General features: G+C 43.9%; 1 protein-coding gene across 1 annotated transcript; it reads left to right on the forward strand.

Moving 5' to 3' along the window:
- Positions 1–8,765: 8,765 nt before the first annotated feature.
- Positions 8,766–87,158, forward strand: Pawr (pro-apoptotic WT1 regulator). The gene is made up of 7 exons (XM_057757868.1): positions 8,766–8,882; positions 9,324–9,940; positions 59,916–60,047; positions 67,240–67,274; positions 82,528–82,675; positions 84,033–84,137; positions 85,705–87,158. The coding sequence occupies exons 2-7, from the start codon at positions 9,443–9,445 to the stop codon at positions 85,789–85,791; spliced, it is 1,005 nt and encodes a 334-aa protein (XP_057613851.1). The 5' UTR covers positions 8,766–8,882; positions 9,324–9,442; the 3' UTR covers positions 85,792–87,158.
- Positions 87,159–144,179: the final 57,021 nt, after the last annotated feature.

The following is a 144,179-nucleotide window of genomic DNA, read 5'->3' on the forward strand; positions in this document are numbered from 1 at the left end:
TTGGAGACTGCTGAGTGCTAGGAGAAAAACATGGTCACCTCTAACTCCACCTGACCGTGGATTTCATAGGTAGTTTTCCCACCATTTCGGTTGCTGCCAGTGCTACAAAGCGCACCCAGGAGTCCTTGTGGGGATGCTAGGATTCTTTAGGGTAGATGTTTAGAAACTAACATCGTGTTGCGGGAAATTACATCTTCACCAGATACTGCCAAGGTTTCCCCCAACATCATTGGATCAGTTACAGCTCAGCACTCACCAGTTTCCTCCGACACCACAGTTGGCCTTTTTAGTCCCGAACGGTGCCAGTACAGTAAGTGGAAGATGATACCTTCTGGTGAATTTGGCATTTTTTTCTGATCATCTTTTTTTTTTTTTTTTTTTTTTGGTTTTTCGAGACAGGGTTTCTCTGTGGTTTTGGAGCCTGTCCTGGAACTAGCTCTGTAGACCAGGCTGGCCTCGAACTCACAGAGATCTGCCTGCCTCTGCCTCCCGAGTTCTGGGATTAAAGGCGTGCGCCACCATCGCCCGGCTCTTCTGATCATCTTTTCCTGCTGATTTGACTGCTCTGAATGGAATATTCATATTCACAGTTGTCTTTTTTCTTAATAAGTTCTCATACTTCTTCCAATGTTCTGAATAATTTTCCCTTTAGGATAGGCCACTGAATTCTTACCTGCCATCTTCTTGTCTTTTCATTTTGTCATGACTGACTGACTTCTCTGTCTATGTAAAGTATGTCTGAAGACACTGCGTCTTTTCCAGCTATCTCTTATTCTTATCTGCACGGTCACATGACTGGAAAATGCCTGAACATGATGTGAAGGAGTATATTTAGGTTCCTGTTCTTGACCACAACCCTTCCTTCTCATCTTTTTTTTTTAATATTTATTTATTATATATACAGTGTTCTGTCTGCACGTATGCCTGCAGGCCAGAAGAGGGCGCCAGATCTCATTACAGCTGGTGGTGAGCTACCATGTGGTTGCTGGGAATTGAACTCAGGACCTCTGGAAGAGCAGTCAGTGCTCTTAACCGCTGAGCCATCTCTCCAGCCCATTCCTTCTCATCTTTAATACCACGGTGGAGATGGGGTGCTTAAGCTAAGTTTTCTGTAATCAGAGGCAGACGTCTATTATCATAGAAGCAGTATATATTCAATGTCTAACAATAGATGGATAACTCAGTATGAAAACTGTATGTTACTGATCTCCACAATGTCATAATTTGACAGTCTAAACAATTTCCTATGGATTCATACAGATTCTCTGTCAAACAATGGGACATTGGGACATACTTTCTTACTTGATTTGTAGCTCTTTCCAACTCTCCAACAGAACTTAGATTATATTTAATATTTACTTTCTTTTTTTTTTTTTGGCTTTCAAGACAGGGTTTCTCTGTAGCTTTGGAGCTTGTCCTGAAACTAGCTCTTGTAGAGCAGGCTGGTCTTGAACTCACAGAGTTCCACCTGCCTCTGCCTCCCAACTGCTGGGATTAAAGGCGTGTGCCACCACTGCCCGGCTTAATAATTTACTTTCTAGTGGATACCTAGTGTTTACTGGAAATTACTGGTGTTTGGAGACACAAAGGTGACATCGACAAGCAAGAGGAGATACACAAAAAACACATAGATTATTCCCAATAATGATAATACAATGGTGGCTGATAGGATGGTGCAATGACTTTGTGTGGTCAGGGAAAGGCAAGAACTAAGGAAGCCTTTGTGGACTGAACAACTGGATTGATGGCAACTCTATCAATATTGGGAAGAAATGGGAGGGGAGTGGATCAGCTGGAGAAGTGGATGGAGAGTCCTGCTGGGCCATAGTCTTTGTGAGAGGGTGATTGGACAGCTGCACGCAATTGTCACCCAGGGAAATGGAACACGGAAGCCTGGAATTTAGGGAGGAAAAGGTTACGTTAAGGCATTAATTTGGCAGTGATTTCTAAAACCGCGAGATTCCATGGAATCATCTAGGGACAATATTGCCTGAGGAAAAGTGGGAACAAGAACAGTAACTATGTTCTGCGCTGACCCGAGTTTCTCGAGGCTAAGCAGCAAAGAACTGGGTAAGAGACCAAGAAGATGCATTGGTGAACTTGGTGGCAAAATAAAAATGCCTTTGACCACTAAATTATAAAAAAAGAAAATTGAAATAATGAAAAAGTCATTATCCTAAATAATAGAAAAGGCTTAAGTAGGACTTTTTAAAAATCTTACTCTATTTTATGTGCCTTGGTGTTTTGCCTGCATGTATGTCTGTGTGAGGATGTTGGGTTACCTGGAATTGGAGTTACAGACAGTTGTGAGCTGATATGTAAGTCCTCGGAATTGAACCTGGGTCCTCTGGAAGAGCAGCCAGCGCTCTTAGCTGCTGAGCTCTCTCTCCAGTCCCCTTAAGTAGGATTTTTTTTTTTTTAAAAAATGATGTAAGTGCTGGGTTTGTCAACATGAAGCTTGTTGATAATTTTGACAAGTCGTGAGTCCATCAGTGGGGCGTGAAGAAGGAACGAGCATTGGGAAATTATCAGAAGAGTGACAAGAGCGGAGGTGATGACAGTGACTCGGACAGTTCTTTCGGGGATGTTGACAGTGCACATGAGAACTCAGAAGTACAGCACTGACAAGGTTGGGTCTTGGAGTCTAGGAAACGCTATTCTTTGGGGGGGCCCGGGAGGGTATAGCACCAAAGACCTTCTGGCTCTTCTTCATTGAGCTTGCGGTTATATTAAATGGCATGGAAAGGGAAAATTAACACTGATAGTCTATCTACTGACCCTAAAATAGAGGAAGCTGCAGAGGGGAGAGATTCTGGGACTGTTGAGCTACTTATATGCTAAGGAGTTAGCTCCATGGGTACAGCTTTTCTGACTCTTCACCAGTGTTTGGATGGGTTTTGTTTGTTTGTTTGCTATTGTTTTGTCTTGTTTGGTGATGCAGTTGCTTTTCTGAGTTATCCCTGTCCTGTAACTAACTCTGACTCATACTCCTGTTAACAACGCCGTTCAAAACTCATTGGTTCATCAAGTTGGACTTTGGGTGAAATCCCTACTTTGGTCTGTGTATTAGCTTTCTGAGGTGAATAGGTGTGTGTGTGTGTGTGTGGTACGTGTGTATGAAATAAAAAGATTTTGCTCTTTGTCATAGTATGAATTGTCACCAATCAGTACGGATGTGTGACGTAATTCAATGAGTAAGGAGAAGGATGTTTGCTGACCTAGACTTACAGTGGAGATTTCAAAGGATCTGGAAATCTGTGAAGTAGGTGAACTGGATTTCCTGTGGTCCTATAATCATAACAGATTAATCATACGCATTCACCTTTGCCTCCTCTAGTGTTGTTCATAAAACAAAAGAAAAATGCGAGAACACTAAAGGCAAATGATGGGCAGAAGGACCGTTTTGGATGATGAGAGAATGGAAAGTGGACTTCAGTAGAGCAAGGGGAATTCTAATACCGAGCAGAAGATACCGGCAACAGGATTGATGGGTTTTGTCTTGCAGGCGCCCGAAGGGAAGTTCAGAAACTGGGACCCAGTGTTGGGATGATGGCTCAGTGGGTAACACACTGAAGAAGCATGAGGGCCTCAGTTGGAATCCCCAGAACACATGACGGCAGATGTGGCGGCTGGAAAATAAGTGCTCCTCATGGAGGAAGAGAAAGGGAAGATCAAGGGCCAGCGAGGAAGGAGTCCAAGTGATGAATGATGAAGAGAGCCTGTCTCAAACAAGGTGGTTTGAGGTTGTCCTTTGACTTCTACATGTGTGAGCTACGGCACATGTGTGCACACATTCACACACATGACTACATGTGCACACGCATGCCTACATTATACATGCAGAGATGAAACTTGAAGCAGCAGTATACATCTCTGACAAAAAAGCAACCGATGGGTGTGGAAACCAGGTTATAGTTGAAAACCAAGTGGTGGCGCACACTGGCAGTCCCAGCACTTGGGGGGGCAGAGGCAGGCGGATCTCTGTGAGTTCGAGGCCAGCCTGGTCTATAAAGTGAGTTTCAGGGTAGCCAGGGCTACACAGAGAAACGCTGTCTAAAAACAAACAAACAAAAAAAAAAAACAAAAACCCCAGAAACTGAAACAAACATTCAAAAATAGGAAACAAAACAGAGAAAGAAAATCAAGTGAAGTCTGCAGGGCTTCTAGCAAGGAAGTGGGCTTATGCGACTCTGACTCCGTAAGGAGACCACTTGAAACTCTTCTTGCAGAAGCTGAATCATGAGCACTCTGACTCTCTGACTCCAGGGCTGCAGGCCCAAACTAAGACCCAAGAGACACGCCTCCCAAGAGAAAGCAAAACAGTCAATTAATTTAGCCGATCTGCTAAACTGTACCGGAAAGAGAAAAACTTGGGTATTTGGTGTGGGAGGTCCTTCTGTCTGTGTGTTGCTTTTCTTGGTTAATGAAAACAAAAACTGCCTTGGCCTGTTGATAGGGCAGAACTTAGGTCGGTGGAGAGATGGAACTGAGTGCTAGGAGAAAGAAGGGCGGAGTTAGAGAAATGCCATGGATCTGCCACAGGAGATATAATGAAACTATGCTGGTAGGCCATGACCTTGTGGTGATGCACAGATAAATGGAGATGGGTTAAACTAAGATGTAAGAGTTAGCCAATAAGAAGTTAGAGCTAATGGGCCAAGCAGTAATTTAAAGAATACAGTTTCTGTGTGGTTATTTTGGTTCTGGGCGGCCAGGACAAACAAGTGGCCCCCTGCAACAGGTGCCAAGTTATAAACAGTATAGAGAAAAAAAAATATACCAGTAATTGTAAAAAGAAAATAAAAGCAAGGTTGAACTGCAAAGGAATATTTTTATAGCAAGGAAATACAGTTGTAAAAATGAAAAAAATGGAATCAGAGTGCACCACACAATCCCGGGTTACAATGTGTTATCATAGCTCTAAAAAAACCCAGAGTGTATATTTAGTTAGAATCAAGATATAGATACAGTCTGTAGGTAAGAAAAATGTATGCATAGCTAGCATAAGAGAACTATCTCTCACCAAACATGGGCAAACAGAAAAGTAGAAAACAAGGTAAGAATATTTAAACAATGAACACGAAATCTATATTATCAGAAACAGTTGCGAGGTCATTGTTAGGACTGTATGGGTGGTGGGGAGGGTAACAAGAGCTTGCTGACCTTTGTTATAACCCTTATAGAAATGAAATAGTTTTACGCCAGTTTTGTCTATTATTTTAATTTGAGGATAAGCTATATGCTCTAGAGATATTTGCATTGAAATAAAAATGAATATTTTTCCAATATATTATTCATTATTTCAACATATACAGATATGCTAGTTCAGGCCCTGTGAATGAGGGTGACAGACGTGGGGTTGGGGCAGTCTTTGCGGCCACTGGCTGTGAGACCAGGAGTTATCCCTAGTGCTTGTACTGGCTTTTTGGAGCCCATTCTTTTAGGAGGGATACCTTGCTCAGCCGAAATATAGAGGAGAGGGCCTTGGTCCTATCTCAAAGTGAAGTATCAGACTTTGTTGACTTGTATGGGAGGCTGGCTTTACCCTCACTGATGAGTGGTTGGGGATTGGTATGTAAAATGAGAAAAGATCGGTTTAAAGAAAATAAATTAACAGAGGCAGGCGGATCTCTGTGAGTTCGAGACCAGCCTGGTCTACAGAGCTAGTTCCAGGACAGGCTCCAAAACCACAGAGAAACCCTGTCTCGAAAAAAAAAAAAAAATAGAGCCGGGTGATGGTGGCGCATGCCTTTAATCCCAGCACTCGGGAGGCAGAGGCAGGCGGATCTCTGTGAGTTCGAGACCAGCCTGGTCTACAGAGCTAGTTCCAGGACAGGCTCCAAAACCACAGAGAAACCCTGTCTCAAAAAACAAACAAAACAACAACAACAAAAAAAAAAAAAACAAAAAAAAACAAACAAGAAAATAAATTAATTTAATAAAATAAAAAATAAACACGCTAGTTCATAATATTGTCTAGAAGATATAAGTGAGGGTTAGTGTTTATAATTATTCTCACTCTGACACATTCAAATAAAATCTTGCTTCTTTTGTTAGCATTAGCATATTTTCCTTTATTATTAAGTACAAATGGATCACTAAAATGAGCTATGTCAGGCCAACTCCGAGAGTTTTACTGTTGACCCAGGAACACTTGGCAATGCCACAAAAGGTTTCGTGGATGCTTCTGGCATCTGAAAGGTTGAAGTCCAAGATGATGCTAAGCCTACTCCAATGAATGAAGCAAATCCCAGAACAAAGATCCACCCAGCCCCAAATGTCAATAGTGCAGAGGCTGAGAAACTGAGCCCCACATCTTTGAGGATTATTTCATCAGAAGTCTATACATAAAGATGATATGCAAACATCTTACAGGCCAGGCTTGACTCAGCTTAAATACCTCACTATAATGTTGGAAGAAGCCTGGTTGTGCAATCTACCTTTGGGAATACCGAGAATGGTAAAGTCAAGACAAAAGGTATAATAAGCGATAGCAATAACAAAACAGAGTGCTTTGTACCTTAATAATCTCTTTCATCCATGATTCTCTGGGCACTTTATAGACTAGTAACCGCTCTGGTTCTCACGTATTACCTTTTATCTAAGGACCTGAGGCACTTTCACAATGCTCTTAACATGTAGGAAGTATCATTATCCCTATTTTATATGCAGGTAAACAGAGGCACAAAAGTTAAGCAACTTACCCAAAGCCAAGCCAGCCAACACTCCTGACTCAGAGTCGATTAATACTAAGAGATGGAGGGGGTTGATAAATTTATTTTCATAAATGTTACCCTTGTTCATTTAAGGTCTATTGTTTTCAAGTTAACGTATTGATTTCCTCATCTCTTCTTCTTCTTCTTCTTCTTCTTCTTCTTCTTCTTCTTCTTCTTCTTCTTCTTCTTCTTCTTCTTCTTCTCCTTCTCCTTCTCCTTCTCCTTCTCCTTCTCCTTCTCCTTCTTCTTCTCCTTCTTCTCCTCCTCCTCCCCCCTTCTCCTTCTTTCTTCTTCCTCTTCCATTTCATCCTCTTCTTTTTTTCTTCTCCTCTTCCTCTTCTTCCTCCCCCTTCTCCTTTCTGTCTCCCCAATCAGAACCCCAGGGCAGTTTGATATTATAGTAACAGGAGTGGCCCTTGAATCAAGCGTACTACAGTCAGAGTCAACTCTTAAAACAGCTTTAAAACATATGGTACTATTGCTGATCTTGTAGTAAAGAAAGCTACAGAATTTCAGAGAATTTAAACACACGCTATAAATCTGTGCGAAAAATTAGGTCTGGGCACTCCAACTGAGCATGTCCTCTTTCCAGCATGGTCTACAGCCCCTCCAAGAGATCAATACCTGAATACGACAGTTTATAGTCAGGCTCCATTTTGACTCTTTTGTTTTGTCTTATTTTTCGAGACAGAGTTTCTCTGTGTAGTCCTGGCTGTCCTAAAACTCGCTCTGTAAAACCAGGCTGACCTCGAACTCACAGAGATCCGCCTGCGGCGATCTACCTCCTGATTCCGGGGATTAAAGGCCTATGCCGCCACCTCCAGGTTCATCTTGCCTCTTAAAAACCCAAAAAACAAAACCACAATTCGGTTTGTTCCAGCTACGCTTACGATCAGTATGTTTTAAAGTCTCTCAGGTGAGACCTTTTACCAAGTAACTTTCTAAGTGTTTCTGCCGTTCCAACCGGCAGGCCAAAGACCAGAACTGCTTCTGAGAAATGCAGAGCCTGTGAGTCATTGTCGCCTGTTCCCATTGCTCTAGTAGGTGCCTGTAGCCTCCTTGCCTACATTGTGCCACCTGAGCAAAATGAGAAAGATTTGTTAGGTCAGCCTGTGTGTGACTCACGGCTCTTACTTTTTAGGACATGAAGGCATGGTTTCACAGCCCCTGACAATGATGTACTCTGCCTTTACAGGGACGTGAGAGATCAGCGGGGGCCCATTCACCCCGGATCTAGAGACCTTAGAAGACCCGCGTGTGAGGGTGGACTCCTGAGCATAGTAGGGATGAAAAAACGGAGACTGTCCAGCTTTACGACGTTAGTGGGAGATTTGCTACTAAAACCGTCCATAAGCGGTGTAGAGACTGCGTGAAAACGGGATGAACTGCAAAATACAGTAAAAGTGTGCAAAGGCATCACGTCGAGTCAAAAGCTTGAGAGAATAACAAAGTCTTGATAAATCATTAATTTTAGCTTCTTCTTTTAGCTAACTCCCTTCCCACGACACTCGCTGTTTTGAAGAGGCTTGCTGGGTTTCTCAGGGCCCTCCTCGCCACCCCTTTCATCCCAAACGGGGTGGGCAGCGGCGAGGGAAAGGGACGCGTGGGTATTTCCCCACCCTGGCGAGCCAGGTCCTGAATCATCACTAGCTGGTAGCACTTGCCTTCAGCAAGTCACAACTTTCCCTAGAATAATCGGTCTTGGACTTAAAAGGAAGAGTGGTGGGAGACCTGAGAGGCGGGGGAAGTGCAGTGAGGAGAGGGGCGTGGAGCGGCCGATCCCGCCCCAGAATCTCAAGAGCTGGAAGAATGAGGTGTCCCAGCCACCGGCGCCCCGGGAGGGAGGGGACGCCGCGGCGGGATAGGCGGGGCGCCGCGTACCTGGGCGCGGAGGGCGGGGCTTCGGCGGCACTCCCTCCCCCCTCCCACTTTCTGGCAGGGACTCGGTCCTTTCCGCCCCGCTTCGGCCCTGCTCGGCTCCCGCCCCCCTCCGCCCCTCGCTCTCTCCCTCCCACCCTCTCTCCCTCCCTCCCTCCGGTCAGGGACTGCCCCCGAGCTCCAGCGGGCGAGTTTGCCGTGGCTGGTCGTGCGCGTCCTGAGCGCTCTGGCTCACCTGGACAGCCCTCCTCCCCGCCCCGCGCCTTGTCCCACCTAAACTTCTCGGAGGTAAGGAAGGGGCTCCCCGGGTCTCCCGCGCGGAACTCGTGCACCGGTCCCGTTCTCCGCTGGACACACTTCTCCTCCTGTTCCAGCCGGCTAGGGGGCTCCATGCCCCGTCCCGGAATGGAGGCGTCCGTGGCGCGGGAGCATGAGCCCGCGCCAGCGGAGAGGAGTCGAGGGGAGCTCGGCACACAGGTGGCAGCGGCGCGGGTGCCTCTGTGCGCGGTCGCCCACCGCGGTGGGACGGGGGAGAGGGAAGGGTGGCGAGGGTGGGGCTCGCCTCTCTGCTTCCCCGGGGTCAGGGTTCTCGGGGTGCACAGCGGAGGTGAGCCTTGCGAACTTGCTGGGGACTCGCGGGGACGCCGAGGGGGAGCCGATGGCTGTCCTGCGGTTGCCCGGGGACCTGACGCCGCGCCCCCTCCCCCGGCCCGTGTGCTTCCCCTGCAGAACCTCGGTCGCCCTGCGCGCCGTCCCCCTCGCATTCTTGCTCCCCGGGCAGGCGGCAGGCGGCGGTGGGAGTCGGGACGCGCGGCGAGAGGGGCGCCCCCGCCGGCCCCTCTGGGAACATGGCGACCGGCGGCTACCGGAGCGGCGGCAGCACCACGGACTTCCTGGAGGAGTGGAAGGCGAAGCGCGAGAAGATGCGCGCGAAGCAGAACCCCGCGGGCCCGGGTTCGGGCGGCGGCGGCGGCGATCCGGCAGCTAAGCCCCCTGCGGGACCGCTGTCCCCAACCGGGGTCGCCGGGACCTCCGAGCTCAACCACGGCCCCGCGGGCGCGGCCGCACCTGCTGTCCCCGGGCCCACCGCCCTGAACTGCGCTCTGGGTCCCTCGGCGCTGCCCCGCTCGGCTCCCGGCTCCCGGCGGCCGGAGGAGGAATGCTCGACCGCCGCTGCAGTCGCGGGGGCGCCCGCGTCCCGGGGCGACGAGGAAGAACCGGACGGCACCCCGGAGAAGGGCCGCAGCTCGGGGCCCAGCGCCAGGAAAGGCAAGGGGCAGATCGAGAAGAGGAAGCTGCGGGAGAAGCGGCGCTCCACCGGCGTGGTCAACATCCCCGCTGCGGAGGTGAGCCGGACGGGGCGGGGCGGGGAGGGTTCGGGGATCGGGGCCGCCTCCGGTGTCTTCCACCAGGGAGCTCCCTCGACCCGGGGCCTGGAGGTCCCTTGCACTCCTTTTCTGCCGGGATGGAGTTTTACTTTGAGCAAAAGATTCCTGGGAAGTTTCTCCGACCCAGATGAGGACACGTGCTTTTTTGCGCCCTGGGAACCGGGTTCCTACTTTAGAGTGATAGACAGTTTGTGTTCCCAAGGTTTGCCAGCCTAGACTTTTCCGTGTGGAGGTGATCAGTTAGGGAAAACCGATTCGTGGAGGTGATGACGTATTCTGCTTTCCCACGTGTCCGTCTCCGGCTATCAGGTTGCTTTATCTCCACTTCCCTAGCAGTGTTTGCAAGAGAGCACCTGTAAAGAAAGCGTAGCCCTAGCAATATCTAAGGCAGCGTTTATCTCCCAGTAAACTCGAGATGAGTGTGTCCAAATAAAAGTCTGCTGTGTAGCCTACATCACCCCACCCCCTCACCCCCACCCAAGCAGGGATGCTGTAGCAATCTCGGTTCTGGAGGCTCAGGGATTTCTTGCGGTATTTAATAATTGGGCAAGCATTTGTGGGAGGTGTGCTCTTTTGTTTGGGGTTATTTTTGCTATTTCACAAAAACATTTATTCAGGCAGCAGGGACGTTCTCTTAGGGTCTGTGTAAAGATTTTGCCGAAGTGTCTTCTTGCACTTCTATCCACCTGGAAGGAAGCTGCCCCAAACCGTTGGGGGGGGGGGAGTGGTTTGACCACTGCGCTTCACCCGAGGAGCCACATCTTACTCAGTGGCTTTTTAGTTTTTGTTCACCACCCACAACTTCTTTATTCCTAACCATTAAGTGACTGTTAAAATATTTACTAACTGTGGGCTGGGAGTGTAGCTCAGTGGTAGAGCGTTTGTTTAGAATATGTTAAGGCCCGGCGTTTGATCGCCAGCACTGCTTAAACAGAACAGAACGCAAAAGCACGTTAAATGCCAGGCATCATGGCTCAAAAGCATAATCGCATCCTTGTGAGGCTGAGGCAGGAAGATGGAGCATTTGAGAGATTAGTCAGGGTTATGCGTTTGTGAGACCGTCTCCACCACAACGCCCACAAATTTATTAATAATTGTGGTTTAAGTGACTTGTAGTAAGGAGTATATTAGAATTATAATTTTAAGTACTAATATGATTTCCATAACTAGAAAATCGGAGTATGTCTCTGTAGGGTCTATTTTTGTATTTTTATGGGAATGTTTCAGAGATTTTTATCAGCCAGAACAACTGTCCTTTGTGGTTTACTACTTGTACAAGATATCTGTTATTCATTAAAGTTACTTTCAAAGGAATTCATAAGAATGGTAATCAAATTTCCAGGTTCCTTTTTTTAATGTAAAAATATGAAGATTAAGGGGAATTGAAGACAAAGCTTTGGAAAGTCTGCATTCCTCAGTGTTATTTTTAAAAAGCAACTTATGGTCCAAATAATAGAACTTGTCATTTTTTGCTCCTTTTTCAGGGTTCATCTGACAAGGGTCTTATTTTGGGAACTATGTTGGCAGATGTTAATTTTCATTTTTTGGGGGGGGGGTCTGGCTGCTTGGGCTAAAAAAAAAAAAAAAGAAGAAGAATCCCGGGAAAATAAGTAGGGTGTATCTTGTGAGAGCCTGAGAAACATCCTTTGTTAGTGGGTCCTCCTCTTGAGTGAGGGAACGCAGTGCTGAGAATGTAGATGACTCCCCACTGCAATTGAGTCGAATACTCTGGAATGTTTTTTCATTTGGGTGTTGGCAACTCCTAAATTTAATCTTCCTTAAAAACAAACAACCCCGGGTACCAATTTTTTTTCCTTCGTCTGTGGAATTTGAACCTTTTTTTTTTTTTTATTGAATAGGGAATTGAGGATTGCTTTCTTTTAGTGGTAACCATGGCTCTGTTTCAAGCTGTAGGACCCAACAAAACAAAGTCATATTTTACCACAGTATCTAATTAGCTGACATACTTCTCAAGTGTCTCCTTCCCTTACTGTTGGAATTTTAGAATGGGTTTTTTTTTTTTTAAAGAAATATGGTTTAAACAGTTGGAGAATATATAGTGCAGAACTTTGAAGCTGAACCATTTTCATATCTCTTAGGCTGATGCTGTTTTAGAATTGCAAGCCATTTTTTCCCGTTTTGAATAGTCAGAGGCACTCGCCGAAAGGGTTGGTGTGTTGCATCGCTTAGCACTCCTGTTTTTTAGGAGGTCGTATTCTATAAACTTTTAGGTATCACCCATTAGGGAAACAAAGATGTGCAGTTGAATGAGACTTGGGTTCATTCACGCAGTATTCCCAAACGAGTTTCTTCCAGATTTTCCTGGAATGTGCTTAGAGGGCCTAGTTCAGTGGCTGACAATCTTTGTTCCTTCAAGCAGTAGGTATTATAGGCTGTGGTGGCACATGCCTTCAACCCCACGGCAGAGGAAGGCAGATAGATCTGTGTGGTTGAGCTCAGCTAGGAATATATGGTGAAACAGAATCCTCCCATCCCCCCAAATGCACACATCAAACATTCGTGTGATGTATTTATTCTGGCTTTCACCAGCTGATGGTATTATTCTCGTGTGTTGCTTATATTGCTGCAATGGCACCTGACTCCAGCCAAACATCCCAGTAGCAACTAGGAGATAGTTTAGAGAGGAAATGGGTTAAAAGCTAAAACTTCCCAGTAGGGAATAGCATACCAGGCAGGGACTGTGGGGAGTTGAGTATAAAAGTCTAAATTTCCATACCCCCTTTAATGAGACAGACTCTGGTTTTCATTCGTTAGTTTCTTGTTTTGTTTTAATTTCCCTGACTTTTGCCGTTTTCTACCTTTCCCGTGTGGTAGTATCTCGCTCTCATTGAATAATTAGGACATGGCATGCTACCTGCTACTAGTCTTTGTGTTCTTCGAATGCGACAAATGATCGTTACGTGCCCGTGTCCACTGCATTGTCGAAGCAGCGGAGTGGGCAAAACAAGAAGGAAGCTGTGTAGATTTGGAGAGAGCAAGGCTGGGGTCTAGGAAGAAGTGGACGAACGTAGCATCAACTTTACAGTGTGAGCGCGTGGTCACGCAGCCTGCTGCTGGTTCCGTGTTGGCATGATGTATGTTTAAAGGGAAGAGACAGTTGAGCTGGAAGCCAATGAGGCTGAGACTCTTGGGTTGAATCTTACCCACTTACTTTCATACCCACCTATCCATCCGCGTTCTCATGCGCGTTTGCACACAAATGCAGTGTTTGAAGGGCCAAAGGGTAGCAGTTCTTAACTCTGGCAGCCTGTAGATACCATGTGCAGAACTTAAAATAAATGACACCCCCATCCCCCCTCCCACCCCCGCCGCCGCCGCCGATTCTTGGCCCTTCCTGCCCTCCACTCCCACTCCCATGTGATTTAATGGGTTTGGGATGGAGCCCAGGCATTAATATTTTTATAAACTCCCCATGTAATTCTCATGTGAGTCGGGGTTAAGGACCACTGGGTCGCAGTCTGAGCACCCAGAAGGGACTAGAACCCAGGCGTTGTCCACAGGTTCTCGCAAGTACACCAAGGAAGCATGGTGAGATGGGTGAGTTAGCTTCATCCCTAAGTGGTCCACCTCTTCAGAGGGGGTGGTGGCATTGAGCACTTCTGAGTCAGTTGTGTGTCTGCTCTGTTTGCAAGAGCTACTGCCTGAAGACACTTGCCACAGCCAACAGGAGTGTTTCGTTAGGCAGCCATGAAAACTTGGTTTATGCTAAAAGCCAACGCATAGTTAAAAGTTCTGCTTGCATAATGGTTGGCTGAAGTGCTTAAAGGTCATTGCAGCCCTGTTATGTAGCTACTCAATCCCTGTTACCAGAGTAGAACGTAGAGGCGTAGAGTTTAAATGATTCGCGACTATATAGCTATAAACATGACAGTTATTACATAGTGACTAAAAAAGATGGCACAGAAGCGACAGAGCAGTGTTTTAGTGTTCTTGTGATATGTGTATGTGGAAGAAAAACAGAATTTTTTAAAGAATTAACCTTGCATTGTGTATCATATTTCCTTAGCTTTTTCCCTTTATGTTTTATTTATTTATTTATTTATTTATTTATTTATTTATTTATTTATTTTTTGGTTTTTCGAGACAGGGTTTCTCTGTGGTTTTGGAGCCTGTCCTGGAACTAGCTCTTGTAGACCAGGCTGGTCTCGAACTCACAGAGATCCGCCTGCCTCTGCCTCCCGAGTGCTGGGATTAAAGGCACCGCCCGGCTCCTTTATGTTTTATTAAAGTTGTTTTTGATAATTAGGCATTTGAAAGAGGAAGCCTGTAATGGTTTGGAATTGAATAGAAACTGAGCCAAATTTGTAGGCTTAGAGATTGCTCTCAGAACCTCTCTAGTTTGCTTCAGGAGATTTTTTTAACACCGGAGTGCTAGCAAAATGAAAAATAGGAGATTATTTTTTTGTTAGCAATTCAAAAGTGTAGACTTTACTACGACCTGAATGATAATTTTCTTCTTCTCAAGATGGTGTTCCTACTGCATAATTTGAACCCAGGCCTTCCAGGGTGAGGCTGGAGGATCATTTGCTATAGAGAGCACTCACTTCCCCGGGAGCACTGGCGAGGCAGCAGTTAGGGTGCATGGGGCATGTTCTTCCCAGTAAACCCTAGAAATCCGGGGAGATTAGGATGTGTACTTAGTCTACAGCAAGCCCAGTGTTCTAAGAGACCTGAGTGTTTATACTATCCCCTCCATCCACATGTCAGATGCTCCCCATCTCTGAGTCATTGGTACTGTCTCTCCTGATTCATCACCCAGAAAGGTAGACAGTCTGGAACACAATGGGAATACCAAACAGCATTTCTTCATCTACCTGGGGGGCTGGTACAAAATGTTTTCTACGTTTTAAATTGTTGGTAAATATTGGGACTTGCCTTTTTCTCAGGATCCTTTTTCCTCCTTTAAGAATGGAGAACCCCTTATCCCATAGAATGCATCTTTTAAAATGCATATGCTATGGGGCTAGGGACCTAGTCTACTGTTCATCATTAGGATGCTTGCTACCATGTTCCAGGCCCTCGAATTGACTCCCAACAGAAAAGAAAGGAGAGTGGGCAATTCCGTTCTTCCACCGTATGCCGAGGCTGTGGTCTGGAAGTGCTTTCCTATATTTATCTGGAGTTTTCTTTACGTTCTGGGACCTGCGGTTGGCTAGGTTTCAGTCCTCCCTCCGCTCAGTGAAGTGCGGCGGCATTCAAACTGTGACAAGGTAATAACTTTTAAGTAATTTAATATCCATCTTTCCTGTGTTTCACAGAAAAGAAATAACGAAGGACTCCTTAGTTCTACTTTTTTTTTTTTTTGAAACCTGGCATCTGCCACCTATAGTTCACACTAGAACTTGGTGTTAGAGGTATTTAATGGAATGCAATTCTTGACATTATTTTGGGTTTTTTCGTGACTTTCCTGGAGACCTCCAGAGCCTAATTGCAGAACCACTTGAGAGCATTGATCTGTATGAGAAGACAATGGAGTTTTAGGTTGCTTGAAGGTCACTGACTAAAAGCGATACCTTTAAAAGTGTGACTTGGGTAGGGGGACAGGACCACATGGGTGACACTTACCTGTTATTTTCAGTGCCGACTTCCCAGATGCGCCTGGGTAGAGGGAGTTACCCGAGACTGTGTTTTGACATGTTCCGGAGGGGTTCTGTGTGTGCGCTGGAAGTTGGAGAAGAAGTGACTTGAACAACGTCTGGTTCTCAAATGAAACTAATACTAGTTAGCTAGCAGAATTGTTACGTGATTCCAACCGATGGATGTGGGTAAGCCAGACACACTTAGGAAGCAAAGACCAGAGGATGGGGGTTTAAGACCTGCCTGGCTTCTACAGGAAGACACTGTCTCAATAAAACCAGAAGCTTGTAAAAACGTTCACATGATGCTTATAGAAATTACATAGAGGGGACTGGAGAGATGGCTCAGTGGTTAAGAGCACTGACTGCTCTTCCAGAGGTTCTGAGTTCAATTCCCAGCAACCACGTGGTGGCTCACAACCACCTATGATGAGATCTGGTACCCTCTTCTGGCCTACAGGCAGGATACTGTATAAATCAATCAATCAATCAATCTTCGGAAAAAAAAAAGAAATTACATTGATAGCTGGTTGTTGTTTAGGGGACTTGATACAAGGATGGTAATCATTGTTTTTTTCTTTTATTTATTTTATTATTATTATTTTATTTTTGGTTTTTCGAGACAGGGTTTCTCAGTAGCTATGGATCCTGTCCTGGAACTAGCTCTGTAGACCACCAGGCTGGCCTCGAACTCACAGAGATCCGCCTACCTCAGCCTCCTGAGTGCTGGGATTAAAGGCGTGTGCCACCACCGCCCGGCTTGTAAATTTTTTTATAGCTACTTAAACAGAGATAACTTGATCTCCCCGGAAATTTATATCACTTTAAATATTTATAGAATGCCATGTGTTTAATGCAAGATGCATCCACTTCTCTTCTTGTCCTGCCTTTGTCCACAGCCTAGACCATAGGAAAAATACATGATATTTATATGTAAGTAGAACCTAACTGTCACCCAAGGGAAAGCACGCATACAGTTATGGATACCTTCAATAATCGGCAGTGCACACTCTCTAATGCTTTTCCAGCCTTCTTATTAGAACTTGCATTCGGTGCAGGATGGTTTTCCTTTGTCTCATACCCTAACCCGTTAGACTCTTGACTTGGGGAACTAGCAGTTGATTCTTACATACGTGGAGAAGAGGTAACTTGCAGCTTGTCTCAGACAGGTGTATTAGAGCCATGACACAGGCTGCTATTGGATTGGTCTCAGGTCTTTAGCTCACCCCCTATTACATGTGAGATCTGTAAGAACACCCAGTTTCTAATAGTGGCAAAACTATACATTTCAAACGTAGAAATAGCTCCACGTTTATATTTTAACATGTGGTTTGATGCTAATTGATTGTGCTTTGATGTTTTTAGAAATCATATTATAGAAATCAAATATTATATTCAAATAATTTCTTGGCCTCCCTTCTTCCCGTCTTCCATCCCTCTCTCCCTCCCTCTCTTTTCCAGAGACAACAGGGTCTCTATGTAGCCCTAGATGGTGCGGCACTGGCCTTGAACCCACATAGATCCTCTTGCCTCTGCCTCCACAGTACTAGGATCATAGGCAAGTATTACAAGCCCAGCATTTCAAGCAGCGTTGTTTTGCATTGATTTTCAAGAAGTAGGACTCTTAGGTTTTGAAAGTCATTGTTTTGTTGGGGTTTTGCTGGGATGCATGGATCTGAAGGTTTATGTTGTAGATCAGTTTGTTTTCAGATCTGTAATAAATATGAGAGGGTTAAGTGTATAGGATTCCTGACAAAAGAATTGAGTTTGTGAAGTAACGTGGAAACCAATGTCTAATGTCTGCTAATCTATAATTCAAGACTAAACTTAGAGGCCTGTAAACAAGCTTGTATTTCTTTGAGAAATTGCCTTATAATATGTGAATTCATTTTTGTTTTATTTTGGGGGATACAAGAATATTTTAGTATTAAAAGAGAATGTAAATCTCTGTTGCGAAGAACGGAATTAACTTTCAGAAGATGATGCTTGAGGATATGAATAGAAGACACATCCTAAGATTTGTCATTTTAAAATGCAGTGTGGAGGCTGGACAGGTAGATGACTCTGTGGTTCAGAATGCTCACCTCTCTTCCAGAGCAGCGAGACAGTAGCTTCTCCATCCATAAATTATTGTCTGTAAATTTAGAGCAGGGCCTTCCCCACGTTACCTCTTCACGTTGATTCCCAAGGTGGGTTTTTCCATCGTTGTACAAGACAAGGAATTCGAGCCTCAAAGAAGTTGGGTCTTGGCCAAGGGCTGTCCTGGCAGACCTTGGTCTTGACTTCAGATCGGTTTGGAGGCAGCGCTCGCACGTGGGTTGTCATTGTTGGAAACACCCTGGATCTGTTCTGACTGAGTAACTTTGACATGTGGGGAATCTGGTAGGACATAGTGGAGAACAGTTCGTGAGGAATGACCAGCTCAGCTTGGGATGGATCCCAGTGGCAGGCCAAGGAATCCAGCTGATCCTGTTGTTCACTGTGAGCGCTGTTGGCAGGGCACTTCCTTCCTCTGTCCATACCTGTTTATACAACAACTCCTGTTAATTTCTGGAAAGGAAAGAGGTTTCCTGTCCAATGTGAAATCCTTACAAGGGTGAGTCTTTGTTCCGGAACAGGTAAATCTCCTGAAGAGTGACGAACTGTATGAAGCAGTGTAGAATAATAGATAGACAGTAAAAGAAAAAACTTCAAATTTCCGAGTTAGAAAGCAGCTTGGTCGGGAGGTGGTAAGCACACCTTTAATCCCAGCACTCAGGAGGCAGAGGCAGGCGGATCTCTGTGAGTTTGAGTGTGAGACCTGGTTCCAGGACAGCCAAGGCTACACAAAGAAACTGGAAGACGAGAGAGAGAGAGAGAGAGAGAGAGAGAGAGAGAGAGAGAGAGAGAGAGAGAGATTTACTAAGATAGAAAGATAGAATCCAACACAAATGTACCTTTATAATGAAGGTTTGTGAATGGCTTTGGGGGCAGAATGAAGTGGAGGTGAGGTGAAGAGGCAGTGCTGATATTAAATGTCCTGGATCTGAGCCAGTGAGATGGTTCAGAGGGTACAGCCCGCGTTGCCAAGTCAGAAAGCCCAAGTTTGCTCCCTAGAACCATGTGATAGAAAGGAGAGCACCGAATCATGCAGCTTGTCTTTTGACTTCCATGTATACACCATGGTGTACACTCTTCACTCCTCTGTCACACAAATGAATGAATGAATACATCTAATACAGTTTTTTTCTTTTTAAGTTGTCAGAATGTGATCTGGATGTAAGTCTCTCGGAAGTTTACAGCTTCCTGCCGTTTCTTGAGTTTGGACTTTGATGGACTGTGAAAGCCAGGTCTCTGTTGCATTCTTAGCTGCTTCCCATTCTTCTTGGAATCCAACTTAAAAAAATAATAATAATAAAAAGGAGACCAGATCTCATTATGGATGGTTGTGAACCACCATATGTGTGCTGGGAATTGCACCCCAGAATCCAGCTCTTAAAGGACAAGCATCACCTTGGAATCTTTTCTCACTTCCTGGGCAGCTTCTCCACATCTTCCTTCCTGTCCTTTGTTTTTTTTTTTTTTTTTTTTTTCGGGCTCTGGAGGAACTTGGGTGTTTTCTCAACCCACGGTATTAGGAATGACACTTACTTTGTCTCACGTGATGTATATGTGAGGGTGCACACGTGCGTGAGTGTGCGTGCGTGCACACTCATATGCTGAGACCAAAGGAGGATATCAGAGAGCAGATCTCTGAGTTCAAGGTCAGCCTGAGGAACATAGTGAGTTTCAGGACAGCCAGGGCTACATGTAAGGCCTTGTCTGGCGCACGCCTTTAATCCCAGCACTCGGGAGGCAGAGGCAGGCGGATCTCTGTGAGTTCGAGACCAGCCTGGTCTACAAGAGCTAGTTCCAGGACAGGCTCCAAAGCCACAGAGAAACCCTGTTTCGAAAAACAAAACAAAACAAAACAAAAAAAAAAAAATGAAAATAAAAGATAAAGGGTGAATACAATCAAACCTGATGTGTTAATGCAGAAACGTAGGCTAGGAGATTCCTGAGGTTTGGCTAGCCCAGGAATTTTTGTGGTGGGGCGCATATAATTTGTGACATTTCTTTTTCTTTCTTTTATTTATTTTTTTAAGGTTTTATATTTTATTACCGAACAAACCAGTTAGTTCATGTGCAACACGTAATCTCATACCAGACCCCTCACTTTAAACATGACCAAGTCCCTGGAGGTTAAGAACGTTCAGCTTCATCTGGTGGGGTCGGTTGATGGCTGTGGTTCAGCCCTCAGTCCACTGTGTGTGATTCCTTCGCGCTCAGCTCCTGTTCTCCTCCAGTGTCTCCTTGGAGTTGTACCTAATTCTGCTTTTCATCCAAACCCACTAGCGCATAGCTCTTCTTTTCAGCCCTCAGAGATCAAACCTACATCAGAAGGATTTAATCGTTTAGCACTGTGTGAATATATCCTTACTAATGAGCCAGAGAATAGCCTCAGTTTTTAACAATTCCTTTTATTAACAGGGAATTTAATTCATAGGATTGTTAGCTCTGTACCAGGAAAGATGAACCGTACCTTCCTGGCACATGAATGGGTAGCTGGAGGACACAGTTTCAGCTTTTAGTAGTGCAAACCACCGTTAAAGTTTCTGCACGTTTACTGGGGACGAAGTTAAACCACGGAAACACTTAGAGACTTGCACAGAGGCGTGCGGGCCGAAATGCAGACCTCTGAGAAGAGGGCACCGTTGGGCCTGTCCGTGAGGGGCCCACACTCGGCTCCTTAAGCGGTCATTCAGCTGCTGGAGTCCTTGAGGGACAGGGGCACAGGAAGACTGATCTCTGATACCACCTGAGGGAGTGGTCAAGAACAGTCAAAGTGACACTGATGGGAACAGGGGGCAGGCAAAGGACTAGCTCCCCCACCCCCCAGTTCTGTGTGGACAGGGACAGAAATAGGATTAAATTGACTCATGTAGCCATGGCCAGAGTAGTTGAAAAAAATTATCCTCTGGTTGGGTTTTTTTTTTTTTTTTTTTAAAGAATTGTTTATTTTGGCCGGGCGGTGGTGGCGCACGCCTTTAATCCCAGCACTCGGGAGGCAGAGGCAGGCGGATCTCTGTGAGTTCGAGACCAGCCTGGTCTACAAGAGCTAGTTCCAGGACAGGCTCCAAAACCACAGAGAAACCCTGTCTCGAAAAACCAAAAAAAAAAAAAAAAAAAAAAAAAAAAGAATTGTTTATTTTAATTGTTTGGGTGTTTTGCACACATATATGTCTGCACCATGTGTGTACATTGTCTCAAGAGGCCAGAATCCCCTGGAGCTGGAGTTACAGATGGTTGTGAACCTGCGTATGGGTGCTAGGAGTCGAACCCAGGTCAGCTCTTCAGCTCCTAACTGGGTATATCTCACAGTATCAAGGAAGTGTCGGTCGCAGTTTTACTGGCGATGGTGGTTTAGTATGGTTTTGAATTAAAATTCTTTTTAGGGATTATGCATTGCTGTGTTTAGATGCACTATGTCCGCAATGTAGAGTTAGTAAATAAATGAAACTCAGGACTGGAGAGATGGCTCAGCGGTTAAGAGCACTGACTGCTCTTCCAGAGGACCTGGGTTCAATTCCCAGCACCTACATGGCAGCTCACAACTGTCTGTAATTCCAGTTCTAGGGGATCTGACACCCATGGCAAATATACCAATGCACATAAAGTCAAAATAAGTAAATGAAACTTAAAACTGAACCTAGTTATGTATAAATGAGGGCACATTTTTTTATCTTCTTTACTAGCCTATTTCCTTGCAGTTTTATAGAAAAAAATTAGGGGTGCGTGTATGCGAGCGTGCATGTGCGTGCGTGTGTGTGTTAGTGTAAGTTTAAACTGATTCTGATAGAAGGGTGTGTGTTGATAAAGCAGATAGGCAATCTGGTGGTAGTCCTGTGGAGAGGCCTCCACAAGGACATGGCTAAGAGAAATGGCTGCAGAGTGACCGTCCCGCGTTGGGCCTGTGAGGGAAACCTCTTCTGGAACAATGCTTTTGCACAGAGGCCTGAATTTGGGGACTGCACCAGTCGTGTAGAAATTAAAGGAAGGCGCCGAGGGGAAAGTCCCGGTAGAAAGTACAGAACAGGCTTCAGGGGAATGACCCTCGGTATGCGGTGTCTCAGAAAGGTCCGCGTCCCGGAGTGAGGCCTGTGTGCAGAGGGAGACACCAGACAAGGGTCAAGACAGATAAAGTGCAGAGCGAGCTGCATCGTCAGCGGCTAGGGGAAGTTGATCTCGATCCTTTGGTTTGCGTCTGTTTGTTTTTGCTAGTGCTGCAGTTGAACCCACAGATGCTTATTTTCGTTACGTTCCCCACATCACTTTGCCTTTTCTGGATTACAGCTGAAGCCGTGAACACAAGCGCGTTTACTTTGTGGGCTGGCTAACTTTGAGGCTTGAAGTATTGAGGGTTAGGTCTTTTTTCTTGAGAGTATCTTCAGCATTTGTTTGCCCATGTGAGAGTAAGAAGAATTTTCAAGGAATAGGGTATGTATCCAGGTGGAGGAATGATTTTATTTATATTTAATTTTTTTTCTCCCGCGGTTCTCTCAAATCAAAATGTTGAGAATAGACTTAAAACTTGTAGTGAAAGAAGTTATCTCTTTTTGAAAATTGTGAGCTACAGCTTTGATATTGAATATTAGGATATACCTGACAATGGTTTGTGTGGACATCAGAACAAATCAGTTACAGTCGTTGCCGTTACTTTGGTATCATGCAGATTGACCCCTATGTAATCTTACGCAAATTCCTCCCCACGTAATATTTGCTGTTGCAGTGAGCCTGATGATGATGATTAGTTAATGTGTTTATCTTAAAGGAAGTAATTGACCAGGAGTTAATAATAAAATTTAAAGATAATGATAAAAATGATACTTTTTTCCTATGAAAAAAATTCAGTGGCCATTTGTTTTGCCCTTTGAGAAATTAGTCATAATAACACATAAGGTTATGCATTGCTTATGTGGTCTTTTTTTTTGGTTCAGGAAAAAGATCGGATGGTTTGGTTTTTGAAGCTTTTATTACCTGACTTCATGATAATCCTTGGGAGCACGGTTAAAAAGAAGGCACCAACAGGGACTGGAGAGGTGGCTCAGTGGCAAAGAATGCTGGCTGCGCTTGCAGAGGACCTGGGTTCAGTTCCCAGCACCCACGTGGCAGCTCACGGCTGTCTGTCAATCAGTTCTGGGGATCCAGGTTCTCTTCTGGCCTCTGACACCAGACACACATGGGATGCACAGATATGCATGCAGGCAAACATTCATACACATAAAAATAAAAACTTTATGATTTTAAAAATGAACGGAACACCCTCCCCAAAGTTGCTGCGGTTTAAGTAACAAGAAAACGTGATTAATACTGTCTTATTTCAAACATGTATTTTTGCTGTCTTGTGCACTCTTAGGTTAAAGCGGTTGGCATTTTTCCTTTAGTGGCAGCCCAATAAAAACGGAGAAAGGAATAGCTGTTTATTTACATATAAATAATGTATATAACTATTTCAGTGTATTTCTTCCATGTCTCTTTAGACATTTTAAAAAGAAATACTTGAAAGTTCCTTAACTAAGAACAGACAAGAAAAATACCGGTTAAGATGATTATCATGTATCTATGTTACTTAAGCCTATGATTGCATGGATTGTCGGACCTGAACCAATCATCAATATATAATGTCTGATGAAGATACAGGTAATTTGAATGACTAGGCATGGCCCTGTTCTCCAATATTGGTACCGCTCTTCTGCCATTGCAAAGAAAGTTCTGAGACTTTGCGGTTTTTCTTGTTGTCGTGGTTGGTTGTATGTGTCTGCATGTGCGCGCGCATGCACAAATCACCTTTTACTGTTATAAGTTGCATTAAGATCAGTGTGCATGTTGGGCGATGGTGGCACTCAGGAGGCAGAGGCGGGTGGATCTCTGTGAGTTCGAGGCCAGCCTGGTCTACAGAGTGAGTGCCAGGACAGGCTCCAAAGCTACACAGAGAATCCCTGTCTCAAAAAACAACGACGACAAAAGAAATCAGTGTGTATAAATAAAACCCTTAATTTAAGGTATTGGCCTCCTCTCATTTTTACATAGAGTCTCTAGTGTGGAGACTTTTATACCTTTCTCAGGCCGCCAGCTTTTAGGGCTAGTCCTCCAGTATCTTAAAACTGTGGTCACTCTAATGAAACCAGTCAGGGTCTTTGAAGTGTTTGAAATACATAGGTCAAGGCAGGAGAATTTATCTTAATGTCTACCAAGGTCTTTATCCCTGGGTTTGTCCCCTCTGAATCGTGCCTCTTGTGGTCTGGGCAATGGCACACAAGAACCTTGTATGGATTTGCCCATGTCTCTTTAGTGAGCAGCGCAGTCTGTAGCCCTGTCCTGGTTGTTCAGCCCCAACCTCCCCCCTGTTCTCTCATCTCCCTTTCCCATCAGGTGTTGAGAGTTTTGGGGGAAAGGGCAACACAGAGCGTTCCAGGTGCCCTGGAAGCAGAAGCCGCTCCTATTTGAACCTCCACTGGCTTCAATGCCACAGGCTCGAAGCGGAATTCTGTCTACTTACTCTAAGGAAATAAATTTTCTGGTTGCTGGAGCCATTCAAAGCGTCCCACACTTTGAGAAAAATCAAACAGGCAGAGAAAACAAGACAGTGTGAAGAAACCTATATGTAGATATGCCAGTTTATCTTTAGTAATTATCCATTTCTGACCAATCTTATCTCACCCATTTTCCCCAGTCCCATTATTTTGAGATTTCCCAACATTTCACCTGTAAAAGTATGAATTTATGAAAGACACATACTGTAGCGCAAATTCTAATTGGTATTATTAATAAATCCTGGAGTCAGATATCAGGGTAAATACTGAAAGATCGGAGAAGGAGCCAGAAACAAGAGAGACTTCTTACCTCTACCAAATCCTCAGACCGAAGGGGCCTGAATGCCTGTCTCCTCCAGCCTTAGATTCCTCTCTCTGCCCAGTTATATCACTTCCTGTCTCCGCCTCCCTCGTGCTGGGATTAAAGGCCTGTGCCTCCCAAGTGCTGGGATCAAAGGCATGAGATCCCAAATTCTGGGATCAAAAGTGTGTGCCATCACTACCTGGCCTCTATGGTTAACTAGTGGCTAGCTCCACCCCCTGATCTTCAGGCAAGCTTTATTTGTTAGAGCACAAACAAAATATCACTACAGTATACTGATTTTTTTTTTTACAATAATCATTATATCACTATTATATATAAATAATCCAGAGTTCAAATTTCCATGTGTGTCTTGTGGTTTTATGTATTGACCAAATAAGATTTGTATACTGCAGGTCTGTCTATCTGTCTGTCTGTCTGCCTTTGCAATTTGTTTGTTGCATGGAGCTGGTCATTTGCTCTGTAGAGTTTATCTTAAAGTTTAATGCAACCCTTGGAATTTGTTATTTTCTGTAAATTGTAGGTTAGATTTAAGCTTGTTTAAGCTCAGTTTCAGTCATTGCTTTTGTAGAAAGATCACTTCTTCATAGGTGGCTCTCTGTTTTTAAAAGAAGAGTGACGGTCTGATCCCTTCGTATTCTGTGATGTCCGCAGTGACCAACGAGTTGGCTGGACACCTGTCGCCAATCTTTTTACTTTTAGGATCCCCTTCATAGTCTTAAAAATTACTGAGGACTCTCAGCTATTTCTTGGTCTGTGTTTAATATTACTGTGTCTACAAATGTTTGTCTTGCTAGAAACAAGACTGATAAACTTTAGACGTTTCTGCCATTTAGACGTAGCAGGAATAAACGGTCTCGTGTATTGACATAAACAACATCTTCGCAAAGACCGCTCTGTAAGACAGAAACTTAAGACGACCAATGTTCTGCACTTCTGCCTCTTTATACTTTCCAGCTGCAGAGCACAGCTGGATTCCCGTCATCGCCTGTCTGCGTCACTACTCAGATTGTTGTGAGATCCTGTGTCTGTCAGGGAGCCTTTTTGCAGCTTGCCCTGCATTCCTGAGAGACTGAGGTGTGTGTGTGTGTGTGTGTGAGAGAGAGATAGAGAGAGAGAGACAGAGACAGAGAGAGAGACAGAGAGAGAGACAGAGAGAGAGAGACAGAGAGACAGACAGAGAGAGACAGAGACAGAGAGGGCCAGGTGGACCCTGGGATCTCCATGGTGCCTAGCCTCTGCCTCTGGAGCTCTTTGGTTTGGTCCATTTTTATTAGCGATTGCTAAATAGAGCTATTCTGATTCCAGGGTATTTTTTGGAGCTAGAACTTTCTTTCCTGGATTTGTTTGGCCACAGAGAAAGGCGGGAGGATTAAGCTCTGTGGAAGCTTGCTCTACTTAAGAGTGCTCGGCAGGTGAGGGAAGGCTACCGATCCACTTGCTTTGCTCTCTTGAATTATTAAGATGGAGTTGCATCTTACAGGCCGTTTGCTTTAGTAGTATATCAAGTGACATTAGAATCTAAGAAAGATGCTTGGGGAGTCTTAAAAAGGACAGGATCTTCGCAGTTAGACGCTGTGACCGGTCAACTTCCCGATAGAGATGTTGTAAAGATGAACAAGATAATGTCTGTACATAGTTTAAAGAGCTTGTTTATTATGGGGTAGATTTTTGTTAACTCCATAGGAGAAAAAGAAAATACGGCCTCTGTTACAGGATGTAGAGTTTTGCTGCAGTTTAGTCTTAAAAATCTGAGCTGTTTAATCTGCTTCCAGAATTACTTCCCAAATTGGAGCACTCCTGAGTAAAGACAGGAAGTCGTAAGAAGGCATACATGATAAAACTTAGAGACTAAAACCTTGGAATGGAATAAAATGGAGAGAGGGAGGTGCATGCCAGGGCAGCGTAAAGACTAGATTAATTAGGCCAATAAAAATCCAATTCTTGTCCCTGAGCTACGAATGAAAAGAAGTCATTTTAATTGCTTACTTGTGTATACTTGAGAGGAAATGTGAAATCAGCTTGCCTGTCCTTAAAAATTGGTACTTTAATTGACTTCTGGAATCTTTATGGTCCAACAGATGAGACAAGTTTATTGAGCTAACTATATATAGCTCTTAAAATATTTGGCAGTTTAAATAGCTAATGTGGGCTAGCAGTGGGAAGTATATGAGTTGAAGGATGGAAGGAAGCTGGACCAAGTATAATAAGCTGTCAGCAAAATAAATCTTCTCCAGTTGGGCTTACTCTCTGTTGTTTTTGGACCTGGTGAAAATTGTTTTAGAGATAAGACATTAATAGCATGGTTGCGGACTGAAGAATGTTCCGAGCTAGATATTTGCAACTAAGAGGGATCGAGATAGTTTTTGTATTCATAAAACTTCCTTGAAAAGAATGAAGCTGGTTTGTGGTGGTTTACGTCTGTAATTTCAGCACTGGAAAGCTGAGGCAGGAGGATCGCCTCAAATTCGCACTGGGAGACCTTGTCTCAAACACAGAAAGTTAAAGAGTTCTTTTTTAGAACCCTATGAATGGTATCATTCCATGGAAGTCTTAAATTGGAGAAGAAATGAGATCTTTTCGTTTTTTTTTAGTGTTTCGTATTTATTGAGGTGTAGAGCAAACGGTTCAGTTCAAGCCCCTAAAGTATACATTTTCTAGACTTTTGGGAAAAGTGTTTGTGACTACCCCTTCAACTAATTGAAAGATTACTGTCACGTATAGGTGATGATTGCAGTGACCAAATCCAGCAGCACATGGGAATTGGCGGATGCTTATGTGTTACTGTGATTGCCAACTTTTAGATCTCCCTCCCTCCCTCCCTCCCTCCCTCCCTCCCTCCCTCCCTCCCTCCCTCCCTCTTCTTCTCCCTCCCCTCTCTCTTCCCCTTCCTATACTTTGGAGTTTAAAAAAGATACTCTGGGACCAGAGATGCAGTTGATAGAGTACTTACATGAAACACTGGTTCAGTCCTCAACACTGCATAAGCCTTGGCTTGGTTGGAGCATGCCTGTCCTCGGGCGGTGAAGGCAAGAGAATTAGAAGCTTAAGTTTATCCTTCAGTTAGTTTGAGGCCAGCCAGAGGCATATGAGACCCTACTCCAAGAAACGTACTCTGATCTTGAACCACATTTAGGACTTTATTTTTAATATTACATTTAAAATGTTCATGTTATAAAAGAAAAAAATTTAAAATAATCTGAGATCTCAAACATAGCTACTCAAACACTTACCGTTTCTATACCATTTTAAATATCCTTCCAGAGACATTTTCTACTTTATATTTCTGGGTTTTTTTAATCTAATGAATTTAAAATATTTTGCAATTTAAAAATACTATAGTTAAGGGTTGGAGAGACGCTCAGTGGTTACTAGCATTTACACTTTTGGTTTTTTGAGACAGGGTTTCTCTGTAGCTTTGGAGCCTGTCCTGGAACTAGTTCTTGTGAACCAGGCTGACTTCGAACTCACAGAGACCTGGCTGCCTCTGCCTCTTGAGTGCTGGCATTAAAGTTATGCGCCACCACTGCAGGGCAGCATTTATAGTATTCATGAGAACCTTAGTTTGGTTCCCAGCACCATGTCTGAAACTATCGTTAACTCTACAATTTCATTCCTGTTCCAAATGTCAGGACTTTATAAGATTTTAAAAAAATGACTAAATGGCATTTTATTGTGAATCTGTACTACATTTCTTTAGTCTTTTATCAGCTGATAGATATTTGGGTTGATTCAGTACTTGGCTTGGGATGTAGCTCAGTGTGTGAGCATTTACTGTATACAAAAGGTAGGGAGAGAGGAAAAGGAAGGAAGAGAGGGAACAGTGGTTCTACCATTTGAAAGTCTATCAAGAGCATGTAACTCAGTGAATGAATGGGTTACATTTAAGGCGGCATTTTAACTGCCTGACATCATTTACTATGTTTTAAAAAATATATATAACACTGTTTTATTGTCTATATACTCTTTAGTCTGAACCCTACTTGGGGAGTGGTCCAAATGGTCGTATTACCTTGGATGACCCACAGGCTTTCCAGTGATGCCTCTTGAAAAGTACTAGGGATGGGAAGAACGGAGCGAAATGGGAACAGAGCAAAGCGTGGGGCTTTGTTCCGATGTGTGTAGAGCGGTGCAAACTTAGCAGTCAGCAGACTTTCTAGAGCTCTTTGTTTGTTTGTTTTGTTTCCTGAGGCAGGGTTTCTCTGTGTAACAGCCTTGGCTGTCCTGGAACTCCTGTTGTAGACCAGGCTGAGATCCCCTTGCCAGTGCCTCCCTAGTGCTGCGGTTAAAACAATTCATCACCACTACCTGGCAACTTTTCTAGTGTTTTTTTTTTTTTTTTTTTTTTTTTTTTCGAGACAGGGTTTCTCCGTAGCTTTTGGTTCCTGTCCTGAAACTAGCCTTGTAGACCAGGCTGGCCTCGAACTCACAGAGATCTGCCTGCCTCTGCCTCCCGAGTGCTGGGATTAAAGGTGTGCGCCACCATCGCCCGTTTTTTTTTTTTTTTTTTTTTTTTTTTGGATTTTTTTGAACTTTTCTAGTTTTAATGGAACACGCTTTCTCTCTGTGTCTCTCTCTCTCTCTCTTGTCTCCTTCCCTCCCTCTCTCTCTCTCTCTCTCTCTCTCTCTCTGAGTGTGTGTGTGCGTGCGCCCACAAGTTTGTGTTCCTGTGGAGATCAAAAAGGTCATCAAATCTGTTGTCATAAATGGCTGTGAGCTACCTGCTGTGGGTGCTGGGAACTGAACTTTGGTTGTCTTCGAGAATAGCAAGTGTTCTAAACTCCTGAGCCATTTCTTCATCCCATTGATGGAGTTTTAAATATTACATTCTAAATGTTCTTTTAGATCCATTGTCTACAATAAATATGTGTAGTTATCCCCAGAGATTTTCCTGTCATGGTTATTATCAAACAGCATAATGGATTTGAAATCTTTTGCAATTGAGAAATATTTTATACTCTTAAGGGATTGGAGAGCTAGCTCAGTGGTTAAGTCACTTCACGCCCTTACGGACCTGAGTTTGGTTCCCAGCACCCATCTCTCTAACTACCTTTAATTATGGCTCCAAAGGATCTGACACCCTCTTCTGGTATCTGAGAGGCCCTGCATGAATGTCCACATGCCTGCATGAATGTCCACATGCCTACATGCAGACACACCTATATACATGCGATATTAAAATTATAAAAAGTATAAAATTATACTTAAGAGTAGAAGCCTAAGATCTTACAGGTGTTTTGCCTATGCTTTTAGTCTTCATATTGTGTTAATATGAGGAATAATTAATCCCATCTTCTTAAAAAAAATACAAGCGAATGGCTTGACCGTCCTCTAGACACGCCCAGTCTAGCTGAGGGGAGGGGTCTGACATGGAGGTAGGGTTTCAAGTTCATCAGCGTGTGGCAGTGGTTCTCACCGGGCACACGTGGGACTGCTGCACGTCGCTGGGTTCTATCCAAACTGTTTCTCATTCAGGAAGTATTGATGTGCCTTTGAGAATGTGCATATCTGACTTGTTCCCAAGTAATTGTGTTACTCCAGGGAAATCCTTCGAGAACTAATTACATGATTTAAATCGTGTGAGAATAGAGAGATCCCCTAGGGAGGAGGCTTAGTTAGAAAAGCTGAAGGGAATATCTTTAACTCAGGGAGGCAGCGGTGAGGTGTGGGTGGGGCGGAGCAAAGTTTATTCAGATATATGGAAGGAGTTTCGAACTCAGCGAAGGAAAAGCGGAGCTTTAAAGAAAAGTGATGCCGTAGCTGTGTGGAAGGCAGCAGGAAGGGTTTGTAGCCTGCACATTGTTCCCCTCCGAGGTGGCCAGAAGGGGCGGGAGGTGGCAGGTGCTGCTGGCCAAAGGAATATTATCTGGATTCGTGACCAAGGGAACCTGTCATCAGCCAAAAAACATCCAGCAGTTTCCCAGTTTGGAAGCCAGTTTACTTTTGAATTTGACTCTTCATGAATCACTGACTGAAATAGGTTGCTAGTGTTTTTTTATGAATGAATGTCAGACATAGCAGGTATTCCATTAATACATTTCTGCTTTTACCCGATAACCTTAACTTGTAGGGTTTTTTTTTCCCCCTTGATTCTGCTAATGCATTCAGTTTCATAGTTTTGCTCTGATACACAAAGGGGAGGTGAAAGGAGAAAGGCCTTCTTTCTGTCTTAATTGCTTCCCAGATTAGCTAGGCATGAATGTCAGGAATTTGGAGCCTTCAGTTCATTGAAACCTTTGTTCTTCGAATTTCCTCTCTTGGTTCCTGGGCCATTTGTAGCTGTGAGCACCTGAAATACGGAGAGCCTGGAGTAGAGCTGAACCCTAGCTGTGAAATACGCACTGGTCTTCTGTGAAATAAAAGTAATGATAAATTAGTAATGATCGTAAGTTTAAAAATTCTATTACTATCTTATAAATTATACAATGAAATATTTCATATATTGAGTTAAATAAATACATTGTTAAAAGTAATTTTACTTTTTCTTTCACTTTTGTTTTCATTTTTCCAACAGTCTTGTTATGTAGCCTCAGCTGGCTCAGATCTGGCTTGTAGCCCAGGCTAACCTCCGACTCACAGAGATCTGCCCACTTCTGCCTCCTCAGTGCTGGGATTAAAGACACGAACCACCACAATTTTGCCGACCTCCCTCCCCCTCACTTTTTAAACACCACTACTAAAACATTTAAAATTATATGTAAGGGCCTCCCTCTCCCCCATGCGCTGCCCTTTTGTTCTGAGAATTCATTTCAGGGCCATGCGTGTGCTAAAGAAGAACATGCTGCACCACACGCTTCATGCCCCTTCCCTTAATTTTCTTCTATTAAACCACAATGATTGAGCGGTGTGAAAGTCATAGTGCACACATACAATTTTTGATGCTTTGGCAGTAGATGAGAAGCATAATGTGGACGGGTTAAAAGGCATCCAGGGTAGTGAAATATTCAATGTCATAGAATGACAAAAAGACATTATCTCCACAGAAGTGATTTGCTTGATGGAGTTATTGGCATATTTATTCTATCTGTCTGTCTTTGGCGTTTCAAAACAGGGTTTCTCTGTATAGTCCCGACTGCTGTGGAATTCACTCTATAGACACGCTGGCATTGAACTCACAGAAATCCACCTGCCTCTGCCTTCCAGGTGCTGGGGCTAAAGGTGTGCACCCCCACTGCCATCCACACGTGTATTTTAAAGGTGAAGTGGTAGAGAATCTTATAAACATCGGCTGTAAAAGTTATTTTTCTTAGGCCTGGTATGGTGGACATACGCCTCTTATCCCAGCACTCAGAAGGCAGAGGCAGGCAGATTTCTGCGAGCTGGAGGCCACCCTGGTCTGCGTAGTGGATCTCAGCCCAGCCAGACCTACACAGTGTGATGCTGTCAAAGGACATGTTTTTGGAGAGAAAAGCAACCATTTGTTTCGGGATACAACACAAACACACTGTATAAATTTGATCATAGGAACCTCATTTTTGCTAACTGTAGAAAGAGATTAAATGTTATGTCAGCACAGGGTTATTATATAACTCAGTGCTTTTCAAACTATAGAATTACTCACTTGTAAAATGAGGTCAACCCTTCCGTCTGTCTTGATGATTTGTACATTAGTATTGGGAATGACGGTGGCAGTGATTACAGAAGCCAGTGCTGTTACCGAGTGGGCCTCTACGTCAGTGGTTCTCAGCCAATGATTGTGACCCCTGGGGTCATGTTTCAGATATTTACATTATGATTCATGAGTAGGAAAGTTCAGGTTATGAAGTGGCAATGAAATGCTCCTGAGGCTGGGGAGTCCGCACAACATGAGGAACGGTACACTAAAGGGTTGCCGCATTGGGACGGTCAAGAACTACGTCTCTGAGCCTTGTGCGGTTGTCATCATACCCTGTTCCTGTTTGGAAAATGAAGAACGCCTGTGTCTGGCGTTCAGACCTGTGAACTGCTGCATTTGGGGAGTTTATACTCTACAACTTGGACTGTCATTGATTACGTGAGGTACCTCATTAGTGATCGTTAAATAATAGATTAAAACTAAATGCAGATAAAACCCTTACAACAAGAATTGATTTACTAGAAGAAATAACAAATAGTTGAAAAAGCAACACTTAAGTAAATGGGGAGAACTTGCCCGAGGTCCTTCTACTGAGATGAGGTAGGAAAGAAAAAGAGGTTGCACCTTTTGGTTGAGAGCACAGCCGTCAAGGGCTTGGCCACCTCTCCAGCCCCAGATTAGAGGTTTTGGTCTTAATGGCAAGGAAATGATTTGACCACCAGTAATTGATACTATATATCTATAAACTGTAGAGAACAGCTGGCTTGGAAGGGCCAGTTACTGTTGTGTCCACTCAGCCCATAGACAGTGAATTTAGCGATGATGATTAAGGTCTAGGATGCTCTACACAGCACATCCGTCATGTGTTTTCCTGCACTTCAAAAATCAATGGTAGTTCCCACTGTGAAAATATGTGGTTTGGGGTGTGTATGCCTGTGTGTACGCAGGCGTGTTTGTATTTGTGTGGGGGTGGGTCATTCCATGTTATTCCTCAAGTAGTTCTTTTTTAGATCTAGAGACGGCCTCATCCTGGCCTGGGACTCACAGTACCATAGGCCGGCTAGCCAGTGAGCCCAGGGATCATCGCCTGGCCTGTCTTTGCATTCTCAGCTCTGACACTGCTGTAGAAGGACGCAGGCCCGCTTTTCATCCCGGCTGCCCTGCTCCCAGCTGCCCGCTAGCTTACACCCGAAATAATCATCACACAGAAATTGTATTAATTAAATTACTGCCTGACCCATTAGCTTTAGCCTCTTATTGGCTAACTCTCACATCTTGATTAACCCATTTCTATTTAATCTGTGTATCTCCACGTGACTGTGGCTTACCTGCAAGATTCTAACCTACGTCTGTCTCAAGCCAGAGATTCATGGCGTCTGCCACACTTCCCTTCTTCCCAGCATTCTGTTCTGTTTACTCCACCTACCTAAGTGCTGCTCTATCAAAAGGCTGAGGCAGTTTCTTTATTTAACCAATGAAAGCAACACATAGAAAGAAGAACATCCTACACCATTTCCCCTTTTTCTGTTTAAACAAAAAGGAAGGCTTTAACTTTAACATAGTAAGATTACATATAACAAAACAGTTATCAAGCAAGAATTACAATTACAATATTTATATCTATTTTATCTTTTATCATAACAAAGGAAAATATAACTATAACTATTTTTTAACTCTATCAAAGACTCCAGAAGGATATAATATTACCTAAGTAAACAAGAAATAAGCAACTTCCAAAACTCTAGAAATGACAGAAACGTGGCGGGACACAGCCCACTCCTTACAACATGGGACAACAAATAGGTACTGGCACACATCTAGCTCTCTGTGTTCTTGGGATCAAACTCAGGTTCCCCTTCTGCCACCATCTCTGCCTGAGAGCATCCTTTACTGATAGAACATTCTTCTCGCTTTTGTTCTCCCTTTCACGGTCACACAGACTTCTCTGACCTAGGGCCTTGCTTTAAAACCAGTATCCAGCTAACGCTGTGTGGCTTTAAGACTTCAGTGGGGTCCTGGAGAGATGGCTCAGCAATTAAGAACCCTGTTGAGATCTTTCAAAGGAACGGAGTTCAATTCCCCGCACCCACACAGTAGCTCACAATTGTTTGTGACTCCAGTTCCAGGGGATCCAACACCCTCACATAGACATACATGCAGCCAAAACAAATAAAAACAAATCATAAAAAAAAAGAGACTTGAATGGTTCTTGGTTTAAGCACTCCTAAATTTGGATTATCTCTTCAGCATCCCTGTCTTTCCCTTCCTCTTTCATGTGTTTCACCATGGTTCTTATTCTGTAAATTTTTGGATACAGTGATGTGTGTAATAGAGTCCCTGTGCTCGGAGAAGACAGACATTAGTCAGTGGTCATGAGTTGGTTGCGGATTACAGAAGGGTAAGTATAGAGGTGAGCCTCTCAGTGTGTTGCTTCCAACATATCATCACCTGGGAGCTCAGTAGACATGCAAATTCTCTGGCCTCGCCTCAGAACTACTTCTTTTAGCAAACTTTCCAGGCCCTGCCGATGCATGTCGCGGTTAGGACATGGCACAGGCTTTTCTGCAGGTCTATGATACAGGGAAGGATTGTGATCTTGCGCGGGAGATGTGGTGTTGATAGGCATGGTTTCACGGATGTCACCTCTTTAGGAAGTCATCTTTACGCTCTTCTTCCCTTGTTCACTCTTCCTTCGTTTCCTTTTCTGAAGGCAGCCTCTAAGCGTGTCTTGTTTGCTTCTGTTTTGTTACCACTCATGGTTTATAAAGCAATGATTCCTTTCATTGTCTGCTTCATACTTTGAGTTGATCAGAGAAGATACAGACTTCTATCCATGCCTCTGTGAGGAGGACCATACAGACTCCTGTTCATGCCTCTGTGAGGAGGAGAACCATACAGACTCCTGTCTGTGCCTCTGTGAGGAGGACCATACAGACTCCTGTCCATACCTCTGTGAGGAGGAGAACCATACAGGCTCCTGTCCTTGTCTCTGTGAGGAGGAGGAGCATACAGACTCCTGTCCATGCATCTGTGAGGAGGAGGAGGACCATACGGACTCCTGTCCGTGCCTCTGTGAGGAGGACCATACAGGCGCCTGTTCCTGCCTCTGAGGAGGAGGACCATACAGGCGCCTGTCTGTGCCTCTGTGAGGTGTATCCTTGGAAAAAGCATCAAGAGTGTTGTCTTTGCTGTTTCCTTCCTTTCATTTTCCGTGGAGTACAATGGTCAGACTTCAGTCAGTCTGAGCTCTAAATGATACCATTTTACCCCAGCGTCTGCGGTGTGTTTAGTGGCCAGGCAGTCTCCCAAACTGCTAACATGGAGCCTGGCACTCAGTATAGCAGGCAGTGTATAGCTTTTATTATTTTCTTTTTATTATAGTTTCCTTCGGCCTTGTGTAATAAAATAATTACAACGAGTGAAGGTTCTGGCCACACCTTGTTTCCTACGCTGCTGTCTTCCATCTCCTCTTGAACAGTTTGTAAAACTGCTTTAGGGGGGTGTGTAGCCCTTTAAACCCAAATATTTTCTTTTGTCAAGTAACAGGGGAAAACGTGAACAGGATGGAGCACAGACAAAATCTTTTCTTAATATGACAAAATAATTTTTAAAAAGTTGCTACCTTTTTTTTTTTTTTTTTTTATCAGCGATAGACTTGTTAATTAAAGTGCCCTCTCAGGCTACAGCAATGTATTTTCCCTCTTTGGTTGCTTAAGGATGCAGTTAATATTCTGAGCCATTGCAGATAAAAGTGTGCATAGTTGTGAAATGGGGCCTGCTGTGAACTTTTTTTGTTGTTAACATTTAAATCTTTGTCAGGGATTGGCTGTTTGGGATAGCCTTTGTCTGGTGTCACCTCTGTACGATTGGAGGTTTAGCTACTGACACGGGGGTTTAGATCAAAGGCGGTGTTTTTAAGGACTGGAGCAAGTACAGCCAGTCATTGTGACTAAATATGGTCATCTTTGGCCTTCCACGTTTGTTTTAGTCAGTCTAAAATGCCCGTCTTCCGTGGTATATGGCAGTTTTTAAAGCTTCCTAATCTATGACATGTTTTTTTAAAAGCTTGAGTTTAAATGGGCTGTTTCAGTAGTTGCTGAGATCCAAGAGACTAGATAACCTTTTTAAAAACTACTCACTTTGAGATACTTGAGAAATTGAATATCAACAAAAATAGGTATTTCATGTAGCTCTTTTGCCATATTTCTTTTAAGGAATGACTAGTTCGTCCTCTTGGAAGCTTTCTGGAGCAGGAATCTGCAAGAGTTTTGAAGAGTGTCCGTTGCATTGAATCTGATATACTTTCACAGACGCTGGTGATGGACATCTACGTGTAAACAGGCTTTTACTATAGCATATGATGTGAAAAAAATAAATTTGTTTCTCTCTTTGGTTGTCTGACGGGAAAATAAAATATTCCTGTTCCTCATTTAAAAAGGGAAGAAAAACTGGAAGGATCTCAGGTAATAGTTTCCTGTTACAGGTAGATGAAAGATAGCTCTCCTGATTGAACTTTTCTCCGTACTTAAAATGAGTATGTGCATTAGTAAGTCTGCTTAATTCTGATTTAATTTCTTTTAAAGACCCAATTAAGGATATTTAATTCTTGTGTATGTTGAGTATAGCATAAAGGTTAGGAGGGCACCTGTGCAGGAAGCCTTTGACATCTTGGCGTCAAAGTTTTTCATAACTGTTGAATCTGAACTAAAATTTCTTCCATCAGGGCTAGAGGTGTGGCTTGGTGAGAGAGCATACTCAGAAAGGAATTTAGCCCCCCTCCCCCAGGCCTGCCTGCCAGTTTCTTACCCATTTAGGGGAGGTGACAAAATAATTGGATAAAGGGTGAGAATTGTTTGCGGTACCCATTTCTCTGCATCATCCTGGCCTCCTCACCTCTCTCCTTCCTCCCTGTGCTTTGAACTTAAGCCTCACCTCAAAGAGCACCGAATAGCTCTTTCATTTTTACCCCCCAAACCACCTTTTTCCTCATTTCAAAGATACTGGGTTCTCCGAGTTTCAATTCTTGCTCCATGGAGACTTACCAAATCTCTTTGCTTTGCTGCTTTCTTAATTGTTGGGGGTGTTTTGTATCGCTCCTCTTCTGGCCCCTCTTTTCAAGCCTCTTGGTATTCGTTAGGAATGTCAGCCGCCTCCATGCCTGTAGTTAGCTATGTGTGTCTGTTGATGAGTGTCTTGGGTTTTTATTGAGGTCCCGTTAGCACACAGCAGTCTGCACTTACCTGCACCCTCTGGCTAGTTGTTGCACATACGTAAAAGCTATCGTTACAGCTGAGATGTTCAAGGGACAATCCCGATAAGGTTTTTCCAGGTTCTTCTGCAGCACCCCCTTCCCACCTCCACTGTCATCACCCTCACCCCAGCTGTCTGGCTTGCTACAGTAGTTTACTTCACGTTTTCTGGAGTTCTACATGACGGCGATCATACATTCTTCACATTATGTTTTCAACCTCCTCCCGCAAGCTCAGCTTCACTTATCAATCGAAACAATATAAGTTTTTTCCCCCTTTCTTTGTACTTGTATGATTTTTTTTTTCCAACTTGATCTTGCAGGCTAGAACATGGACTCTTGTCGACATACAGTGGCAAAGGCTTGTATGTAGGTGGTTTTCCTCTCAGCCTCGGAGTGTGGCCTCATGCACAGGCTGGTCAGTACCACTGACTCTACGAAGAGGCTCTAGGCTGTCCTGGCCTCTTCACTGTTCTGCCTGGGTCTTCCTGGGCTCCCATCCTCACCTCCAGATCCTGGGCTGTTTTCTCATGTCCTCTCTAAAGTCTGTGTAGTAGAGCTGCGGGCCAAAAGTCTGAATGTGTGGAGAGCCATGAGACGTTAGAGTGGGCCTGGGGCTGGTGGGGGTGAAAGTTTCCAGTTGTGATGACCTTAGCTCAAGGTCTGCTTTAAAATGCCTTTAACCCCAGCACTAGGGAGGCCGAGGCAGGTGGATCTCTGGGTTTGAAGCCAGCCTGGTCTCCAAGAGCTAGTTCCAGGACAGCTAGGGCTGCACAGAGAAACCCTGTTTCGGAGAACAGCAGCAAAACAAAACTGGGCTATCCAGTCAAAAACTTACAGGGGCAGCATGACTGTATTATCAAATTATTTCTGCTTCCTTAACTTTTCCCTCGGAGCCCACCGGTGACACCGGGCACTGCAGCAAGCGGAAAGAGTTAATGAACAGAAAGCAGGGTTTTTAGGTGCAGCCTGCAGACGGAGTGCTTCTTCCCATGGGGGAGGGGTTGGAGGGTCGGAGGGGTGGGTGCTAAAGCTCTCACTTTTTTGAGCTGCTTTCCAGCAAGGAAAGCCAGCTAACTCTGCAGGCCTTTGTTTGGATCCTGGGTAAAGAACAGCACAAGGCTCTTGGTTGGGTAGGGGACAAAAGAGCCTGTCTCTGGAGCCATTGTCTCAGAATTGATGTGAAACCCGCCTCCGTGGAAGCACACCCCCTCTCCTTTTAAAAACAAATTAGTTTCATTGCTGCTCAATTATTATTATTATTATTATTATTATTATTATTATTATTATTAGTCACATAAGTGGGTTGCTTGGTCCATGCCTCGCTCTTTCCTTTTTTGAAATAGTATTTGGTCTTAAGATAAATTCGAAGCGAAATCATGTGTAGTCGGACAGTTTGTGTTGAGCGGATGGATGCTGGTATCAGTGGTAGATTGCCACTCATTTGGGATATTGTGTTTCTGAGTCAAAAAAACTTTAGAAATTTTTACAAGAATCTTGGTTTTACTCTGTCCTCTCAAGGGTTGCCAGTTCATTTTGGTTTGTTATGTATTTATTTTACTTTTCTTTGCTCAGATTCTCAGTAGCTGTGTGGCAACCTCAACCATCAGTCTTCAGACCCCTCCCCCTGTTTTGTTAGAGATGGGCTCTCTCATTGGTCTACAAAGTTACCATTAGGCCCTGAAGGCAGCCTGTTGGATTCCAGGGGTCCTCCCATCTCCTCTCAGCTCAATTGTGAGTGTGGACCACTGTGACCAACTTTTTATGTGCGTTCCAAGGATCCTAACTCAGGTCCTAGTTTGTCCTGTGAGTACTTCACCTACTAAACATGCTCCCCCCCCCCGTGTTGTTCCCCCCTTCCCTGTCCCCTTCCCTTCAGCAACTCTTTCAGGTAATTCCCTGCATGAGCCATGCTGATTTGACGACTCAGCAATCACTTAGGAAGGCCTCATCTCATTGAAACAGTATTTCCAGTGATGTTTGACTTTTCTGTGACTTAACACGGTCACCATTGGATTTGTATGTGTAAAGTAAAAGTTGCCAAATTCACCAAGTCCCATTGTCTGCAGTTGAGTCCTCAGACTTAAACAAAGAAAGCCAAGGAGCTGGTGAGGGAGCCCAGCCAGCATAGGGCTAGCTAGCCGCGCCAGAACGAGGTGTGCCCCTCCATATCGACAACAAACAAGCCCACGTGAGGGTGTGTGCCCGTGTACTTCCAGTACTTACAAGACTGAGCCAGGAAGATCAGCGAGTCCCAGCCTAGCCTGGCCTATAGTATGAAACTTTCAAAGCAACAAGCAAACAAACAAAAATCATCAAATGGAAAACATCTTAGGAGTTTGACATTGCAGCAATTAAAACAACAACAACCTGTCTTGCTTTCTAGTACAGAACTGACCCTCAAAAGTAGAGCAGTTAGGTTCTCAATGCATTGGAGCAGGTTTTCCTAAAGCGAGATACGTGATCTAGCCCCTCCCCGCTCATCCCCATCCCCACCTTCCCTGTATCTTTTGGCTGAACGTGGAAATGTAACTTAAAGAACCGTGTCACGATAGTTGGATCCAGCCAACATTAGAAATGTGTCGCCAGCCACCAGTGCATGTTCTGAATTCAGATTGGGTATGATTTTGTTTCTTTACCGATGGGTGGGAAGTACGAAAATCCATGATGGAATAGTGTAAGTTGTTTGGAAGGAAGCTCTGCCGAGTCCTAGACCCAGCCCTGTGTTTATAAGCCAGCTTTCAGTCCCTCACAGACTAATTGAAATCCTCCCAGGAATGCGTCGTGTCCCTGCCAAAGGTCTCCGGATGGTGACTGATGAGACAATCTGTTGCCAAACATGCATTCTTTTACAATACATTTCAGGCATAGGTTAATACAGAGGTTGGGAAATGAAGTAACTTCACGGTACACTGTGTGTAGTTATCTGTTTGATGATTGAACCCTTTCCAAGGGCCTCTTGAAAAGACACGTACCCCCAGAATCACTGATCTGAATGGAGCCTTTTCATACAAAAGCCTCGCAGTGACTTCTGTGGAAAGCTTCTCATTCGTGAGCTCAAATTCTCACACTCACTTTGCAGTCCATGATGCAAGGTACATTTAGCCAACGAGTAAGCGTCTTTGAATTGCTTAGTAAATTAAATGTTTAAATCTCACGTATACTGTTGAGACTTTGAGGGGCTTTACAGTGGTTTGCACATTTAATTGCTTTCATCTTTATTTATACAAAGTATGCATGATATAGCTCGGGATTTGCCATTGGGACTGTACTGTACGCTGGTGTTGAGCACCTATCACGTGATTTCTGCTGTCACGCCGCCTGCAGAGCGTTTTCATCTTTTCAAACCGAAACTCAGAACCCATGGGCTCAAGAAACTTTGTGTTTTTACTCCTAGCCTTACCTCCGGCAGTCACCTTTCTACTTTGTGTCTCTGTCGCCGTGGTTTCTCAAGATGCTTCACAGGAGTGGGATTGTCCCTGTTTGTCCTCTTATGACTGGCTTGTTTCGTTTATCGCAGTGTCTTCTAAGATTAGTCACGCGCTGACGTGGCAGAATTTCCCTCTATAACGCAGCATCATCTTCTACTTTGTGTGTGTGATGGTTCCTGCACACATCAGTGGGTTGGTGAAGGTTGCTTCCATTTCTTTCCTCTTATAGCACAGATTTTAAATATTGATCATGTGTCTTGCGTGTCAAGGAATGAAATAGTATGAATGGTGTCTCTCTTTGGTAATGTTTTCATCACCATTTGAGTTATTGTTTTGATGCCTGGCCTATATATGAGAATAGTCTGACCTTCTGACCTGATCTAGACTGGCACACCTGATGAGGTAGCTTCATTTACAGGGTCTGAACTAAAAAAGTGGGAGTCTACAACCTGGTACCGGGTCCAGGCTTAAAAGGTAAAGTTCCAAAGGCAGCTTCTGTACGGTTATTCTTTGATCCAGTTTTCTCTCTTTCGATGACAGTTCGCTTTTCTTTCTGACTGTGGACATTATTTGTACAGGGGCATTAATGCTTTGTATTTGGACCCCACAGATTGTTTTTCTTCCTTAGAACACGTGCAACTTGCAAATCGAATGTTTGCATAATCAGAAAGAATTCAGGCAGTGTGCTAGTCTGTCTCTGGAAAGCCTAATTTGAAGGGCTCACTTTTTGAGTGTTTTGACTACTCATTGAATTAAACATGATCTCTTGGTACAAATTTAGGTGAAAATGCAATAAAAAGAAGATTAGATATTGATCATTAATCATTCTTTTTTTTTAAATTTATTTATTTATTACATATACTATATTCTGCACCAGATCCCATTACAGATGGTTGTGAGCCACCATGTGGTTGCTGGGAATTGAACTCAGGACCTTTGGAAGAACAGGCAGTGCTCCTAACCTCTGAGCCATCTCTCCAACCCCCTCATTAATCATTCTTAACATAATAGTTTAACCCATCGCTGTTACACAAAGAAATAGTTGTGACAGCAAGGTCTGCTGTTGCTCTGTGGAACAAGGACATCTACGTGTAATGAATTGATCAGCTTCCAGTTAAGGAAGAAGGTTCAGCTAGAGCCAGTAGAATTTACCAACTGTGTTTGTGACAACATCCCCTTTTACCCCCATGGTGCTCGCTCGGCCTTGTGTTTCCCAGGTGACATTATTGGAGCCCCAAGTCACAGAGTAATTAAAAGCACACTTGAAACATGAATAGCTGGTCTCCATTCAATTTTACCCAATTCCTGCCTGTTATGATAATGCAGATGCAGGGGGATTTCTGGAATTGTAGAGAATTTTAAGTTTAAAGTTGTTAAGCATCCCTTGGCCTATAAGAACCAAGGAGTATAAGGCATATATATAACTAGGGGGGCGGGTATGTGTGTGCATATGTGCGGAAATGTGTCTGTCTGTGTGTGTGTAGCTGGCTTTTTATTGTTGCAGTGACTTCTGACATTGTTTAACTAAAAAGCAGAACTGTTGGGCACTTAGAGTTTGGGGGTTTCCATCTGCCGCTTTTCATTGATGGAGATCATGATGTAACTGGGTCCTCAGTCGGGGGAAGGGGAGCACCATGAACCTATTCCGTCAAATGAAAAGTTTGGGGTGCCCCCAGACCCTGAGCATAGTACCTCTTTGAGATGCCCGAACAGCAAACCTAATTTATTGGCAATTTTTTGCCTGTAAATCTAAAGTCATTTTATATACCTTATGAATTTTATAAGGTTAGAAATATTAGAAAGATATATTGGGAATTTGATTGTAATGATATTCCCTAGGATTTTTTTCAACTCTCTTCCCCATTAACTGCAGGTTTATGTCACGATGTTCTGCTAAGTTCTAAGGTTCTAAGAATAAATTAAACCTATTTATTTTCTAACCGTGACTTCAGGTTCCACGCAGAGAGTTCCTGTGCTGTTTTGATATCATTGGCTGACAGTGCCTCTTGTATGCTGATTTTTTTTAAAGATTTTATTTATTTATTATGTATACAGTGTTCTGCCTCCATGTAAGCCTGCAGGCCAGAAGAGGGCACCAGATCTCATTACAAATGGTTGTGATCAGCCGGGCGGTGGTGGCGCACGCCTTTAATCCTAGCACTCGGGAGGCAGAGGCAGGCGGATCTCTGGGAGTTCGAGGCCAGCCTGGTCTACAAGAGCTAGTTCCAGGACAGGCTCCAAAACCACAGAGAAACCCTGTCTCGAAAAACCAAAAAAAAAAAAAAAAAAAAAACAAATGGTTGTGATCTACCATGTGGTTGCTGGGAATTGAACTCAAGACCTCTGGAAGATCAGGCAGTGCTCTTAACCGCTGAGCCACCTCTCCAGCCCCTTGGTACGCTGATTTGAGAGAAGAGTGTATGCTTTAGGCTGTTAGTATAACAAGTGACGTTTTACGAATGGCTTTCATAACGACAGTTCCATTGGAATATCATTAAACCTGTAGTCCTGGAAAATGAATCTCCGGGTGAGGAGGCAGAGGCTGAAGGAACTGCCTAAGGTCGTAAGTCTCCAACTCAATCTCTTCTTGTTGAGATTTGGGGCTCTGCTGGCAGAAAGCTGCTCTTGGAATTGTTCTCGTCACATGGCAATGTGCTGTCATCGGGGGCCCTCACACTGGAGAACGCAATGCTGTATTTGGAAACTAAGAGCTTCGTCATGTTCTGGAAAAGTTCTGTATGAAGTAATGCTACCGTTGGTCTAACACACGTTCTTACCGAGATCTGTGTTACCACGCAGAAGAGTTTTGGACTGGAAGCGCCCTGTTTGTTTTTCCTAACAGACGAACAAAACAAAAAAAGCGGAAGATGACGGTGCAGGGCCCGGAAGGGCTTTCTGTCAGAAGTGACTGCAGAAGAGCTTGAGCTTGACTCTTAAAGCCAGAGTGGAACTTGAGTTGAACCGAGGGGGAATGGAACGGAGACTGTTTGTGAGAAAGATGAGACCTCAGGCATTTATGTAGACATTATAGTAGCCTTGGCACAGCATTTATGTGGGGGTGGGGTGGGGGTGTGTGTTTGTGTATGGAGGCCAGGGAGGAACTGCAACTCTCCTCGTTCCTCAGGGACCTTGTCTCTAGAGGCAGGGTCTGTCCCGGGACCTGGAGTTTGCACATAAGGCTAGACTGGTCAGCAGGCCACAGGAATCCTCCTTTTTCCACATCCCAGTTTGGGGATTCGAGGTGAGTCCTGTCACCCCTGACTCTTCTGCGTGGGTGCTAGGGAACGTCATCTTTGCACGGCAAGTACTTGCTGACTGAGTACCTCCCCCCACCCCCAACGGACGTTTGCTCCTAAGACAAATTGTGCTATTCCCAGCGGCAGTTCAGTTTGTGCCGTAGCCACGTGTTCCCAGATTACCACCGCGGTGGCTGGGACATTTTCTCACAATGTCCTTGGATGCATTATGTCCTGATAGTGATGCAATCTTAGTGATTTACCCCTCTATTACAGTGATCACACCATCCTTGATGTAGGTCCTTGTAGGTCATTCTTGATGGAAATTGAACCTGGGCTTCATGAAGGCCATGCAATTGCTCTCCGCTCTGAGTTCTCTTTATCCATAGCCACCAAGAAATTGCAAATGAAAACACCTTTGAAATAGTACCTTACTCTGGCAAGAGTGGCCACCCTCAAGAGATCTTGACTATCGGCAAGAAATCTGGCAAAAAATGCTGGCAAAGGTGTGGGAAAAGAGGAACCCTAATTCACTGCTGGCGGGAGTAAAGTGGCATGGCCGTTGTGGGAACCAGTTTGGTGGTACCTCAAGAAATTAAAAGGAGAAAACCATATAAGCTAGGTAGACCACTGTTGACTGTATACATACACAAAGGAGTCCATATCCTCCCACGAAGACACTTGCACATCCATGTTTTTTTTCTGCCCTATTTACAATACCAAAGGAATCGGAACCAGCATAGATGTCCTTTGGCAGATAAAAGAAACGTGTACACACATACACACACAGGCACACACACATTGGAATTTTATTTAGCTTTAAAGAAAAAGTAAACTATGGAAGATATAGGGAAGTAAATGATTCTTAAAAGTATAATATTGTAATCTGACTCGAGCTGAAAATAACAAAACTCTATGTTCTTCCTCATGAGGATCCTAGCTTATGAAGTACATGTATGTATATAAATGAGTGTAAATATGGATAAAGCCTAAACCAGCAAGGAGTCAAAGAGAGATAAAAAACTAAATGATGAGGGATTGGTGGGCGGGCAGAAGGATACATGGGATAGGAGAGTGGAAAGTGGTCTGGAATATAAGCCACAGGCCGGGATCAGAGGGCCAGAGCTGGGTGAGGTAAGCACGGAGGAAAATCTACTAAACATATTTAAAAAAAAAAAAAATCTTGTACGATAATGTAAAAATTAAACAAATACAAATTTACAAGCTCTTTATTCTGAAGCAATGTTTGTGAGTTGCCCAGGCTGATGGGAATAAACTCTAGTCCCGGGAGGGCTTGAACTCGGGGATGCTCCAGCTTCAGCCTCTCAGATAGCTAGGACTGCGAAGGGTGAGCCCACAGACCAAGCTGGAAGGGCGTTTGTGACTTGCCGTTGTGGTTCCATTTATCTAGTACTTCGGCTCGAGGCCTAGGTCTGTATGTCCTAGCAATCCAGTTGTCAGTTTGTTGTCGGGTTTCTGTCCTGCCTGGTTCCCAAAGTCGTTAAGGCCCAAAGAATCACACAGAGGTCTACATTAGTTATAAACTGATTGGCCCATTAGCTCAGGCTTCTTATTAACTCTTATAACTTATATTAGCCCATTATTCTTGTCTATGTTAGCCACGTGGCTCAGTACCTTATTCGGCGATGCAGTCACATCTTGCTTCTTCTGTGGATGGATCACGACTGCAGACTGCAGAATCCTCTTCCCAGAGTTCTCCTGTTCTCTTTGCCCCGCCTCTACTTCCTACCTGGCTACTGGCCAATCAGCGTTTTATTAAAAAATAATACAAGTGATAAGATGAAAGACCATTGTCCCACAGTATCAGTTGAATGAATAATAGGCCTGAATTCTTTTAATTCTTCTTCAAAGATATTTTTATTATATACTCAATCAACCAAAATCTCTTTTTGTGGCGCTATTCAACTTCTTAATCCTAGAAATCAGATTGGAACGTCTTTCTTCATTTTCTGTTTTACAATAATTTGGAAGAGGGTTTTTTCCATTGGTAAATAAATTTGCTTTTAGCTGGGCGGTGGTGGCACACGCCTTTAATCCCAGCACTCATAATGCAGAGGCAGGAGGATCTCTGAGTTCGAGGCCAGCATAGTCTACAGAGCGAGTTCCAGGACAGCTTGGGCTACACAGAGAAACTGTGCCTCAGAAAATTCAAAAGAAAAAAAAAATGAAAAGAAAATGGTTTTTTAAGACAAGGTGCTTAGACTATAAAAGTATCTGACTTCTGGAACTAAGACAAGGCTGGCCTCCAACTCTCCGCCTGCCTCTGCCTCTCAAGTGCTGGAATTAAAGACTTGTGCCACCACCACCTGGCTGATTTTTCTTTTTTCTTTTCTTTCTTTTTTTTTTTTTTTTAAAAGAACTGTCACGAGTTAGTGAGTTGATTTCTAAATTTGTTTCCTACAAAAGCAATTTGAGAAGCCTTTGAATTACTGCACCTTTATGCCGGATTGAGAACCCTTGTCTTTTATTTCAGGACTGTTGGCCCCGGGACAAGTGGGCTTGTTGGTTTACAATCTGAAGGAGTTTCATTTTGAGACCACACAGCGTTTTGTTTTTAATATTTTTCTGTTTTAAAGTGAGCATATTTTTACTAGCAAAAGAAAACCAGCAGTAACCCTATCTTTGCACATAGCCCTCTGCCCTCCTCCCTCCCCTCCTCTGCTATCTTTAACCGTAATAGTTTTTTTTTTTTTTTTAAACATTCTAAAGAAAGGTGTTATTTAACTACTGGTTATTTGATAAAGGCGGCAGGAAAGCAAGTGAGGTATGAAGCCATGCAGCATGTTACCCATGTCCCATTTAAACCTCCCATTGAGTGATTTGAAATGGAAGGCCCAGTTGTGAACACTGAGGGAAGGTATGTAAATGAATGCTTCGTGCTTGCAATTGTTAGGCATATAATTTGATCTGAACAGTGTAATGTGAAAGGCATATTATTATCATTCTTTAAAAGGCTTGGCAAAGAATGCTCTGCAGCAGTATATTCCGTGAACTGTTAAAATGAAGACAAATTGGCCCAACTTTCTGAAGACATTTTGGTCTCCTCTCTCCCTCTCTCTCTCTCTCTCTCTCTCTCTCTCTCTCTCTCTTTCTCGTAAAAGTCTTATTTTTGTCCTTCCAAAGTGACATCAAGAATTGTAGGTCCTTGTGAGACAGACTAAAACCCGATGATAATGGGAGTTTGGCCCTTTAGAGAAATCTGAAATTTCAGTTCCAAAGAGGAGAAACCACATAGGGAGCGTGTTTGCATCAAAGGACTGTTTTCCTCCTGGATGACTGTTGCATTTCAATACCTGGCTGGACACGCGAGAACAGGAGACCTGTTGCCCTCACAGTTGCTTCAGACTGGATTGAGTGTGTCAGAAGGAAAGACCAGCCCTGGTCTGCTAAGACTGCCGCTCAATCCAGGGCCCATCAACATTTCCTGGTGGTTGAGCACTCCCCCGCCCCTGTGGGCCCTGCTTTCTTTTCGCTAGGTCAAATCATGGCTTTCCCTGATGGTTGCGGACTGCAGGCAAGCATCTATCGCTATCCCATACGTCTTCTGTTTCCTCTCTTACCTCCGTAGACCTGACTCAAAAATGTAAATAAACTCGGAGCTGAGTGTACATTCACAGATTGGTTTCTGGATAGCTAGGGTTTAGAAATAGATATTATATGTAAAGTTTATGTTTTCTGGCCGCTTTTTGTTGGGAAGACACGTTTTATAAAATTGGTGCGCTCAAACAGCAGAACGAGCTGGCTTCAAACCATCTTCTGGGACTGGGTTCCTTCTCTGGTATCAAAACCCTAAAGAAATCCAAATTTTCTAGTGGACTCCCAGCAATGATATGTTCTGTGAAGAGTTCTCCTTTTGCATGTCACCGGTGTGTCATTTGTGTGTGTGTGTGTGTTAGTGTGTTTGATTCAGAAGGTGTTCTTGCTTTCAACTTTAATGAGCCATGGCATGGAGCCAAGAAACAGTCAAGGTTTATGTTACACCTTGAGCTTCTGTGTGTGTTCATACCTTTTTTGAGTGTTGTTTTGGGTCAATCTACGCAGTCAGTCCCAACCCCAAACACGTAAGGATGAAGTGATGTACCGTGAAAGGATGGGTATCTTCCTCCTGCGCTCCCTCTTGCTTGCCTCCGCCTCTCTCCTCAGCCTGGTATTTCCTGAGCAAGTGCTGTATGCAGATGAGTTTCCGCGGCCCTGGCGAGGCAAACGTGCACAGCGGTCCTGTTCTCGAGCTTTGTAGAGAAAAGCACTTCATAATGCGGATTGTGAATGGATTCTGATGTAGCTTGTTCAACAAGAACTTACACAGACTTTTAAGCATTCCCTGTAGTTAGCAACATTAGTCTCAAACGAGGAGCTACTCTTTCCTCTTGCATAGTTGAGCCTAAGGTAGAAATAACTTCACATCAGTGTGGGCTCTGCAGAGGCCTATGACAAATACAATGTTTTCTGTTCCAGGACTTAGCTCCAGTGATAGCAGCTATTGTACATTGCTATAGACTGAGTTTTGCACCCCTGGATTTATACGGCCTAAGTACTGAGAGAAGGGGCAGAAGGGGAAAAGAGAATATGTATCCCAAAGATGCACGCGCTCTATGACAAGACCGTGCCAGCTGCAGGGAGCCCTCTGCATGCCACGGGGAGAGTTCTGAGGGGAGCTCACACCTTCTTGCGCTTTCATCTTGGACTTGCAGCTTCCAGAACTGCAAGAAAATAACTTCTGTGGTTTACCTCACACCTGTGGTATTTTGTTTTGGCGGTACTGGGAACACTGTTGCATGTGTTCCATTGTGCTCGTGACTGGGAAGGCAGTCTCTCCCATTAAACATCTCTGCAGCCACGAGACCTCAGTTTTAAATTGTTTGTTCATGAGGGGGTCTCGGTGTGCATCCTAAGCTGGCATCTGACTTTCTGCTTTGTAGCCCGGGCTGGCCTTGAACTCAGTGTGCCTCCTGCTTTTGAGTCCCCGTACAGTGCTGGGATTATAGGTGTAGGACGCCATGCCTTGTTTATTAATTATGCTTTGTCAGTTCTTGATTCCTTCCTTATTATATAGATTTTTTTTTTTTTTTTTTTGGTTTTTCGAGACACGGTTTCTCTGGTTTTGGAGCCTGTCCTGGAACTAGCTCTTGTAGACCAGGCTGGTCTCAAACTCACAGAGATCCGCCTGCCTCTGCCTCCTAAGTGCTGGGATTAAAGGCGTGCGCCACCACCGCCCGGCTATTATATAGATTTTTAAGAATGGCAGCAGATTATAAGAGTCATGCCTTTTCTTACACCGCTTCCTTTATTAAGCAGCCACATAGTGACGGTCTAAGTGACCGCTGTCTTATACCTTAGTTGCGTTTTTTCTTCACGTTCTCCATAATGGCATATTATATACAACACCTGCTGTGTTTGCGACTGCCCCGGTTGGGAACTAGCCTGGTATCAGAAAGCAGTAAATACAGTTTAGTCTAGTAAGTGCCGGTTCGAACCAGGTTACTCTGCATTTAAGTCACAGTCCCATTGCTTATTAGTGATGTGACTCAGGCCTGTCCCGTAGCTCCCTCTAAGTCTGTACAGAAGGGTAATCAGGGCCTGCACATGGGGCTGGGTGATTGAGAGTTACACCCCAAAAGCCCCCGCAAACACCATGCTGCATCTAGATGACATAACTCATACTTGATTGTTCTTCTTCCTCTATGTTAGCTGCTTTGAATAATGTTTCTCTAAAAAATTATTTTCTTTTAATTATCAGGTAACGCTTCCAAAGGCTCGTGTTTATGCTCATCGATGGTATAGTTCTCAACCATAGTCAGATGGCTGTTAATACAGAGATTCACAACCAGCTAAAGTACAGAGGTTAAGAGACGATAGGGCGCGTAGCTCTGAAAGGGACATCAGTATCTTACCCTTCCACATAAGGGCTAGGGGTCATGGAGGAGAAGAGGGTAGACCGATGATGAGACAGACAGACAGCAGAAGACATATACACAGCAATTTTCTGGACAGGACAGTTGCACACATGAGCTGACCTACGGTAGCTGTCGCTGCCAGCTCAAGACAGACACAAGACCGCCACAAGTTCCAGCCAGTCAAAATTCATAGATGGGTCTGGGCTCTCACAAAGTCCCTCAAGCCCTTGACAGTTGGATGCTGCAGGGGGTGGGGGTGGGGCTAACATTTTCTTCACCTGTGGTCCCTGAGCGGCTGCCCATGTTCCCGTGAATACATGATGTTGGGAGAGACAAGTGGTGGTGGGCACATAGGCGGGGTTGGAGGGTGGGGAGTGGAGGTGGCTTGGACCAAAACCCATTATATTCATGGATGAAATTCTCAAACAGTAAAGCTTTATCAGTTACTTTCCCCCCTTAAGAATGAAGGGCACAGCCGGGCGGTGGTGGCGCACGCCTTTAATCCCAGCACTCGGGAGGCAGAGGCAGGCGGATCTCTGTGAGTTCGAGACCAGCCTGGTCTACGAAGCTAGTTCCAGGACAGGCTCCAAAGCCACAGAGAAACCCTGTCTCGAAAAACCAAAAAAAAAAAAATGAAGGGCACACAGGGAGTTTAAGGTTACAGGATAAAGGTGAGCTGAAGACCCAGCATTAAAAGATGGGTATGTTGTATATGACTTAGAGAAAATCGGGCCAAAGCTTCCCATTTCTTTTCCTTTAGTGTCTAGTCAGTTCCCGTGTAATAAATAGGACACGGTGTAGTTTGTTCTGACATCACCCTCTCGGAGGCCTGCAGACCCAGCACTCATCCAAGGTTCCCTATGCAAACTCTTCCTGGGCTTTATGTTCATCCCTATTCTTCTAGGATTCTCTCTCTCTTATACTCAGTCAGAGGGCTGCATATCCAAAGAAGGCAGCTGATGAGGCACATTCTCTGTGGTTCTGTTCTTGGTCTCAGCATGGGTCTAAAGTCTGGGACAGGGAAAGAAGATTCAGTAGATGTAGCCGCATCTTTGCAATCTGCCAAAAAGCGAGGATTGAGAACATAGTTTCTTCTCCTGTTACAAATGCAGCTTTAGGGAGAAACCGTTCGTTTAGTTCACGATTCCAGGTTCCATTCCACTATGGTGGGGAAGTCACGGCGGCTGGAGCTTGCGAGAACTGGCCACGTTCCGTCAACAGTCGAGAGCAGAGGACCCCGAGTTAATGCATGCGTGTGCTCAGCTTGCTCTCGCCGCTCTGAAACAGTCCAGGATCTGCAGCCCAGGGAATGGTGCTTCCTACAGTGTGAGGGTCTCCCCACTCTAATAAAAGTAATCCCTCACAGGAGTATTCCCAGCCCAACCAAATCTCCAATGCCTTGATTCTGGATTGTGTGAAGTTGACAGTTTGGAACTCTCAGTGAGACTATGTTTCATTCTATAGAGACGAGCGAGGGGTACTGTGAAGTATTCGTAGATTATTTTACTTGTGACGATGCTCATTCATTCGCTTAATACTGCCGATGTACCTTTTAGGCTGTAGGCTCTCTGCTAAGTGCAGGTTCACACTCTCCGCCAGTTGTGGTTTAAACTAAGTAGAAGTACATGTTGGGATGAATGACCGCTTTGATGAGGTCCACTCATCTTGAGATGAACGTGTGGAAGGACCTTGAGAAGAGGTTTAGACAGGAACTCTCCTCGGGGGAGTAAGCGGAGAAAGGCTGAGGAGAAGCCGCATAAACCCCAAACCCCAAAGGGCAGAGATTTGTGCTGTGCCAGCAGGGTCCCTTCCCTGTGACCATCTTTCCTGAGTAATACTTACCAAATGATGGTGTTCTCTCAATAACTCTGCCCAGAAGAGCCAGAAGCCATTTGGTTTTGTTTCCAGAAGCATCCGTGTGACGGCAGAGTGATGGCTAAGCTCCCACGGATTCTGAGCCGTCACTCCTCCTGCCCAAGTATGTATACAAATTATCCTGCCAGTGGGTTTTCCACATATTTTTGAATCCTCAGCAAAACATATGGGCTTGGAGAAATCTCAGCATGTGGCTCTCTGCCTTCAGTGCTAGCGGCTTAACCTCTGTCCCCCACAAGGACAATTCTCAGTGCTTTCCCCAACGTTCCCACCCAAGCTGACAAGCCGGGGCTTCTGTAAAATATCACGGCTCCTGCAGCTGATTCTTTAAGCTCCATCTTGACTTAGATCTGATCGCATCCAGCCGGAGTGGTGGCGTGTGACACGGCGGTGAGTCACAGTGACGGCTTCCACTCTGAGACGCATGTTGCTGGGCGTGCCCTTTCTGCTGTGTGCGACGGGCCGCAGGTCCCGTGTGTCCTGAGAGGCCTCAGTGAAATTGCCCAGGGGAACGCTGACAGAGGTTCAGAAGGCCTTTCTTTGTGCAGAAGGGTTTTGTTTTATATTCTGAGGCAGAAGGGGAGAATAATAAGCAAACATTTTTATAGTAAAGTCATCTAAGTTTTTTACACTAAGATCTTGGGAAATATTAAATTGAGGGAATATTCATTCTTATTTATTATAATGGTTCCTGTTTCTTTAGGTATTGCTGAGTATGGACCAAAGGACCCTAACTCAAGCTTGGGTCTGAGGATTAAATTGTTTGATAATATGGAAGGAAGCAGGGTTGTGGAAGGTGTGGGCAGCTGAATGGGACATGCGGTATGCTGTCTGCTCTCGGCTTGTTGTGGGGCTCTCAAAGCCAACCCTGGGGATATTGTGAGACCCTGTGTCAAGGGGGTAAAACTGTTGAAAATGAAGAAATTGAAAAATTGTAATCCAGTTTTGTGTTTGTGTGTGGACAGTGTTGTGTGAGTGTGTGGAGAACAGAAGTCTATGTTGGGGCGTCTTCCTGTCGCTTTCTACCTTATTTTTTGAGACAGGCTTTAGGCTTTCTGACTGAACCTAGAGTTCCTTTAATTTGGTTGGACTGTCCAGAAAGCTGGCGGGATCCTCCAACTTCCCCCCTTCTCCCCCCTCCCCCCGCACACCAGCATCGATGTTGCAGGTGTGTGCCTCCACAACCAGATTTTATGTTGGTGCCGGGGACCGGAACTCAGGCTCCCGTGGTTGTTCAGCAAGCGCTGAATCCACTGAGCCATCGCTCTCAGAATCTGGCACTCTGGGACTGGTTTCCTCTCAGTGAATCAATATGAAGTTCCTACCCTGTGAAGAACTGCACATTTGTGGGTTGATTTAACAGAGAAGTGAAGTGTGATTTCCAGTTGAAACGCATTGGCCACAAGTCTAGAAATTGACGCTCGTACTAACTAGTATTGCTATTGCCATGTTTATGCGCTCAATAGTGTTCTTGGCAGTTACAGTAATCACGACAGCATAACACTGATGGAGTGCTGTGTGTCTGTCGTGCTGGGTGTCCCCTGGGTACGCTTTCATTCACTCATTACAAGGCTGGTGCTGTTTCCATTTAAGAGATGAGGAAAACTGAGGCATTGGGTAATTGAGTGTCCAAGCTGCTAGAAAGTTCAAGATTAACTGTCAAGGTCTGATTTCATCACTGGATTAACCAAACAAAGGCTGTGTGCACTGGACTGTTTGGACATTGAGAGCTAAACGCACCTTTTAGGGCCTTGGCGCTCTTCGATGGCTTTGAGCCTTGCTGCTTTGGGAGCGGAGCTTTCCTTGTGAGAGTCTGACGCTGGCTTTCCACGGCGCTTGTTTAAAGGCCGCCATAGCTGGGTCTAAGTCTGAGTGGCCACTACACGTTGCATTTTTTTGTTAGTTTCTTCTTCAGATGTCTCTTACCGTGAGCTAGAGCTCACTGTGTTTTCCTCTCTGCGGTGTGACTCATGGTGAGGAATTTCTAGGTTGTAAATACCCAGGCTTACTTACCTCCCAACTGGAAAGCCCTGAGACAAGGCTGTTCAGGTTGGAATGTTGCTGTGGGCAACAACATACAGTGTACGAAGTATGCAACACCGAGGAGAGAGGATTTTCCCCTAAAACGAGTCTTGTTCTACAATCTTGACCGCGTTTAGTAACTTAAAAGGAGGAAGACATACCAGTCGGGGAAAGAGTCAGATGTTGCCGGAAAATGCCATTAGCGAAAGCATGTTCAAATGTAATTGCATAGTTAATACCTTGCCTGTCGGGACTTGCTGCCGAGTAACATGTCTGAGCAGTGGAAAGATAGGCAGTGACCTTTCTCCACCTTCGTTCCTAAAACAAGGCAGTCTGGCCTAATGGTGCGTGTCTAAGATACCAGCACTCGGGAGGCTGAAGCAATAGGCTTGCAAAAACTCAAGGCTAGCCAGAGCTAGCAAGGCCCTAAGGATTAAATAAATAAATGGGCGAGTAAATAAGCTTGCTGAAAATATGAATATGAATCATTTTCAAAGGAGATTAGCACTAATGTAATTACAGTTAGTACCAGCTAATTCGAAACACTATAGATTAGTGCCCTTGAAGTCTTAGGGTCATCTTCCTGGCCCAGGCCTTCGGGTCATGTTTGGAAATTCCTACGCGTTTTTATTTAGTTTTTTTTTTTTTCCATGTTCCTTCTAGGATTTATCCTAAGCTTCCTGTGTATGTTCGTTCTCCTTATTTTTTTTCTGCTCATCACAGTAGGGTGTTGTCCGGGTCAATCTGGATTCTTCTTGAGAGCTTTAGTCCAAGGCGTTTCATCTGCCCTATGTCCTTCGGGTCCCTCTGCTTACTTACCTTGTGTTTCACCAGTATTGCAAGTCCTCAACCACGGTCCTCGTTCCCCCGTTGTTGAACTTTACTCTTAACACTAGTGAGAGTAGGAGTTGTCTCTGTGTTTCTCCGTGTTTCTCTCCTCCGTCCAGTGAGCATCTGTGTTTGCTCTAAGTCTACCCATAACCCATGTGATCTTTGATCTTCTTACTTTCAATTCACTGCTAACCTGTATAACCACAACCCTCTTTTGTAGCTGCTGATGGTCCCCATTTTACAAGGTTACACCCTAACGAGGATTGCCCCGGATTTTCTCTGAGTAATTTATTCGTTAACCGAAAGATACCAAGGAATTCAAATGGGAAAAATAAGTTGGCTAGCGAAGAGGAAGGAAGATTTAGCAGTGAATCATAAAGAGTGGAACTGGCAGGTGCTTGTAGATGTTGTTAACCCACAATGGTGAAAGCGGTGTCCCCTGTACATTACTGTAGAGAGACCAGTGAGAGCGAATAGAAAGTGAAAAATATACTCGTGTAAAAATACGTGATAAAGATGTTTTTTTTCCCCCTTCGAGACAGGATCTCACTATGTAGCTCTGACTGTCCTAGAACTCACTGTGTAGACCAGGAGGGCTGTGCACTTACAGAGATCCACCTGCCTCTGGCTCCCAGGTGCTGGGATTAAAGGTGTGTGCCACTGCACCCCACTTGGCGGTACCATTTTGAGTTGAGGGTAAAGAGATGAACGGAGATCCTTTGGGTGAACTTGAGGCATGCTGGGCTTTTGTGGGTACCCTTACTTCCACAGCCTCCCACCAGTACCACAGCTTTGGATTGTTCATGACAAAACAGTTATTATTGGGGGGGGGGCGACCAATATATTCCAAGATCGTTATATAATAAATTTAATTTCATGAATATGATAGCGAACATTAGGAAACATGTGGTCGATTAGATCTTTAAGTTGGAAACCGTGGCATAAAGCCACAGGAGAAAATGTCTGACAGTTAACAACGCAATGGTAAAATGGGCAGAGACCCTTTCCAGATGTGATACACACACTTTCCTCTCATCGCATCATATGAAGAGCCTCTTAGAGGCCCAGAATGTGAATAATAGTCGAGAGGATATTGGCTAAGAAAATCAAGATGTATGAAGAGATTTCCTAAAGCCAATAAAATTATGACAGAACTTTACCCTGCTAAGTGAGGTTCATTGAGACCATTATTTTCCTAAAGTGTTTAGAGAAGGTAAAACAGTAGCTGTGGTCATCCTCATGGTCATCCTCATGGTCATTGTCATGGTCGTCGTCATCTCCCTGTCAGGCAACCTTCTGTAAGATTTCTGGAATGGAAATTGGTGGCATATTTAAAGAGCTATGGAACTTGCAGATACATCCAAATATTGAGAGGAGGGGCTATTTAGCTACACAGACAGACAGGAGTGGACAAATTGTCTGTAGTTGCAGTATGTGCAGTGCACTGGCCAGGCTCTGTGCTGCACACAATGAGACCACGTTAGCCCATTGCCAAGCGGGGCTCCCCTCGCCTGCCTAGAGAGGACGCTGTGGGAAGGCTTGCACCTCGTGAACCGCAGTGTAAACACAGGAAGTTTTTCTTTCTCATCTCTGTTGTTCAAGGGTTTTTATAATGTGGGTTGATTGACTTAAGTTATTAGGGGAGGTGTCACCTTGTTGTTTAAAAGCTACCCAACTCAAGGTTATTATTTTTGTTCAAATACGCGATAGAGCATTCTTATGATAGAATATTTCTATTTGGGTGGCTTTCAGGACTTTAGCCCTGAGATCTGGTGACAGGACAGTGAACGGGGCTGAAGTGTTTGTCACGGAATCGTGAGATGTCAGTGGTAGAGAAAGTTGGTTTAAAAATGGAGAAGAATCCTAATACATGAACTGGCTTTGTGGGAGCTTAGCCTGTTTTGATGCTCACCTTCCTGGGCCTGGATGGAAGTGGGAGGACCTTGGTCTTCCTGTAGGGCAGGGAATTTGGACTGCTCTTCAGTATCGAGAGGGAGGGGGAATGGACTGGGGGGAGGAGAAGAGGAGTGGGGATGGGGGAGGGGAGTGGGGGGAGGGGGCAATGTGTGGGAGGAGGGGAGGGAAATGGGAAACGGGGAGCAGTTGGAAATTTTAATTAAAAAAGAATAAAAAAAAATGGAGAAGAGTGAAGTTCTGTTTGTGTTCATGTACCAAATGCGTTGCACTTGGTTCACGGTGGTGTGTAGGTGTGCACAGTGGCCCAGAATAGGTGACCTCATATGGGTCACCTCTGCCCTTCTCCACCGTATTCCCTTGAGACAGTGTTCCTCGCTGACCCCAAAGCTAGACTGGCAGCCAGCGAGCCCCAGCACCCCTCATGTCTCCGACCCCTCACAATGCTGGGGCTACCGGTGCTCATATGACTATAGCTGACTTTGTAGATGGGTGCTGGAGACTTGAACTCAAGCCCCTGCAACTTATATAGTGTGCACCCTTGCCCATCTAACATCCTCCCAGCCCCAAATAAGATTTCCGTTTTTCAGATCCTGTGTCTCAAATAGAACAGCTTAAAGGTTTTTAGAATATCTGTAGACAATAGATCTGGACTGGTTGCCAACCGGTTCTAAAGAGTTTGTAAAGAATCATATAATCAGTCCCTTTTGGAAGCTGCCTGCAAGGTAGGGGTGCAGTCTCCTACGGAGATGCCAAGTGTGAAGGACTAGGTACCCGGCAGCAGGGAAAAGGATGCTCTGTGGGAAGATGCACAGAGTTCTGATGGCGTTAGCTTTGGCTTCGCGGTGTGACTCGCCTAGATGATTCATTATTAAGCACGTACTGGATGCTTCACTTTAGATTTTAATTTGATAGCGGTGGGGATGGTCTGCAGTTCCTAAGGGGGCAGCAGAGGAAGGGGGAAGGCGCCGAGTCTCAGAAAATAAGCATGAACAAATGAGCATCCAGTGTTCAGAGAGGCCATGGCCACCTGCCTCAACTTTGGCTTTTTACCTGTACACACCTGTGATTTAGAATTCTGACTTTGAATCCTGATAATAAGCTTGGGAACTTTTGCTGTTGTTGCTAACAGAGCGGAAGACCACAGATGGGATTACTTATTCCTGGAACTCGCTCTGCAGACCGGGCTGGCCTCAAACTCGCAGATCCACCTGCCTCTGCCTCCCAAGTGTGGGTCCTGAGTGCTGGGATAAAGGCGTGCCCCACCATGCCTGGCCCTCTCCCTGAGTCTTTTACTGTTTCTTTTAAATACTTTATTTATTCTTATTTTATGTGCATTGGTGTTTTGCCTACATACATGTCTGTGTGAGGATGCCAGGTCCCCTGGAACTGCACCTACAGACAGTTGTGAGCTGCCATGTGGGGGCTGGGAATCGAACCTGGGTCCTCTGAAAGAACAGCTGAGCTATCTCAACAGCCTGAATCTTTTGCTCTTGCTTGTTAGCCTCCTCTGTGCACTGAACTGTTGGTATTGCTTCAGTGTGCATTGCTGTTGTGTTGGGCAGGTATTATTCCTTGTGTTTATCAAAAAGAAGTCTTCGGGAACTTTAATAATACATAAATAAATCATTTAAAATGGTGATAGTTGCTTCCTTCCTGACCCTTGAGTGAGTCCTCTAGTCATCTGAGCTGTTTTGTTACCCAGCTCTCTTCCAGAACATGATAGATGGCATCACTCTTTTGAGTCTGATTTTACTCTTGAATGTTGTTGGTATTTTGTCATTAGCTCTGATAGTGTCTGTTGGTTTAAGAAAGTCTTTACACACACACACACACACACACACACACACACGCACGCACGCCAATTTGGGCCATGTATTGATATTCCAAGTCCTGTAACAGCTTTCTGAGCTTCTCAGGTTATTTATTGTGTTTCTTGGAGATGAGAGAATACACTTTTCCAGTTCTTGCCTCAAGAGCTTGCAGGCTAACCTGTGGGTTCTAGCAGAAGCCACTGGTCTCCTGGCTTGGAGTCGAGGCGCAGACTCACAGCAGTTAGAGTAGCACAGAATCAAACTTTTCCTCACCCCAGTCCTCACCGGCTGGTCTGCTGAGCTGCAACTCAATCCTACCTGTGTTAGCACTCTGCAACTCTCCAGAAGGATCTAGATGCTCTCTGTCATCTCATTTGCTGTCTGGTCTGTTGCCAGACTCCTCTCCATCCAGACAGATGTCTTTCCAAGTCTCTTCCGGTCCACTTTGTCTTTGAATTGCCCTTGAAGCTAGCAGCTCCTTCCCCTTCACCACATTCTCTCTCCCCGTCTCCTAGTGGCTTTTCTTAGCACAGTGACCTATTCTGATCCTACAGGTAGATCCTGGTGTCTCCCTGCCATCCTGGGTTTTGGTCATTGTCCTAATGCCTTTATGGGCAATGCCTATAGACATGAGTGTTTGGATCTCAGAGAGAAGCTAAGGGGGTCAGCGTTTGGGTTAGATGTGTGCCCTGAGCAGCTCATAGCCAATGCTGTAATAGCATAAAGGGTAGGGATTTGTCTCAGTTTGGTTTCCTTGTGGCAGGTCTGGAGATAGATAATCGCTGCTGTTGACTCAGCTCTTAGTAACCCTCTAGTAAGCATCTTCAGTGCGCTGTTCTCACCATCTGAATTCCCCTTTGTCCAGATGTGTACTTCCAAATTATACTATCCTTGAAATTGCTAGTTGTTCCAGAGCCTTGGCTCCCACGTGAAAATACTCTTTCTTTATGTCCCTATAGGCAGTGTGAAGGTAGAAAATGACCTTATGGCTAACACACACACACGCCTTCCTTACTGAACTATAAATTCCATGCTTATAGTGTTGTCCTCTACTGAGTGCCATGTTAAATGAATGGTAGAGAATGGATGAGCAATCTCTTGAGAAACTTGTCACTGGTATTTAGAGCTTTATGTTGTCATGGGTGAGACTATAAATAAGTTGGAATTTAGGAGACGATTTAATTTATAGGAATTGCTAAAAAGAAATCTCTATCGTATGAACGTAATTTGTGACTACATACAGATTTTCTTTCGTTTTTGTTTTGCTTGCTTGTTTGGTTTTTGTTTTTCAAGACAGGATTTCTCTGTGTAGTCCTGGCTGTTCTGGAACTCACTCTGTAGACCAGGCTGGCCTCAAACTCAGAATCTGCCTGCCTCTGCCTTTGAGTGCTAGGACTAAAGGCCTGCGCCATCACCATCCAGCTTCATACACACACACACACACACACACACACACACACACACACACATATATTTTAATGCTAGTCATTGTGCTTTTAAATACTGGAAGGCATTCTGCTACTTATGTGGAGCATGAAATTGAGACTGTACTTTCTCTCAGTGCTTAGATGAGTACGAAGATGACGAAGCCGGCCAGAAAGAGCGGAAACGAGAAGACGCCATCACACAGCAGAACACCATTCAGAACGAAGCTGCGAGCCTCTTAGACCCAGGCACTTCCTACCTGTCCCAGGTGAGCGTTTAAAATGACCAGGAAGCTGCTGATTATTTGAGCAACCGTATTTAAACTGTTCTTAATAATCTTTCTAGTCCCATTGTGGTAACATCAGTCTGACTCCAGCATTTCCTGTGGGTTTAACCACCGATCTCTCTTCTGTCCAGACTTACTGACTTGATCGTTGTTTGGCGCTAGGCTGACTTTTGGATCCTACTGCATTGAAGAAAAAATGTGACCTGGCTTTCCCAGTCAACTGTGTAGACATGATACAGTGTTATGCAGCAGGCAGTACTGTGGATAATGTCATTTTAAGAGTTCCCAGAAACACTTGCATTTCTGTACAGTTTAAAATACGTTAGGTAATAAAACCTAATTCAGTTTCTCTTTAGTTGTTTACTCTGACGATGAAACAAATCACCCTGTAAAATAGTTTTTGGGTGCGTCTCGGGACCCAGAATCCACTGCCCTGTTGTGTCTGTCTCTCATCTCTAGAATCAGTTATGTCAAGTGTGTTTTGAAATGTTATTGGTGTAATTCATCCTGGTCTTGTTCATTTTGTGACATTTTAAGTCTGCCTGCCTACCCTTCCACTCCCCTTCTTTACCCATCTTTTTCTCCTCCTCCCTCTCTGTGCTCGCTCGCGCTCTCTCTCTCTCTCTCTCTCTCTCTCTCTCTCTCTCTCTCTCTCTCTCTCTCTCTCCTCCTATTTCTCTCTCCATACCTGTGTGTACATGCACAGGGCAGAAGGTATAACTCACCCCAGATGTCATCCTCCAGATACTGTCTGCTTCTTTTTGAGACAAGGTCTTTCAGTGTCCTGGTACTTGCCACGTAGACGAGACTGGCTAGTGAGTCATTCTTAGGGATCCGCCTGTCTCTGCCTCCTTACACCTGGGATTATAAACATGAGCCACACACCCCAGCTTTTCTTTCTTTAAAACAGGGTCTTATGACCTAGGCTGGTCTTGAACTTGCTGTGTATTCTCAGTGATTCTCCTGTCTCTGCCTTCCCAGGGCTGCTGTCAAGCAGTTTGCATCCCAAGGACATTATGTGTTTTCAGAGTTCCAGTCTGCTCTTCCCTTCCCTCCTCTCCTCTTTTGTCCCCTCCCCTTCCTTTCTTTTCTCCCTCTTGTCTCTAGAAACTTCAACATCTTGAGGCTGCTAATCGCAACCTTAATTGCAAGGATGACCTTAAACCTTGGTCTCCCTTCTCAGACAGCAGAGTGCTAGGATTTCAGGTGCTGGTCTATGAACCCTTTATGCTTGGTAGGCAAAGTGATCTCCCAAGTGAGCTACATCTCCAGCCCCTAGTCTTGATTTTCTAAATTTATTTTATTAACATACGACTTTAAAAGGCATTTTGGAGGACCGCACGCCTTTCTGGGCTTAACTGATGGAAAGATTAGAGACATACCTGTTTGCTGTTTTTCAGTGTTATGAAGACATTTGACAGAGTGGGATGGCTATTTAGAAACGGTTAGGAACTACAGGTACGAGCTTCTCTTTCTTCCCTAAGGCTGAAGTTACTGACACAGAGACTCATAGAATGACGGGGTTCCTCTTTGCCCCTCATCCCTCCCCCCCCAAGTTGCTACCACTGTCCATAATAATCATCGCAGCTCTGTGGAAAGCAGTGCCCTGTCCTAATGCGAAACACACTATTTCTCTCGATTGTGTGTGACTGGGCATAATCTAAGATACCTTTGGACTTCTTTGTTTAGCAAAACTGAAATTCAACCTGGTCCTCTTTTGGTGATGACCTCCACACGATGAAGGGTTAACTTACTGTGTTGGAGAAAATACACCATTGTCATTGAAAGTCTAGACCGGGGTTCAGTTCTTGCCCATCTCCTTACTCTGGACACTTTAAGAGCAAAGGCATGCTAACATAATATCAGGCAGTGTCTGTAGACATGGGGCCGATTTCTTTCAATAGAAAAAGGCTCTGTCAGCTGCAGGCTGGTTATTTCCAGTGTGTGCATACATGCTAGCATGGACTTCCAGCTCAGCCGAGCTGGCCCTCAAGAGTTCACTGCCCTGATGCATCTGTCTTTGTTTAACTCTGAGCTCTTCCCAGGCCCGCTCTTCGTTTCTTCAGTCTCTCTCTGCCTGTTTGTTTTATTAGTAATTGGGATTAAAGGTTGGTCACTCGCTGGTGACCTTGGCTTCAAATGTATTTTGCCAGGCTGTTTGCTTAGCATGAGAGTGAAGCTAAGTCTTCTCCGTGGGCCTCCCTAATTGCCTCATCAGAAGTGGCAGCGGGAACAGGAAATGCCCTGTCTACATCGCTGACATCTCTTTGAGCGTCAGTCTCCCTTTGCAGGTCCCTTTTGCTTCGAAAGGACTAGCATTCACAGCACCAACATCTAGAGGGTTGGTGTGGGGAGGAAGGAGGGAGATGGGAACAGTCTTAGCATCATTGGTTGTTTTATTTTAATAGGACCAAGAGAAAGGCTACATGTTGGCGTTGTCTACAACTCTGAGCCACTCAAGGAGATAGGTCTTTAGAAATAAAGACAAATGCCAATAGGAGTTTGGCTTGATATGGTAGGGAAGGCCGCCTATTAGTTTCCTGGTTGCCCAGACTCCCGAAATAACCACACAGAAATTGTACTAATTAAATCACCGCTTGGCCAATTACTTAAGCATATTGCTAGCTAGCTCTTACATCTAGAATTAACCCATCTCCATTATTTTATATTTTACCATGAGGCTCGTAGCCTACTGGTAAGGTTTCAACATATCTGTCTCTGGCGGTGGCTCCATGGCTTCTTCCGAACTCTGCCTTGATCTCCCAGCATTCACTTTAGTTTCCCCCTTCTACCCTATCAGGCCAAGCCAGTTTTTTATTAACCAATGGTATTCACAGCATACAGAGGGGAATTCCATAGCAGCTTGACAGCGTGCTTTGTGAGTGGTTAGGATAGTTTATTTCTGGTTTAAATTTCTAATGTAATACCGACAATGGTAATAGAATGTGAAGAATGAAACACGTTCTTATTCTTAGCTGTGGCTTCCTACAGCTTTTAAACGTGGTCAAGCCAGCTTTTTAAACGCTTTCGGAGTAAGTTAAATTTAGAAAATAATAGAACATAGAAAGAAATGGTGCATGGCGTGGTTAAGTTCCTTTATGTTTGCTATTTTCTATGAGTTACTGAATCTTACGCTTTTAATGTTTTGAAGGAGTATTATCACGTGACACAGAATTCAAAAGGTATAACTGTGTGATTAGAAGCTGTCAACTACCTGGCTGCCTTCCTGGTGGCTACTAGTATTTCTTTTCTACATATAACTTCAGAACTAACCTACAAATGAAGCTACCTCCTTCTGTCCATCCATCTGTCCATCATCCATCCATCCATCCATCTATCTCTTTTTGGATGCAAAGTGTTCTTCAAAAAAAAATGGCATGTATGCTAAAGATTTTGTCCCATAGCACTGTTCAATTATGACTTTGACTTCATCAAAGGATCGATCTATTGGTGGGTACATAATCGGATGGCGTTATGCAATATGGTTCCTAGTCCAAAAGGGGGGGCCGTATCCTTTCTTCAACCTTTATGAAGTAGGCGGTGGTGGCGCACGCCTTTAATCCCAGCACTCGGGAGGCAGAGGCCAGCATATCTCTGTGAGTCCAAGGCCAGCCAGGTCTACAAAGAGCTAGTTCCAGGACAACTAGGGCTGTTACACAGAAAAACCCTGTCTCAAAAGAGAGAAAGAGAGAGATTTGCCTGTTTGTCCTCAGTGGTGTTTCCTGAGTGGGCATCAGTAATTTTTATTCCAGAACAGTCTCAGCTTGCTTGCTGCAAAATGGCAAGGACATACAGAAAACATTTTCCTTCTAAAACTGTTCCCTGGATACTTTGTGTTCCCAACAACAAAGCCTACCGAGTGACCACATCGCTTCACTCATACCCAGGCCTCATTAAAGCTTTCCAGTGGCCCCAGTCGTGTCCCAAGGCAGAGCAGAGGAATGCAGCTCAGCATCATGTGCTGCTGTCACTTGTCTGTGACTGTCCCTCAGTCCGAAAGCGCCCCGTCGGCTTCCCGACCTTCCCCATCCCTAGCCCGTTCGAAGATTTTTAAGACCACGGATGAATTGATGACATAAACCAACAATTTGGGTTGTGTCATGTTTACTTATAGGAAACTCAAGTCTGTTAAAAAAAAAAATAAAAATTAAAAAAGAAGAAGAAGCAGAGAGAGTTTCCTGCACTCAAACTGCCTGTAGAAAGAGCAGTTGAACTTGATTCTCATTTTGGGAGTTCCAGGGACCCTGTAATGAGATCCTGTGACAAACCCCAGGTCTGTCACACAACCGATTTCAAGTCTCCTTTTCCTGACATAATCTTCCTTGCAAGGGTGTTGTTTATCCTGCTAAAGGGCTGGGGAATACCAGTGCAGGGCTGCGAGAATGTTGGCAAAGCGCCAACTGTTTTGTCTAAGTTTGAATCAAACCCTGGCTTTCGCCGGAACATAGAGCAGTCAATCAGGGCACCTCAGGCGCACAGTCCTCACAGGTGCCGAGGCAGTTGAGGGCCTGTGGTGTGGAATCAGGTGGGAAGCATACGTGAAACGAGATCAGGGGAACGCAAGCCCCGGGAGATTAGTTCACACACAGAGTGGACTTGTCGAGTTTAGCAGTAATTACTATGGTTATTGACGAAGCGCCCTGGTAATTATAAAGTTAGTTAGCTCCTCCGCTCGGGAATTACGTGTGGTCATGGGAATGAAATTTCGAACTACCAGGTCTCAGGTAGAGTTTATATTTGTGTAGAAGTCCATTCTTACATAGAGGAACAGTGGACTGTCCCCCTTATAAAAGAAGCGTGGTGCGCTTACACGGGTAGCTAGAGTTTATGTATCTGTTCTTTCTTGTTATTCTCTGGAGATACTAGCTTTTAGAAACAGAGAATCTGTTTTTACTTAATCACCACATTAAAGCAAAAGACGGTCCTTCCTCATTTTGGGGGATGCTGCTCTAATGACAGACGGAGAAGAAATGTCACAAACATCTGGCCAAGGTTTTGTTGCTCTCTCTGCATTAAGGCCATCTGATAGCCAGGCGGCTAGTGAAGATGGCTTCGCAGTAGACATCACAGGAGGCGTCCCCGGAAGTAATCTGAGTTCTGTTCATGGGGATCAGTCCCACCCAGACTCTCCAGGATCCAGTCAGTTGAATTTTTTTGTATCCCTGACTGATAAAGTTCCCAGTGCTTGGGGTTTTGTTGATTTTGTTGGCTTTATTTTGCTTTCCTGTGATATCAGACTGCCTAAAGTGACTTCTAGATGAGGGGCAGGGACAAGCTTCCAGAGGCTTCTAGTTTATTTAAGAAATAAGGAATAGAAATGAAACATCGAACCATCAAGATAAAGGGTATCTTTTCGTGGTTTACACCGTTTTAGTGAGAATTGATTGGGAGTGGTTAACGTATATGGGGAAAGTTGATAAAGATTTTTATACCCCACTGAGCTTTCTGAATCTTTACCAACTTGGCACTGCAAGCCTGTTGTGCCAATTGCACCACTCTCTTAAACCGTATAATCCCACAATACAATGGGCATTGCTGCTGCTTCCTCTTGGGGCACTGGGAGAAACCTGAGCCTATAGTCCCAGCTGCCTGCTGAGTGGTATGTCTGGTTGCAAGGTGGCTTAGCTCTTCCTCCTGAACGGTTAGCCGGGGACTGCGGCCAGGGTTGCTATGCTGTGGAGTTAATGGCAGTCACTCGTTAGGGTTTCGCTGTGGAGCTGGTCAGCTCATAAAGCGAGCTCATTCCTTCACCTTAACCAGACCAGAAATTCTTTAGTTATATAATCTCCCTTAGCCGTAACACTACTGTCAGTTTGAAAGGGGCTCACACTTAAATTTGACATGTTTTATTAAGATGGAACTGAAAAAGGATGCGAGGAGCCCCGACTCATCACCATTTCTGCCTACTGATTTGCACAGTAATGTCCCACCCAAGTTAATGTTAACCTTCAGCAGTCTGTCTGTCTCCTCTTTTTTATTTTTGTAGCTTAGCATCATCGCGGTAATATGTACTTTTCTCACTTTTTACTTTTAGCTGTACTTTTAAAAAGTTAATCTCTCTCTTGTTTCTTTGTTTCTGTCTCTCTCTCTCTGGTGAGTTTTAGGTCCTTTTAAGTTTTATTATTTATTTATGTGTATGTATATATCTGTGTAAGTACAGCTACAAAGGTCAGAAGAGAGTGCCCAGGAGCTGGGATTACGTAGATGGTTGTGAGCTGCTGGTTGGGAGCTGGGATTTGGACTCTAGTGCTATAGGAGCAGGTAGTGCTCTGAGGACTGAGCCACCTCTCCTGCCCTATTTGCTTATTTGGTTTTGTTGTTTGTTATTGTTTTTGTTTGTTTGTTTTTTGGAACAGGGTCTTTCCATGTGGTTCTGGATGTCCCAGAACTCGCTCTGTAGGCCAGGCTGACCTCGAACTCACAGAGATCCTCCTGACTCTGCCCTTCTGAGTGTTGGGATTAAAGGCATGAGTCACCAGACTGACTCCATTTTTGCTGTTGTTTTGTTTTTTAAAATGAGAGCATCATAAAAGACAGGGAAATTAAGACAATAATAATTGTCAGGTTGGAGAAGCACCTAAGAGGGACAGCATGCTTGCTTAACTGAATCCCAGGGATTGATTTCCCTGCCATAATCTGGGTATAATGATGAACATGTATAATCCCAACACTCAGAGGCGGAGGCAGGGAGATGAAATGTTTAAGGTTATCCTCAGCCCTTAGTTAGTTCCAGGCCAGCCTCGTCTATGTGAAACAGAAAGAAAGAAAGAAAGAAAGAAAGAAAGAAAGAAAGAAAGAAAGAAAGAAAGGAGGGAGGGAGGGAGGGAGGGAGGGAGGGAGGGAGGGAGGGAGGGAGGGAGGGAGGGAGGGAGGGAAAATTTTAACAATTTTTTTGAATACTCATGCTATACCCCATATTTGTTTAAGATATTTTGGGCTGGAGAGATGGCTTAGCCCTTAAAGGCTAGGCTCACATCCAAAATCTTTCCGTATTTAAAACATGGTTGGTTTGGGCTGAAAAGCTAAGCTCAGGTTTGATCAGCGGTGTGACGTGTTCCTAAGCACGAGTGCGACTGCTCGACACAGTTCTCCCGCAGCTGCTCTTCTGCTGTTCCGCAAGCTGTCGTTGGGTCCTGACGCACACACAGCTGACTTCTTCTCTTTCCCTTTGCAGGACCCGTCAAGAACAGTTCCAGGCAGATACAAGAGGTAAGAGTCTTGAATTTGTATCTTACAGGCTTGAGGCTACTGCCTGTCTTGATGCTGACTCGACTCACTAGAACTGCTTTGCGTCACTGTCTTCAAAAGCAAAAAACCAAAACCTGGATATTGTGTTTTTTTAAAAGAATTTCCCTTGTAGACAAAAGTCTAGCCTCGGTCAGCCCCGGCTTGTTTCTGACCTATCCCAGAACCTTTGAAAGCCATCTACACTGTGAATCTTCATGGGTTTGACATAGAAACTTAGAATTGGTTTTCCTTCGTGCAGTTACACACTGACAATACAAAGAGACCACGTGTGATGCCACAATGCCATAAACTCATTGGCTTAAACAAGAAAACTGGGGAGCCAGCCTTCCCGGATGGTGGTGGCGGCAGTGGTGACAATGGCATTGGTGGCAGTGGTATATGCTGGGGAATGGTTTGCTCTTGGTCATCTTCCTGTGTTGGAATCAAATTCTCTGTCCTTATATGGGCACTGACTACACTGTGAAGGTGTCCAACCCCCATGACCCTAATTATTCCCCAGAGGCATCCTCTCCACAGCTGTCACATGGGCAGTCAGGGCTTCTGTGCCTGTTGGATGCACTGTATCATGTCACCTTCTTCCCTGTGGGGACCACAAAGGCTGCAGAGTGTGCTCTAATTAGATAAGGGTTTTGGTGAGATGTTAAGATGTTCGTGTGGCTCTCATAGTTGGCTTATGTGGTAGATACACTATCTGCTGGCATTTTATAGATAAAGGAGGGGGGGTTATAAAGTAGAATATGTTCTTCAGAATACAAACCATTCGGATAGCATATATCAGATTTGAGTTCAGGCGGTCTCACTCCAGCTCATACACTTACTAAATACAAAAGATCATCTGTCAAGACTTACACATGTAAAACCTTTGCTTTTGGCTATTCATATGTTAAAGTGTAAGACATTTGCTAATAAGAACTCTCAGTTTTATTACCAAGCAAGCAAAGTAAAATGTGATTGTGTTTTTACCTTTGGTGCCATCTGTGAGAAGGGGAGGGACGAGAGGCCCGGTCTGGCAGGAGTTGAATTAGCCCACCCCGACATCCGTGACCCACCGGTAGTTCTTGGTGTTTACTGTTGCTTTTATTTCCGTGTCTGCATGTGCCTATAATGAAACGTGCTTCTTAATATGGAGCTGAGTAGTTTTTATTTACCGTGACTAGATTGATCCAAACAGAATAAATTTTCTTTTGCCAGAAACCATGGCCAAGTGGCTTTGACCTCTGAACCATTCATAGACATATTTCCAGAAAAAGAAAATTTACCATCATTGTTTTGTTTGTTTGGAAAACAAAGATAAAATGGGATAGCTTATCAACTGTGTTATAAATATGTAATTCTAATCAAAATTTAAATTATAAGTGGCACTTTTATATTTGTGTTCTTGAATCAGATTCAGTGAGGGAGAGAATGCTTAATTTCCGAGAGATGGCTCACAGTTGAGAGTGAGGACTGCTTTTGCAAAGGATCAGAGTTCAGTTCCTAGCACCACATCAGGGGACTCACAGCTGCTGGTAGCTCTAGCTCTGTCACCCTCTTGTGACCTCTAAGGGTACTGCACTTATGCATGCACACACATACACACAGACAGACACACACAACACGGATGCACAAACACACAAATAACACAGATGCACACACAGAGACACACAACATGGATACACAAACACAAACTCAACACAGAATGACACACAGAGACACATACAACGCAGATGCACACAGACAGATAAAGACAGACACACACACAGTAACAATAAACCATCCTCTTCAGTGCTGTTATCAAATCATTGTGTTAAATTAGTAAGAAATCGTTTCTCGTGGTATGTATTTTTAAGGTTTGAAACCATTATTTTCTGTGTGACATGCTCATCTGCCTGCATTCTTATTTTTGTGACCTAAAGTATGTGATTTGTTACTTTTCAGCTTTCAAAGGTTTAGCCCTGTTTAGTATTACTAAGAATACTTTTAAATAACTGAAGGACGGGAATGGCAAGTTTGAGGCCAGCCTGAGCTATTTAGTGAGAACCTGCTTAAATGAGTCAATAATGAAATTTAAATTTGTAGTAATTTTTCATTGAGGTATAGTGACTACTTTAGTAATGGTCTAAGAAGCGCAGTGTAGAGCTGAGAGTATATATCTGAAATTAACCGTTCTTTAGCTCCCAGGACTATCTGTCACCGTCTGTCAGCAGGTCGTTACCTCACTAATCTGTCAGCAAGTTGTAGCAGCGATCAGAGAACGGGAGTCTCTTAACGAGGGTGTCTCCTGACAAATGGGGATGACAGAAATGAGGAATGGTCTGAGAGATAAAATGCTGCCATCACGTTAGACAGTCTTTTCTGTAAACCAAATGGCTTGTACGGACGCACAGTTGGCACCGACGCGGGAAAGTCTCTAGGGTTTTCCAGTCTCTGGCCCTGCATGCTCTTCTCTCTCACCGCTTGCACGCCCCTTGTCTCCTACGAATGTTGAGAATGCAGGTGTTTAGCTCCATGAAGCTGCAGGCTGGCCATGCGGCACCTAGACTCCGGTTTGTTCGTCTAGAAAGTCCTGTGCACGCTGACTAGCTTTCCATTTTAAATTTCATGTGTGCGGATGAAGACTGTGATATTTCTGATACTCATTTTGGGGAAGATGGGACAAGGGCTGGCGTTTGTGGGTTTTCATTTTCCCAGTGTTCGATTCTCTCAGTAGAGTCTTTACTTGGTTAGGTTTCTAGTACCTTGTTAAATTGGAGAAGAGAATGCAGGTCCTTAAGGCCTTGGCAAGGGGCTTTCTAGGTTGTATCGGGCTGCGTGCAGTTGAACGTGGAATTCAGTCAACAGGTAGTAAAGCTTTCCTCTTTCACTGTTGTAGCAACTCCCTGGGTGTTCAGAGCATGTTTGGTTCAGCATTAGCTGTTTACTAGTAAATAATTCTTTTAGGATGGCGGGGGGTGGGGAGGTTTGAGACAGGCTATCTCTGTACAGCCGTGGCTGTCCTGGAACTCCCTTTATAGACCAGGTTGGCCTCAAACTCACAGAGACTCCCCTGCTTTTGCCTCCCACATGCTGGGATTAAAGGGGCGTGTCACTACCACCCAGCTAATAAATAATTCTTAACACTCTTCCTATGCAAGTACATAAGTAGGTGTGCCGGTGTGTAAAGCCCCTGCATGACTGTTATTCGGTCACCTGGTAGCACCCAGGGGGCTTCTTACCTGTAGGAGAAAAGGGCTTCAGTTCAGTGACCTTTCCTTAAGTCTTTTTTTTTCTCTTTGACCAGAAATCGTGCCGTAAGAGAAAACCTGCAGGCCTCACCTACCACGTCTGCAGTTAACGTAACTTTATCATTACTTTCCTTCTCTTACGGTTTTCTCCAGCTTCTCAGAATATAGGGGCTGATCCTCACACACGCGATTGTTTCAGCCTTTAATTAATTGATGTGCTCTTGTTTGTGGGCATATGTGAGGGGAGTATGGCTGGGTGCATGTGCCAGCACGAGCCTAGGAAGGTCAGAGGGCATCTCTGTAGAGTTGCCTCTCCTTCCACCTCTCTGTGGGTTCCAGGGGTTAGAGCCAGGCGGCCAGGAGGATGCAGCATCACAGTGGGAGCAACTTCACGGAGTCCTCTTCCCACCCCTGTCTGGGATGCTGGGGTGGAACTTGGCTCCCAGGCGTGTACAGTGAGAGGCTTTTGCCCATGGAGCCCCGTTTTCTGCCTTCTAAAAACAGTGTAGACTTCTTAATGGAAATGTTACAAGTACAGAAAATTGGCATTGATAAAACCTAATCCTATCATCCGGTGTCCCGTCAGCCCCGCAGTGGCAAGTGGGTGTCTGCAACTTAGTTTCCAGTCATGTGAACTGTGGGTGCTCTCAGCTGCAGTCTCTGCCTTTGGTTTTTTTTCTAGACAGGGTTTCTCTGTAGCTTTGGAGCCTGTCCTGGAACTCACTCTGTAGACCAGGCTGGTCTAGAACTCACAGAGATCCGCCTGCCTCTGCCTCCCGAGCATTGGGATTGAAGGTATGCGCCACCACCGCCTGGCCTTTTTAACATACACAGCATAGGGATACACAGAAAACCTACAGCTGTGGGAAGCCACTGTTGCTTTTTTTATTGGAGCAAAACATTCTCTTCATTCCGTTGTAATACCTGCTTTGGGAAGGCAGTTTGTCCTGGCTGATGCATCAGGGGACAGATTTTACCCTCTCTCAGATTTCACGTGTTATGCACATAGTTTTAATTGGAACGAGTGTGAGGTGGGCACATAAAGTGACTTCCACCTTCAGCTCCGTAGGAACGTTCAAAACACAGCCAGGTGTGTACTGCCCACATCTGTCAGCCAGCCCAGTGCGAACGGCAGCTCGCTTTTCCTGTGGGTGGTGTAACTTCCAGCCTGGCTTCAAGCCCCTCCTTCCCCACCCGCCTCTTCCTCACACTGCACAGGAAATCACGAGCCACATGAAAGTTTTGTGACGCCAGCCATAAGCGTATTTCATCTCTTCATCTTAAAATACCACCTTTATGTATTTCTTGGGTATTTGACATATTTAGGCCTGTGGTAACATTTCTCCCTCTCTCTCACCCCATTTACTGTGTCAGTGAAAGTAGTTTTTTGAGACTATGTCCTTAGCTTCATTTTTTCTATAATCCGGCTTGTGTTGAATTTTTATTTATTTATTTTTTTACCGTGCACTGGATTTCACGAACACATGTTGCAGTCCGGGAGATTTACCTCTGGGTAGACGGCTTAATAAACTTAAATCTTTGCCTTTGTTTATGTGGAAAGACTTCTCTTCTATAACATAAGTGTATTTGATTTGAGATACTCTGAAGAAACACTGAAAGATTTAAACTTTTTGTTTTGTGTCTGCCCTGGTACCAGCAAAGGTCAGGAGAGGGCATGAGACCCACGGAACTGGTACTTAAACAACTGTGAGTACCATGTGGGTGCTGGGAACCAGCCCCTGAACAAATATTCTTAAATTTATACATGTTGAGTACAGAAAAGATGTAGGGATAAGGTGACCTTAGTGGCATCCTTAGTTGGCAATGCACAGGTAGCCTCCTGTTTCCAAGCCCGTGAGCTGCATGAGCGTGGGGTTAAGTGAAACTGGACAGAGACAAACCAGAAAAAACCTTTGAATTTAAAAAAAAAAAAAAAAAGGTCTGGAAAAACAATCAGGACTTTAAGATAGGTCTGTGGCCCTTTAGTGGACAGCGATTCCTTTTTAAGCTGTTTCCTGTTTCTTATAGTGAGTATGTGTCGCAGTTTTCATGGAGTTTGGGTGTTGGCTTTGCGTTTTAGTTGGATGTGCTTGCACTTAAAGGAGGGGAGGATGACAGCAGGTTGTGGGGTTCAGCAAGCTGTGTATGGTGTGCTCGCCGGGGGACTTAGAAGGTCGTGATCCGCCTAGCACTTCTGAATGTTCGATACCCATTGTTTAATAAGGTTTTACCCATGAATCTTGTATTTCATCCCATTGCTGGGCTTTCAAATGACTGTATTAGTGGAAAATTCCTCGGACTGTAATCTCTTAATGCTACCAATCTCGTTCTCAGGATGGCTTTAGAATAACAGTGTTATTTTTCCTGAACACAGCAGCACCCTCTCATCTTTCCACAGATGTGAAAATTCCCAGGAGGGGCAAAACTTCCAGTAAAGGGGGTTGCTTATCTCCAATGATCCTGCTTTCCTTTCCCTTTACTGAACGTCCTAGTCAATATCTCTGTAGCCAAGAGTAGACAGTTCTCGTTGGATCATAGGTTTGTATTAACATTCCTAACTAGAACATCACAAACCTTTCGGGGTTCATAAAGCAAATTTTTTTATTCTGAATATTTTCCATTGTGCATATCCGGCCCATAAAATAGGTTGAAAACATTTCTGTTTTAGGATAAGCAGCTAAATTTGGCAACAAAATCAAGTAACACTATCCGTCATGATTATCGTCGCATTTCTTTCAAATCTAGTGTGTGTGAGGGCTGAAGAGCTGATTTAAATTTTTTGCAATTCTTCTTTGCTTTTACACACACATAGGGTTTCATTTATGCATCGACATGCCTAACATTCAGGGGTCTTACAGCTAATAAGTGAAATTCTAACACTTGATTTTGTTGTTTTTTTTAATTGATGTTTATTTGTTCATAATTAGAATACAGTATTTTTAATCTACTGAATGGTGGTGTAATGACCAAATTAGGGCAATTAGGATATCCATACCTTATGTTTATCATCTGCCTATTTTAGGAATTTCTGTCCTCACATTTATTCTAAAGTATATCCTAAACTACTGTGGACTAAATTCCCCTACTGTGATCTAGAACACCAGAGCAAATTCCTCCTATGTAGCTATGTGTCTGTAGGCATCACGTAACCTCCATTTCCCCACTCCCCGTCCTGGTCTCTAGTGACCACTGCCTTCCTGTCTGTCGCAGAGACCAACCTTTGTGCCCGGCCTCCTGTGCTGTGCCTGACCGCTGTGGCTTTCATTTCTCCACAAGTGACGCCAGTCTGCTCCCTTTATTATGCTGACACAGGGACACTCTCAGGTCCCTATGCTGCATGTTCTTTTCTTATTGGTCGGAGTTCTTCGACAGCTTCCTGCACATGAGTGCATTTTGCTTACATCCTCCCTCTCCCTCCTCTATCTCTTCCACCCTTTTTAACCCGTCCCCACCTTTTTCTTTCACGTGCCTGCCTTCCTTTTGTCTTCTAATCCTTTCATTCATTTATATGATTCTTATCTCTGCCCTTCACCTGCTGAATTATTTACATATATTCTCTTGTACCTCATTCGGTTTCCTCGGGACCATTATTTTGAATTTCTTTCCAAGAACTTCATAGATTTCTTTCACGTGCCGTGGTTCTCAACCTTCCTAGCGCTGGGACTCTTTAATGCAGTTCCTTGTGTTGGGGTGACCCCCAGACATAAAATTATTTTTGTGGCTACTTCCTAACTCTAATTTATTACTCTTATGAACCATAATGCAAATATCTGATATGCAGGATATCGGATATACAACCCTCTGAAAGGATTGTTTGACCCAAAGGGGCTGCGGCTATGATTTAGAACCACTGTTCTAGAGTTCTTTTGTCCTATCGGACGTATGCTTCCTTGTGTTTTCATGTCCCCAGTGTTCTTATGCTGTCTCTATAGCTGCGCTGCGCTGTGCTGTGCTGTCTTCTTTCAATTTTATGTAGATTCCCTGGGGGAAATCTTTTCCCTTTACATGAATTGAAGTGGTCGTTTAGATAGAAGCTATGGCGTTGTTGTCAGTGTAGAAGCGTAGCCTCCACATGATATTTTTTTCCAGTTGTGTTCATCATTGCCTGGCCCAGCTAAACTGCAGGTGTTTGTGGAAGCAGTTGTTCAGCTTTGTGGTAGACGTGGGCACCGGGAGTGTGGGACCACTGGTCCTGCTGAAAGACAAGTCCGGGTGGCAGAGGTCCAGGTGCGAGGCTGGGGTGCCATTTGCCAAAGGGCAAACGTGCAAAGGTGAGCGTTGGTAGTTGGGAGGTGACTGAGTGCAGATGGGCCCCGTCTAGGACCAGGCAGAAGTAAGTGCTCATGGCACCAAGCCCTCTGCCAGTGTAACCTGCAGTGCCCCATGTTTTCGGGCCCCACGATTGGATCGGCAGTAATGCTGAGACGTCTGGTGTGGGTCTCTAGCACGGGCTCACAGGCTGATAAGGAGACTTATTAGGCCTCTCAGAAGAGCGCTGACTGCCGCAGCCGCAGTTGAAGCACCAAGTAGGAGGAGTTTGAAGGAGATAGAGCTTTAGGTGTGAGCCTGCCAGAGCTGCGCTATCTAATCTTGAGGCACAGGGTGTGGCATAGACTTGTGTTGTAGGTTCACAGCTCTGCAGCTGATCTAGCCAGGTTCCTGAGTTTGCAGCTTTCACTGCAAGTGTCTTCAAACATTTGCGAGCGTGCAGGGTGGACGAGATGCAGTGGCTTCTGTCTCTAGAGCAGTGGCTCTGTTCTTTAGGCAGCGGCTACCTGATCTATGGGAATTTGGACTCTAAGCAGTTGGAGAGAGATCCCAAGTGTGTTCGTTCTGTGAATTAAAGCCTAGACATCAGGCAGTTCTCCAGAACAGATTCAGAGCCAGGGAGGGCTGGAGGAACTCTTCTGTTTTAGAACTGGAGTGTATGGTGATAGTCCTTGTTAGGGATTAAGTAAAATGCTGCAGGTCAAGTGGCAGCAGTGGGCAGTGGGCCATGAGACCACACTGCAGGTCTCCAAAGGCCACTGGTCCTGGGCAGGCAGCCATGCAGCCAGTGAGAGACAGAGACGTGGATAGGCACACCATGCAGAATGAAGTTGTATATTTGTTTAGTGGGTTATGGAAGGGAAGGGGAGACAGGGGAAGAGGGGAGAGAGAGGGAGAGAGAGAGAGAGAGAGAGAGAGAGAGAGAGAGAGAGAGAGAGAGAGAGAGAGAGAGAGAGAGAGAAGGGGGAAGGGGAGAAGTGGGGAGAAAGACAGAAGCTGCCTCTTAGAGAGAGACAGAGAGAGGGAGACAGACAGACAGAAGAGACTCAGGATACAAGCAGGAAGGAAGATCTGCCTGCCTCAGTGGATGAGGGAGAGAGTGGGCGGGGCTTGTCTCTTAAGGGGACAGGACAAACCATTACAGTGACTCTCGTAGTTACCCCTGGCTTGGGGCAGGAGTCAGATTTATAGTGCACTTTTTTACACTTCATGATGCCATCCCAGGTCTCCATGGATTTCTCATCTCTTGCTGAATTCCCACACCCTCCCTTGGTCGTTCTCTGTCAGGGACCAGCCTCAACAAAAAGACCTCTTGCCAAGGTAGGGGCGTGAGGATTTAGAAATAGCAGTAAAGAATATGAAGATGCGGGGTTGGAGAGATGGCTCAGTGGTTAAGAGCATAGCCTGCTCTTCCAAAGGTCCTGAGTTCAATTCCCAGCAACCACATGGTGGCTCACAACCATCTGCAATAAGGTCTGGTGCCCTCTTCTGGCCTTCGGCGTACACACAGATAGACTGTTGTATACATAATAAATAATAAATAAATATTTAAAAAAAAAAGAATATGAAGATGCATGTGAAAACAGTAAAACAGAAAACATAGGATAGTACCAGGAGGGAATTCCAGTGAATACTGAAATCCCGGCTTTTAATTTCCCATACACTTTTATACCCCAGTACCACAAGGGGAAGAAGACAAAGGACCACTTTAACATGCTACAAAGGACAACTAGAACAGTTAGTTACTTGCTTCGGTACTTTGAGATGTCAAGTCGTTAACATTCTGTTGTTTAGGCAGTGAACCCACCCTAGACCAAGTAACCTGAAGGCAGTCTCTTCCAAGGTCAAACCTTCTGTTTCAAAGGAAGGAGCAGAAGTAGGCTTGAATTCCCCTCCCCCACCCTTGGTCCGAGTAGAGTGGATCTAGCTGTATGGCCATCTTAATGTCAAAAGATCCAAATAACCATGTCCTGATTCAGGATGTGTAGCCCTGAGTGTTGTTAATAACTGAGCAACTTCAAACTCTCTGACCTTCAGACGAGGTGGAAATAGGCTCACATTTTTTGGGCCTCCACAGTTCTCCCTAAAGTGTTACGTTTTTCCTGTGAAGGAAACGGTGTTGGCTGTCTTTATTCAGCCTTCTTCCATTCTTTTTCCAGCACATTCTTTTAAGCTTGTTCTTTGAGCAAACCTGGAGCCATTAAGAGACATCCACATGTTAGTGTTCCGGTTTTTTTTTTTTTTTTTTTTTTTTTGGTTTTTCGAGACAGGGTTTCTCTGTGGTTTTGGAGCCTATCCTGGAACTAGCTCTTGTAGACCAGGCTGGTCTCGAACTCACAGAGATCCGCCTGCCTCTGCCTCCCAAGTGCTGGGATTAAAGGCGTGCGCCACCACCGCCCGGCCTTAGTGTTCCGTTTGTTAAACCATTGTCATTTCTACCTGGATATCTGCGGTTGATGTAGAAAATTTGGATTTTTGAAAAGTATATAGCTGGGTGGTGGTGGCGCACGCCTTTAATCCTGGCACTGGGGAGGCAGAGGCAGGCGGATCTCTGTGAGTTCAAGGCCTGACTGGTCTGTAGAGAGTTCCAGGACAGCCGTGGCTGTACAAAAGAAACCCTGTCTAAAAAACAAAAACAAAAAAATGTATGAACCATAGCCTAGCATGGTTTCGGTGCTTTTCTGTATTGCAACAGGACTTGTTATATCTATCCTATCGTGGCTTTCTTCCTGTCTCAGCCTTCTTTGTCCTTTCTTCTTTGTATTTATTGCATTGAGTCGCAATCAACTCTCTTAGAATTTGGTTTCTTTCTGATTTGTCTCATGTGCTACAAAAAGGAATCAGCCACTGTTAGATACCTGGAAAGCAGGCTAAGCTCAGTGTATTCAACAGTAGATGTCCGTAGTGCTAAGGCTGGAGGCTCAGACACTGTGTGAACCCAGGGCCTCAGGCCTGCAAGGACTACTTTGTTATTCATTTTTTCATTTCATTATCTCGTCTTTACCTGGTTATGCAGCCCTTATTGAGATTAACTGTGGGCTGTTCGTTGCTCTAACATCATAGCCTACGTGAATTATAGTACCTAACCTAACTGCTGCGCTGTCCATGCTGATTCGCAGTGTGTTTTGTAAAAGCAATTCTATTCCAGTTCCTGCTTTAATGGCCTCTCGTTGCCCTTATTTTTTTGGGCACTGGACATTGAATTTAGTCCCTCATACACGTGAGGCCAGGGCTCTGCTGCTGTACTGTATTCTCAGCTGCTGTTAGCTTTAGATAAGTGAGTGGCTTTCCCAAGGGGGTGTGTGTACAAGAGTACCTGTCGGGGTGCAGGTGTTCATTACTACAATCTTCGTTTACTATCAATAAATTGATTGATTGATTTTTGCTTTGAGTTGGTGTTTCACTGTGTAGGATGTTCTTTAACTTCAGGGCCCGAGTAGCTCCTTCTCCCTCAGCCTCCTCAAGGAACTTGCATTACAGGTGTTCACCCCTATCTTGATTTTATTTACCTTTTTCTCTAGAGGGGAAAAAGAAACAGCCATTGGTATTTAACCACCAGTCCTGTTCATGGCTGTATAGACATGTTGTCTTGTACCTCTCGCCCAGTGGTCGACCCTGAAGGTGTTCAGAAAGCGAGTTTCTTTGTCCATGTTGTCCCCGTTGCACAATATTGAGGTTAGACTGTTTGTTTAATGGGTTTATAAATTATCTAGTTTAGCTAATGATCACAAACTAGGTAAAGTCCAGGCTTAGGAACTTTACGAGAAGCATGACCAAATGCGTAAGCGCATGCGTGACACATGGCTGTTCATCTGCTAAGATGCACAAGATCATGCCTGTGCCCAGGAACTAAAAATGATTTGGAGGTTTTAAGTAAACTTCTTAGGCACCTTCCAGATTCTGCATTTCTGTGGTAGCCTTTAAAGGCAAATAGGCAGATGGATTATTCTTTGAATTTCTGTATCATGGGGTATTAAATTCTTATTAAACCAGATCCTCGGGAAGAATAAAGCATATTCAGTAGTTTCTTAAGGTTTAAATAGGCATTTCCTGTAAGAACGAATATTTGTAGCATAAATAAATAAAACAAATTTTAGTCTTTTTCAATCTGTGCCTAGGGTACACTGTTCAGATCTGTGCCTAGGGTACACTGTTCAGATCTGGGCCTAGGGTACACTGTTCAGATCTGTGCCTAGGGTAGGTACACTGTTCAGATCTGGGCCTAGGGTAGGTACACTGTTCAGATCTGGGCCTAGGGTAGGTACACTGTTCAGATCTGGGCCTAGGGTACACTGTTCAGATCTGGGCCTAGGGTATAGAGTGGTCATATTTGCATAGTGCATAGATAGGTACAAGGAAGTTGCCTGTTAGTCTGGAGGCTGTTGAAGCATCTGGCATTTTGTATCAGTCATTTGTGACTAAAAACTCGTGTAAGAGTTGAGGAAGGTGCGAGCATTTCTCGTGCTTAGAAACTGTGTTAATGTTAGTCAGATTTGAGTTCCAGAAATGAAACAATTTGAATGTAGGATTGACTGCGAAAATAAATGAAAACATATTTTCATTATTTTAAGTTTCTCCTTTTTAAATGGTTTCCTAAATCTTAGGAAATTTGTATTTATCTTGGATTCTAATTTACTAACATCAAAGCAAGCTTTGCTGGACTTTTTTTTTTTTTTTTTTTTTTTGATGAGAACAGACACACCTTTTCTGGTTGTGACAGTAAGGGAAGATTGAGTGTGATTGTGGACGTCATTCCAAAGAGGTACAGGATGCATCTTCACGGGTTTGGTTGGGAAGTGTCATTTCTCAGTAAAGCTGAGTTCAGACTGCAGCCGTGACGATCGAGAAATTTCAAGTCTATAGCGCATCGCTCACAAAGACGTATTGGCCAATGAAACAGTGCAAGCCTTAAATTGATGCAGTATTTGAATGCATGACATAAATAAATTGACTGATAGGATGCATTTGGCTTCATCATAAACACATGTTCAGGATTATCATAACCATTAGTTTGTACTTCGTGAGATTCTTACCAAGTCTTTCTTCCGGTTGCCAGTGTTAAAACATGACAGGGCTGGAGGAATGGTTCTGCCCTGAAGCTCAAGGACCTGAGTTTGATCCCCAGAGCCTACATTAAAAAAATTCAGCCATGGCAGCCTGAGCCTGGCTTTATAATCCCTGCACTGTGGAAACAGAGGCACGTAGGTCCTGAAGATTGCTAAACTTATTTAGGAAGCTCTGGGCAAACGAACAGATTCTATCTCAATTTTTTAAATAAATAAATAAATAAATAAATAAATAAATAAATAAATAAATGTGACCATGCTTGAGGGATGACACTCGATCCTGTCCTCTGACCTCTATACGCGTATGTTCATCGCCTACGCCGAAGCCAACGTGTGAGTAGGGTATAGACTAGTCAGGTAAGCATAGCGCATAGGGTATAGACTAGTCAGGTCTGCAAAGTGCGTAGGTTGCTAAGGGAACCATGGGAAGTTGCGTGTTACTAGGATCAAGACAGTGTTTGAGACCGTCCACTCTCAAGACAGCGTCCATAGGCGATGGGCACGTTGATTATTGGCACAAGTTATTTTTCAGCCTCATTGCTGATGGACACAACTCGCGTAAAATACATGAATTTTAAAAGGGGGCCACGCGTAGTTTGCAGTTTTGCTTTGCTTTTGTAATCCCCCACTGTGATTACGACAAAGTGGCCACACCCAGAAGACGCCGGCGCGTGCGTGCATGAGAACGTAAGCGGTACTTTCCCCTTTGAGAAAGCCTTGCTGTGTGAGCCGAACTCCATCGACCGAATTCGTAGTAGTCCACTTAAAGGCACTGGGGAATAACCAGTCATGTTTTCAGTCTGAGACTCTTGAAAACTGTTAGCTCGAGGTTGATCTTATCATCCAGGCTAATCGACTCTTGTATGCTAAGTGGTTATACATTGGCTTTCAAAGGGAAAATTTCAGTCCGGAGTATTTGAACTTCAGGATGAACTTTGGCTGTTTTTGCAAGATAAGAACGCAGTTTGGCCGCCAGCTTTATAAATATGCGCCGGAGACTTACTTGGCTCCCAGCACAACCCCACTCCCCACTTCTCTCTTTTTTAATTATCTTAACCTTTTGTGCAAGGAAGGAATGTCAGATGTTTGTCAGTGGCAGATAAGATCAAAGAAAGAAAAAAAGGTAGAAATTATAGGGCAAAGCTTCCATAGCCTTCGCAGGCTTCCAAGTTAGCATAATCGACAAAGCCAGCGGTTGCCGTGGCATTGCGTGTTCGAAAATTACCATCAGATCCCATAAGATCAGATAGGTTGAAAAGATCTCTGATGGCAAGTTCGTACACCAGGGATCCATTTTTCCTCTGAAGGCTACTTTAGAGTTTGCAATAATTTTATATATAAACTATTTCAAGTGATTACTATGGAAGATTGGAAACAAAAATTTTAAAAAGCATAACCTGTAGATTTTCAATGTTTTTCGGGGTTTTTTGTTTTTTGTTTTTTTCCAATAGGGTTTCTCTTTGTATCCCTGACTTCCTGGAACTCACTTTGGGAGTAATTTTTATGTAGAAGGAGACAATAGAGCAAAGTAAAGCTTGTTACATGGAATTCTTTAGTGACAATGCTGTTAATCAGCTGTAAGCATTTAAGTGAGTGCTGGCTAAGTTTGCAGTATGAATAATAAGTTTCCAGCGTATAAGAAGTTGCCTGTGTACAAACTTTCAGCTGGAAATACGCAACTTTAGGCAGTTCTTCTCTTTATTATTGTTCTAATTATATGTCGATTTTAAGTTTTGGAATTTAACCAGGCATTGAACTTTGGAAAATAAAAAGCATTTTTAAAAAGAAAATATAAGCCCAGCATTATTGGTGATGTACACCTTTATGTTGGGACCATTTGGGGTCCTGGCCTCCAGCTGCTCTTCCCTGCTAGAGATCTTTACTTTCCTTCTGATTTGAGTTACTGAAAGCTGTGTCAAAGTTGTTTACCAGCTCTGCTTCACAAGCACATGTTGCCTTGGCCTTAAGGATCAGAGGGTGAGGTTTTCACCTGTTGGCCCACCTGACTGTATTGGGTATATAAGCCTCTGTGGTGCTATTGAATAAAGGGCTTATTGCCAGTGACTAGAGGTCCGTGTCTCTCTGTCTCTGTGTGTTTCAACCTCCAGCCCCTTGCCTGAAGCTCTCAAACTGTATGGTAGTAGGCATTGTGTGCTGCACCTTTAATCTCAGCACTAAGGAGATGAAGTAGATGGATCTCTGTAAGTTCAAGAACAGCCAAGGCTACACAGAGCCCTGTCTCCAAAAACAAAACAAACCAAAGATAAGGAGAAGTGAATTTTCACTGTAGGTGGTCTAAGAGACCCAGTCCGTTCAGTTCAGGTCCCTGCTGTGTTTAGCCTTGGTTAAAGAGTGGTGGGTGGTCATTACCATACTGTACCTGGAACAATATTCCCATATTCCCTGTTGAAAGGACAGCCCGTGTTTGTGGTTGCTATGGACATCTTCAGCACCTGGAACAGTACCTGACACGAACAGCCACTTGGTTATTGGCCCAAAGAATTCATGTGCTGTTATACATTTACCCCTATTGTGAGGATTAGATTCTACAGCTCTAGATACATCGTGTATGTCCTCAGGGAGTGCTAATTGTTCAGAGTGAAGAGAAAACCGCCTTGCCCTTTTTCATCTAGAGTGCTAGGGATGTATATAAAATACCCACTTTTATTTCCACAGCACAAGCACTGCCCCAGAAGATGACGCCTCCAGCCGATATCCCCGACCAGACAGAGGTGGCTTCAGCAGACACAGCAGAGACGCCAACATGGCGGGCAGCTTCGCCTCCAGTACCACATTGGAAAAGAGAATTGAAGATCTCGAAAAGGTATGACTTATAAATTATTCAAAATAAAATGAACACGTCTTAGCATTCTTCTCTCAGTTTCACGGCATTGTGCCCGAAAACGGGGGGGGGGGGGCACTAGCAGGGGGTGAAATACTTGGTTCTACTCCAGGAGCAACTTTGACTTGCTGTCTTGTGCGTTAGCTCCTAGACCTAGTGATTAGGGGTTTCCTGGTTTCCTTACTGCTTTTTTGTCCACTTTAGACATGAGGCAGCTTCTCGGACTCCTCAGTTCCGTAGCCATTCCTCTTCTGTCGAGTCTTGTAGCATGAGGAGCAGTGTCTTTGAGAGCTGAGCTGTCTACATTTGCATGTGCTACCCCATCTGAACCGAGTGCTAATGTAGACCTTTTGGGGATTCTGAATTAGGCCCACATTTGGTGCTTGAACCATTTTCAGGTAGGAATAAGATAAACTTGCTTACACATGTTTCGACAGCAAGTCAAATGCCGCCATGAAGTTACGAACTGCAGAATCTCGGCTGTGTCCCACGGACTTTGATCTATAATCGGTTGAAATATGTTTTGTTTTTATGAACGGAGGTCACTTTCTGTGATACAAAGATTATCTTGAGATTTATACAATTTACTACTGGCCCAGTGGTTATTTGTAGGTTACATTGAAGCTTGCACCCGTTTCTAATTGGAATCATTATTTAAATTTAAAGGTTTAGAGACCACACGTTATTGCTTTTTAATAAGTTCCTCTGAGAGACTCCAGGAGGTTCTAGAAGAGCTGGGCTTAGTTCCTGGCATCTGGCAGCCTTGAATAACTGTAAACGGAGCCTGTGCATTGGTTTCCCGGCCGCCCAGACCCGAATAGTCACACAGAAACTATTAATTGCAACACTACTTGGCCTACAGCTTAGGCATATTCCTGCCTAGCTCTTATATCTTAAATTAACCCATTTCTGTTCATCTATGTATCACCAGAAGGCTGTGATCTACTGGTAAGGTACTACATCTGTCTCTTTTGGCAGCTACGTGGCGTCTCCTTGACTCCGCCTACTCTCTTTATCTCTTCCAGCCTGGCTATATTCTGTCCTGCCATAGGCCAAAGCAGCTTTATTCATTAACCAATAAAGCAACACATATATGGAAGGACATCCCACATCAACAAATATTTTCAATATTGTTTTTTTAAAAAGTATGTATATACCCTTTCCTTGACAAAGGGGCAAGGTGGCATTGTCGTCACAGACATGTCTTCTGTGACTGATGTGGCTGAAAGGGTCTTGGCCAATGCCTGCAGTCCTGGGCTGTGATTGATGGGTGTTGGTCATTTTAAGATACTATGAGCAATCTGCTCCTGGTTAATGCTTTGTGATCTGTGTTCACCAGGAAATAGCCAGAGAAAGGCAAGAAAACCTCAGGCTTGTGAGACTGATGCAAGACAAGGAGGAAATGATCGGAAAACTCAAGGAAGAGATCGATTTGTTAAACAGAGTAAGTCTTTTTGCGTGTCGATGCCAGGATTGATTTTGTTTTCTGTGCGTGTGTGTGTGTGTGTGTGTGTGTGTTTCTGTTTGTTTCGCTTTGTGTTTTGAGTAGCTGGACGAAAGCACGGGAGGCTGGAGAACCTGTTCATTGCCTTGTACGGTTTGCTCTTTGGTTAATAAAGCCTCCATTAATGGTAGGACCTCTCGTTTCATGCTATAAGCCGAGTCTCACACCACATCTTCAGACAATACAAAGAATTTTGCCAGCTCTGGGTTGAGTCCCAAGCCCTGCAGTGTTGGGTTTGGAGCCCTTCCTTTTAGTGTTCAGCCCTAGACTTTTCTCCTGCTCGAAGTCGGAAGCATCTACTCGGGGCTGTGATGAGAAGAGATGCCATTGGTCTGCTTTTTTAGAGGATTTTAAGGGATGGAAGAAAGAAAGGTTCACTTCAAGGAGACAAGGCTTGGTCCCCTAATCCAGTCCTAACCACAAAATAATTAAATGGTAAAGTGCTTGCCTAGGTCAGGCAATGCCGTGGGTTTGATCCCATATGCCACACCAAAGGAGGGGGCTTTGGAGCCAGCATCTTCTAATGCAGCTAGGAGGAGATGTCTGCAAATTGTGGGTGAGGACAGAGGCACCCCAGTTAGCTTGCTCAAGGTTGCGTGTCGCTGTTGGCTGGGCCAGTATTTGACTTGGGTCTTATGTAGTCTTTCATCTTGATCCACTATAAGCATGCCTTTATTTGTGCTGGAATTCAGTTTAAGAGGCTCGGCAAATATTTGTGATGCCCGTGATGTGTTTGTGCTGTCTCAGACACCAAGAGCATTAAAAATAAGCAGAAAGCCGCTTCCCTACTAAGTTTGTAATTTAGTCATGACTCATGAATGTATTTTAACAGTTTTAATTTTAGGAGCCCTTTTCAAGTGTATTGCTTAATGATGCACAGATGTATTTTATCATTTCATTTAAATTTAGGCGGATCTCAGTTGAAGTAATTTTAGAAACCTCATTTTTATAATAATTTGAACAGACTTGTTTCTTAGCGTTTGTTCAGTCTGTGAATAGGTGCGAATTTTGACTTTGCTAACGCTTTAATCTTCTGCCCGATAGTCCAACGACAAAGTGTACGCTCACGACAATGCTGTGTGGCTCTTGTCATGCAGGTGGACTCTGTCAAGTTTTAATATTCTAAACTGCAAAGATAAGTCTTTACGTGCCTACTCTTCCTTCAACTACTATTTCTCATAGCTAAAACTTACTATGGTTTTAGTACGGGCTATATGGCTATCTATGTATTTGTGGCTAGAATTCTAGCACAGGGAACACACTTTGTGTGTGTGTGGTGTCACAATTTTAAAACCTTGACTTCTGGCTGGTTTTGAAAAACTGGGTGTTCCAGGAGAATTGGCCCAGTCAAGTAACGTTAGAGCATAGTCCGTGTAATTTTTAGAGCTTATTACTTTAAAATTAATTGAGTAAATGAGTTATCTTTGTGTTTTATTTTTATTTCAAGTCTCCTTTAGAATGTTTTTCAGTATTTTTTAAAGTGTTTTCTCTCTCTCCCTCTCCCCAGGACCTAGATGACATAGAAGATGAAAATGAACAGCTCAAGCAGGAGAATAAAACTCTTTTGAAAGTTGTCGGGCAGCTGACAAGGTAGAAGACTCGAGGCTCGGTGTGGAGAATCTGTTTTTAAACTACTGATTGAATGTCATGGCTAAGGCAGAGAAGATGCGCTCCCGTGAAGCAATACATTGAGATAACTGTATTTATTTCTGACAAACAGATGGATACCGGTTTGCAGAATTACTCCTTTTCATTATTAGCCTTAAAAAGTATCAACCCTGTATTTCACAAATTCGTAACATTTTTAGTTATTAAAAAGGATAAGGTAATGTCTCTTGGTTTTGTGTGATATCCCAGTAACATATGGTTCAAAGTAGCAGCCATTTGCATATATTTTAATCTAGGTTAGTACATATTCTCCCTACAGGAGAATATGCCTAGTCTTTGTTTACATGAATTCAAGTACTTGGGGAATTACCTACAGATGCTTTATTAATTACTAACGTGTGCAGTCTTCTGTGTGTTAATACTTGCTCCTAAAGACCTGTCTGAGGTCGTCTTTCTTTCCATGTGCTCGAATGATTCTGAGTAGTGATGGACACACTATTTTGTATAGCAGTAATCTTGAAAGGAACGCGATTTTATAGAGTTACTTAATATGTTCTAGCTGGTTAAATGTACACTTAAGAGAATACTTGAACTGTGTTATAGTAAGTGAAAATTTACTATTTTGTGTTTGAATTTTGAAAATTTTCAATTACTTCTGAAAAAAAAAACCCAGTTAATGTATAGTTTCTTATGTAGGTACTATCGTATCATTTTTTTTATGGCTCTAGGTTTTATCAGTAAATATGGGATATTTAAAAAGTTGCTTATCCTTCAGGCCTCGAGTTGTGTACAGTTTCAGTGTTGTAGAAAATCGGTGCCTTGAATAGCTTGTGCTTCAAAATCCGAACCGAAATATTTTTCCACACTTAAAAATATTTATGCATTTGATAAGCAGAATAGCTCAGCTGATTGCTGACTTGGAGAAACACAGGGATGTGATTTTCCTCATGAGAGAACAGTCCCATGTCCCAAGGGCTCCTGCTTCCTAACACTGAAAATCCTAAAGAGACCATATTTGAAGATTTATAAAATAAAGCTGGCTCCTGTTCAATATCCTTGTATCTAGGGTTGTTTTGTGGTGTGTTTTTGTATTGAGACCCCTCCCCCTCCCTCAACACATGGATATCTGCAGTGACTCTCTTTCCTTTTTCTTCCCTCTTTGTAATGGTTCTGGAGGCTGAATCCGGCAGGCACTCTGCCACTGAGTGGCTGGCTGGGTGATTTTCAGGCAGACAGCCTGCTCATCAGAGTTCAGTTCAGAACCTGAACGTGGTAAAGCCCCACTTGGTGCCCTGCAGGCTCCTTTTGCTCCACTTACCAAATCCATTCATTTATGCCCTGCTGGAAAAAACAAGGAAGGTAAGACAATGGGGGGGGGGAGCAATCCATATAGATGTGGTCTTCTACAAGTCTATTCGCCACGAGGGTCTCCCCACTCCTCACCCCAGAAGTTACGGATCGACCGTACCCACTGGAGGAACAGAAACACCAGCTCCAGGAGAGGCGTACGTTAGGCCTTGGTTTCCAGAATTTCTGGTGCTGCTCGCCTGCCGGTTCTGAGTCCCTTGGCTTTGCTTTCTCTTTCTGACTGTATTTCCCACTGAAGTCACTGGAGCTGGAACTCTGTCTCTTGCATTTCCCCCTTAAACTTAGGTCCCCTGGCCTCCCCAGCTGCCCACGCATAAGGTACTATGCCGGACTCTGTGAGCCCCTTGGCCGTGAGGTACTCATCTCTTTGGCCGTCCTTAGGTCTGTGACAGACGTTATCTTCGTTACCTTATTCCTCGTTTACCTTTAGATGTTGTAAAAATGCTGTCAATATCGAACCCTAAAATACAGTAGCATATTGATTTTTCAATAAGATAGTTTGAATTTCCTTTTTAATCTGTATGTAAAGAAACAATTTCACTTTTTAAAGATGACATCAGCTATGAAAGTTTTAAAAACTGAGCTGTTTTAAAGTTTTTCCCATTTGCCTAATTTCGAGCATTTTCAGCACATACATTTTTTTTCTTTTTAACAAAATACTTGCAGGTGCACTTCCTTAGGCAGAACCACAGGAACCTGTACAGTTAAACAGAGCATTCCGTTGGAGCCCTTCCCCCAGCTCCTTAAAATCCATATTTATTCCACATACAGATTTTTTCACACTTTTGAAAAAGACGTATGATCTACAATTCAATTTATTTTTAAATTGAACTTCTATAAAATGTTAAACAAGACATAGCCATTTTTTTGCTCACCAATCAGTTGGGATTTAGAGCCGGGCACATTGGTTCACACCTGTAATACCATAACACAGAACAGAGTTCTTCTAAAACAATAACTTCGTTATGCCCCGAATGAGCATAATGGGCTTTTCTGATGCCAACAAGAACAGAAAATTGCTGTACGCATCTCCTTCACTCCAGACTTCCTGGTGACTTTGCTGTAAGGCACTTGTGTTAGAAAGGGAAGTGGGTGGGCTGTGTGATTTCCAGCAACCCGAGAGAGACGTTCAGTATTAATTAGCACTGTTACCTTTGTTCAGGTAGTTTCAGATTGCCTTCAGGATTTAGTCATGTGTCCTCATTGGACTATATGAACCTAGGTGCACCAACTTTGCATTAGAGGGAACACGCAAAATGCAAAACAACAAACATTTGAAGTTAAAATTACTGTCCAGCACCCACATCTGCATCTAAACCACTCCAGCCAAGAGTGACTTCTTTTATACTGCAACTCAAGGGTATCCTTTTTTAATTGCTAAGTTAGTTACTGTTATTCTCTGTGGTACCAATAATTGAGCCCAGAACCTCACAGATTCCAGGCTAAGTGCTTGTACCACCGTGAGCTCTGTGTGGATTCCATGGGACATCTTATGCATAAGAATTTTAACTAATAGTACGTACCTGAAAACAGTGTGATACAGTTTCGTTCTTTTAAACTGAAAACAGAACCCTAGGAATATCCAGCAGTTTTCTGGTCAGCCCCTCCCTCCCTCCGTGCTGGTCACTTGCTCTTCGCTGTGGAGACGGCGATGCTATCATTCTGTGCTTGGAGACTTGAACTAGGGCCAGCAATGTCCTGCCTTGGAGAAACTCCTCCTCCCAACACTGGCAAGCCCCAGGCTTTAAACTCCAGAACCAGTATGGTTGTGGAAGGAGACCCAACTCCCACGAGTGGTCCTCTGATTTCTAGATGTTTAATGTGTCACCCATGCATACACACACTGAGAGACAGATTCACAATAAACGTGAAAATAATAAGACAAACCTTTATTCAAGAAAACCCGAGCCAATATTTGTCTTTTGTTTTGAATTTTTAAGGTCCTCCCTTTATAGCCCAAGCTGGCCTGAGACTCATTCTATCATCCAGACCAACCTCAATGTCATGATCCTCTGCCTAGGCCTGTTTTAAATTTATTTTTTTGCTTAGCCATAATTCCAAATGTTCAGGTTGCATCTTCACCCTGATCCCAAATCAAGTAGTGATATATAAGTCTGTTTGGTATTAGATTTTCATGTGCATTTCAAGCAGACATTGAAGTGGGCATCTGCTAATTCTAGCAGAGTCTAGTCCGTGTAGTGTGTACCAGGAGCGGGAGGTACAGCTTTAGCTGGCATTAGTCTGTCCAATCTGAATGACTGGTTCCGGATAGGCTTTGTCACTATCCATCCCTTGTCTGTGTGGTCTAGTTGATAGGTACTGTTTCCTTTGCTACATTTCTGAGCAGAAAAGGGAAGTAACTGGTGCATGCTGGGAAGTATCTTACTGTATTTTAATGTAACTATACATTAGGAAAAGATCCGTAAGAAATGTCACAAAGAAGGGGCTGGGAAGATGGCTCAGGGGTTAAGAGCACTGACTGCTCTCCCAGAATACCCAGGTTCAATTTCCAGCACCCGTATGGCAGCTCACAACTGTCTATAATGCCAAGATCTGACACCCTCACACAGACATACAGGCAAAGAACCAATGCACATATAAATAAATAAATTTTAATTAATTTTTTAAAAATGTCACAAAGTAAAAAGAATGCACTGCATGTTCCGTCCGCAGAAGTGTTGGTCATATTCAAATGAATTTGGTCAGTTATCCTCAAATTAATATTTCTTACGCAATATTGATTACTGGTTTCCTTTTGACTATGCCGTCTCCTATCTGACTTTCAGTTTTCATGATGTCAGTTATTCTGGTAATTAAAATGTAAATGGCAATATCACTATGGACACTGATTGCCTGGTTTTATTTTGGTTTTCTTTCTGCAAGCCAAATTGAGTGTATGACCTTTTTTGTTTGTTTGTTTTGTTATTTTATTGTTATTGTTGTGGGGGTTTTGTTCAGTTTTGTTTTTGTCAATTTACTCCTTAAAAAATTTAGCTTCACTCTGTGGGGGTTTTATTCTCATGTAATTTTTTTTTTCCTCTAAATTTGAGAAGCACTACCAGCAAAAGTCACAAGCTAGCTAGACTTACTATTTGGTTAAGAGCAGAAGTTCTGAACCCAAACACTAGCGAAAATTATCTGGATTGAGCAATTGGAATGAAGTTTTGTGTAAACAGCTTTGGTTTTTCCCGTTGTGTGGACTTCCTTCGCGACAGGGTCAGCTCAATACAGATTCACTTTTAGAATAAGCTTTGCATGTTAAAAAAAAAAAAAAGAATCCTCAATAAAAAGTACATTTCATCTCCTTTCAACGTTGGCTAATTGTTTTTCTTTTTTCTTCTATATATTAGTGGAGTTCTCATTAGGAGTTTATTTTAAAGTTACAGGATATCATCCTGATCAGCTTATACTGAAACGATAGTGCTACTTCAAAAGTCTTTATATTATTTAAGAAGAAAAAAAAACATTAAGAAATAGCATAGGGTTAAGGTCAGGATTCATTAATGGTCGGTTTTTTGGTTATTCATTAATGTATTTATTTGGCTAAGTAGGTTCAGTTGTGGCTGAAAAAAAAAGTTTTTTTGCATTCCAAAACTACAGAAATGATTTATTAATTCGGAGCTGGAACTGTCACCCAATCTGATGGTGTGTGTGCGAAGAATTTCAGCTCTCAAGTCGCTTGAAACAGATAGTAGGGTTCGGGAATGTAAAAACCTGGTCTTTGTTTTTCCAGCAAATGGTTTACATAACCTTTTAGCTAAGGTGTCATTCTGTGTCTGCCTGCACAAGCTAAGCAGCCCCCTCTCCCCGGAGAACTCTCCCCTTATCTCAGTAATACCGCATGTCTTTAGCAAGCGCATCGGCATCCTTGTCAAGGTATTAACATGCCTAGTGAAAGAGTTTGTGCACGATCTCACTCTTTTATTTTTATTTTTATTTTGAGATTATAATAATCACAACATCTCTCCATTCCCTTTCCTCCCTCCAAGCTCTCCCGTACACCCCTCTTCGCCCTCCTTCAGTTGCAGAAATCTCGTCATCGTCATTGAAATGGAAGGTTTTTTAGTTCCAGATTTACTGTGTGTGTGCAAGCGTGCATGCAACCTTTGTTAGCTGCCGAGCCGAAGGCTCCTCTGGTCCCTGACCCTGGGCCTCCACTTTCTCTGCCTCTTCACATTTTGTCACTGCCCTTCAGAACAATGACATGATGTTAAGCCTTTATGTTAAACACATGGGACTGGTGATAATGACCTTTGCATCCATTTATTTGTTTGTTTGTTTGTTTATTTATGTCTAGTGGGATAGCAAGAAAGCTAGGAAGCAAAATTTTTTTCTTAATCTTGGGCTGGATACACTTTTGCTGCCACAGATTTCCGTGAGGGAGCTATAATGTGTGTATGTTGCTCATACATGCTAGGTACTGATTCTAGAACAGTGCTAAGGAGTTAATACATAAGGGAAAGTTAATACTCCGTATTAGGAATGCAGTGTGGAAAAAAAAATCAATGAAGTAAAAAAATAATTGAACTTTTACTTTTTAGCCGCAAAAAAAAAAAAGGTTATTATAACGTCTGCTTTTTTCCATGTTAAAATATTCTGTTATGCCAGGCGGTGGTGGCGCACGCCTTTAATCCCAGCACTTGGGAGGCAGAGGCAGGCGGATCTCTGTGAGTTCGAGACCAGCCTGGTCTACAAGAGCTAGTTCCAGTACAGGCTCCAAAACCACAGAGAAACCCTGTCTCGAAAAACCAAAAAAAAAAAAAAAAATCTGTTATTTGCTCAATTAATAGTCAGTTGGTAGTCTTACTTAGACGTTCTGGGGGGCCTAAGCACATATTTATGTTACAGGCTTCTAGCCAGAGACATGTTTGTCTTCCTTTAAAATCTGAACTCTCTCTTGTGGTTAACCTACGGTAGAAGCTGTCACCGTAGGGCATTTTAACTTTGTAGAAGGCAATTGTTAAGAAAAATGGATAGGAAAGTATTAGGTTTCTTGTACTGTTTTTTTGTAGTGGGAAAAGGTAAGCAAAGCTGTCGCTCAGAGGTAAGGAATCCACGCGGAAGAATCAGAAAATCGCTTTTGGTAAGAAAACACATTCGCTAGCATTGAGGAGACCTGGAAAGCTTCGCCTCCGGTGCGATGTCGAGGGCTCCACGCTCAAGCAGGGCAAATAGCAGTAGTAATACAAAGTATGAGGACGCCCCTCACTCACGCTCAGGATCACCTACTGAAATCAGTGGGGTGGGCGGGCATCTTCACGGAACGAGACCTTAAAAACGCCAATGCTTACTGGCTTGGAATGCCTCTGCTTTGCCAAGCTCCATAAGGCTTTAACTTCTGGTGGCTTGGGCGCTGTGTGTGCTCCCTGCTTCCCGCACAGTCGTGTTTGGTTCTTTCCAACCTGTGAGCAGGCTCGCAGAGGGGCTGTTCGCAGACTTCACAAAGCTCCTGCATTTGACTACAGGACTTTGATCTGTAGACTCGGTCTGTAACCACTGCCCTACAGAGTGTTTGGCCTGTGCTCTCGGTGTTTCTCACCAGACGGGCGTTATTCTCTCTTAGGAACTACAGGAATACAAGTCTTTGGCCCCACCCAACACCTGAATTAGGAACTCAGAGGGTAAAGTCCAGTGATTTGTCTACCAAAGGCTTAGGTAATCCTGGCGGGTGAAATCATGTGTCGATCAAAGCAAAGATTTCTGTCTTTGTCGTTGTCGTTTGCTTTGTTTTAGACCTATTGTCTAAAGAAAATGATGTGAAGTTTGGTCTTTTGTTGCTTTCATTGATAAAGACATTATCAATAAATCCTCCACACACAGGCTCTGGCAGATGGACATGTCCCATTAGTATAGTGTTGTCTTTGAAGATCAGGTGCATTCTTCATAAGTCCAAGAGATTGGACGGGCGACAGAATCTTGCTTCTCTTTCATCCATCCATCTTTCTTTCTTTCTTTCTTTCTTTCTTTCTTGCTTGCTTGCTTGCTTGCTTCCTTCCTTCCTTCCTTCCTTCCTTCTTTTTTTGTTTGTTTTTCAAGACAGGTTTTCTCTGTGTAACTTTTGGACTATGCCCTGGAACTTGCTCTGTAGACCAGGGTGGCCTCAGATTTACAGACATACACCTGCCTCTGCCTCCCAAACGCCGGGATTAAAGGTGTGCGCCACCACTGCCCGGCCTTGGTTCTCTTTCTTAAAGGCTATTTCCTGAAGGGTGTTTTAGTAACAACCATGCATTTTTATCAAATTTTAAGACTTGATTGGAACACATAGTGTTTCATGGGTGCTGGGTTTTGTTTTGCACGTACCATGCAGACACTGTGGGGGTTCTCAGGGACTCTAAAGTTTCAAATTTTCTTGTTCAGAAAAATCAAGTGGCACCTTTTTTTTTTTTTTTTTCCCTCCAAGACAGGATTTCTCTGTGTAGTCCTGGCTGTTCTGGAACTCCCTTTGCAGACCAGTCTGATGTTGAACTCAATAAGATTCACCTCCCTCTGCCCTCCAAGTGCTGGGATTAAAGGTGTGCATCACCACTGCCCAGCTCAGGGGACATTTTTCTAGCTCATGGCTTATTGGTGACAGATACAGAGTTGGCATTCCTGTAAGAAAAGGTAAACACTTAATTTGGGGTCATTAGTTTCTTAAACATGGTGTTTTAAGATAAACGTACATTGTTTTGTTTTGTTTTTTTGATTTTTCAAGACAAAATTTCTCTGTAGCTTTTTTGTTTGTTTGTTTGTTTGTTTGTTTTTGGTTTTTCGAGACAGGGTTTCTCTATGGTTTTGGAGCCTGTCCTGGAACTAGCTCTTGTAGACCAGGCTGGTCTCGAACTCACAGAGATCCGCCTACCTCTGCCTCCCGAGTGCTGGGATTAAAGGCGTGCGCCACCACCGCCCGACACATTGTTTTTTAAAATGTATTTACTTCTGCTTTTAGAGAGTACTACTATGTATAATTGCTGGCTGGCCTGGAACTCATTGTGTAGATCAGTGTGGCATTGAGTTCATGGAGATCCACCTGCCTCTACCCCACAAATGCTAAGATTAAAAATTTGTGCTACCATCACCAACAAATAAGATTTGGTTTAAAAAAAAAAAAAGAAAGCTTTACCAAATTAAAGTTACACAGAGAGTTCTTAAATCCTGTGTCCATCCCATATTGGATCTTATATTTCATATTTCATGTTGTTTAATAATGAATCAATATTGATAAATTACTCAGTTCCCAGTTTTTCATTGCTTCCTTGGGGTGTGTGTGTGTGTGTGTGTGTGTGTGTGTGAGAGAGAGAGAGAGAGAGAGAGAGAGAGAGAGAGAGAGAGAGAGAGAGAGAATGAGTGTTCCAAAGCCTATTTGTAGGCTGCAAATTACACAGTTCTGTCTTTGTCTCAGGCTCTTCCTGGCTGTGACCATTTATTTCTCAGATGTCCCTTCATTTTGACATCCTTAGCTGCCTTCAGGATTGATCACATCTTCCTGTAGACACTACACACACAAAAGTGCAAGAAATCTCAGTCTTATTTATTGATCTTATTTTTATGATCTACCCACTTTTCCTGGGGTCTCTAAAGTCTCTTTTCCTATAAATATTTCTTTATGACTTTCCTGTAGCGAGAACTAAAAACAATAATAATAACCATGGTATTGTCATGGCGATAAAATGAGCGCATGAGCGCGGTTTTTCTAATCTGTATTCCGGCGGGGTTCTCGGAGAAACGGTCTTGTCGGATTTATTAGGAGAAACCTTTCTTCATGGAAATGAGGGAGCTAGGGAAGGCTGCGGAAGCTGGCCGAGGTGCAGGGCTGATTGGTGAGGGGAGAGGCAGGGAGGAAGGGTTGTTCTGTAAAGATTTTCTTCAAGTGGAAGAAGAATTATGTCTCGTGCCGTGAACCTGTGCTGTGTTCGTGTTCACCGAGTGCCTCTGGGAAGCCAGTAAGAAGGCGGCCTCCCTCAGCTGAAGTCTATACTGAATTCAGAGCAAAGTAAGCCAACAGTTAAACCCCTCGAAGCCAGCATCTGACAACTCTACCATCGTGGGCTGTTCACAGTCAAATGTTGTGTGTTCAGATCTCCTCAAGATACTCTCACTACAGGAAAAAGAAAGGGTCCTTTGCCTCTTGACTTTTTCTGCTGTGAGAGTTCTCCGTTGCGTTTGTTATAGATCTGTGGTGACAGGGTGGGAGATTGGGACTTGAGGCTAGCCTACACTACATAGCAAGACTGTTGCAAAAAAAAAAAAAAAAACACCAAAAAGAAACAGCATTGTGTGTGTGTGTGTGTGTGTGTGTGTGATCAACTACTTAGTTTCCCAAAATGCAACAAGATAAGATTTTATTGTTTTATTTAAAAGAATAATTTTATGTGCAGGGGTGTTTGGCCTGCATTTACGTCCACCCACCAGCTGTGTGCTAGGAGCTTACTGAGGCCAGAAGAGGGCATCTGACCCGCTAAGGAGTAACAGATGATTGTGAGCCTCCTGGGTTGTAAAGGTTCTGGAAATCATACCCAGGTCCTCTGGAAAAAGCAGCCTGTGCTCTTAATTGCTGAGCCACCTCTCCAGCCCCATTCTTAACCAGTTTTATAATCATGAATCAGTCTTGGCTGCCATCAGCGGTAAGTCATGAGTTTATTTCATGTGTTTTTGTGTCTTACCCGGCTGTTGTTATTTTTTGCGTCCCGTTTGTCTGATCCTGAGCCAGTGGGAGCTTTCACGTGGACCCCCGTCATCCTTCCAGCTCTGGGGAGTGCGGTGGCTTTCTGGCATAGGCTGGTCCAGTTTCATCCTGTCCGTTTCGCTTTCAGGATGTGTCAGGGAGATCTACTCCTTCTGTAGAGGATGAAGCTTTGCTAGCACCTGAGGGGTCTGTTGCAAATACCATGCATTTTTTTTTTTTTTTTTTTTTTTTTTTTTGGTTTTTCAAGACAGGGTTTCTCTGTGGTTTTGGAGCCTGTCCTGGAACTAGCTCTGTAGACCAGGCTGGTCTCGAACTCACAGAGATCCGCCTGCCTCTGCCTCCCGAGTGCTGGGATTAAAGGCGTGCGCCACCACCGCCCGGCAACCATGCAGTCTTGATGTTGTTCTAAACTGGGAAATCTCCCGGAGATTGAAAGGTTTTCTAACTTCTACTTTCACTATAAATGATTAAATATAGATTCAGCTAGATATTCAAGGTGTTTGTTCTGACATTTTTAAATTTTTCTCATTCTTAGGCTTAGAATTCTCATTCTTCTTGGAAAACATATCTACTCAAGTGTACTCCAAAGGGCAAGAGATCAGTCAGAAATGTCGAGGGTCTTTTGTTTTGATTTGTTAAAAACACTTCTTAAAGTTGTGTGCAAATTAGAATGTAGCCACATATATAAATGGATAACTGAGCTACATGTGAAAAAGACATCAAGGTATATAAAAATTAAAACTATCTTTTAAAGAAACAAAAATGAGCCTGTGAAAGCATAGGGACCTGAATTTGAGTCCCCAGAATCCCCCTAGAAACCCTAGCATGGTGACGTGTACTGGGAGGGAGAAGCAGGAGGGTCCCTGGGGGCTCCAGGCAGGCCAGCCTAGCTCAACCACTGCACTCCAGGGTCCTTGAGAGAACCTGTCTCAAAAATAGGTAGGGAAGGATTGAGGAAGATACTTGATGTCAACCTCAGGCCTATCTACACTTGTGCATACTCGCTAGTGCATACACACACACACACACACACACACACACACACAGAGTGATGCCCAAATTGTGCTTTGCCCATTCATTTGACCCAAACTCATGGGTTTTACTAGAGATTTTACAATTCACATCAAGGTCTCATTCTGTGTATATGGGGGGGGGGGCGTGCGCAGAGGTACAATCACTGGTCAGTTTGCACTGCTAGTTCTGAGGCATGAGTGTTTGCTGATCGTCAGGGGCAGGTCATGAAGTTGGCTGTGATGACTGATGAACCAAGAGCCTCTTAGGTGCTTGGAATAAAGTCTAGTTGCCAGCAGCTTTTACCTAGGGGACTACCGTGGCAATGAAAAGTGGCAAACCCTTCTACCAATAACCTCTCCATTGAAAAAGAAGGGTCTACTGTCTTAGTTAGGGTTTCTATTGCTGTGAGAAAACAGCATGACCATGGCAGCTTTTATAAAGGAAATATATATTGGGTGGCTTGCTTACAGTTTCAGAGGTCATGATGTATGGCGCATGCAGGCAGACAAGTGCTGGAGTAGTAGCTGAGAGTCCTACATCTTGCAGGCAACAGGAAGTCTACTGAAACTGGGTGGTATCCTGAGCATATGACACCGCAAAGCCTGACCCCACAGTGACACATGTCTTCCAACCAGGTCATACCCACTCCAATAAAGTCACCCCTCCTCATAGTGCCACTTCCTGTGTGATTATGGGGGCCAGTGACATTGAGACTACCACACCCACTGTGTTTTCTTTTCCAGATGTGAAAAACAGCTCTAGTCTAGAGTTCTTGCATTTTATATCTTAGGTTGGTTCACAAAAATTCATTGTCATACCTCCTTTGTGGCAGATTCAGATAAGGTACTAGGGACTTAAGAATAAACCAAAAACAATCCTAGCTCACACTGTTATGGTCAAAGTAAAATGGCGCCATTCCCCAAGTGGCTGCAGCAGGCAGCGGACCACATAAACAGTGGTGGTAAAAGGCTGCTGTGGTTCCCTGCCACCAGGGCCAACAGGTCCCAGGCAGGGAGCCCTGCAGTGGGTAAGACCTGCTCTGCTTGAAGGGTGAGGGTGCCATGCAGAAAAAGTGGGTATTTATTTAGTGGGTTATGGAGGGGAAGGGAAGAAGGGAGAAGAGCAGAGTGAGAGGCAGAGAGAGAAGGAGAAAGAGAAACGAGGGGGTTGGAGAAGTGGGGAGAAGGGAGAGAGACAGATGCTGCCTCTTCGGGGGCAGGGGAGAGATAGAAAGGGAGAGAGACCCAGGCTGGAAGCAGAAGGAAGATCTCTTGCCTCAGTGGATGGGAGTGAGGGGCTTGTCTCTTAAAGGGACAGGACAGACTATTACATACACTATTTCATAACCTCTTGACCCAGAGAAAGAGTGCTGACCTGGGGATGAGGAGGGGTTGTTTCTCAAAATAAATCTTTTGATTCTTTCAAAAAGGTGAACACTAAACTCAATTTAATGAGACCACAGCAGGACTTGTTCTTGGCTATGATTTATGCTGTAAGAATTGTGCGGATAGTCGGGTGTGGTGGTGTACGCATTTAGTCCCAGCACTCAGGAGGCAGAGGCAGATGGATCTTTGTGAGTTTGAGGCCAGCCTGGTCTACAGAGTGAGTTCCAGGACAGCCAGGGCTGTACAGAGAAACCCTGTCTCAAAAAACTAAAAACAAACAAATGAACAAAAATCTGTAGGAATAAGTTTAATGAATGGAAATGACACGGATGTCCCTGATGTCAAGAAACTGAATGAACAAGGATTTGGAGGACAAAGTCCTGTTTCCATTAATTGAGTTTGTGGCATGCATTTTATTTTTGTCCAGAAGTCTTATTTTTAGTGACTGTTGCTTTTAAGGCCTTAGGAGGGGTCAGAGTCCCACATTTTTAGTACATTCTGATCATCTCAAGCGGCAAGTAGTTTCAGAACGTTCTTAATTTTGTAATGAGCTTCCAAGTATCTGTGATCATATAGTTCCTGAAATTCCCACAGCCACTATGGTAAACTGAAACCGTTGCTTGTGCTTTTCTTTGCCTTTGAGCATTGCAGCTGAAGTGGAACCAAGAACAGTTCTTGACAAGCTCTTTGTATCTGGTTACAAGTTTCTTCAGCTACCACGGTTGAAATCATCCTTTTACTTTCCCCCTTTTTGTAACTGAGTACTGCAGACACTTTATTCTTTTGCGGTCATTCTTGTCTAAGGGTTTCTTTTTTGGGGGGAAGGGAGAACATATTTAAGAGCATTAGATGAAGTCTGCAGGATTTACTTAGCAACTTAGAATCTTTTGAGACCAACTGAAACACTTTTAACTAGTTCCTTTCCTTGGGAGACTCGGGAACATTCTCTCACGTGTCTTAAAGGCATTCCACTAGAGCGGCTCACCACTAAAGACGTCTTTGAAGATGGGGAATGAAAGCTAAGGGAGGGCTTTTGTTCACCTTGAAAAGTCATGTGATGAGAAAACCAAATTCAGTTTTCTGCCAGGATCAGAAAAATACCTTTCATGCCAACACTCTGGAGGCAGAGGCTTGTGGATCTTTGAGTTCAAGGCCAGCCTGTCTACATAATGAGTTCCAGGACATCGAGGGCTACATAGAGAGACCCTATGGAGAGAGAGACAGAGACAGAGACAGAGACAGAGAAGGAGGGAGGAGAGAGCGGGAGGGGCAGAGAAAGGGAGGGGGAGAGAGAGAATTAGTATGTAGGGTAGCCTGTTTCAAAGGAAACTTGAAGATTTTAAAATACTATAAAAAAATATTGCTGAGCCCAGTGGGTTCACCCTGGTTGTATCCTTTGCCTCCTTCAGAAACTGGTTTCAATTTGTTGCTGATAGAAGGAAGCAGTGTGTCTTTATAATTTTTTGTTTGTTTGTTTTGGGTTTTTTTTTTTTTTTTTTTGGTTTTTCGAGACAGGGTTTCTCTGTGGTTTGGGAGCCTGTCCTGGAACTAGTTCTTGTAGACCAGGCTGGTCTCTAACTCACAGAGATCCGCCTGCCTCTGCCTCCCAAGTGCTGGGATTAAAGGCGTGCGCCACCACGGCCCGGCAGCAGTGTGTCTTTAAATGTGAAAGTTTCTCCCATCCCTGCATAAGTATGCCTGTCACCTGGACCTGACAGGTGGACTCCAAGGAGACACTCTTGTGCCTGAGGAATGATACGCGAGGTCATCTTCTGTCTCTCTGTCTCTGTCTCTCTCCACACACACACATAGGGCTGAAGGACAATTCTTTAGGATCCAGCTTTTGAGGCAAGAGTTGAAAAAGTTCAGCTAGGATCTGTGTCAGTAAGTCAGAAGACGGAGAAAAGGGCACCCATTTCTGAACAGCCATCGTGTCTGATGGCCTCTTTATGAGTCCTTAGGAATACAACTGCTCAATGAAGGATCTGATCCCCGTATACAAACTTACCCTGGGTACCAGCTTCCGTTCAGACCGGCCTGAAGTCAGACCCCAGCTCCATCACTTTAGCCGTCTGACCTTGTGCAAGTTGCTTTACAGTTTACTAATGTACAGCGTGAGGAGTGAAATCGTCGCTGTATGACAATGTCACTCTACCCAAAATCGTTGTGTGGGTTGTGCCAATAGGGAAGTTGAGGACATTATAATGTCTCTTTCTCCAGATATGAAAAATGATTATCAGGAAGCTTCTGCGTCCAAATAAGCTACCACTGGGTCGTGTGTGGAGAGGTCTGTCCTCACAATCTCCACGGAAGTAAGTGAGAATTCGGCTAATGAAGGACGCAATATTCTTCAGCATGGCTGTCTCTACCACCACAGAGAACTGTAGCTACTCGCGAAACACTGAAAAAAGTCTGGAACGAAGGAAAACAGCGGAAGAAAAGGGTTCTAGCTAATTTACTTGAGCATTTCCCAGCATCCCCCTCTTCCCTTACTCTTCCTCATGGCTCACGCAGATAGGCATCACCTGGGTCAGCTACCGCCCCGAGAAGTCAGTCTCTCTGCCCGGACTGTGAGGCAGATGTACTCCAGGGCCATGTCATTAGCTGAGTGACTGCAGAAACGAAACTAACAGGTGAATTAGTTAGGAACAGGTGGGGCTGGAACAAGACCGTCTCCTTCTCTACTTGTGGCTTTTTTGTTCGTCACTTGTGATTAGCGTGTCCTAAATAGCAGATCAAAGCGAGACATCATTCCCAGTCCAGCTTCTTTCTGGATAGCAGTTTTTATTGTTTCGTGGACAAGTACGAGACGGCAGAGAAACAATGGCAGACATTTGGCATGAGGAAAGATCTGTCCTCATTGCAGAAGGCCACACAATGGCTACAAAAAAAAAAAAAAAGCTCAGAACAAAATGTATTTCCTGCCGAACTGAGCCAGTTTGAAAGTAGTGTTTGCCCTGTGATCTAGAAGAAGGACCAAACTGGAATGCAGGTTTGCACCACTGAAATTAGACAAAGGCTAAATCCCCTGTGCGGTAGTTTTCTCTTTAAACATTCTGAATTTCATGTTGTCCTGCTCATCTTAAGCACACTGGATGAACTTGAGATTTTCGTGCGATACAATAAAGTCTAATCTCTTGCTTAAGTTTAGTTCAGAAATGATAGGACCCTCCGCCATTCCTGGGCGATAGAATCTTTTTAACTATAAATATTTGAGCATCAATTAGAATGAAAAGGATTGCCAATAATGCCAATGAATGTGGCAGCTGAGTAACTTTTTGAACACCTTGGAGTGCCCGAATGAGATAGTGCTGTTAGGTCCTGACACCCTCATGATGGACAAACACTGGTTTTCTAAGCCTTGGAGCAGACGGTGATGTCGTTAATGTTCTTTGAGTCAGTAAATTGGTCTGGTTGGGGATTATCTGGTTACTGCTTTTTGCTTTTTCACAGTCCTCTCCCCCTTTCAATTGTCTTACTGTTTCTCTAGCATGAATAGACAAAAATGAGGCAGAGCTGGTTTAAAAAACAAACAAGCAAAATCTTGCACCTCTAGAAACTCAATGATCAGCTAGGGCCCAGCTCAGAGACTTGTGTCCCCGTTAGTGAGGGTGTCGCAGGAGACCACGTTAGCTACGCTGTGCCCTAATGATCCCAGCGTTGTCAGGATATTATCAGAGATTTGACCTCTCTTCTTGTTACTGATACACTGTGAAACTTGTGCAAAACAATTGATTTATTGTGTAACAGGTAAAAAGACTACCTAATTTGGATGCATGGTTCAGAAGGATCCCAGTAAAGGAATGTTAGGAATTCATTGAATGTGGACACAGCATTCTAAATCCTAAACAAGGAAGTGTTAAAGGAGGGGGCAGGGCGCTTGTCCAGTAAGATGCCACACAGGTGAAGCTAGGAATTTGTTTTTTTCTTTCCCCTTTATAAAAATCTTTATGCCAACAACAACCAAAAAAAAAAAAAAAAAAAACACTAAGTACTATTTAAAATATTTTATAACTAATGAATTCTGCAGTTTTCTGCCCATCTAACAATGTGTAAAAGACACAGAGTCTGAGAGACTAAGGTAAACTCACTAAATAATGCTAAAACGGACACTCACATTGTTTTTCCCGTTTCCCATTTGCCTACTGATGTGCTCACACAGTGACTGTTAGGGTATTCTTGTATGCCTATTCTTTGTCTTTAAGTCAAAGAAGACAGGTCTACTTTAAAAGCAAAAACAGATTAAAATGAAGTAAAAACGTTTTGAATTTTAAGGAAGCATAATGATCCTAAACTCTTGTGAAAAGAACACATAGGCTTAGATTTATTTATTTATATTTATTTGTGTGTGTGTGTGTGTGCATGTGTATATTGTATGGCTGGGTGTATGTGTGTGTGTGCCTGGGTATGTATTAGTATGTGTGAATGTATGCATGTGTCTATATGTGTGTGTGCGTGGGTGTATGTACATGTGCATATGGGTGTGTATGCATGTATGTGTTTGTGTATGTGTGTGAGTGAGCGCATGTATGTCTGTATGTGTATCTCTGTGTATGTATGTATATGATGTGTATATGTGAGAGTGTGTGAACGCATGCTTATCTGTGTATGTGTTTGTGAGCACATGTATGTTTGTGTATGTGTCTATGTAAATGCCTTAGTGTGCCTGTGGAGGTTAGAGGACAACCCTGAATGTATTCTCCAATGTCACCTGGTGGAACCCAGAGATTGAAGTCAGGTTGCCAAACTTGTGAACTAGCTCCTCTGCCCACTAAGCCACATCGCTGGCCCTAAAGCTTTAATTTTAAACTACTCCTAGAACACTGATCATATTTAAGATTTGATTCATGGTTAAGTGACTGTCATTTCTCTTTTGTACCTCTACTTCCTAATATAAAAAAATTGTCATGATAATATCTTCCTCATATTTTATAATATTTATGATATAAATGAATGAATGAGTGGATGAATGAATGAATTCAGGTGCATATGCTGTCTTTTGGCTGTATTTCTTCATGAAAAAATTAGTATTTTACATTCAAATTCTGCAACAAACATCTTTCCCTAAGTTATGACTTGGACCGGTTGTTTCCGGACTTGCTTTTTTTTCATTCATTGGTCTGTAATCTCTGTGACGCCATCAAGGATTCCAGTAGGTCAAGCATTTGTGACCCAAGGAAGTCAATAAATTAAACTTGATTTAGAACGGAGTTCATAGGCTGCGTGGCTTGGATTAGAATCAGGTTCGGCTAATCTTGCTTGGTTCAACCCATGTGGGAAGAGAAGAAACGGAGGAAAGACAAAGAGAGACAGGCGCTATTCTTGTAGAACAGCAAGGACATCAAGGGCCAACACTTAAATTATTAGAGGTCGGGGACCAGATTGAGAGCAATGGAAATTAGCTTAATTCCTCTAGTCATCTGAGTTCGTGTTTGTGTTTCAAGACTTCCCAAACCAAGATCTCCAGGTTTTCAAAATGTAGATGCTCCTGAGACAAGACACAGGAATTAATGTAGTCAGTATTTTTAATCTTTTCCGGGGCTCTGGAAACAGATACCCTCAATTTCTCAGAAACCTTATTAACCAGGGAAGAAACAAAGAAAAAGTTCTAGCACTGATGTCGTGGTCACATGATGATCTGTACTTGTTTCTGCCCTCCCAGAAGGGCTGCTGAAGGCACCAGTAACACCCAACACTATGGTTTCTGTAAGGCGAGCTTTCCTTCCCTTCAGTTATCTGCACCATGTGATGGGGAGGGGGTGGGGGCACTGCAGACTTAACCTAGGCACACAGAGGCCAGGAAATCCCCTTTCTGAGTTGGCGAGAAATATTCGAAAGAGCTAGGAACTTGGCCCTGCTTCCCTTCCAGGTTATGGGATCATAGTGACATTGTTCCTGAAGGGGATTCCCTCTGCTGGGTTCTTCCAGAGTCTGTGAGTAACATTTGAATTTCTTCTCCTCGGAGTCAGTGTTTTGTTCTTTGACGAGAGCAAATTTAGCGTTCATGTAAAAGCAAAATCATTTCTTCACATCACTTTTGACTTTGTGTATGCTGACCAACAGATTAAAAGACAGAATCCAGGTCACAACAATGAAGATTGATTTATTTATTTATTTATTTATTTATTTATTTATTTTTGGTATTTTGAGACAGGGTTTCTCTGTAGTTTTGGTTCCTGTCCTGGAACTAGCTCTTGTAGACCAGGCTGACCTCGAACTCACAGAGATCCACCTGCCTCTGCCTCCCAAGTGCTGGGATTAAAGGTGTGCACCACCACCGCCCAGCAACAATGAAGATTTATAATGCGGCCTTTTACCAGTATTCGATGTAGGGTTCCGGGGTACCCTGACTCCCACTCAGTTGCATGAGATCCCCGCAGTCCTTGTCGGGTGAATTTTTTTCCTGTCTAAAGCAGATGACAAAATGGTTTCATGTGGTTCCTCCTTGCTTCAGCTTCAGTAACTCAAAAGTAGCAGGTGAATTAAGGCTTTGGTGGATGCTCCTGAGCCGCACGCAGTCTGTGAAAAATGTCCGTGGCTTTGGTTGCTGCAGCAATGCTTCGGTATTTAAGAAATTCTTTTACGTCATGACTGTGTGGAAAATGTGCACACCCCCTGCTGAGAGTGGTTTGAAAGATGAAGACAAGCAAAACTGTGAAAATCCAAGCCCATTACAGGTCAGCTCAAAAGCTGAAGCTGCCCAGGTCTTCAAGTGAAAGCTGTCTGACAGAAAAGGAATTTCATTGCCTTCCGTTTCGGAATCGAAGAGAGCAGTCGCTATTCCATTTCTTTTTTTTGTTTGTTTGTTTGTTTTTTGTTGTTTTTTTGTTTTGTTTTTCGAGACAGGGTTTCTCTGTGGCTTTGGAGCCTATCCTGGAACTAGCTCTTGTAGACCAGGCTGGTCTCGAACTCCCGAGTGCTGGGATTAAAGGCGTGCGCCACCATCGCCCGGCCGCTATTCCATTTCTTCAATCGTGATTATCTCCGACAATCAGTTACTGTTGTGAAATCAAATCTTTAAAAAAAGTTAGCGTGTCCGCTCAGGTGATATTGATGCTTATTTAATGAAAGCATTGCTGATAGGAAAGGGGTTCCGTCAAAGAAGCCATTCGCCAACCAATCAGTGAGCTTGTGCAGGAGGACTTTGCCTAACAAATATGGACCCGTGCAGATGCATTTAACCTTTCGTAAAATCGATGCTTGGACGTTTGAAGTTAGATGTGACCCTTCTACTACTTTCAAAAGTTTGACCATTTTAAAATTAATAATGCTTCATTTTTAATTAAAAATAATTAAAATTAAAATTGAAGGATGATAAAAGTTGCCTATCTGGTACAATTACACCTAATATGCACAGAATGAAAAACTCAGACCCTATCCATACCCTGGCATGGTCATTTTCCTGTCCTGAGTCTTGTATTGGGGATCCCATTTCCCAGATGAGGTCTGCAGGCCGGAAGGTACTTTTTTTTCTTTCAGTTTCTAAGTTGTTCAGGTTGCCCTCGGTGTCTTTGAAACTGCATTTCTAGCTTGCTTCTGCCACCTTGTGCTTCTCTAAATTCACTGCAGTGCCCAGCGAGCACAGCAAAGGTGATGTGGGGGTGTGGGGGGAGAAATCGGTTTAACCTCAGTTAGTGCGGGCAAACGGGGTCGGGGGTGGGGGAGGAGACAACATTTTCCGATACCTGGAAGACCCATAAGGGTGCGCGCGCGTGTGTGTGTGTGTGTGTGTGTGTGTGTGTGTAGCGCGCGTGCACGCACGCTCCACGTGTGATCTTTCCAGAGATCCAGGGGCTTCATTAGATCAGTATGAAAATGCTCTTTTACCATCTAAGAACCGCAGCCTAGCCAAGGGCAGCAGACAACGCGCTAACCCTCTGACTCGGCGGCCGCAAGGCGCTTGGATACCTTCCTTCCTTGCCTACTCTTTAGACTTCCTGTCTGCAGAAAATCCTGGAAGACAGCTGTGCCTGAAAAGCCTCTGTAGCTTTCAGGATGGCCCTCTGGAAATTCAGCGGCCTGCTGTGTTTACACAAACTGTTTTTCTCTTCCCGTATTATCATTCCAGACAGCATTCCATTTGTTGGGGGCCTCAAACTGGTTGTCTGGTCTGCTGCCTTGGAGTTATGTTGAGGTCTAGAAAGGGGAGCCGTTTACCTGGAACTTTGACCTCCCCTGGTTTGACAGTAAACAAGCTTGGCTTGATGCCCTTCCCGAGATGCTCTGAGACCTTTAAGGGATCAATGTCACTGCATTTGACTTTGAACTGGTATTGAAGGAACCACGGATGCAAATCATGTGTCGTTGTCTCTAGGACGATAGTGAAATGGCCACTCCTACCCTACTAAAATGCCGAAAGTTCCAGGTCAGAGGACTCACACTGAATCTTACAGTTATGTAACTATAGAATTAGAAGCAGGCTATGTAACGGTGGCACACACCTTCAACACTCGGGAGACAGAGGCAGGTGGATCTCTGTGAATTTGTGGCCAGCCTAGTCTACAGAGCAGTTCCAGGACAGCCAAGGCTACACAGAGAAACCCTACCTTGAAAAACAAACAAACAAACAATTGGAATTCTAGTAGCCTGAATGGTGTGAAGCTGTTTATTGAGACCTGATTGGGGGGGGGGGGTTATATATGTAACCACATATTCTCCGGACAAAGCTGTGCTGCGCCTAGTGTTCCATGATTCACATCAAAGGAAACTGAGACCAGAGTCTCAGCTTGGCAGTGGGAAGATAGGAACTTGAATTTTAGTGTTTCTGACCCGCAGGTTCGTAATCTTTGTAGTCCATCTTTTTCTATGGCCAATGTTGAGGATCTTTGTCATCACACTGGTCTGATAAGGGCACTTGGGTGTAGAGGGGATAAAATTCACAGTCTGGACCAGAACCTAGAGGAGGACTTACTGGCGGACAAGCCTGCCGCCTCAGCATCAGCACCGCCTCCTGTTGAAACCACATCTTTCTTCCTGGTGGAGCCTGGTGCTGTTATGGTTGGCAGAGAATTACAGGGCGCTGGGAAGCCCTTCTCCAACCTCACAATTTTCCCTATTTGGGAAAAGCCAGTTCTGACTTTGCCCAATAACCTCTAAGCTAACTGCGAGCTTTTGATCTAGCCCCACCTCTGGTCCATTCTTCGCTCTGCATTTGACTTTCGGAAGAATAAATATGATCTTATTATTCTCCTTCTCACAGGCTTCCTGTGGACAGTGGGGTGAGGTCCAAAACTAGCTTGTCAACTTTTTTTCATCCCCAACCCTCACGGCTGTCCCCTGACCATTGCAAACATTCTCTCAGCCCATTGGGATTAATTGCCATACCCCTCGAATGGACAGTGTGCCCCCCTCATCTCCCCCTACCCCAGCACTAGGTACGTGCTGCTCTTTCCTAAGCATTGATTCAGTCTTCTTCCTCTATCCCCCCCCCCTTCCCATCCATGGGCTATGCTTGGTCTGTTTTGTTTTGTTTGTTTTGCTCATTTCGAGACAGGGTTTCTCAGTGTAACCCTGGCTGTCCTGGAACTCACTCTAGACCAGGCTGGCTTGAACCCACAGAGATCTGCCTACCTCTGCCTCCCGAGTGCTCAAGTCTCTCTCTCTCTCTCTCTCTCTCTCTCTCTCTCTCTCTCTCTCTCTCTCTCTCTCTCCTTTCTGAGTCTCTTTTTAGTTCAGCCGTGCAGAACAGCATTCTGGTTGAATAGGACACAAGATTACCCTGTTTTTTTTTTCCCCGCCCCCCCAAGATTACCCTGTTTTATTGAGCGCGAAGTTATCTGAGTCGCCTTTAAAAAAGATAATAATTTAGGACGTTTAGTTTATTCAAAAGGTTGTGCAGTCATCATCACGACGTGATTTCAGAGCACTTGTGTCAAACCCAAAACATCACAGAACCATTGGCAGCCCTTCTCCATGGCTTTTTCTGGACAGCTACTGATATACTTTTATCTATGGCTTTGCCTTGTCTGGGCACTTGATATAAACAGAGCCATAAATTCTTTGTGAATCTGACTTTTTTTTTTTTACTAAGCGTGTTATAGGGTTAACCCATGACATCATATGCACCTCTACTCCATCCCTTTTTATGACTAAATGATGGTCAAGGCTGTTTCTACACTGGGAATGAGTAGTACTTCTTTGACTACCTATGCACTAGGTGCTGTATAATGGAGCATGCGTCCAGTTCTCTTACGAATACATTTGTGGGTGAAATTGCTGGGCTGTATGGTCACTTGGCATCTTTCTGAGGAACTTCCAGACATTTAATCTCTGCACCATTTTACATTACCACCAGCAGCAGACAAGGGAGGGCTTTTCTTGTTTTCCATGCTCATCAATACCTGCTTTCTCTTGTGCATGTGAGATTAAAATTGCTTTTCTTTCTTATCTTTTCTGAACGGCATGCTTGGCTTTTTTCTGTCTTTCCTTTTTGGTTTTTAAAAGCAGAGTTTCTCTGTAGCTTTGGAGCCTGTCCTGGAACTAGCTCTTATAGACCAGGCTGGCCTCGAACTCACAAACATCCGCCTGCCTCTGTTTCCCGAGTGCTGGGGTTAAGAGCGTGTGCCACCACCGCCCCGCTACTATGCTAGATCTTAATCATTATCACACTCCAGTGCCTGAGACATGGACTAAGTTCTTACCGAATGAGCTTGGGGGACCTAAAAGACTTTGCTTCCCTTCTGCGCTTCCAGGAACTGCAGGGGCTGGGGTGGGAAGCCCCATTCTGGCTGCCGTTCCACACGTTCACGAGAGTGTCGCAGAAGCGTAATAACTGCACTAGGACGATGGCCCGGTGGATTTGAATAGTTTCACCTGACTTCTCAGGTGGAGACCCAGCAGGACTTCATTTAACCAGCTCAGAATGGGAAGGAACAGTCTCAACTCCACTGGCTGTCTAGGTAGTGGCAGTGTGGGTGGGACGGGGATTGGGGGGCTGGGGCTTTCGGGTCTAAACACATTTTCTGAGAGCCTGTAAACACTGCCTAATGGGAAAGCCATTCTTTCTGAGTGAAAGTAGAGGAGAAGAAGGGAAGGAGAAAAAAAAAAGAAAAGCAAAACAAAAGTTCCTTTACTGGAAACACATGAGCCACATCAATTATATATTCAGAAGCACGCAGAATGAAGCCAATTTGTCAGGTCCAGAAACAACTCTATTTAGCCAAGTTCCTCCCAGGGCTTCCCGGGCTGTTGATCCTCTCTTCCCCAGAGCTCTGTTTTCATTTGTCCCGGTGTGCCAGACCTTGGATTTGTAAGGATGACCTAGGTGAGGAGAGGTCTTGCAACTTGACTTCCTGGGGCTCATTGTCTTGTAAATAAAGGGCCTGTGGAAGAAAAGCTCTGGTTGGTGTCTTGCTGATAGTCTCAGAGGTCACGAGAAGGTGAGGGCGGGCAACTGGAGACTCTTGAATCCACCTCCGCCCTTTGTCAACAACTCTACTTCAGGCTTTGTTGGCTCAGGAGTACTCTAGGTGTTTCTGTTCCGGGGTGGCTTCCTGCAACACACCTACCATCTTTTCTTCTCCTGAACTTCCTCTCTCTAGGCCTGCAGGGAAAGTGTTAACCCGGCCCTGGAAGAAAGACCTCTGTGCAATATTTATTAATTTGTTGTAATATTGAACCTAGGAACTCTGTCTGTTTCATCTTCTTTCTCCCAAGGAAGATTTGCTGGGCTACTTTTCCGATCTGACTGATGTCAGAAAGCATTGGCCTCTACTGTACTTTTCCCTTTAGAGACACAGTAGCACAGTTTCCCACTCTGGGAGGGTCTGGGATCTGTCCGCGGGTGGGGAGGTCTTTGGGACAGCAGCACTGACCTTGTTAAAAGGTTAAATGTTATTACAAAGCAGTGAAAACACAGAAGATAGAAAAAAAAAAAACAACATAGTTATCATTGTCCAAATATGGCCTTCTTGAACTCTGGATGCTATTTCAGCACTGTGGGGACATTCCAGAAATCTCTGCTTCCAAATATTTCCCTCACCTTATCTGCCTTCGCTGAGGAATGATAAGCTCGGTATCAGTCTACGTCTGAAGAAGTCCAGCTCCAGAGCCGGGGCCCAGAAAGCTGTCTGTGGTGAGCTTTGCAGCCTCCTCAAGCCCAGCCACAGTTTCTCCTAGGTCTTCAGACCCTGCGGTTCCTCAGCTGGTGACCTCCCCCTCCCCCAACCATAAAACTGGTTTTGTTGCTAAATAACTGTACATTTCTGCTACTCTTGTAAATTATCTTCTTGGAGTTAGACTTTGCGGCAGGGGTGAGGTGGGGGGGGGTCGGCCCTACAGGTTGAGAACTAAGACAGTTCTTCGGTACCCACAATTACTTTGGTACTCACCACCAGGGTAGTGAGATGGCGGCCTGCTCCTGAGCGGGAGTGTGGGGTCTCTGTGAGCCCTTGGCTGAACTACCTGGAAGACATTCAGCAGACCCTAGTTTATACCCATAGTGCCTCATTCCAAGACAAACATTCATGGCTCTCTGTCCTGTTTGTGTCCATGATGGAGCTTACAGATTTCACTCAACTCAGCTTCTCTGCTTTTGACTAAGCCTACACTGAGAACTTGGAAACAGAAACAAAACGGACTCTTGTACAACCCTCACGTCACTTAACTCGTCCTTTCTTTGCAAAGTTTTTTTTTTTTTTTCCACTCTTAGGGATAGCATTTGTAAGACCTTCCAAAAACCCAGGCAGAATATGAGTTTAAGCTCTCACTGTGGTAGGTCATAAAATGAGGCAAAATTGTGGATTTACCAGGAATGTGGACCTGCGTGATCCGTGGGGTTACCGGGGATGTGAGTCTGGGTGTATCCAGCCCGGGTTGTTTACTTACACAGAGAATTGAAGGAAGAGTTCCGAAACATCCTGTTACAGGATGTGCGGATGGGCCAGCCTGAGTCTGAGGAAATCTGGAGAGGCTGGCATCCACACTGCCCTCTAGTGGCTGTGAGCAGCTTTAACGAATAAAATCAAAAGGGCTCCTTTTGATTCTCCAGTTGACCTAAGCACACTTCCCGATTATGTACGGGAAAGACAAGGGGACGAAGCGGGGTGGGGGTTGACAGAGAAGCAGGAAGAGAAAGCAGAAAGCTACTAAGGAGTGCTCAACACAGGCGCTCTGACCTCTCTCTCTCTCTCTCTTTCTCTCTCTCTCTCTCTCTCTCACACACACACACACACACACACACACACACACGTTCCACGTTCCCAAGTTATTCTGGCTAAAAATCTTTGTTCAGGATGGGGGGGGGGGTAGGGAGGTGGGCTTTGACTTCCTCTCCAGACCCTACTTCCGTTTCTAGGTGAGTCATCTCACGGGTGAGCAGCAGAACCTTGTGTTGCAGCTTAGGCCAAGCTTGTTTCTTGGACTTTCTCCCTCCTCTAAGTTTCTTTCAGGACTTTCTCCTGTCTTTGTCCTCAGCTCTCCACAGAAGAGTGGTCCGGTTCCTCAGGTGACTGAGGACCAGACTGGTTAGTGTGTTGCCTCAGCCCTTAGGGAATGACAGGAATGTTGAGAATGTCTGGCGCCACTTTTCAGACCTTCTGGGAAAGGAAGTTTTGGCTAGGAGTGGTGGAGGGTGCGGATCTTTACCTCTGACCACAGTTACCTGAGGATGTGGGACTGACCCCTGAGCCTAAATGTCTGTTTCTGGAGTCCTCCTGATCTGTCCACCTGGGGACAGAAGTCCCTGGGAAAGGCTGCATAGCAAACTATGGTTGTAAAATTGGTTTTTTTTAAGATTCATTTTTTAAAAATTTTATGTGCATTGGTGTTTTGCCTGCATGTATGTCTGTGTGAGGGTGCCAGATTCCCTGGAACTGGAGTTGTACACAGTTGTAACCTGCCATGTGGATGCTGGGAATTGAACTCAGGTCCTCTGGGAGACCAGCCAGTACTCTTAACCAATGAACCATATCTCATGTGAAATTATTTTCCCTCTGATTCTTCATCATAAGTTATTTATCCTAAGACAGGGTTTCTCAACCCTCCTAATACTGTGACCCTTAAATACAGTTCCTCATGTTGTGGTGACCCCCCCCCCCAAACATCATTTTGGTTGCTACTTTACAACTTCAGCTTTGCTAATGTTTTGAATAGGAATGTAAATATCTGGTTTTTTTTAATATTTATTTATTTATTAATTATGCATACAATATTCTGTCTGTGTGTATGTCTGCAGGCCAGAAGAGGGCATCAGACCTCATTACAGATGGTTGAGAGCCACCATGTGGTTGCTGGGAATTGAACTCAGGACCTTTGGAAGAGGAGGCAATGCTCTTAACCACTGAGCCATCTCTCCAGCCCTAAATATCTGTTTTTTAAATGGTCTTAGGGGACCCCTGTGAAAGAATTGTTTGACTCCTAAAGGGGTCACGAGAACTGCCGCTCTGAGACTTCGGTAGCTAGGGAAAAAAATAAGCCAACTGCCTATCTCCTATGACCCATCTTTCAGGGTTCAAATGTTGGGCACTTTATCTGGTTAGATATGCCAAAGAGATTCTGAAGTAATTTTTTTCTTAATAGAAAAATTAGGAAAAATGCCCAGGGATTGACTCCCGGATGTCATCACACAGATGTTGCCCCGATTCTCGGTCCCCAGCCATAATTTGGTTGTTTGGGTCTGTATTTAATTCACACAAGCATGAGGACAGCCATGGTCAGAAACCAGATCACGTGTGCAACTGCTTTTGCAGCAACCTCTGCGACACCTGGAATTGCGCCAGAAGAACGTGAGCTGTTTCCTGAGATGGACTCGGAGGCCTCTGGGGCCCCTGGTTTCGATGCTCTCCTGCAGTATGTCTGGCTTTTGAGGCTGACTCACCATGGCCCTCAGAGACTGCAGCCTCATCACGTGACCTCTCTGTTTCACCCTTCGCGTCCATAGAAACAAACCTCCTTGGAGGGAGAGTTCGCCCTGCACTCAGGAAGTACAAATATCAGCCTAAGAGCAGTTGAGTGGGAATATTTGCTGGTCTCTGGCTACAGGCACGGAAGGGTTTTCTCGTTCCTAAGTGTATTCTGTCAAAACTCTCTGCTTGTCACCTGCCATGAGCTTCACTAGTGGTGTCTCAGCTCAGCGTCCTGGCTGTGGCACTTTCAGCTTATTAAACACCCCGGGAAAAACCTTAAGACTCAGCAGAATTCATTTTAAAAGCTTAAAATCCGTGGCTTTCAGAGCTCCTGCCCTTTTCCAAAGAGATGGCGGTGTTAACCCTTAGTGTCCACCCTTCCCCTGCCAACCCCCCAGGGCTGCCGTACTGTAGGATCTGAAGTCTACACTTCCTCTTCCTTGCCCTAGTGAGGCTGCTGTGTTATCTTTCTCGATAGGTTGTAGCTGCTTATCTGGCTAACACTGACTGTGTGTCTGTTGGTTTTCCATAGAAAATCTGAGGTTTCCCTCTCAAGCGCTATGCAATGGCTCTTAAGACATGCTCCCACCTTAGTGGGGCCGTGGGTGAGTTTCTCTCCAAGGTGCTTCACATGAAATATTTAAACTTAATCAACAAGCTTGTTGGTTTAAATGAAACCCCTTTTTAGCTTTCTTTGTGGTTGATAAGAGTTATGAGTAAGCCTTTGGGTTTTGCTACTCCGAAGAGTATACAGCCTAGACATCTGGCATACCTTTTCAGTGTTAGCCTCTCCCTCAACATTAGCATCTCTCTCAACATTAGCCTCTCTTTCAACATTAGCATCTCTCTCAATGTTAACATCTCTCTCAATGTTGGCATCTCTCTCAACACTGGCATCTCTCTCAATGTTAACATCTCTCTCAATGTTGGCATCTCTCTCAACGTTAGCATCTCTCTCAACGTTAACATCTCTCTTGATGTTAACGTCTCCCCCAATGTTAACATCTTTCTCAACGTTGGCATCTCTCTCAACGTTGGCATCTCTCTCAAGGATCAGGTGCTGGCTCAGGTCCTTTGCACCTTGCAACCAAAAGCGACCCTCCACTCTACTACTTGGTGGCGCAGTGGCCAGTAACATATCCATTACAGTCTCATCTTGTTAAGGGCCCAGTCCAGTTCACTCCAGGTAAGAAGGGACTGTGAAAGGGACTTCAGTTCCTCTGCAAAACGCATCCTTTGTTGTCTTCAAAGTCTCCCTCTTTCAATAGAGAATTGTGTCTATTAAGGTTGACCTTTAAAGTCCCTGTTCAGTTGCTCTGCTCATTCTCTCTTTTCCTCTCTGAGTTTTCATTGTCACCTTCTGAAGTAAGGCCTGCTCCTTTCCAGTTTTAGCCTTCCTTCTGGAGAGCCAGCTGACCCAAGAGAGGGGAGGGGCATCTCTTCCTAGTGTCTATTTCAAAGGAGACAGCAAATATTTTTTTTTTCGGTTTTTTCGAGACAGGGTTTCTCTATGTTTTTGGAGCCTGTCCTGGAACTAGCTCTTGTAGACCAGGCTGGTCTCGAACTCCCAGAGATCCACCTGCCTCTGCCTCCCGAGTGCTGGGATTAAAGGCGTGTGCCACCATCGCCCGGCTGATAGCAAATATTCTAATAAAGCATTCTACTCGCTCTTGTGTCTTATGGACCTACTTGGAATCCTACGTCCATTTTTATTTTTATTTATTTATTTATTTATTTATTTATTTATTTATTTTGGTTTTTCGAGACAGGGTTTCTCTGTGGTTTTTGAGCCTGTCCTGGAACTAGCTCTGTAGACCAGACTGGTCTCGAACTCACAGAGATCCGCCTGCCTCTGTCTCCCGAGTGCTGGGATTAAAGGCGTGCGCCACCACCGCCCGGCCTAAATCCATTTTTAATCCACTACAGTCCTCCGCTCTACCAACTGAGCTATCGAAGGCTCCGCTTCTACGTCCATTTTTAAATTGGGGATTGGTAAAGGAATTGGTACCTCATGGATGCCCACTCCCAAGGAGTGGAACAGGTTCTAGAGAGTCAACCATTATGGACGCCACAGCCTGTTTCTTCCCTGGGAGGCTGCCTATGATACATTCTTACACCTTCCTGTAGACATGGCATCGTTATATGAGCAACACTAGTCAGGCATTCCTGGTTAGAATTGTTTGTTTGAACCAAAAGAAATGAATCAACAAACAGAGAGAGTGTATTGGAATCAGCAAGACATGAAGCTCAGGGTATCATGGCGTAACACTGAATGGCTAAGAGGGTAGTGTAAACAATATGCCCAGTACAGCCCAGAACATCTGTATCTAGCAATTACAAAAAGAACACATTAAAATTATTTATAAAGTATTTTTGGAAAATGATTCAGACATACGGGCTTAGAAGGAATGCATTCGACAATGGAGAATGATGTTAGATATCCATCTGTTGATTATCACACAGTGAACTACTTTGGATGCCCTGCTTAGTCCATATCATCTTTTGCAGGTGTAAACTAGCAGGGTCTACCACGAGGATGGATTTGGGTGAGCAGTTCGGTTCGGCGGAACCCGTATCGCTGGCTGCCATAAACTATGCTAAGGATGTGGACACTTGACCCAAGCAAAACTAGGCAGATATCCTTTTTCAGTTTCTGGATTATCTCAAAGCTACAATCATATGGTAGTTGGACGCTAGGGTTCAATATGGGTATTTGTTACAATTAGGTTTGACTTTGTCAGGCAGAAAGCCAACGTGGAAATATGTAGGTTTTCTCTCGTATAGATCAAGGCTTCTACGATGAGCTGTTTATGACTTCTTGGGGCCTCAGGGCCCTTTTCCTCTACCATTCCGACATTAGCATATGGGAAAACTAGCTTTTAGGGCAAGGGGCAGGGAGGAGGGAGGCTTGATTTGTAGAGCATTTGCTCTACCATTTGGTGAAAATCTTCCTACCATGAACAGTTTCAAGCCACAAGGATTTCACAAGCAGCTTGCAAATTCCTGGCTACTGCTGCCTCAAGCATGTAAGAGCCCTGGAAGGACCACCCTCCGTCCAGACCTTAGGGCTGTAGTTCAGTGAGCAGAAAAGGAAGCATCTGGATGTGAAAAATACACTTTGTCCCCATTTCCAATGTTTTCCAGATGTTGCATGTAACACTTTCACTTAGCCCTCACTGGCCAAACTTACATATATGACATCTGGTAAGAAATGTCTTTATTTGGGGCTGCTGTTGACCACCCTAAAATTTAGATGCCATGTCACCTTTTATAAACAGAAGGAAATACCCTCGGTGAGAAAGAGCAGTCTGTCCCTCGAGGCAACTCCAGTATAAATGGCAAAGAAGGAAGTTCTCCTAGGGAGTCTGGTGACTCTCCAGGAAGAAGACGCAAGAGATAGATAGCACAAGGTGAGATTGTTATCTGCTATTTACTTTTATTGTGATTATGATATCCCCTTTCACCCTTTCCCTGGATTTCAGATCACCTGAGGGGATCAATGATTAACTCAGGCAAAGGGGAATCAAGTGACCCTTGTTACAGATCAGGCAGTTTCTGTGGAATCAGTAGTTTCAGCTCAGGTACCCACGTAGGCACCTAGCTAAAGATGAATATGCAAAATCACCCGGCTGCCTGCATCCCCTTCTCCATTTTGCCCTGATGTGGGCATCTTTTAATGAAGACTCTCCTCCTAAGTCCCCAAAAATGAAGAGAGGAAGGACCTGTACTAAGTATGGTTTCTCCCGAACTCACCCATTACGGAGAAGGAAACAGATTGAAGATTAGGGACAAAAGTCATGTTATGTCCAAGTACATTGGAACATGACAAGTAAGGGCTGTCAATCTGATACATAAGTCTTTTCACCCTGTGGAGGTTTAATCATCCAGCCATTGTTCTATATTAAATCTTCTAGTCCTTACCATCACATGCATTTACTGAAATGAATACCCAGTTTTAGAAATAAGAAAACCGATCCTGACAGAATGATAACCAGTGGCTGCATCATACGGGTCAGATCCTAGACAGAATAGGAATTCATAAGAATGTGTGTAAGGGGGCTGATGAGGTGGCTCAGAGGTTAAGAGCCCTGGCTGCTCTTCCAGAGGTCCTGAGTTCGATTCCCAGCAACCACATATTGGCTCACAACCATCTATAATGAGATCTGGTGCCCTCTGCTGGCCTACAGGCATACATGCAGGAGGAATACTGTATACATAATAAATAAATAAACTGTTCAAAGAAAAAAGAATATGGGTGAGGAAGGGCTGGAGACAGATACAGAATTTTCATACAGGGGTAGAATACAAGCCTGTTCGTGAAGCTGAGGCAGGACGCTCGGTGGGTGGGATGAGAGACTGGAAAGTGTTTTGGCCCAGGTTATATCATGGATGCAGCGAGAGCAGGGGCTATGGACATGATGTGGTTAAGGAATGGAATACCACAAGTGCGTTGGCAAAGTATCTGTTGAAAGGCAACAGGAAAGTAGCCAGGATTGGCTACCTGGGGGCAAGGGCTGAATAATCTCTACAGAGGAGTATTTAGTTAACAGAGCAAGATATTTGAAGCTATTGAAAAAAAAAAAACGCTATTTTCACAGATTATTCTGGAAGAAGTATTACTCCTTGAATTTTTCATTGGCGTGGCCTAAAAATTCCCTTTTCTGTTTAATCCAGTTAAGCTAAGGAGCCCTAACTAATACACCTGACTAATAGGGCACGGAGTTCTCCTCAGACCTGTGTGTGTGTGAGAACATCTTGTTGAATTGTCATTTGCTGGCCTCTCCTCCACAGTGTGTGATGTGGGGAAGTGGGGTACAACTCAATATGTCCATCTTTGAAATGGGTGGTGATGCCAATGGAACACGAATCCCATATTAGTAATCATTAGGATAAAACCTGCTGTGTTTAGATAAGTGAACGTATAAATAGAATATGAGTGAATTCCTTAATTCATCAAATAGAGATCAAGTCTGATGGTCTAGCAGTTGCTTGGGAGGCTGAGGATCACAAGTTCAAGTCCTTTCTGGTCTATAGACTGAGTTCAAGGTCAGCCTGGGCTACCTAGTGAGATCCTGTCTCAAATAAATTAAAAGAAGACTGGGGCCATAGCTCAGTGCTTACCTAGCATGTGGAGGCACTAAGCTCCATGCCTACCTAGTCCTGCAAAACAGATAAAATGGAACAAATTAATAAAGCAAGCAATGAGATGGATCGGTTTCTGAGCCACATTTGTGCCTATGAATCTAAACTACAAGATGCTATGACAAAAGGCCTCCCATTTGTATAACTTTATGTTTGTTTGTTTACTCTATGTGTGATGTGGTGGTAGGGCACATGGGCCATGGTGGGAAGGCTTGGTGACAAGTACCTTTGCTCATTGAGCCATCTTGCTGGCCTTCCTGTGTATTTCTCCCCCATCAAATAAACACTCCAGAGTTTGCCAAGACTCCTTTTTTTTTTAAGTTTTATTTATTTATTTTGCTTACAGTGTTCTGTCTGCATGTATGCCTGCAGGTCAGAAGAGGGTACCAGATTTCATTACTGATAGTTGTGAGCCAATGTGTGGTTGCTGGGAATTGAACTTAGCACCTCTGGAAGAGGAATCAGTGCTCTTATCTTCTGTGCCATCTCTCCAGTTCCCACAGAGACTCCTTTTATCCTTTTGCAAGGATGGCTTTACAGTGGGACTTTGGCAGGCGTATAGATGTGAATCTGTAGATGTGAAACTAGACCCACATGCTTTTGGCAAGATGAGAGACCTTCCTAAAGGTGGGTTTGTAGTCGGAAGGCTGCCCAGACCCGAAATAACCACACACAGACTGTATCAATTAAAATACTGCTTGGCCAATCACTTAACTATATTGTTAGCTAGCTCTTATATCTTAAATGAGCCCATTTCTATTCATCTGTGTATCACCATGTGGTTGTGGCCTACTGGTAAGGTTCTGTCTAGCATCTGGTGTCTGTCTCCTGCAGCGGCTACACGGCTTTTCCCTGACTCTGCCTACCCTCTCACTCTATCTCTTCCAGCCTGACTCTATTCTGCCCTGTCATAGACCCAAGAAGCCTCTTTATTCACCAATGGCAATAAAACATATTGAAAGCATACAAAGGGGAATCCTACATCATGGGTTGTCCACATTCTCACAGTCAACAAAAGCCAAAATGGGGGTGGGGAAAACAGCTAATCCGAAACGTGTCCATGTGTCTTTAAACAGTAGAAGGAGAAGGGATGAGGCTTTTTTGCTAAAGGAAAACTGTGGTTGGCCCAACACCAGAAACTCTGGAGTTCATTTACCCAAATTGTTAGAAATGTTCAGCCTTAAGGCTTCTTGGTCATCAAGTTCAAACTCTCCACACAGAGACCAAGGCAGGCTGATGTCGCCACGGGTGGTGGGAACAGTTGTCAACATTTGGAATCTCAGCAAAGCCCTGCTCGTTCTAATTAACCTCCATGCTGTTGGCTGAGGGAAGACTGGTCCAGGCAGGAACAGTTGCTGGCAGCCTTGAGGAGAACTCTGTCCAGACTTGGGGATTTCCTGAATTCCATTTTGAATGATTTGGTATTATTTGAGCACATTTCTGTCTAAAGTTATTATGTTGGAAATGGCTTTTGTGGTGGGCTGTGTCCTTGTCAACATTATCCCCGTACCATGAGGATCTGCCAGTTACAGTCTCAGGACATATTTATGCTCTAATACTGAACACGGGTAATTATAAACAGAGTTCATAACATCTAAGGTAAGAAGCTTCTGGCAGGGAAAGACAGGCACACAAAAGGCCACACTAGTGGATAATATAATAAAACAAGGCTTTCATTCTACCTGCCTCACACATTTTGATCCATTGCTCACAATGCTTTGACCATGCCTGTCGACAAATTCTTATTCATCCATGAAAACCGAGTTCAGTCTTTGTCTCCTCTGTACTCCCCCGCCTTTGAACTAACTTTGTCGCTTACGAATCCTGATCTTATTTTCATGAAGAGAAAATGAAGTGTTTACACGGCTGTGGACTATGACCTACAGGAGGAAAGAGTCTGCTCTTGACATTTTGAAATGGATTTGCAACCACCGTGTAGGCAAAGCAGGCAGTTGCTGTGCTGTGTGGTTTCACAGGTTCCAAGAGCCTCCTCCCCTGCAAGCCTCCCTGCCTGGCCTGCTTTGGGATTCCTGAGCACGCTGTCTCTCCAAGTTCTACCTCCCACTCAGCTCCTTGAGCAAGGTCATCCTTGAAGCTCCAACAAACATTTATTTTAGAGCTAAGGAATTCAGATCTCTGTTTGTCAGGCTGTTTTGATAGGGAAAGAACTTGAGGGCTAACGAGGGACAGCAGGGGTGGGGAGGAGGCGGAGGGTTTATCTGAGGCCAGCAAAGATAAACGTCACTAAGTTCCTAGTCTCTCTGTGTTGAAGCTTCCTAACTGAGTTAGTTCAGGGATGAACGCAATGTTTTTCGGTGCCCACACTCAGCTCACTAGAGGAAGGACAGTAACATTGTTTCCATATCTACACGTTGAAGCTGGTCTGAAATGGTTTAAGGTTTTAGCTGTGGGCGATAGCTGCTGTGCAGCTCCTGGTTTGAGCTTAGCTTTGGAGACCCATGATCTTAAGAGCTGGTTCCAGGACAGGCTCCAAAACCACAGAGAAACCCTGTCTCGAAAACAAAAACAAAAACAAACAAACAAACAAAAAAATATTTCTGGGCTTTCCTGGGCGGGGCTATCAACTCGTTTCTGCACCTGATCAGGAAGCTGTGCCAGATGGACTTTGCTGAGGTCTTGATTTGCTGTTACCCCTACCTATTGGCAGCCTCCTGACGGATTGTCTTCCCTGGGCAAGGGTCAAGAGATGCTAATCAGTGAAAAACATTGTGTTTTGTTTTTTTCCTTCTCAGAAGAGGGCATGCTGTTTCTGCTTGTTGCCATGGCTGGATTCTCCATCCAGACGTAGGAAATCATTTGCTTTTAATTATTTCGTCTCTAGGTCTGACCAGAATGAACTTTGGGTTTTGTTGTTTGTGAGTTTTTCAAATGCATGTGTCGGTAACTACTGTCAGGGCTGAAATACCTCGGAGAATGTTGCTAAGCAGTTTCAAGTCGGTGGAGATAAGGAATGGAAGATGATAGGGAAAAAAAGCATGAAAATTACCAAATATTTATTGGACCTTGATTCATATTTAATTTTTAGATATTTTACTCTCCTACCTAAATAAGAATCAAAGTCTTTTCTGTTCTACTGCGTATGTATTTTTTTTTTATGGATCACCATCTCTCAAACACAGTCTAGCAGGTTTTCCCAGCGTTCACCCAGGAAACATATCGATACTGTATTCCTAACCTGTCTCCTTGTTTATCCACAGAGTGGAGCTGTGACCGCACCAAGATGGTGCAGACAGGTTTCTAAAGATGAAAGACGTAGTAAATGATACTGAGAATTGACCAGGAGTTTCTGTTTATCAATTGTCTGGAGAAAGGAAATAACTCATCAGGGTTTGTCTGAGGACCAGGGTGCTGAAATCAGTCTCCTAGGTCTTAATCCAGTGGGAATGAAAGATGAATGGTCTGTGGCACGTGTCCGTGACAGGGTCATTTCTTTTTTTTTTTCTTTTTTTTTTTTTTTTCTGGTTTTTTTCGAGACAGGGTTTCTCTGTGGTTTTGGAGCCTGTCCTGGAACTAGCTCTTGTAGACCAGGCTGGTCTCGAACTCACAGAGATCCGCCTGCCTCTGCCTCCCGAGTGCTGGGATTAAAGGCGTGCGCCACCACCGCCCGGCCAGGGTCATTTCTTTACTTTGGAATACAGTCTTATCACATTGTGCTTTGAAATATTCCCCTCAAAGAGATAAGTTGCTTGTTTTCGAAAATAGTGCTTCCCAAGTGTTCTGTGTCTAACAAAGTGTTGGCATTTCGTATTTGGGAGAGGAGGTCTGCTGGCAGGGGTCACTCTGTTACTTGACAGACGTTTACTGCGCTCCGTTTTGGGCTAGGAACCAGTCCAGTCCATGTGGACAGAGCACAGGGTGGATCACATGACTCTGCCCATAAGGAGCGTCTGAATTAGTGGAAGGAGACAGATAATACAAGTGCAGTTTGGGGGAGGGAAAAGTAGGGCATCATGTTAGGAATTGCTTGAGGAGTAATGTCTGCATTAAGGTCTGCATACAGGAAGAAAGCATTAGAAAGGTGAGAGAGAGAGAGAGAGAGAGAGAGAGAGAGAGAGAGAGCACAGGGGTTAAACTTAGCATAACTGAAACATGGTCAAGAGGCTAGGATATGATGGTTAAGCCAGTGAAAGGAGATGGGACTGGAAAGACATGGCCACTGGGCCAGTGGAGGCTCTGTGACCTTGCAGAGGATATAAGTTGTACGCGTTGCTGGATGTTGCTGGATGTTTTATATATGACAGATGAGGTCTAATACAATTAGAAAAAAATTTGTCTGTTGTGTAGACAGAAAATGAGGGCATGTGTGGTGGCTGAAGGATGTGTTAGTGAACTTGAAATGAGTGCTAGTGAAGAAGACGTGATTAGTTTAGAGACACTATACCTAAGGCTAGCGGTAGCTTCAATGGACAGGCTATGGACTATGAAAGACAGAAGACTACTGTCTTAGTTAGGGTTTCTATTGCTGTGAAGAGGCACCATGACCGTGACAACTCTTATAAAGGAAAACATTTAACTGGGACTGGCTCACAGGTTCATAGGTTAAGTTAGTTATCACCATGATGGGAGGCATGTGTGCAGGCAGACATGGTGCTGGAGGAGGAGCTGAGAGTTTTGCATCTAGATTGGCAGACAGCAGGAAGAGACAGAGATTCACAGGCCAGGCTTGAGTATCAGAGACATCAAAGCCCACCTCCTAGTGACACACCTTCTCCAACAAAGCCACATCTACTCCAACAAGGCCACAATGTAACAGGAAGGGCCTGCTTGTTTGTCCTGGTTGCCCAGCTAGCTTAGCCCTAAAATAACCACACAGAAATGGTATACATTAAATCACTGCTTGGCCCATTAGCTCTAGTTTCTTATTGGCTAATTCTTACATCTTAATTTAACCCATTTCTATTAATCTGTGTATCACCATGTGGCCGTGGCTTACTGGGTAAAATTCCCAGCATTTGTCTCTGGGGGATCCATGGTGGTTCTCCAACTCTGCCCTTCTTTCTCCCAGCATTCAGCTCTGTCTTCTCTGCCTACCTAAGTTCTGCCCTATCAACAGGCCCAAGGCAGTTTTTTTATTAACCAATGAAAGCAACACAAAGAAAGAAGAACCTTCTACACCATCACATCTCCTAATAATGCCATACCCTATGGACCTATGGTGGCCATTTTTACTAATCACCACAGCTACTAAGGGGTTTAGTCATTGTTTTGTATGTATGTGTTCATGTGTGCATATGTATGGATTTAGGTACACATATGCATGTGGAGGGCAGTCATTGACATAGCATATCTTCAGCTGTTTTCTATTTTATTTTTTCAATACATTTTTTTTCTTAATTCTTGAAGAATTTTATACAATGTAGTCTGATCATTCTCATCTTTTCTCCCTCAACTTTTCCCAGTTCCACTCCTTACCCACCCAACTTTGTACTTCTGCTTTCTTTCTTTTTCTTGTTTTCAAGTCTATTTAATGTTGCTCAAATACTTTTGCACATAGGACCAACCTGGAACATGGTTGATCTACAAGGGTTCATACCTTTAAAGAAAATGGATTCTCTCTCTCTCTCTCTCTCTCTCTCTTTCTCTCTCTCTCAAAGTTAATTGTCAATAGCCAAGTCTTACGCATGTAGCCACAACAGCTCTGAGCTCACGCATACAACCAACCTGCTGGGTTTAGAAACCACTATTTCCTTGTCATTCAGCACCTCTGGCTCATAAAATCTTCTAGCCCTTTCTTCCTTGTTGATCCCTACGCCTTGAGGGCAGGGGTGTCACTCTATAGTCTCTTATCCTCTCTTGAAGTTGTGGGTCTCTATTAATTGTCATCTGCTGTAAGAAGCAGTTTCTCTGATGAGGCTTGAGCTGTACTAACCTATATATAAAGACAAGAACTTAATGAACAGTTGAATACTATATCCATTAGGTTCTTGCCTAGGGTTAATGACCCATCTAGCCATTAGTTCTTGGCTTTGATGCTGGGTATGACTTCCATCTCAAGGAGCAGACCTCAAATCCACTCAGAAAGTGTTTGGTTGCATTTATTACATTTTCCACACTCCCACCAGTGGGTAGGTCTCTCCAGGCCAGTCATCATCGTAGCTTGCACGGTTCTCAGCTCAGCATGACTGGCAATTACTTTTCTTCTCTGGTATTGCTCTTCCCTCTCCAACACTATGAAAGCTAGCCCATCGGGTAAAGCTTTGAGGTGAGTACCAGCTTGGTTTTCCTATGTACTCAAGAATGTGCTGTCTTCAACAATATAGTTTTACCGTTAAGTTCTGCGAGGGCAAGCAAAGAGTAGTGGCAATAGCCTATAATGTTTGGAAGAGTGGTCTGTGTGATTCCACTGGCCAACAACTCCAAAAGAGCTAACCCATTCCTGGCAATGGGCTATTTATTTGTTGGCCTGTGATGTCCCCAGTATAGGGTAACTCCGTAACTCCATTTAAACTTTTTTTTTTTTCATTTTCATTTTTTTTTTGGAGACAGGGCTTCTATGAGTAGCTAGCCCTAGCCATCTCTTTAGGCCCCCAAGATTTTTATCTGACCCACAAGGAGGTTGCAAGGCTGTTGACTAAGTTTCCAGTGATACTGGAAATAAAATGGCATTTTATGAGGAAATGATTATTTATAGGGTTCTTCGCATGCTTGTTTAGAGGAGACAATTTTTAATTCTGTGTTAAGCTTTTTATTTATTTAGTTTAAAAATTGAATTAATAATTTTAGCTAGTGATAGTTGTGGACTCTTGTGTGATGCTTATTCCCTAGTACTCATTGGCCTGTAATTTATGACTTGTGTGGTATATTAATACTAGTATATGATTTCTTGAATTAATTTTTTTATGATTGAATTATAATAAAGAGTCAAGAGTCTAACAAATTTACTACTTAGTAGATGACTGGGATCACAATTTTATTTCTAATCAAATGGTTTGTTGTTTGGTTATAGGCCTTTTGGAATGTTGGAGAATAGAAATAAAAATTAGAAAATAAGCCAGATGGTGGTGGTGCACACTTTTAATCCCAGCACTTGGAAGGCAGAGGCAGGTGAATCTCTGACTTCAAGACCAGCCTGGTTTACGGAGTGAGTTCCAGGGTAACTGGGGCTATACAGAGAAACTTCATCTTTAAAAAAAAAAAAAAAGAAAGAAAAGAAAAAGAACTAGATAATAATGAGAGGTAAATTCTTCAATTCCTTGACCCCATGCCCTTAATTAGGTCAGGAAAATCTGGTTTGCGTCTCTTTAACAGTGATAGGAGATAGGTGACTGTCTGACTTTTCCATTTTGGTGACAGAACACCATGACCAAGGCAAGTTATCAAAGAAAGCATTTAAGCCAGTATGGCAGGACAGAGGCAAGAGGATCTCTATGAGATCAAGGCTAACCTGATCTACATAGTGAAATCTAAGGCAGCCAGGAATATACAGAAAGTCTGTCTCCAAAAGCCAAAATTAAACATACGTAAAATTTAAAAACATTTGATTGAACTTATGGCTTCAGAGAGTTCGAGGTCATTGCAGGGGAGTAAAAGCATGGTGGTAGGAATAGCCAAGAGTTCACATCCTGACCTGAAAGTATAGGGCAAGCATTTTGAAGCTTAAAAGCCCTCACTCCTCCAGCAAGGCCACACCTCCCTATTCTTCCCACACAGCCTCTAACTGAAGTTGAAGTAGCCAAACATATGAGTCAATGGGGAAGGACATCCTTATTCAAACCAGCACACGATGAGAGTGCTTTATCCCTATAAGTATTGATAGTTATATTAATTTTCCTTCCTGTAAATATGAGCCAGCGATTTCTGGATCAAAACTGGGCTTAATCATATCATATATTTATCCATTTGTTTATTTACTTAGCCAAAAGGTATCTGCTGTTTGTAGGCATGCGTTTAGGCTTTTTGGGATAGGAAGACCTACACAGACTATATCGTTATTGTTTGGCACATGCTATCAACTTCCTATAGTTAAAATGGGTAATGGCAACTGGCTTGGTTTGAGTAGATGAAGTCAGAAAGGGTTTGTGACTAGTCTGAAAGGAGGAAGACATCATGTTGAGGGGTAAGCTTGAGCCACTGAAGGGCTGTCTATGAGGGGTAGCTCCAACTAGCCTTGAGTTTTTCGAACTGCACAGAGATGAAAATGAAGATAAATAGGAGTACCTTTAAGTCTGCCCAGACCTGTGCCTTTTACCCTAGGCCTCAATCATATACAAATCTATGACTGGTCCACTGTGACTGCATTGAGCACCACGTTGGAAAAAATAAGTAGACAGCTCCACAAAACTCCATAGCCAAATGTTCCTAGATCAGAATAAGAGAATTATTCAGTTAGGTAATACTGTTAGCTTCTCAATGTTACAGCTTAACTTTGTCATATGCGATAGCCCGAGCGCTTCTGCAGTGCAAAAATGGCTGAAAGGAAGTCTGTGGCTGAGCACCCACAGCACCAGCTTCACCTCAGCCCTCTGAGGCAGTGGTTCTCAACCTGTGGGACGCGACCATCAAAAAAACGCGTATTTCCAATGGTCTTAGAAACTGAGACACTATTCAGTAGCAAAATTACACTTACGAAGTAGCAATGAAAATAATTTTATGGGGGCTGGAGAGATGGCTCAGCGGTTAAGAGCACTGGCTGCTCTTCCAAAGGTCCCGGGTTCAATTCCCAGCAACCATATGGTGGCTCACAGCCATCTGTAATGAGATTTGGCGCCCTCTTCTGGCATGCGGGAATACATGGAGGCAGAATGTTGTATACATAATAAATAAATCTTTAAAAAAAAAAAGAAAGAAAATAATTTTATGGTTGGGGGATCACCATAACATATTGTAAAGGGTTGCAGCATTAGGAAGGTTGAGAACCACTGCTCTAAGGTCTTTCTTAGGAAGGAAGCAAACAGGCCCATGAAGACTTGTGGTCTCATTCAGATTCAGCTTAACTCTGGCCCATTATCTGTATCTAGACCTTTGCGGATCTTTTAGATATTATTTGTTTTCCTTCTCTTGATAGCAAAGAATTTGATTTTCCAGCCGTGTCCCAGAGAAGCCTACCGAGTTTTCCAATGGCCTGGTGTGTCTTTTTGTAGGATGTGTAAATGCCAGGACTGGGGAAGCAATAAGCCCAGGCAAGAAGATTAAAGGAATGAGGAGCAGACAGAGGTTTCTAGTTTTCTATTCCCCAGCATTTACATAATGCCACCAGAAAAGAAGAACGAGAACAGTATGTATTGGTATATGGTTGTCATTCCCTTTGTCCAAAGCTGTGTTGGGCGTCACTAGATGTGGTTCCCACCCTGATGGTTGCCTTGGTCCAGGCCTGGGCATGATTCGCCATGTTCCTTAAGCAAAGCAACCAGTTTGGTACAAGTTCCATCATTAATTCTTACTCTGTTTGTTAAGACATTCATGAGCTAACGCACAAACATATTTATTTAGATTAATTATTGCAGAAAGGATTCTCTAGGCCAAGTTTCAGCGTTCATGAAAGAGAAATCAAATAAAGATGCAGCTTCCGAGCGCCATGGCGACCACTGCGGCTCAGTGATTCCTGTGGTGTCCATAAATGCATCAGGAGAGTTAAATCCAATATAATAACCAGCAGTAGTTGAAACACTCATTCGAAATGTCCTGGGGCTGGAATAAATAATGAATCATTATTATGAAGTGCTGGGTCCCTGGGGAGTATGATCTTCCGACCAGCTAGAGATGGGATGAAAAGCATTTCTGGTCACTGAATCCAAGTGAGAATATGGCAACAGTCATCAATCCAGTCACGTTGCAGGCTACGCCGCAGGAGACAGGGCCTTCTCCTCTCTGGTACCTATTGTATTCTCCCATTTTTTATTTATTACGCTTTATAGTTTTTGAAGCCTGCTGAGTTTTCTTCTCTGGCCATAATGAGCTTTTCCCCCTCTAAACACCGTTGACCACTGTCCTTCTCCCAGAGGTGCTGACAAATGAGATAAATTTAAGGCCAGATATGACAAGCCCGGGGTAGAGCTGAAAATGTGTTAGAACCAGATAACTATGGCTCCAATGCTTCAGTCTTTGTTCTTAAGCAAGAGATAGTACCATGCCTACAGGGCAGGGAGAAGTGGGGACAGGTCTTCCCTTTTAGAAGGTTTTTGGTTTGTCTCAATTGTAGGATGATACCTATGCTGCTGTCAAGTTTGGAACAATTTAGAGAATTTGGACAGGCTGCACCGAGAGAATTTTGCTAGAAGATAAGGCAGAAAGATTGGGATTTTGAGGGCCAGGGCACATGGTTCATAAATGCCAGTCTTCTGAACAGAAAAAAAGGAGTTTGTTGAGGTCTAGGAGAAATTTTTTTTTTTTATCCTTTTTTGCTTTTAGTAACTTTATGAGATGACATTTCCATTTTATAGTGGAGTTTCCATTTATAATTCAATTCAGCACTGGACTGAGTTTATGTTTAGCATGCATGAGGCCATGGGATAAATCTCCAGCCCCCAGTAATAATAATAATAATAGCAGTAGCAATAATAGACCGTCATGGTGGAGGTGTAGATCATTTGAATACCTGCCTAGCATACCAGCATTTCAAAACTGGGCATGGTGTGGTGGTGGCACATGCCCGTAATTCCAGCATTTGGGAGGCAGAGGCAGGATGGTCAGGAGTTCAAGACCATTTTTGGCATCATAGAGAGTTCTAGGCCAGCCTGGCTTACGTGGGACTCAGTCTCAAAAATGAAAACAAAAATACTGACTGGGAAATAAAGCCAAGGATTTGCCTCAGAGTCAAGGACCCAACGGACACATCAGGCTAAGAGGAAGAGCAGCAATGTCACTGTCTGATCCACTCTAAGGCCTGCTAGTCCCTTGATTAGAGCTAGGTGATTCCTGTTGCTTTTCCCTTCACCTCTGGAATGGATTTAAAAACAGTGCTTTTACTGAAGGAGATTCTGTTTGGGAAATAGAAACTGTTATGACATATAATGCCTACTGATGATATTTAAAAATGGGCCATGTTTTCACAGAATTATTATATTTTCATGGTCCGAAACAGAGGAATACCCTTTTCCTGTTCTCAACAAATACATTTACACCCTTGATGGAAAAACAATGTTTCGTTAAGATAATGGTTGGAAGCAATTGTTGTCTTAGATACTGTTCTATTGCCACGAGAGGACACCCCAACCAGGGAACTCTTATCAAAGGAAACACTTAATTGGGGCTTGCTTAGAGTTTTTCAAGACCAGTCCATTATCATCATGGCAGGAAGCAGACAGGCAAGGGCTCTGGAGCAGTAGCTGAGAGCTTTGCATCCTGATCTGCCCGCAGCAGGCACTGAAAAAGAGCTGGTCCTGCTATCAGGTTTTGAATCCTCAATGGCACACCTCCTAACCCTTCTCAAACAGTTCCACTAACTGGGGACCAAACCTTCAAACCTGTGAGTCTGTGGGGGCCCTTCTCATTCAAACCACCACAGCAGTTTTCTCTAGTGTGTAATATGTACACTGAGATCTGCTAACGGTCTGGAGTAGTAGTCACAGTTTTCTCAGCTACACACACACACACACACACACAAAATTGGAATCACACTTTGTATGCAGATGGACATCTTTGTACATTAATTCTCAGTTCTGCTTTTTATTTTTATTTTGGCTTTCAAACTTGAGTGATATTTCCTAGTAAAATTCTGTAATTAATTGGTTTCCAGGTGTTTTACTTTTAAGTTTTACCTAGGGTTTTAAATTTTTTATTTTAGTTTTTTTTTTGCCATAAAAGGAGCTATTACCCTGACCAGCACTTGATTTTTTTTTTTTTTGTGGGATATAGTCCACAGAATACATATGGCTAGGTTGATGCATATTTAATAGTGTAATAGGTGAGTTTTAGATTGTGGCTAGGATTTACTTTAACTTCTTTAAAAATTCATATATAAGCCAGGCGGTGGTGGCGCACGCCTTTAATCCCAGCACTCGGGAGGCAGAGGCAGGCTGATCTCTGTAAGTTCGAGGCCAGCCTGGTCTACAAGAGCTAGTTCCAGGACAGGCTCCAAAGCTACAGAGAAACCCTGTCTCGAAAAACAAAAAACAAAACAAACAAACAAAATTCATATATAAGAGAGAAAGTATGTGTGTGTGTATGGGGACTTATATTTCCTTGTACTTTTTTCTTGTTCCTTTCACTACAGCTAAATCACCATTTTTTAATTCTTCCAAGGGCTATATAGTGTACTTGGGTGGATACACTATTATGTTATAGAAAATCCTAATATTTAAGAAATATGAACCAGATTGGTGGTACACTTGGGAGGCAGAGACAGACAGATATTGGGGAGTTTGAGGCCAGCCTGGTCTACAAAGTGAGTTCCAGGACAGCCAAAGCTACATAGGGAAACCCTATCTCAAATAACCAAAAAAAAAAAAAAAAAATATATATATATATATATATATATATATATATGCAAATAATATTTATCTATTGGTGGATTGATCTATTGATTTAGTACTGGAAGAAGCTTAAAGGCAAAGGCCTAGTGACTGGGATTGTGCTAGGATTTCATTAAGAGCGAGACTGCAAAAAAAAATATTTATTTACCTTGGACACAGGGAAGGAAGGAATAGAGCAATCCTCCCACATCTTGCCTGCTAGCTCTGCTTGCCTGGTTTGGCAGCATCCGATACGCTGATGTGGGCGACCCTGTGTGACTAAAAGCAGCTTGGTGGCCTCTTGCAGGCCATTAGTGACTTTTAGTGGCGACTGTCAGGCAGGTGTGGAAGACCCAGCTTGAAGCATGCCCTTAGTTCATACCCCCAACGAAACTGGGAGAGAACCAGGGCAATTTTCTCTTGTGCTTTAAGAATGAAATGAGGGTGGAGAAAACTGATGTCTTACTTCAGAGGGACACAGGCAACCTGGCTGGTTCTCCACCTGGAGCGCTGCTAGCCCTGTTTCACCAGAGAGGAACCAGGGGGTCCGTGTCATCCGCGTCGTTTTGGGCGGTGGGGGGTGGGGGGAGCAGAAAACTACTTGGAGTGTAGTTGGGGAGTTTGCTGTTTTTCTGTCCTCCAAGTTTCCTTATCTCCCCGATTTTCAACATTTCTGCTGCCAAAAGCCTAATCCACAGCTGTGGGGAAAGAAAACAATAATGCCGTGGAAAAGCACCAAGGCCCTTGGAACGCTGCCTGGGTGAAAAGCGCTTCTCTGAACTTGCTGATTTCTCTGAGCGAAGGAAAAAAAAAAAATCCTGTTTTCTCTAGTATCTCCAGAAAAGGATTAATTTATTCAAAATTTGAATTTATTTTACTTTAAAGTTAAAACTTTTATCAAAATAATACCTGTATATGGTTTTAAAATTACAAAATTATAAAGGACTTGTAGTGAAAAGAAACATTTAGCTAAATGTTTAATCCCAGCACTCGGGAGTTGGTGTGTGTGTGTGTGTGTGTGTGTATAGGTATGTGTGCTCGTGCAGGAAGGCAGACCTTGGGCGTTATCCCTGCTGTCCTGTCCTATGAGGCAGGGTTTCTTACTAGCCCAGAGCTCACAGGCTAGGCAGGCTGGGCAGCTGGCTCCCAGATCCCTCTGTTTACCCTCCCAGAGCTGGTTTTACAAGAACCTGCTACTGTGCCTGATGGGCCCTGGGAGCTAAACTTGAGTTGTCCTGCTTCTGTGGCAAGCCCCTTGCTAACTGAGCCATCTCCTTAGGCCTAGCTCCTTAAGCTCCCGTTTCTTCTGAGAACTGCATCAGTCTGCCAGACTTCCAGTCTTCTTTTCTTTTTAAAACAATGCTATGTGTATTATCTACTGACCTTCGTTTGCATTTCTTTGCCCTCCTTTCCCCCTTCCATTTAGTAGAGCTAAACCACTATTTGTATGTCCTCTGTGGGCTGTAGTATGTTTGCGTGTTAAATTGCTAGTCACAGAAAATTCCAGTATTTGAGTAGTAAAAAGAAATCTTTTCCTCACAATATGATGCCCCAAGGAAAATAAATAAATAAATAAATAAGACAAACTAATCCAAACAATGTCTAAAGAATGCAGGAAGCTATTTCTTCCTTTGCACCTCTTCTAGAAATCTTGTACACTTCCTCTTCCTGGTTCTGACAAAACCAGTCACGCATATCTGTATATTCTTTAGGAGAAGAAAGTGGGATTCCTACCATTTACATTGTTCTGGCTGTTCTGAGGTTGTGATGCCAAAGCGTAATGTGACCACATGAGAAGAGCAACGGGGCAAGAGGCAGAAGTTGAGAGAGTGCAGCAATGGCCCAGATAAGAGGCGGGTGTCCACGGCTGACCTCTCGGAAGTCTTTCTGTGTTTATCCTCTGCTCCTTCTAGACGATCTCTTCATCCCTACCCTGTCCCACAAATAATTGTCCCTCCCTCCTGCTTCCCAGCATTTGTCGCCCGTGCTGGCTTGCTGTCATGTCTGCTAATTTTCACTTGCTGCTCTGTGCATTTTTAACCCAATTCCAATCTTGCGTATGGATTATCCCTAAGAGTTGAAAGTCAGAAATCAATGTGGACATCATGGTGGTGCATAAGGGCTTTTCAAAATCAAAATTGTTTTCGTTTCAATAATGCGGACTTGCTCCTCATTGTGTCTGCTATATGGAGGACATTCATTTGCTGAATGAATGAAAATGAATCTATATCCCAGAGTTAATATAAATGGATTCCACTATCCCGCCAACCATACTTACTATACTGGTAGGGCAGAGAGAGTGGAGAAGGGCTCGGCAATGGATGTATGAAAATGTCTACATTTGGGACTGGCTTTCTCATCCTGGTTTCTGTAAGATAGTTATAGCTCTTCAACAGAGAGAGGGATAGCAGGGTACAAGTGATCTGAAAGGGGAAACAGGAAAAGTGGGAGGAGCTTTAGCTAGGAAGGGAGAGATAAATGCAGATGAACGAGAGATGTGGGTAAACATCAACGCTAATGATGTCTGAAAAGGTCATAAGGAATCATATTAATGACTGTGTACTTAACATATCTATAAACATATAAGTCCATGTATACTTTTTTTTTTCTTTGAGACAGGGTTTCTCTGTAGCTTTGGAGCCTGTCCTGGAACTTGCTCTGCAGACCAGGCTGGCCTCCAACTCACAGAGATCCACATGTCTCTACCTCCCAAGCGCTGGGATTAAAGGTGTGCTCCATCACCGCCTGGCAAGTCAATGTATACATATACATAAATTTTAAATTAAATTTTCCCATCTGGGCTGACAGTGCTCTCTCCAAGAGTCATAGGAAATCTAACAAAACCTCCAACAACAAGCCTAGTTGTTAGGATTGTCCAAGAGACACCCCCCAAAACATTGCAGGCTGTTGCTATTTCCCTTGGTTGCTCCCTTCCCCAACAGGAGGTGGAACCGAAGTTCTTACTACTGAAGACACCATGCATTTCAGACACAGGACCCAGGAGCCCCTGAGCTGGAATTGACCTGAAAGCCTCTTCCTGAGAACAAGCTTTCATGGTACTGTTGTACGGTATCTACCAGAGAAGATCATTTGGACATGGGTTCAAATCCATAAAAAGTCTTTATTAGCTGGCTGGTGACTATAATGGTTGTTTAGGACCTGAGTATAGCCTTGAGCTTTTCTCAGGGTGAACTTTCAAGCACAAAAATCACATTCTGGTTTGCCACACCCCAGTTAACAAGAACAGTTACCCAGAAATGGAACTACAGAAGCCAAAATCCAAGACAAGCACATTTGGGGACTTTCCTAGAACTGTGGACTTTGATGGATTAGGTCTTTGACCTCATTTGGGCAGGTTTTCTGCCTACATGCTGGGTTCCAAGGCTTGACTAGTATTTTCATCATGGCATCAATTATGCTAGGGTCTGGGGTCCTACTAAGTGCTATAGAATAATTCTTTTGTACATTGTGAATATGTATTACTCTCATTGACTAATAGGCAGGTAAAAGGTATAGGCTGGGAGATCCAACGGACACAGGGAGAAAGAAGGGTGGAGTTAAAGAGTCGAGAGGAGGTATGGAGAAGAAAAATGAATGTCCCATGTTAATAAAGTTCCCTCCATATGTCAGAGGGTAAAGAAGAATATGGGTTAATTTAAAATGTTAAGGCTAGTTAGTAGTAAGCCTGAGCTATTGACCAAGCAGTTACAATTATTATAAGCCTCTATGTGGTAATTTGGAAGTGGCTCCTGGGATGGGAAAACTTTGCCTACAACAAAGGTCTAGGGTCCTGTTGTAGTACCAGAAAGCACAATGCAATATGCCAAAGTCCTACCCAGCTGTGATGCCTTTTAATCACATGGCATGACCCAATAACACTCAGTATGCAGTGGTGCCACATATACCTTGGTGGTAACCATCAACTCTCTAATTGAACTTAAGACCTACTTAGCAAGAGGTAAATCATCCCTGTACTGGAGACATAGCCAGCTTACCAGGGCTAGAGAAGCCATGGATCTTGGAGGAGAACCTACAACCACCATTTTACTAATCCAGCACAATCCCCAGCTACATCCTAACTACTCATCTGTATCCCCACAGAAAAGTGTAACCTCACCCTTCATTAAGGTAACTTTTCTTTGCAACAACGGAGACCATTACAGAAAGTCACGACCAATCAAAATGCAGAGTTGTGGAGCCTCATTCTAACTGATATCTCGACAATACAACTCCTTTACCCAAGGCTCAGGGATCACTGGGGAGAAGGGACAGAAAGATGGTAAATGCCAGATGAAAAAGAAGTTGGTTGTGAGGTTGTGTCTCCTAGAAATGCCAGAAGCTACACCCATAAAGATTCATCAACATTATTGTCTGAACACGAGCTGAGGAAGGATGATATCAGTAGACATGCTGTATGGATGGGGGAAAACTCTCAAGACCTCAACCCTGTACAAAGAACTACAGACCACAAAGGAATGCTAAGATTAGCAGGAGAAATAGTCTTTCCCAGGAAGAGCAAATCCAATTGGTTATCCAATACCAAATGGTCAGTCCTGAAAACATATACATGTAAGTAACACCTTACAGACTGAGTAGGTTGTATTTAAGTATTTTGGAATACATACTCACACCCCACCTCTGCCACTACCACCACCACCAACAATTAGTTGTTTAAAAAGAGGCCTTAAATTTGAAAGAGAGAAAGGAGTGGCATATGGAAGGGTTTAGAGGGACAAAAGGGAAGGGGGAAATGGTGAAATTATAATTCTTTTAAAAATAATTTAAATGTATTTTATGTGCCTTGGTGTTATTTTGCTTGTATGCATGTCTGCGTGAAGGCGTCAGATCCCCTGGAACTGCCATTACAGACAAGTGTGAGCTGCCATGTGGGTGCTGGGAATTGAACCTGGGTCCTCTGGAAGAGCAGCCAGTGCTCTTAACCACCGAGCCATCTCTCCAGCCCCTGATGAAATTACAATCTTTTTTTTAAAAGTGTTTTATTTTCTTTTAAAGGTAATTACAGGGGCTGGAGAGATGGCTCAGTGGTTAAAAGCATTGCCTGCTCTTCCAAAGGTCATGAGTTCAATTCCCAGCAACCACATGGTGGCTCACAACCATCTGTAATGAGATCTGCTGCCCTCTTCTGGTCTGCAGACATACACACAGATAGAATATTGTATACATAATAAATAAATAATTTTTTTTTTTTTTTAAAAAAAGGTAATTACCGCTCCAATAGGAAGAAAGTCTTTGGTAGAAGGGAGATGGCAGGTCCCTATGTAAACTGTGCTATCAGGTGATATCTCTTCACTAAGTATTAGAAGACTCTTCCAAAAAAGCGATAGAGCTTGTGTTATCCCCCGCTGCCAGGATTTCTTCTGTTTCTATACTGGCTCATATTCAGACGGAGCGCAAATAGATTTCCTTTGCTCAGCGCTGGCATGAGATTATACACAGAGGATCCTGCGGACGTGCAGTCAGGATTTGCCTCCACAAGCCACCTCCCTGTGATAAATGACCCGTGGGGAAAGACAAATGAAGCTTGGAACTGGGTGAGCTGTTTTCTGAGAGAATTCCTGGTGGGGGAAAACGGATTGTGTCCCAGGGAATTAAACACACACAGCAGTAAGCATGCTACAGTGGAATACCGTGGGAGATCTGGCTCCAAGGCTGAGTCCGCTATACGGGGATGGAGAGTTACACATTTTGGGGTTGTGGAGGGAACCTTGGTAACTGTCAGTAGAGGCAGAACGTGGATTCGGCTCAGAAAAGCAGATGCGGGACACTTGCCACCGGATCTCATTGTGCCCGCCAGCTCAGTTTCTGGGTGGGCAGAAAGCCTGGTTTCAGGGATGCTCACTGGAATGCTTGCGTTACATCTACTGGACCATCCCAAGGGTGACTGGCGGAAGAAATTTTAATGATGTCCCACGAAGGCAATTAAATAGTGCAACTAATAGTTCTGGGTTCTTTGGATGGCTTTGTTAAAATTACCTGTTCCGGTCTAATTCTAATATGCTTGTGTGTGTTTTATTCTTTATGTTATGTTTGTTTGTTTATATTTATTGTCAGTGTGAGAGGAGGGAGCTGGGAGTGGTCCATGGGGTATGGATGAAGTCAGGGGACAACTTTATAGTCAGTTTCCTCTTTTCAGTTTAAAATGGACTCTAGGGATCAAACTCCAAACTCCAGTGGTTAGGCCTTTACTCCTGAACTCCTGAATGCTCAACAGCCCCAAATTCTGCTTTCTTTCTTTCTTTCTTTCTTTCTTTCTTTCTTTCTTTCTTTCTTTCTTTCTTTCTTTATTTTTGAGACAATTCTGGACTCTCAAAGGGCCACTTATACAGAGAATCCTTTTGGTATAGATGTAGGCAAAAACGTAGTAAATGCGTTTTGGATCTCTGTAGAGAAGTCCAATGATTTTACAAGTAACTCATTAAGCTGTTTTCAACTGACAACTATTTTAAGCGAAATTTGTCCTAACATGTCCTAATTTAGGAGGAACCATGGAAACTGATTTACGGAGAGCTGCTGATCCAAAATTCCTGCCTTGTTAAATTTAGTGTAGGACTGTATGGGCACTGTGGATGACCATGTAAGCAACTTGCTGCCATTTCGAACCAAATGAGTCAGGCTGAATTTAGCCTGACCCTTGAGCCTCAGAGCTTCTCTGCAACATCATGGACGCTTACAGGGGCCAATGCAGCCTGCTTTATCTTAGGCTGGGACCAAGTTAACAATTCAGATAACTAACTCCAAAACGCGGGTCAGAACCCCTGCCCTTCCCAGTCTGGAAGCCTTAAGCTGGAGCTAAGTTTAATAGAATTCTGTCAGATAAGCAGGGCTGTGGAAGACTGTGGAAGACTGGTGTGGTCCACACGCCAATGCTGGCTGGGGTCTCTTCAGTATTTGACATTTCCCCCTGTCCTACCAGCTTCTAATCACTCAGTATGAATTTGCCTCATCCTTCCTATAGGCTCAACCTCAGGCCCATCACACGGATCTGAAATGATTTCTTTCAAGATAGTGATTCTTTTTAAGTAGAAATCTTTTACTATGGAACAGAGAAAAATCAGGTCTTTGTATCAGTGTGCTTAAACCTGCATGTTTTGAATATTTTCCCATATATCTGCTTTCTAATTTTCCCCCTAATTTGTAAATTTGCTGCTTATATCCTTTGCTTTGTTATTCATTACCATATTCATTTTTTTTCAAGTTAAAAACTACTGCTGACTCAGTTGAGATTAACCCCAAAACATGTCCTATGCATTTCCATTTCCCTGTGTTGGCTCAGGTCAGATCATATCAGTCTTGGCTAGTTTTATGTCAACTTGACACAAGCTAGAGTCACCTGAAAGGAGGGAACCTCAGTGAAAAACAATGCCTCCATAAGATCCAGTTGTAAGGTATTATCTTAATCAGTGATTGATATGGGAAAGCCCAGCCTATAGAGGGTGGTGCCATCCCTGGATGGTGGTCCTGGGTTCTAGAAGAAAGCAGGCTGGGTGCTGGAAAGGTGACTTAGTGGTTAAGAGCATTGGCTCTTCTTCCAGAGAGCCCTGCTTTGATTCTCCGCACCCACGCGGCAACTCACATCTGTCTGTAACTCCAGTTCTGGGGCTTCTGACACCCACACACAGACATGCATGCAAGCAAAACACCAACAAACATAAAATTAAAAAAATAAGGGGAATGGAGAGGTGGCTCAGTGGTCAAGAGCACTGGCTGCTCTTTAGAGGACCTGGGTTCAATTTCAAGTGCCTACATGACAGCTCACACCTGTCTGTAATTGCAACTCTGGGAGTTCTGATACCTTCACACAGATACACATGCAAGTAAAAACACCAATGCACTTAAAATAAATAATAAAATAAAATGAAAAATAAATGAAAAGCAAAAACAGCCACACGAAGCAAGCCAGTAAGTAAGTAAGCAACACCTCTCCATGACCTCTGCATCAGCTCCTGCCTCCAGGTACCTGCTCTGCCTGAGTTCCTGTCCTGCCTTCCTTCAATGATGAACAGGGATATGTAAGTATAGACCAAATAAAGCCTTTCTCCCCATCTTGCTTTTTGGTCATGGTGCTGCACTGCAGGAATAGAAGCCCTAACCAAGACAATGTCCTTAGCTGATCGTTCTGGCCTCTCTCCTTCACAGGAATGAACTCAGTCCTTCACAGATCTCTGGAAAGATTTGCGAGGCAGTGGCAGAGACTCCTGTCCATTGTGACGGTTCTAATGAGCACTCACCCAGAGTGTTCTTGATTCTGTGCCTCTCGAACAAGACTCCATAAGTCTTTTACATATATCATTGTATTAAACCTTTCCAACAGCCTGTGCTATAGGTCATTGAATCCACTGAAGAACCAGAGGCAGAGGTAGGTTATGTAAAAACATGGTTAGATTTCAGAGGTGGGGCAGATAGGGCAGACATTTATTTATTTATTTTCTTTTTTTTCTTTTTATTGTTTATTTATTTATTAAAGATTTCTGCCTTCTCCCCACCACCACCTCCCATTTCCCTCCCCCTCCCCCATCAAGTCCCCCTCCCTCATCATCCCTAAGAGTAATCCGAGTTCCCTGCCCTGTGGGAAGTCCAAGGACCACCCACCTCCATCCAGGTCTAGTAAGGTGAGCATCCAAACTGCCCAGGCTCCCACAAAGCCAGTAGGTGCAGTAGGATCAAAAACCCATTGCCATTGTTCTTGAGTTCTCAGTAGTCCTCATTGTCCATTATGTTCAGCAAGTCCGGTTTTATCCCATGCTTTTTCAGACCCAGGCCAGCTGGCCTTGGTGAGTTCCTGATAGAACATCCCCATTGTCTCAGTGTGTGGGTGCACCCCTCGCCGTCCTGAGTTCCTTGCTCATGCTCTGTCTCCTGCTCTTGATTTGGACCTTGAGATTTCAGTCCGGTGCTCCAATGTGGGTCTTTGTCTCTGTCTCCTTTCATCGCCTAAATGTTTTTCTTTGGGTTCACCTTCTTAATTAGCTTCTCTAGGATCACGCATAATAGGCTCAACGTCCCCTATTCATGGCTAGAAACCAAATATGAGTGAGTACATCCCATGTTCCTCTTTTTGGGTCTGGCTCACCTCACTCAGGATAGTGTTTTCTATTTCCGTCCATTTGCCTGCAAAATTCAGGAAGTCATTGTTTTTTACTGCTGAGTAGTACTCTGATATGTATATATTCCATACTTTCTTCATCCATTCTTCCATTGAAGGGCATCTAGGTTGTTTCCAGGTTCTGGCTATTACAAACAATGCTGCTATGAACATAGTTGAGCATATACTTTTGTTGTATGATAAGGCATTTCTTGGGTATATTCCCAAGAGTGGTATTGCTGGGTCCAGAGGTAGGTGGATCCCGATAGGGCAGACATTTAAAAGCATGGTTCTGTCTCGTTATAAAGCTTAAAACACCACACTGAATTTAATCCCTTGGGGGTTGCTTAGACGCAGAGTCTATGTATCATTAATTCTTCATTCTCTGTACTTAGCTTAGTTTTCCTATTTGGTGGTAAGTCTTTAAAAGTTACATATTTTAACTCTGTAATGTTTTCAGTGTCCTCAGATGAGTCTCAGCGCTAATTAGTCACAGTGTCACAGAGTTTGATCGCCTTGTTAATTGCTCTATTTTAGGCCAAGTACCGCCCTAAAGGAGATTCTTTTTTTTTTTAATGCAAAGCTATAAGGCCTTTTCCTATTTTATCTCAAGCATTACCCCTTCACTAACGCTCTCTTTGTGGCAGATTTTTTAGAAGGTTTTTTAACTGACATTGCCATGCCATTCAACAGGGTTCCACTTGTAATTGTGAATGAATAATCTCATGGAGGTTTCCAGAATTGAGCTTGATTTCTTTGGCTCCTTTTCAGTCAGGTGAGACTTCCTAGATGAGCCTGGAGTCTGTCTCATCATTCTCTCTCTCTCTTTTTTTCTCAGCTGAAAATTTCAACTCTCCAGTTACCTCTGAAAATTGCAGGTCAATTTGTAATGACGGCAAAGCAGCCATCTTCAATAGACCTGAGAGTAGCCTGGGTTATCCGCCTTCCCGTTCTTGCCTAGACCGAGAGGGTTCAACTCATCTCCCTTCCCAGGCAGCAATCTGTGTCTAGAGGAGGGGGGGGAGAGAGAGAGGGAGAGAGAGAGAGAAGAGAGAGAGAGAGGGAGAAGAGAGAAGAGAGAGAGGGAGAGAGAGAGAGAGAGAGAGAGAGAGAGAGAGAGAGAGAGAGAGAGAGAGCACCTTTAAGATCATAATACTAGTGAGTTACAGCTCCATTCACTTGGCTGTGTGTTTTGGGGCTGCACCTTTCCCAGCATTCCCTAGTCTAGTTCTATTAGGAAGCCAGAGGAGGTCAGATTTTCTTCAAGCAAGAGATCAGGGTAGAACTTAAAGGTTTTTAATGAGAATTTTGGCTTTCCATTCCAAGATGCTGGTGTCTGAGCGAGGTTATAGTTTTTACAAAGAGTGACTGAAGCTCTTACTCCCCCGGATTGCTTTCATTTATTTGACTTAAACACAAAGTTGACCGCTGCATAATTTATAGACAGCAACTGTTAAAAGAGTGGACAGTTCTAGAAATTTCAGTCAGCATTGAGCTGTAGGCAGATGGCCGCAGATTGTACATTTTGTTCTGATTACTGTTCTGAAAACTCAGCAGGAAGTTTCTAAAAATCGGAAGTACATGCATTTTTACCGACTCACACTTCATAAAAGAAAACGATGACTAAGTGGTGATGAGAGGCTGGAGAGATGGCTCAGTGGTTAGGAGCACTGGCTGCTCTTCCAGAGGATCAGGGTTCAATTCCCAGCACCCGCACAACAGCTCTAATTCCAGAAAAGCTGAAGCCCTCTGTACCCTCCTGGGGCCACAGGGATATACATGTGTTGTGCAAGCATTTTTGCATGCAAAACACCCATCAGCATAAAATTAAAAGGTAAAAAAATTAATTGAAAAAATTTAAAGCGATCATTTTATTGAAGATAGAAGGTGTCTGTAATACTATCACACATGTGACTCTTGGTAAGAGATGTGCTTGGTTAAAAGAGAAAGCCAAGTTCTCGGGTGTGGTGGCCCATGCCTGTTACCTCAGAAAAAGCTTCAGGAGCTCTGGGTTATCCTTGGCTACATGATGAGTTGCAGGCTAGCATGGGGTATTTGACATGCAGCCTCAAAAGACATTAAAATATTGAAGAAGAAAGTTGGCAGTGGATTGAGTAAGGAAGAAGCTGTGTTTCCGAAACAAAGGAATCTCTGAAGACCTGGGCCGCCCTGTAAGGTTGTCATGGTCCCAAGCTATGTCCAGCTACCTTCTTTTTTGTCCTCAGAGTGTGGCTTTCTGTGTCTTACTGGTGGTACTGGCACACTCATGATTGTGTTCCAGGCTAGAGAAAAGGAGACAAAGAAAAAACCCGAGTGGACAGACAAGTACAGCTAGCACTCGAGATGCCTCTTCTCTGTTTCATAGCCTAGTTTGTTTTTGTTTAACTCACATTTGCTGAAGGTTGGATGCATGTCCGTAGTGTGATCTAAGTTAGATGGATGTTTCCCACCGACTGAGCGATTGCTGCCGTAACTAAAGTGGGTTGCTTTGCTTACAAAGGCAGAAGAGAAAGCGGCATTTTAGAATGTGTTATGGACAGCGTAGCTGACTCCAGCGGATTCTACAAACAGGTGCAGCTAAGAGCTGCATGTCTAATACACACTTAAAAAATGTAAAATCGCACAAGAATACCCTGGGTTGGGCTGGAGAGATGGTTCAGTGGTTAAGAGCATTGCCTGCTCTTCCAAAGGTCCTGAGTTCAGTTCCCAGCAACCACATGGTAGCTCACAACCATCTGTAATGAGGTCTGGTGCCCTCTTCTGGTCTGCAGACAGAATATTGTATACATAATAAGTAAGTAAGTAAATAAATAAATAAATAAATGACATTGAAGAAAAAAAAAGAATACCCTGGGTTGCCTTAAGATAAGATTCTCCAGTGTGTATTTTATGAAATATAAAAAGATATTTTAAAAAGATTCCTGTGTTAAATTAACTAGGAAATTTGGGTTAAGCATTGTTAAACAGCAGGGGCTTTCCTTAAAATCTTCAAAGATGAAAAAAAACCCAACATGACACAATTCCTAAATGTATTTAGCTGTAGAACTGACTTTGTGGTGTGGCATAGAGTGTGGGGCCAGCTGTGTTAAGAGCAGTATAAAAGGACCTCCAGCTTGAGAATTGGTTAGCAGAATTTTAACTTACAGCTCAGCAAGAGAAATTCTTATCTTTGTTCAAAATCTTGAATTAAAAACTATCCTTAGGAAACATTTTTGTGAATTCTGGCTGGCTGGATGAAAATATTTCAAAAATATCTGGCTCAGTAGGAAAATTATTGGAGCGCTCTCTCTCTCTATTCACTTCCCATGTCCCCACTCCCACCCCCCTTTTTTTTCTAAAGCAGGCTAGCATCAAACTCACAGAGACCCACCTGCCTCTGCCTCCTGAGGACTGGGATTAAAAGTATGCGCCACAACCCACACCACCACAACCCGGTGATTCTTTTATCAACAATGTCTGTGTGCTCACGGGGATCTGAATCAAGAGAGCAATGGGCTGGCCCTGAGAAGACGGGATCACACCTGGGTCTGGGATCCTTCCCTGCTCCCTTCTTGCAGGGCTGCCCTGCACAGGAAGGTTTGGGAGAGCATGCAGGTAAGGTGGAAACACGCACAGGAAAGAGAGGAGGGTTGAACAGAGAATGCCTAGGGAATCTGGGGAGGCCAGAGTAAAGGCAGTGGTGCCGAGGGAGTTATCGGCTGGCTGAGCTAACCTTGGCACAGTGGTCACTTTCCTCCCCCTTACAAAGATGCCAAGGAGACATCTGTCCACAAACCTCTTCTTCAAATATACCTCTGATGTAATAAAGTCATATTGTCATCTGGGCTGGCACTGTTAGGCACTCAGTGATTGATTTCCTTCAATAAGAGAAAGGCTAAAAGGAAAAAGGAATCTTTCTCAATGTGCTGGTTTGGACAATGTTTCCCTCTTTCCTGTGCCTGTATTGGGAATGTTGTCAGCTCCCGGTGAATAGTTCAAGAATAGTTTTACTAGGAGGAGAAAAGGTTAACAGAGCAGGTACACGCTCATCTAAGTGAAACAGGATCTCCTCTTTCCCTTATTTTAAAGTTTCAAAATGTAACATAGAAAAACTCAATTCAAATGTTTTAAAAAGTACCCAGGATTTCATTTCCCTCCCCACCTAAGGAAATAAAAAAAGATCAAGAGTAGCAATGTGGCTAGGCGGTGGTGGCTCACGCCTGTAATCCCAGCACTCGGGAGGCAGAGGCAGGCGGATCTCTGTGAGTTCGAGACCAGCCTGGTCTACAAGAGCTAGTTCCAGGACAGGCTCCAAAACCACAGAGAAACCCTGTCTCGAAAAACAAAAAAACCAAACCAAAACAAAACAAAAAAAAAGAGTAGCAATGTGTGACTATTTGTTGCTAAAAATAACCAGAAGTCCAGCACAGAGCGACCACAAGTGAATACGGCAAAGAATTTC

Source organism: Chionomys nivalis, chromosome 25, assembly GCF_950005125.1.
Source record: "Chionomys nivalis chromosome 25, mChiNiv1.1, whole genome shotgun sequence".
Classification (NCBI taxonomy): domain Eukaryota; kingdom Metazoa; phylum Chordata; class Mammalia; order Rodentia; family Cricetidae; genus Chionomys; species Chionomys nivalis.

What these genes read in the sequence shown, in the direction of transcription:
- Pawr (XM_057757868.1), top strand. Translation starts at nt 9,443, where the DNA reads ATGGCGACCGGCGGCTACCGGAGCGGCGGCAGCACCACGGACTTCCTG. An exon ending in GAATTGAAGATCTCGAAAAG is followed by an intron (nt 82,676 to 84,032) that starts GTATGACTTATA and finishes TGTGTTCACCAG; the next exon opens with GAAATAGCCAGAGAAAGGCA. An exon ending in AGATCGATTTGTTAAACAGA is followed by an intron (nt 84,138 to 85,704) that starts GTAAGTCTTTTT and finishes CCCTCTCCCCAG; the next exon opens with GACCTAGATGACATAGAAGA.